We start from the raw sequence: 144,179 nt of genomic DNA, 5'->3' as shown, positions 1-144,179 counted from the left end.
TGCCTTCATGACGTTTGAGGTGCTGGATGAGAAAGGAAGGCCACGTCCACTGCCCCCCATTAAACCTGAACCTCAGGTGAAAAGTCCAGATTCGGTGTTCATTGTGTTAGCATTCATGCCAACAGTCGCTTGATTGTTAAAGTAAACAGAATATTGTAAAATCAGAATTTTGAAGAGTATTCTGAATTTTATGACAGGAGGGACAGAGGAGATATCAGGAGGCCCTTGCCAGGAAGAAGATTCGTCTTGATAGGTAGCAAAACTGGTGCTGGTCCATTCATAAAAAAAAGCTCCAGCTTATATCTAGTTGGCTAGACTGCAAAGCCTTCAGCTCACCCACAGATGGCGCTGTCGATGTGCGTCACTGCTAAAACAAGTAGATCAACATTATACATAAATACATATATTGTTTCCTTATTAGGCTTAGTTTAAGTATTTCTTTTGATGTGCTTGAAATACTATTTCTAAAAATAACAATAAACTTCCAAAAATCTGTTTAAAAATCTAAAATCTAATAAAAAACAAATACATTTAATGGCATAATTAAATTAATTTTGAAATGATATAAAGTAATATACTATTTTTCCTCAGAATCTGTCACATGTTGTTGTACAAAACAAGTGCATGATGAAGGAGTTCTTTAATAATCCACAGGAGAAAATAGGCACAACCTAACACAAATCCAAACGATAGCAGACAAAGGAATTTAAGGGAACACAGACTTAAGTAATATAAAATTAACTGGGAGAACTGAAACGTGTGGAGCCAATTAAATAAAAAACCATGGAAAGAAACAAGGCAGGAGAATGGAAACACAGAAAACTTAAATGATAAATGTGACAGTATCATTTACAGGCTCTATTGCCTGTTGTTCAGTTTCTCTCAAAAACATGATTTGCTCATCTGGCCTTTGTTTCTACTCAGGAAGTACATTATCTCATGCAAGCAGACCGAGGTGCCACTGTCTGTCCCATGGGACACCAGTAACCAGGTAACTTTCCCTTCTTTAAAAAATACATGTTATCCAAAGGTCTGTTTAGTGTTTACCATTATAAGGTCCAAACTTGTGACATGAATAGGGCTTATGTGTAAAAAAAATATATCAGGATACACCTCCAAAATAAAGATAAAAAGCAGACAAGATAAGATATGCAGAATTATGTGGCACTGAGAAATGATTGCACACTGCCACTATTAGTACTATTTCAGCAGTAATCAGATATTTACTATTTATATAATTTACTCCTAGAGTTTACAGTGTGTTTCACTCACATCTCATTTTGAGCAAAATCACTGATAATGTGCAAAAGAGATGAAAAGCACAGTTTTTTTGTAAGGCTATTCTCACTTTCAGGTTTATCTGAGCTACAATAATGTGTCTGCCTTGAAGATGCTTGCAGCCAAAAACAGCTGGGACCTCAGCTCAAAGAAGAACAATGTAAGCACTATTTGCCAAATGTCAGTTGCACATTATAGAGTTCACACTTTAACATTAAACACCTTGTCTTGAACTGGGCAGGTGAGCCTGTATACATTGGAGGAGAGTCAGAGTCTGTGTTTCAGGGTGGAGTTTGAAATGGAAATCCCAGCACAAAGAGCCTTCATCCTCCTCTCAGATCTCAGTCGCAGACATGAATGGGACCAACACTATACGTGAGACACTTTACATAATACAATATTATTAGATACTGTACAGACTCTTTTGATTACAAATGGAATAGGGAAGGCCAGAGATAAATGTCATCGATAGAGAATAAATTGTGTTTGTAATGAGTTTTGGGCCCTTGTGACCATAGATTTGACTAACTCTCAAGAAATATTGCATCGTTTGGCACTCTGCCAGTCAGACATTTTTTAAAAAAAGAAAGGACATCAGACTGTTAATATTCTCAGTTGTCAAGTAGGGTTGCACAAAACCAAATTATTTTTTAATTATTTAGCCTATCAGGTCACTAAGACTCAAACCTTTTAAAAAGTAAAAAAAAAAAAAAGACACCAAAACCAAATACTGGAAAAGACACCAAAACCAAATACTGGAAATTTATCAAACTCCATCAGTTCCACTTTTTTTTTGGAAAGGAATTATGCATGCACATACCTGATATGACCACTTTATGAGCACTTTTATTACCAATGTTACATTAGTAAGTTTTTCATATCTGTACATGTAAACCCTTTTGTCTGTTACATGACCATACTGTATATAATTTTGAAATATCCATTATTCAAAAATGCTAATCCAAATGCAAATTCAAATTGACTTTTAAAATTTTTTTATTGCTTTGTGCAGTTTGTGTAATCTGCTCCTTAGTGTTGATGAGGATGATTTCATCTATCAAGTTGTTACTCCTTCGGTCAGTAAAGGAGGAAAATATCAGGACTTCATTTTACTGGCCTCTAGAAGACCACCTTGTGATACCGGGTGAGGATGACTATAGCAATTCTAGGTGTGGTATAAAAAGCTAAAATTTGCTGACCACTGCAATGGGCATGTGGAAAACACATTTAAAATGGCAGTGGACTTAGCTGTAAAATGTAGTTAAAGGGATAGTTCACCCAAAAATAAAAATGATGTCATTAATAACTCACCCTCATGTCATTCCAATCCTGTGAGACCTCCGTTTATCTTCGGAACATAGTTTAAGATATTTTAGATTAAGTCCAAGAGCTGTAAGTCCCTCCATTGAAACTGTGTGCACGGTATACTGTCCATGTCTAGAAAGGTAAGAAAAACATCATCAAAGTAGTCCATGTGACATCAAAGGGTCATTTAGAATTTTTTGAAGCGAAAACTTTGCAATAGATGAAAAACCAACTGCTCCCTCGTGACCTTTTGTAAACTGTATTTATGACCAAGAACTGCACAGATACAGATATTCTAACAATCTATCGATAAACACATACCCTGTGTCCTCTGTGTTTATGTGTACTTGCGCTGCTCCGCCGCAGTCTGCGGATTGAAGAGCACGCTAAAGACGGAGAGGAGACTGGTCTGACACCGGTTTCATATTAAATTTAAAACTCTCTGGAGTCTAAGGGTATTTTTGGGGCCTGGAGAAGTTTTGTCATGCCCTGACATTTGTGCTTTTTCAGTTTCTTATAAATATCTAAATGGGTAAAGTCTAATCTCACTGTAATCAGCACAAACTGGGCTATAATAATATGTGAAATGCATGTATGTATATGATTGTGTTTTTTGAGAAAAAAAATTTATGCGTGGTTAGTGAAAAACTCAAAATGTTAAAACACTTGAAAAAGGCCATAAAACACATAAAGAACAATGGTTCCCAGGATTTTTGAGAACTGGAGCTTGTAGCCTAGAATTTTTCTTTCTAAATTATGTGAAAATCATCTTGTTTACTCACTCATAGAAAACAATATATTGATTTAAATTTTCTAAGACACTTTTTGTTGGTAAAAGTCAAATGCGAGTAGGCATCAACTATCTAGAATATCATTGTGATTTACACCTGAGAAGACAAAGGGCCACAAAATGAGCTGCATAATGAGCCTCTCAGTCAGCTGTGCCACTGTGAGTGAGGAGTAAAGAATGTGAGAACAAAATAAATGTATATAATTTTATGTTTGTAGTTTATTTAGAATATGTTTAATTATCCCACAACATAATTTAATATCCACTAGGGGGAGCAGTTAAACAGTTTATTAGAAACAGGGACTGACTCTTTATTACAGCATTTGCATAACAGCTGTTACTTGATGCGTTTTATTCTTCTACCGATTACTGAAATTACACAGATTCATTTTGGCATTAATAGTTTTGGCACAGTAACACATAATTCAGAGTCTGAAGAAGTGAACAGCTTCGAGTAGAATGTCATGGGTTGTCATCTAGTAATTACAACATGGCATGAATGCAGCACAATTATATTTAATATTTACATATAATGTATATATTTTTAGGGATCCATATGTAATTGCCCTAAGATCAGTTGCTCTACCCTCTCACCCGCCCACAGAGGAATTCCACAGGGGTGAGGTGGTCTGCGCTGGCTTCACAATTTATGAAGTTTCACAAAGTGTCTCGAAGGTAAGAAAATACAAAATTATGATTACAATGTACTTCACACTGAATTGTCTTATATGTTTTCTGTTTTGTCCTCAGATTTCCTACTATAACCAGACCAGTCCAGAAGTCCTGCCATACATCTCCACTGACATTGCAGGCCTCTCGTCCAGTTTCTACTCAATATTCTGTGCATGCAGGCAGTACCTACTGGACAACATAATCAGCACATCTGCGTTCACCTCTTCTGCATTATAACTAGCAGCTGCTGGGCTTAACTGAATCATGATGTGCTACGACTGATATTTCAGTTTATGCTTTTACAGGGGCCATATCTAATTTTTTTGTAGTATTCTTAATTTTTTCCTACTAGTCTATTAGGGTAAAGCTAGGAATAAACTGAGTTCAGATACTCATGAGTTTGTGACACATTGCACACGTTACGTTATCAGTTAACCTGCACGACTGTACTGTATGGTAAACACAGGTTGAACTTTCAGTGTTGCTGCTATTGCTTTGGAAAGAAAAAGAAAAAAAACATTGACTGTGCAACCCAGACAGCAATCAGTTTTGGCCCGATTTTGGCCCGCATGGTTTTCAAACTGGCCAGATGTGGGCCGGATCTGGCCCAACACTATGTTGCTGTCTGGGAAGTTTTAGAGAACAGCAAAGTAATTTGGTTAAAAATGGAGAGTCTGCAATCTCCAGTTGTGATGTGTCTGTGTATGATTTGGGAACGGGGTGAATTCTGGTCATATTCAGACCGACCTTTGAATTCTTTCTCAGGAATTTTCCTCACTGTTTGCTCATAACAAATATATTGACTCACTGAATCTGTCTCAATTTTTTCTATTTTTCTACATGTAAATTACCTCTTTTTATGAGACATATTTTAAAGGCAAGGAAAGTTTATGTATATAGCACATTTCATACACAATGCTAATTTAACTTGCTTTCCATAGAAATAATAAAAAACAGTACTCATTAAAAGTACATAAAAGTATTACAAGGATGAAACATTTATAAATTAATAAATAAATTAAGATAATTAAAATAAAATGTGCAGTGTAGAAAGAGAGTAACCTTGGTTGAGTAATCTCTGCATGTGAATGTTTTATTTTAATGGTTCAATATAGGGCACCCCTCATGCTCTAACAAGCCACTGTTACAGTGCAGTGCAACATAACATCATGCTAAAATATCTTTAAAAATAAACCTAATTTCTAACACTTGGATCCATTATAATATTTACATATTACACAAAAACTTATAATTATATAATTTAAATACTTAAATATCTATCTTTGCTTTGTCCTGTCTTGTAGCAGTATTTTAATATTTTTTTTTGGTGCAGGGATGTATATAAAATTACAGTTTTATTGTGTGTTTACTAAATCTTGGTCATCATGATTAAACATATAATGATTCAATTTAAAAATGTGTATATTATTATAACAAATTAATCTATGAAAGAATTCAATCATCAACATTTTCATGTTTATAATATACATTTGACATAAATATCTTGTCTGTGAATTACTGAAACCACATTTTAAAATTTTGCAATGTCTTTATCAGTGCTGTATGATCTTCATTTTCAGGCTGACAGATTTGCTATATGTTTTCTGTACATATTTGGCATGTTGTAGAAGCTCCGCTGTCTGTTCAGTGCTCTGATAGCCATTAAGCTTGCAGTCCAAGTATTGAGGCCTCTGTCCTCTGCCTGATGCTCCAGAGTCATTGAGAAGCGTGATTGTGCATGGAGAAGGCTTCTACATCCAGTCACAGTCCTGTACAGTGTTTCAGCATGCAGCTGCAGTGAAACATCTTGCCAAGCCCCCTGGAAGAGCTGCACCATGTCCTCCACCAACTCTGGTTTGTATCCTTCATCAAGAACTTCTTGAGGCCAACCTGGAGCCAAGGTCACATATGGAAAGATTTGATCAACGGTTCTCAAGAATTCCTCTCCTGTCACGTATTCTTGGATATAGAAAACTCCATGTGCTATGTCCATGTTTACCCAGGTGGGGTGGTGCAGCAGGTCTCTGTCATATGCCTGACGGAGGAGCTCCAGTGTGAAGCTCAGCTGAGTCTTGGACTTTATCCTTAAGTAGATTCCCCACGACTTTTTGGAGGCAAGAATCAGCTCCAGGCAGTCCTGTAGCGGCAGTTCAGGCTGGGATCCCTGAATGACAGGAATGTTTGTTTGTCCTTCACTAGATATTACTGGGATCACCAACATTCCCCCTTGGCTGTCTGCAAAAAAATACTTGCAATATTATTTATCAAGGAGTATGCATTTTCACATTATAACAGCTGTTAAAAACACACCTTTGAGAAGATATAGCAAATAATCTTTGTCGGTCACTGTATCCCACTGGATGTTGAGTCCATCACTGTTCACCGGCCTGAAATAGTCAATTATGTCCCCACCTGGATAGAATCTTCTGGGTCTGTTTCTCAGCTCTGAGAAAAGAAGATACCTGTGTTACTGATTAGGGATCATTTAAAATTATGACCGAAACTGAAAATGTATAAATAGAAGGAACAAAATGAGAAATTCTGACAATTATTTTCAAGCTTTTGCTTTAACCGACATAAAAAAACTATACTATTCTGTTTAACTAAATAAAAAAGTAAAGCACTAAAAACTACGTTTTTCGAGTTAATTTAGGCATAACAACATTACAATGTACCTTGTTTAAAATTGATATATATTTTTACAATTTGCTAAAGATTACATGACACTCAAAAACCAAGTAGCTTTCTGTTGATCAGTACGGCGAATTTACATTAAAAACAATGCATGAAAAAGAATACAAAATCTACATGGGAATTGATCTTCCTTTATGCAAAGAAGAACAACCATTTTGGGTTCATAAAATAATTTTTTGTTTAGCAGTTGTACAATTACATGTACAATGTCAAACAAAACAAAACAATACAAACAAAAAAAACAAAACATTTTTGACTATAATAAGACAGATAACCAATATTTTACCAGTATATTATACATCCCTATACTGTACACTATGAGGTTTAATATGCAAGACCATGATGTCACTTACTTGCAGCTTCTTTGAACTGTGAGAGTACAGGCTCATAGATGTCATAATAGATGCGCAGAGGGTTGCTGTTGTCTCTGATGAAAAGAAGGTCGTTCACAGTGGGGTTCTCCTTTCCTTGCCAAAGGGTTAAACTGAACCTGTATCATAGCCAGTCCAGAACATAGTATAAACATAATCAGGTTTTTATTTTTATTTATTTATTTATTTTTATTTTTACTGAAATGAACTGAATTAAAAAAGTTACCTTGAAGACTGGCTGAGCAGCCAGCTCAGGTGTGGCCACCCATTCTTGGCCATCAAAGCATGGACAGGAAAAGAGATTTTTTGAGGGAGGTGTCTTACAATAGAGTACATATCTTCCACCATACTGCGTGTGTATGTCACATTAGGGAAGATGGAAAGATAAAGAACCTTCCATCCTGGAGAGATGGTGACGTCAGGAAATTTCAGCTGAATGAGCTCAAAAAACCTTACAATAAAAAATTGAAAAAAAGAAAAGAAAAATAACATTAAGCAATCAACAGATCAAAAATTATTTACGTTGTTCAGAATATCATTACATTGCATTACATATTAATTGCATTCCAGACCGTGTTTTGACAAGATTTTTTTTCTTCACATTAAAAAATTACGTCAGCAGGTGGGGATAAGTGATTGTCCATATGAGTGAGTTAAATTATTTATTAAACCATTAATTCCCTCAATTTGTTTAATCACAGTAATTCATTCAGGAATGAAACAGCTGCCAGTTTTAATTAATTTTTGTTTTTTATTTAAATATTTTTTCTATTTTATTCGGGAATGAATAATGGATCTACAACAGGAACCAATTTTTGGTTCCCAATACGTCCGGGGAATAATAATTTTTGATTATTAAAATAAAAGCTATGTTACTGTATGTGCACTGAAGGTTCTCTTTCAGTTTTCGGTCAAAATAAAAAGATTCCTAGAATGTAATTGTTTCCCAAGAATAATCAAATGTGAACCATATGAACATTAGGTGAGCATTCTGAGTTTGCTGAGACTAACTAACATTTTTGAAAAAGCTCTCCTAAGCCATCATCCGTCTTTTTTGAATGATAACTATATACATTAGAAATTCCAGTCTGGCTTTCAGCCCTCTTAAGAATCATGATAATGTTTTATAATATTTTACTAATATGAGTTATTTGGTCTGCCTCAAGCACCATTTGTCCTCTGATATACATTTAAGTTCTATTGTTCCTCAAAGCACTATTCTTGGCCCGGTACAGTTCAATCTCTACATGCTCCCTTTGGGTTCTATATATCTAGATATGGTGTATCTTTTCATCTGTATGCTGATGACACACAAATGTATCTGTCCATAAACTGTGATGACAAGCTTGCCTTAAAGCCTATATTAGACTGCTTGGACAAACTAAAACATTGGCTCACTAGTTTTTTTGTTAAGTCTTAATGAGAGTAAGCATTCATGACTTTGATCTTGATACTCTGTTACTACACAGTACCACCTGTGTTCAGAATCTGGGGGGTTTGCTTGATAAGAGTCTTAAATTTGAGAACCAGATATGTGCTGTGGTTAGGTCTTGTTTCTATCATCTTGATCTTTTAGGAAAGGTTAAGCCCTTTATGTCTGCTAAGAACTTTAAAACTGTCCTGCTTGCATTTGTACGATCCCGATTAGACTACTGTAACTCTGTGCATATTGGTGCCCCTCAGACTTGTCACATGCTTGCAGTTGGTTCGAAATGTTGCAGCTTGGCTCCTTAAAGGGAAGCATAAAAGTGAACACATCACACGGGTTCTGATTTCACTTCATTAGCTAGTGCTCAAATAGAGAATTGACAAAGTTTTGTTATTTGTTTTTAAAAAGTCTTTGTGGAACCAGGCACCATAGTATGAACTACTACTTCCACTCTCTCGAGCAAGATCGCTCAGATTGATCTGTAATATGTTCCTAAAACTAGACTTAAAAACAAGGGTGATGGCACTTTGGCCCCAAGTTATGGAATAGCCTTCCAGCTTACAGTATATCAGATCCGTCCAAACCCTGTCAATGGCCTTTACTATCCCTTGAATCTCATCAGTATTTGACATCCTTTGTTTCAAGCTTTTCCCTTTATATTACCCTATTTTATAGGCTTTTTTTTTATCATACTTTTATCGCTCCTATATAGTTGACACATTTTATGTGTTTTTACTGTCTGTTTCCTTTTAGCTTTTGTAAAGCACTTTGGCCAATAACAGATGTTTTTAAATGTGCTATAAAAATTAACTTCTATTGTATTGTATTAAGAGCCACTTATTGCCTAAATTGAAGAGTATCCATGTTTTACTATTAATGAGATATTTACTATGATCTTACTCTGAAGCACTGATTACTGGCCAGAAAACAGGCACATTAGGGCCAGGAAGAATATCTGCATTTATCCACACCGGGCGGCTGATCCCCATTTGTTTTTTTACCCTCAGCAGATCCAGTGAGGGTTCCACAGCATTGATACTTTTAAAATCAAGCTTTATCCCTAAAGAAGAATAGACACAAAGTAATGTTTATTATGTCTTCTGTAGATGCAGATGTTCCAGGTACAGTTCCAGGTTGTTCACCTTTTTTTGATTTGAGTACAGCATCCAGCCATTCCTCCAGAGTGTTGTCACTGTATATGTCTGGTGGATGGGCCATGATGGGAATATTGGTTTCATTAGCTGTGCTATAACCTTTCAAATTTATATCAGCCTCTAGGATCATGACATCACCTGTAATGTATTTAGTTAAATTAGGATTTTAGGTTATTTCCTTACATAACAAATATTATATCATGTGTTATCAGAGCTCTTAACATAAACTGTATCTAACATAATGCATATTACAGGAAAACGTTTATTATGCAACTGGTAATTGAACTGATTAAAGTGCAATCTTGAACTAAGATTGCACTTTAACTCTAACTTAACTCTAACTTAAACTAACTCTAACTTAGTTTTAAACCTTAAAACTAAGGTTTTAAGATCCCTCTTACTGTTTAAGGCCTTGATCATCTCAGATTTATTGTTGGCTGCGTGATACCATGTTGCATAAAGACCATCTTTCTCCTGAATTTCTCCGATTTGGAATAGAAAGTCAAGCATGTCTCCATCAGATGGGAAAGGCTCCATTTCCATGTTGACTGAAGCATCTGAGATCATGCAAAGGCAGTATACAAATTGAACAAAATCAGAATTGATTTTTTAAATTTACTCTGACATTCATAATGCATGTAATTTCATAAGTATGTACATGATCAATGATGTTGCATATAGAAAAATGTGAATTCTATATCAAGCAATATCAAGGCATACAGTTTATTGTATCATATTCAAAAACACTGAAGAGTCTCCATACCTGATATTGTGATCACAAATACTGAAGTTAAGGTAATGATGAGAAGTGCCATCAGTCCAATAAAAACACATAACATGATGAACTTCTCTCTTGTAAAGATCCCCAGAAATATTTTTGGTCCTTTTCTTTCTCCTTCCTCCTCAATGCGGCAGTTCTTTTCATCTTTTTGTTCCATTGTTTTGCAATATCAGATATCTAAATGTTCACTCAACAAGTCGTTGCATAAATGTGCAGCTGCACAATGACTGTTATTTCTCTGAGGTCCAAACTGCCTTTTATTTGCAGACCATAAAATTGTATGATAGGCTGCACTTTGTATTCTTGTCGTCTTGTTTGCACCTCTATGCAAATATTAAACAACGAACTCCTCACACTTATTTGTAACAGAAGACAATGATATTTTCCATATCTGTGGCCTTGCAGACAAAAAAATACTTGCTTGTATAATACATATAATACTGTACATTAAAAAACTATTTAAAAAGGTGCAAGAGTATGTAAGAGTATATAAAAGTTATTTGAGTATGTCTAAAAAGAAAATGCTTACTTTCTACTTCAAAATTGTATGTTTACCTCAATGTTAGTTACTATTTGTTTTTTTTATTTTTTTGTGAAATGTACTAGCAATTTCTGAGTGAAAATTGTTTAAAAATTATACACTTTTTGTGTATAATAAAATGCAAATAACTTAAAACAAAACTACACAATATTAAAAGTCCATATCTATCAGACATTTATCAAATGAACTAAGCTGTGCATGTTATATTTTACATTATCTGTAAGGAATAACATTATCTGATTTTCTTATCGAGTGCTGTTTGTGGCCTGTTGGTAGTTTTTTCGGGTAAAATGAGTCTTAACTTCCTCTTTGGTGAACCCTCAGCTGAAGATACATATTCTTGGATGACAGGTGCACCAGAGCTAATCAGGTCTGAACTGCTGGACTGATCCACTAAATCCTGTGGATCAGTGGATTCACTCACAGGAAGTGCAATATTTAAATTGGATAGCTGCTGAGTGTCACTGGAATCCAGAACGTCGGGGGGAGATGGAGCTGTAAGAACGTTGTGATCATCTGGAAGAGCTAAATTGAGTGTTAGTGGGAGTGTTGATGCAATTTCAGTTTCTCCCTGAACAGAAATAGAAGTTTGACCCTTTTCTGTATTGAAATAATCTGTATCCTTAGACAGGGACTTTGATTCCTGGTTTCCCTTTTTAGTATGCTTCTTTTTAGAGATATCTTGTATAGCATCATTTTCCTCTTCCTCACTTCCTGAGAATTCTGTGTTATCTTTAGATTCTTTGCTAGTTTTATTTAATTTTAAATGATCTCTTTTGTTCTTTTTTCTTTTCAGTTTTTCCTTCTTACCCTTTTTGTACATCTTGTCTTCTTCAATTTCTTCTTTATCAGTGGACTTTGGATGAACACTGATTTTTCGAAGGGGGTTTAAATTTAATTTAACTTTCAGTGTCCTCTTCGCCTGTACTCTGGTTTTCTGGGTTTTTAAGTGTCCTTGTGTGCTGCTCTTAGTCTTACCCAGCTTGCAGGGGGGTTTCTGTGTAGATGTTTTAAAGTCCTTCATCTTACTTTTCTTTTTGTGTCTGTCAACCATTGTGGTGAGAACATGTTTCTCAGTCTCACCTAGATCAAAGGTAACACTTCTTTGAGAATCTAACTTAAAGCCTAGCTCAGCAGCTTGACTTTCACCATGTCTCCCATCCTTTGACTTGTCATAACCCAAGTTGTCTTTGTATAGCATGGCATTGTACATTTGTGCTCCGTTTTGAACTGTGTTCTTTGAGTGAGTTGTAAATGTAAAGTTCTGGTTATTAATCCCAGCTTGTCTGTATTCATAAGTCTGATGACAGTGCAGACAGCTGATGGTTTGGTAAATCGGTTGAACACCAACTTCCTCAGCCTGGGGCTTTAACAGTGAATGATTTCCTTGAGTTATTTCATTGTAGAGTTGTTCTGGGGGTCTTAAAGCTCCTCTCTGGAGGGCAGAGAAATGATTACGGAGGGCCAGCTGCCGCATTCTGACAGCTGAGATGTCGTTTGAACCCCCACGATGTTGGGAAGAAGTACCCTGACTGCCCAGATAGCTGTTTGGAATGCCTGCTCCGCTCTCATTATGTCTTTGTCCACTTATCTCTGCGTATAAAACAGACTTTTGTAATTTAAATGAATTAAATTAGTCATTTAAAACAGACATTTGAGAATGTGCTTAAAGATAGAAAACAACTAAATAAACTAGATATTACCACTGGAATTGAAGAATTGGAAGGTGTTGCTATGCAGTTAATGGTTGTTTACAAAACATTAGTTTTAAATACTGATATAGATGTATGAAATATAGATTTTTAAATATAATAAGTTACTGTCGACTATAAATATACTATTACAAAAACAAAAACTATTAGACTATAAATAAATTAAAACTAAACAGATATATATATATATATATATATATATATATATATATATATATATATATATATATATATAAAAGATGATAAAAATGACAAACATTTTTATTTATAAATATAATAGTTTATAAATAACAAATATTAAATACTGGTTGGAAATCATGAGACTAATCATGAATTTGTTCTATTATGTATTCTTCCTAAAATAATATTCTTAATGGTAGATCATAAAAGATATAATTTTAAATAATTTAAATTATTAATATTAATGATACAAATACAATTAATAATTAATAATACATTTATTAATATTATAATATTAATTGTTTTCCAGATAATAATTTAATGTGTATTTGTAACATTTAAAATGTTCACTTTAAATATGATCTTTAAATATGAAAATATAGCTGCATTTATATTTATATTCTAAACCTCTTCCTTTGCAGACACTTTTAAAATATTTCTAAGCAAATGGTGTGCTTGCTAGTTTACCTTTGATCCTCTGTTGCAACACAGAATGTTTATCATTCCCCTCATGTTGATGATTAGCCAGCTGTTCACCTACATGTGTGGGTTTATGCAGGACAGTCTCTCTTTTGTGCTTTCCTACCACATGTGCTGTAGAGCTGCACTTGTGACAGGTGAAATGACTCCCCAGCATGTCTGATCCCTGACAAGGAGAGTCTTCTCTGTCCCAGGGCTGATGGGATTTGTAGTTGCTGTTGTACAGTGCATGGCACTTAGTTAGAGTTTCCTTGTCTTCACAGAAATTCCACTGGATTGATTCCAGGCCGGACTCCCCAACTCTATTTTCCTCCTGCACCAGATCAAATTTTTTACTGAGTTTGTGGTATGCAATGGCAACCATCCCCAGGGTGATCCCAACACCACCTACAATTAAAAGCAGAATGTATATAAATATATAAATTTTTTTGGTGAACTACTTCTTAAACACTATATAGTCATGTCCTCAGCCTTATAATTAAAATAAGCAGAAAGTTTTGGTATTAGGGATTTTGCATTAGATACTCACCCAAAAATGAAAATACAATGGCAATAGCAACATTTCTAATATATTGCTCAGAAGTGTTTTTAGCCACAACCTCCACTGTTATATTCCTGTTTGCTAGGACACAGTTAGCGTCAGTCAATTCCAGCAGAGCTTGCACAGCTAAATTATCTGTATTCACACACACCATCCTCTGCCCATTGTACAAGTCTTTTTCAGGAGCCTGAATGTAACTGTTGAGAAATGAGGCCAGCTCTCTCAACTCACATGTACAGCTCCAGAGGTTCAAATCAAGGTTCAGCACTGAGAGCCATGACAGATAGGAGAATGCATCTGGAGCACTACGTAGATGATTGCGGGACAGATCAAGCCTGCGGAGACGAGGCAGCCCTCTGAAGCTATCACGTCCTAAGTACACGATGAGGTTGTTGGACAAGTCCAATGTTTCTAGGTTCATCAGATCAGCATGGGCAAAGGTTGAGGAGTTCAAGCAGTTGAGGAGGTTCCCCTCTAGTTGAAGTGTTTTTAAAGCTCTAGAGCTTTGGAACCAGGAGCCGTCAATGTCATTCAAATTGTTGTTACCAAGCTGGAGAGTCTCCAGTCTGTGGAGACAGGAAAATGTAGAGCTGTTCAGGGATTGGCTGGAGATGTGGTTATGGTCCAGCAACAGCGTAGTTAGAAAAGAGAGGTTCTGAAAGGCATTCTCCATGATGCTAGAAATGGCATTGTTGCTGAGTGCCAGAACACTCATGTTGGACAGTTTAGAGAGGATCATGTTGTCCACGGAATCAATGAGTCCATCAGTGAGCATCAAAGCTTTAGTAGAGCCTGGTGCATCTAAACATGATGAATAAAAACAGCTATATTACCAAAACTCCATACTTCAGGAAATTCTAATCAAAAACCTTTATAACAGTTTATAAAAAGTACAGAAATACCTGTTGTCACTCTATATCCCCCAATTATATAGTAAGATTAACGTTTTAATTATGATCATGTAACCCAGGTATATTCCCCTCAAAGTTAAATAAAAAGTATTTAAGACTCTTAATAATAATGTTTATTGGGTACTGAATTCATAGTTCTTTAAAATGTGTATATGGGCATCTACCCCTTTAAGAGCATCATTTGTGTTATAGTTTGGTTGTAATGTACATGTCCAAAACGTGGGTTTTACTAACAAGTTAGTTTTGTTCATTATTCATTGGTGAATAATTGGACAAGCCCGACTGATATCTACGTAATGTGAAGTTTGATTGGTTCTTGAGAGTGGAATGGAAAAGGAGAGAAGAAGAGAGAAAGCACGCCGTTGTATGTGTGAGAGAATCGCGATTAATCCGTATAGGATTGGTTGATTTTATTTATTTTTGAGCAACGAAAAGTGTTGAAATAGTTTATTTAGCAGTATTTGTTTTGTTTTCACAAAGTTCGCTGGCTGTAAGCTGAAAGCTAAGTTAACTTTCTGTTTGTCAGTACACTTGTGTGAGTTCCAGACGAGTTAGTGCTTAGCCTACTACAAACGAAATAGTGACTGAGTAGCTGAATACTAAAGTGAACTTTTAATATCAACATGAATAACGGTGATAAGGAGAAGCTTAGCGAATGGACATCCAGGTAGCGCCCTGAATTACCGAGAGATTCAGGGTTCCCCAGGCAACGAGGGATCGCGAGGTTCGTCAGGACGTGCATATCAGTGAGAACCGAGGGATTAAAGTTTCCTAACAAAGGAGGACTCTTCACTACGGTTAAGGTATCCAGGTTTAATATTTATTTGGCTCTTTGGAGTGAAGCGGCCAATTATCTTTTTGTTTTGCGGCCACAACGCACGCGAGCAGCGGTTACAGGCCTGCAACGAGAGGTGAGCGTGATTGTGTGTATGTGTGGTGGGCCCACGTGAGTTAATGTGTTTATCTGTCAAATTATAACGGTTGTTGTTTTCCTACGAGGGGTTTGATTTATAATTATTCCTTTTCTGTTGAAGGGAAGTTTCATATATTCTACATGTAAATAGATGGGCATTTAAAACCGTGTAAGAACCATATTAAGAGACATTTGATCTATTATTTGGTAAAAAGAGTCATACTCAACAGCTAACTTTATATTCCTCTGTAAATTGACATACAATTGTGAAAGCACATTTATCTGAGATTGTGTATCATTTAATATTCTAACTGCCCAATTGTGCTCATTTGAAAACAGGCAGTTAATTGTAGTTTACAGTTTACTATTCTGTTTTTTTGTTTGTTTTATATTTATAATTTTTCATTTAAATTCATATTTGTTTTAATAAACATTGTAATAGTTTTACTTGAAGTGATTTTGAGTTTCACTAATTGGTTGGCTTGAAGGTTAATCTGAATATTCCTATTGTGTTAATTTATATTCACATAAAAAGTTAGGGTTATAGCTAAACATAGGGAATAGTGTTTGTGCTGAAGGGTGTTAAGAGAGTTCCCTTATAATTAGTCGAGAGACTGCAAAGTTTGAACCCGAGTACCCGCCCTAAGAGCTCAAGTACGTCATTACTGAGAGGGAAGAGGGTGCTACATAAAGTGGTGGCCCGTACGGGGAATTTCTTTTTTTTTCTAACACCCTAGTTTAATAGTTAAACCATAAACACCATTAACTTAGTTCTGTTCTAATCCTGCATGCAGTGATGGATTCGAGTGGAAACGCTGAGCTCTGAGCCGAACTTATTTCATGGTGCAAAGAGGCTGTTGTGGATGAAACGCATGCCATTTTGCTGGTAGGGGTTTCTGCTGAAGCTGATGTGGCCTATATTGAGGATGTAGCTCAGACTGTGAATGCTTGGGGAAGGGTACGTGTAAGAGCTAAAACAGGTGTTAGCTCTAATAGTTTAAAAGTATTATGTGAGTGTAGGGAAGTTGTGAACCCATTGACTGCTCCACCAGTATTGCTGCCTGATGAGGGGGAAGATCCCTGGAGGGAGGTAATAGTTCAGGAGTGTGATCCCTCTCCTGCAAAGTTTACTGAAAAACTGACAATGTTTCTAGCTAAAAAAGGGAAGTCCATGTAGAGTCAATCATCCGGGCTGTGGGGGATCTGTTGGACAAAACGGTCAGACAAACCACTGACAGTAGTGCATATAGACGGTTACGTACTTTTTCTGGTTCTGTTCCAACACCGACAGGAGAAAAAAAAAAGGAGAACTGGATGGACCAAGCTCGCATGATGATCAGAGTGTGAGTGCTCTGAGAAAGAGAAAAGAAGAAGAATTGTGGAGAGCTTAAAGGGGCCTGCTCTTGATATGGTCAAAGCTGTGAGATTTTCTAGTCCTGATGCTCTACAGTATCTAGAAGCTTTAGAAAGTACTTTTGGTAGAGTCAGTAGAGTCAGTTGAGTCAGATCTGATGCTTCTACAGTTAAGGCTGCGAGAGAGAAAAATGCAACCACCTACCTTCTTAGCTCTGTTAAATGAGATCCGAGAAGCAGAAGCGAGTGAAGCCGCCAGACAGAAAATCAGAACTACTGTAAAGACAGTACAGAGTCAGGAACAAAAACTCAGCTTTGCAGTTGTAAGTTAGTTAAGAGCAGAGATCCAGGCCTTGAAAACCCGATTAAGTGATGAATCTCCAAAAATTTCAAATGCTCACAGGATACTGGAGTCAAAATCTAAGCCCACTAAGAAAAGTGTAGACACACCACCAGATGAAGTCGAAGCCCTGAAACAACAAATACAACAGCTGCAGCAGAAGTTAGGAGTAATGGAAGTAGCTTATGGTTTGCCAGTAACCCATGCTCAGCAACAGCAATCAAAACCTGTTTCTGCTCAGTCAAGGACCAGGTCTTCCACTGATAGAGAGGATTTTTTCTGTTACCGGTGTGGGGAAGATGGGCACATTGCCACAAAATGTAAAGCTCCTGAGAATATTTCATTGGTTATTCAGAAACTGGTCCGTTCGCTAAAAAAGGCGAAGAGTGGAAGGAATGATGCCTCAGGAGACAGTTCTAAGGCTGGTAATCGTGATGTCACGTACCGTGATGCAAGGAACGACGAGAGAGAACCAAGTGCAGGTATGTAAGTTTAATAGGGGTAATCCAATCGGGGTAAACAGTCCAGGCAGGGGTCGAAACCAAAACATCAATCCACACGAACACAAGGCAAGACAAGGGCAAGAGTTGACGGACCTGTAAGACGCAAAGACATTAGACAAGGACTCCGTAACACAGACTAAGACAGACTGGGTATTTATACACAGACGGATAATGAGGAAACAGGAGACAGGTGGGGAAACAATCAATTACACAACAAGGAGGAAGGTGACCAAATAAGGGAACAGGAAGTGATCTGGTGACAGACACCGTGAGAAAGGAGGACATCTAGTGGAACCCCAGGGAACACAACCCAGACACTGTGACAGTACCCCCCCTCTACGGAGCGGCTCCCAGATGCTCCAAGACAAGTCACAACACAGAGACCAGGAGGGAGGCGGACAGGTGGAGGCTCAGGGGGAGGGACGGAGGGTCGGAAAAGAAAAACATGGGGAATAAACACCAGAAATTTAACATAAAACAGGGAGAACCAGGAGGGAGGAGGAACGGAGGAGGTTCAGGGGGAGGGATGGAGGGCCAGACAAACTAAGGGGAACAGACAGGAACATCACAGAACTCAAAAACACAAAACAGAAGTCCATAAAGGGCATGTTGAGGCGCCCCCCAGGGCGGAGCAGAGGACCACCACAGCCATGTGGTCAAGGCCAAAGCCCTCCAGGGCGGAGCGGAAGACCACCACAGCCTAGTGGTCAAAGTCAGAGCCCTCCAGGGCGGAGCGGAAGACCACCACGGCCTTGTGGTCAAAGCCAGAGCCCTCCAGGGCGGAGCGGATGACCAACACGCCCCTGTGGTTGAGACATGAGTCCCCCAGAACGGAGCAGCAGACCACCCAGTGACTTGACTTGGCTCTAGAGGGTCATCGGTGACTGGTCCTGGCTCTGGAAGGTCCACGGTGACTGGTCCTGGCTCTGGAAGGTCCACAAACACCTGACTCGACTCTGGAGGGTCCACTGGCACCCGACTCGACTCTTGAGAGTCTACGGGAACATGACTCGACTCCGGAGAGTCCACTGGTACCTGACTCGACTCCGGAGAGTCCACCAGTACCTGACCCGACTCCAGATAGTCCACCGGTACCTGACCCGACTCCGGAGAGTCTACGGGAACATGACTCGACTCCGGAGAGTCCACCGGTACCTGACTCGACTCCGGAGAGTCCACCGGAACCTGACCCGACTCCGGAGAGTCCACCGGTACCTGACTCGACTCCGGAGAGTCTACGGGAACATGACTCGACTCCGGAGAGTCCACCGGAACCTGACCCGACTCCGGAGAGTCCACCGGAACCTGACCCGACTCTGGAGAGTCCACCGGTACCTGACCCGACTCCGGAGAGTCCACTGGTACCTGACCCGACTCCGGAGAGTCCACCGGAACCTGACCCGACTCTGGACTGTCTGTGAAGACCTGAGACACCTTGGGTTCGGGCACTGTCTCTGGAACGGTCTCGGGCACCGCCTCCGTCAAGGCATCGGGAACGGCCTCGGACACTGCATCGGGAATGGCCTCGGACACCGCCTCGGTAACGGCCTCCGGAACCGCCTCGGGCACCGCCTCGACATCGGGCACCACCTCGGCCTCCGGAACAGCCTCGGTCACCGCCTCGGCGTCGGGCACCACCTCGGCCTCCGGAACAGCATCGGGCACGGCCTCGGCCTCCGGTACAGCATTGGGCACCGCCTCGGTCTCCGGTACAGCATCGGGACCGCCTCGGTCTCCGGAAAAGCATCGGGCACTGCCTCGGGCACCACCTCGGGCATCGCCTCGGGGACGGCAGCGATCCGCTCGGGAATGTCCTCCTGGACGACAGCGTCCCACTCGGGAACGTCCTCCTGGACGGCAGCGGCCCGCTCGGGAATGTCCTCCTGGACGACAGCGGACCACTCGGGAACGTTCTCCAGGTCTTGAGGAATGGTAGACGCCCGTCTCCTCGTCCTCCGTCCTCTATGACGGCGAGTCGGTGGCACCTGGACTGGCAACTCAGGCGTTGAGTCGGCCATCTTGTGCTGTGGCACTGGGCTGGCGACCATCTTGTGCTGTGGCTCTAAGCTGGCGGCCATCTTGTGCTGTGGTGCTAGGCTGGCGGCCATCTTGTGTTGTGGCGCTAGGCTGGCGGCCATCTTGTGCTGTGGCGCTAGGCTGGTGGCCATCTTGTGCTGTGGTGCTAGGCTGGCGGCCTTCTTGTGTTGTGGCGCTAGGCTGGCGGCCATCTTGGGCTGTGGCGCTGTGCTTGCGACCATCTTGGGCTGTGGCGCTGGGCTTGCGGCCATCTTGGGCTGTGGCGCTGGGCTGATAGCCATCCTGGGCAGTGGTGCTGGGCTGACGACCACCCCACCGGAAGAGACAGGAGTGGCTGGGGCATCCCACCGACACCGATACTGCAGGTAGCGCACGAATTCCCAGAATTCCAGTGTCTCTAATTGCGCCATCTCATCCAGAGACACTGGATCATCCAGCCCATCATTAAAATAGTCCTTAAGGGCCGCATCGTTATAGCCCATGCCCTCGGCCAGGGACCAGAACACCTGAGCCAGGGCACCCACTTCATTGCCCTCTTGGCGGAGGGCGGTCAACCTCAGATACTTGACTCGCCTCTCCGCCATCTTGGCTGGGGAACGGAAAAACGACATACCGCTGGTTCTCGTGTTGACGGAGTCCTTCTGTCACGTACCGTGATGCAAGGAACGACGAGAGAGAACCAAGTGCAGGTATGTAAGTTTAATAGGGGTAATCCAATCGGGGTAAACAGTCCAGGCAGGGGTCGAAACCAAAACATCAATCCACATAAACAAGACACGAACACAAGGCAAGGCAAGGCAAGGGCAAGAGTTGACGGACCTGTAAGACGCAAAGACATTAGACAAGGACTCCGTAACACAGACTAAGACAGACTGGGTATTTATACACAGAAGGATAATGAGGAAACAGGAGACAGGTGGGGAAACAATCAATTACACAACAAGGAGGAAGGTGACCAAATAAGGGAACAGGAAGTGATCTGGTGACAGACACCGTGAGAAAGGAGGACATCTAGTGGAACCACAGGGAACACAACCCAGACACTGTGACACGTGATTGCTATTCTGCAAGAAGTCAGGTTGATGTCTCAGAAGCAAACTGCCTTCCAAAAGGGTTGGTGGGTCCTTAATCCACTGTTTCAGTGAAGATAAATGGACATCCGTGCAAAGCGCTGCTAGACAGTGGGTCTCAGGTAAAAATTGTTTTTGACTCCTGGTATTCCAAATACCTATCTGAGGTGCTTTTACAGCCTCTACATGGACTTTCAATTTGGGGATTGAGCTCCTCAAGCTATCCGTACAAGGGGTACATAGTGATTGATGTCTCATTTCCTGTTCCTTTTACTGGAGTGGAAGAACCAATCTCCATTCTAGCATTGGTTTGTCCTGAGCCCCAAGGTTTTCAGCAAGTCCCTGTGATAATTGGGATGAATTCCAGTTTTTTTGGAAGACTAGTGGCATTGAGTGGAGACACTAATACTCCTAATGTGTCGCATGCACTATGAATCCAGTCCAACTACCCTGATGTTTGCTTAACCGAAGAGCCAGAAGCGAAGGTCAAATGGGTGGGGCCCTGCTCTCTTATTGTTCCTCCAAGAGGTGAGGTATATGCAGATTGTAAGATGGAGTATGAAAAACCATTGAAGAAGGACATTTTTGTAGTTGAAGCCACTGCTGATGATCAATTATCTGCGGGACTATTCATTCCCCCCCCCCCGTGGTGCTGCCTCAGCTATTAACAGGGACACATTTCAGCTGCCTGCGCATAACGAAACATCCAAAGAGGTAACTGTGGCTCCTGGCACTGTTCTTGCTCACATGTTTCCAACTGATACTGTCACAGAGACTTGTAGAGAGAGAAGCAAATCAAAGAAGATCGACCCAGATTTGTTTAATTTTGGCACGTATGTCATTCCTGTTGAATGGAAAAAAAGGTTACGGGAAAAGCTGTCTGGAAGGATCAATGTGTTCTCCCTTGAGGAGTGGGATGTTGGATTGGCAAAGGGTGTGAAACATCACATTCAATTAAATGACCCCAGACCATTCAGAGAGAGATCCCGTCGTATAACTCCTGCCGACATTGATGATGTGCGCCGTCACATAAAAGACCTACTTGCATGGGACATAATAAAAGAGTCTCGAAGTCCTTACGCATCACCGATTTTGATTGCTAGAAAGAAAAATGGAAGTGTAAGGATGTGTATTGACTATCGCACACTCAACCGTCGAACTATTCCTGACCAGTACACAACCCCGAGAATAGATGATGTGTTGGATTGCTTGTCTGGTAGCAAATGGTTTACAGTATTAGACTTGCGAAGTGGTTACTATCAGGTTGAGATGGCAGAGGAGAGCAAGGAAAAAACTGCATTCACATGCCCATTGGGATTTTATCAGTTTGAGCGCAGGGAGTTACTGGAGCTCCTGCTACGTTCCAGCGGCTCATGGAAAAGGTAGTAGGAGACATGCATTTACTGCAAGTTATTGTCTGTCTGGATGATTTGATTGTGTTTGGTCATTGTAACGATAAAAACGGCATATTCATCGGGAAGAAGGAGGCGGGAACCGGCGCACAATCAAAAACTCATTTTAATAATCAAAAGTAAATACAAAACGGCGCACCAGCCCCTCACGGACGACTGGTGCGCATAAATAAAAAGCAAACATAAAATAATGTCCCAGGCCTGGTCCTCTCTCGTCCTTCACGGTCGTCACTCCAGTTTTATATCCTTCCATCTCCTACGTGGGACTCGATACTAGCGGTGGGGCTCAGGTGTAGCTCATCTCCAATCACTACACCTGGCCTCACTCCTCGTTCCCACACCTCTCGGCCCCGCCCCACTCGCCACAGTCATACTCTGGAAGAACATGAAGAGAGACTCTTCAAAGTGCTTGACCGTCTTGAGGAGTTTGGGCTAAAAGTGTCCATTGATAAATGCCAATTCTGCCAAGAGAAAGTCAAGTATGTGGGACATATTGTTTCTGCTTCTGGAATTGCCCCGGAACCAGAGAAGGTGGAAGCAGTCACTCGCCGGAAAATGCCGACTGATCTCAAGTCCTTGCGGTCATTTCTAGGATCCTGTGGATTTTACCGGCGCTTTATTAAGGATTATTCCGCAATTGTGAGACCACTGACAGACCTCACCAAAGGTTATCCACCAGTGAAAGGGAAAAGAGACAATGCTTCAACAGGGAAGTATTTCATGGAAACGGAACCCTTTGGTGAACGCTGGAACCAAGCATGTACAGAGGCCTTCAGGAAGATTGTTCACTGCCTTACTAATGCCCCAGTCTTGGCTTTTGCGGATTCCACTAAGCCATATGTGCTTCATGTTGACGCCAGTTCGAATGGTTTAGGTGCAGTCCTGAATCAAGAATACCCAGAGGGGTTGCGTCCAGTGGCTTATGCAAGCCGAAAGTTAAGTTCTACTGAGCAGCGTTATCCCACACACCAACTTGAGTTCCTGGCTCTCAAGTGGGCCGTAGTTGATAAGTTCCATGACTACTTGTATGGCGTCAAGTTTGTTGTGAGAACTGATAATAATCCACTCACTTACATCTTGACCACTGCCAAGTTGAATGCCACTGGACATCGATGGCTTGCCACATTAGCCACTTATGATTTTAGCTTACAGTACAAGCCAGGAAAACAAAATGTGGATGCGGACGTACTGTCTCGATATCCTTCCAGCATGGAGTCTGAAGAGTGGGCAGAAATACCATGAAGGCTGTATGTCAACTAACCAGCTCGTCTTTAGGTGGTGAGTCTCCTTCAAGGTTGATAGACCAACTCTGTGTTTCTCCACAAAGTATTCCAACAATGTATGCTTGACCTGCCCAGCTTGAAATTGGTCAAATGGAGTTGTGGACACACGAAGATCTAAGGTCAGCTCAGGACCAAGACCCCATCATTGCTCCAGTAAAAAATGAAGTGGCTTCAAACAAGGTGCTTACCATGCCCAAAAGCTCAAATCCAGCTGTGGCACTATTACCGATTATTTTACACGTTATGCTCAAGCCTTCCCTACAAAGGAACAAAGAGCTGTGACCGTGGCCAAGGTTCTGTGTGAGAAATTTTTTGTCCACTATGGATTGCCCGAAAGAATACATTCTGATCAAGGCCGAGACTTTGAGAGCCTTCTCATTAAAGAGCTTCTGGGAATGTTGGGGATCCGAAAATCTCGTACCTCACCTTACCATCCGCAGGGTGGCCCTCAACCTGAGCGATCCTGATCTTGCAAAGAAAGCAAAATGGAGCTAACATATTAGCCAGCTGGTACATGCTTATAATTGTACCAAGAACGAAGCGACTGGTTACTCGCCGTACTATCTAATGTTTGGACGGGAGGCTCGCCTACCTGTGGATCTTTGTTTTGCAATTTCTCCTAATGGAGATAATGAAGTTACATATCAACAGTATGTGGAAATAATGAGACATGAACTTCAAGAAGCTTACCAATTAGCAGAGGAGGCTTCTTTGAAAAATCATCAAAGGAATAAACAACATTATGACAGAAGAGTGAAACATCAAATGTTGGAAAAAGGAGATCGTGTTTTCATTCGAAACCTGGCTCAAACAGGAAAGCATAAATTGGAGGACAGGTGGAATTCTGTGCCTTACATAGTAGTGGAGAGGTTAAGACACTTACCTGTATATAAGCTAAGACCTGAGACAGGATATGGACAATTGTGGACTCTCCACAGAGAGCATCTGTTGCCAATTGGAGACAGTGTCAGAATTCCTGCTCTGAGTGGTGGAGAAGACATAAGACCTCCAGTAACTAGGGCACAAAGTGTGAAGAAAAAACAATTAAGAGGAAAAGTAGCTACTACGAATGAACCCAACAGAGTAGAAACGTCTTCTGAGAGCGAGGATGATATTGGCTACCATATACCAGACCGAAGTGGACTGTAGACCAAGACACTGCACACATTATTGCCTGAAGTTGTTGGTGAGGAAGTTGTGCACAGTGCTGATGGAAGTAGAACTTTAAAAGACAATGTGTCTGAGGAAAGTCTGGAAGAGAATATGAGAGAGAATTCCTATTCAAACCCTGAAATGGAAGTGGAGGAGTTACCAAAAGAGAAAGTTCAAGTCAGCAACCTTCCAAAAGTGGAGATAGCATCTACGAATAGACGTTCAAAGAGAACTGTGAAACCGGTCATCAAGCTAAGCTATGATAATCTCGGCAAGCCTTCAGACAGACCTTTAGCTATTGTATACAAGGGTATGGTCATACATCTTGGGAACTCTGGGGAGAAGAAAAACGGTTGTGGTACCTTCTGGTGTCATCCACTGGCCCACTCTGCTAATTGTAACAAAGTAAACTCTAATTCAGCTTTAATGGCCACAATACAGACTTGAGTTTGACTGTCCCTGTAATCTCATGGGGACATGAGAATTTTAAGAGGGGGGAGAGTGTAACCCAGGTATATTCCCCTCAAAGATAAATAAAAAGTAATTAGGACTCTTAATAATAATGTTTATTGGGTACTGAATTCATAGTTCTTTAAAATGTGTATATGGGCATCTACCCCTGTAAGAGCATCGTTTGTGTTTGGTTGTAATGTACATGTGTAAAACGTGGGTTTTACTAACAAGTTAGTTTTGTCCGTTATTCATTGGTGAATAATTGGATAAGCCCGACTGATATCTACGTAATGTGAAGTTTGATTGGTTCTTGAGAGTGTATGGGAAAAGGAGAGAAGAAGAGATAAAGCGAATGGAACAGGTGTGTGTCAAAGCGCGCCATTGTATGTGTGAGAGAATCGCGATTAATCCGGATAGGATTGGTTGATTTTATTTATTTTTGAGCAACGAAATGTATTGAAATAGTTTATTTAGCAGTTTTTGTTTTGTTTTCACAAAGTTCGCTGGCTGTAAGCTGAAAGCTAAGTTAACTTTCTGTTTGTCAGTACACTTGTGTGAGTTCCAGACGAGTTAGTGAATACTAAAGTGAACTTTTAATATCAACGTGAATAACGGTGATAAGGAGAAGCTTAGCGACTGGACATCCAGGTAGCGCCCTGAATTACTGAGAGATTCAGGGTTCCCCTGGCAACGAGGGATCGCGAGGTTCGTCAGGACGTGCATATCAGTGTGAACCGAGGGATTAAAGTTTCCTAACAAAGGAGGACTCTTCACTACGGTTAAGGTATCCAAGTTTAATATTTATTTGGCTCTTCGGAGTGAAGCGGCCAATTATCTTTTTGTTTTGTGGCCACAACGCATGCGAGCAACGGTTACAGGCCTGAAACGAGGGGTGAGCGTGATTGTGTGTGAGTGTGGGCCCACGTGAGTTAATGTGTTTATCTGTCAAATTTGGGTGGGTTGAAGGTTAATCTGAATATTCCTATTGTGTTAATTTATATTCACATAAAAAGTTAGGGTTATAGCTAAACATAGGGAATAGTGTTTGTGCTGAAGGGTGTTAAGAGAGTTCCCTTATAATTAGTCGAGAGACTGCAAAGTTTGAACCCGAGTACCCGCCCTAAGAGCTCAAGTACGTCATTACTGAGAGGGAAGAGGGTGCTACATTCATAATTTAGTGGCCTTAGAAATTTGCATATCAAATATGATTTAGGGTTAAAAATGTTTTCAGTGTACTGAAAGGGATAGTTTACACAAAATGAATATTCTGTCATAATTTTCTCCCCATCATGAGTAAATCAAAAGATATTTTGAAGAATATTTCAACTGTTTTCGTGAACTATCCATTTAAAATTATCAAAAAACAAAGTTCTTTAACCACATAATTTACTTACCAATAATGTTGAAGAGTTTGTGACAAATGATGACATCTTCAGAACACACCACACAAGAAGAAGGGCAGAGTAATGACAGCTGAACTTGAGAGATCACCATCAGTAGAAGGCAGACACCTGAGAGGAACCATTAGTAAACTGTTCACCTATGTTCGTCAGACAGAATTTTTCAGCACTGTGAGACAACATGCACATACTTCTCATGATTTACCGCTGATGTCAGATAGTGTTGGACTTCCAAAATGGCTTATGTGGTTCATGGTGTTTGATCAGCTTTGTTCAAACAACAGCAACTATAGAAAATAATCTAAAACAAAGCAAAAAACAAGGAGTTGTCAACAACAGTACAGTAGAGTTCTTTAATCCAGATCTACATTCAATGACTAGTAATTGGAAATAACTAATTCTTTTTTTTTTTGTTTTTTTGTTTTGGCAACTGCACCTGATGCTGTGCTCCCCTGACCTCTGTTGCCAGGACATGCTGACTGCCAGACAGATGAGGAAGGTGAAGTTATAAAACATGCATGATCTTTCACCTGATTCCTTCTGTGGAGGTGATTCTGCTTTCTATATAGTGTGTCACGGCACTAGCAACACCTGCCACATATTCTTTGACTAACTGTAAAAAAAAAAAGCTAATGATAATAATTCCACATCTCAGACAGCTACTATTTAACTCCTCAAGGAAATGTCTTGCTTCAAATCTTACTTAACACAATACAGCCAAATTGAACACAAACACTGTTTTTGTAAAAATATAAGTTATTATTGTCACTAACACTGTCTATTTAATGCTTCCTTTATAAATTATTAATATCTTTTAAAAAATATCTTACTGACCTGAAATACATACACATAATATATATATATATATATATATATATATATATATATATATATATATATATAGAGAGAGAGAGAGAGAGAGAGAGAGAGAGAAGTAAATGGATATACGCATAAATAAATAACATCTATCTATCTATCTAGCCTAGGTTAAATTCAAGCCAAGTTTTAAACATTTTACAGTTAAGTAAATATATATATATATATATATATATATATATATATTTTTTTTTTATCACATAATCAATACATACAAACACTGTGCTTACCACACATGGAGCAGCAAAATGTTGAACACTTGTATCCATGTGCCGAGGAACCTTTCTTCAATATAAGATTCTCAATGATTCCACTGTAATACAGTCGTGCTGTTTCTCAGTGAGTGATCTCAGTGCAAATGGGGCAGGTATTGAAGCAGCAAGTTACCTGATCTCAGAAATGTGGTACAGTGTCCAGCACTGATGCTTGACGTAAAGATACATCAAATATACTTTTTTAAAGTTCTTAGTTCTTATTTTCATTGTTCCATTTTAGTTTTACACAGAGGCAGTCCTAAACCAATTGGCAATCAGCAGTCAAATAATTACAATACATTTACATTTAATCATTTAGCAAATGCTTTTATCCAAAGCGACTTACAGATGAGAACAATAGAAGCAATCAGATCAACAAGAGAACAAGAATATTTATTTTTATAATTATATGAAAGACAAGAAAAGTCCTTGTATTAGTTGGTTAAGTGTTGGTGAAAAAGATGATCATTAAGATGTTTCTTGAAAATGAGACTCATTGCAAAAAATGAGACTCATTGGACGAATTAGACTGTACAAATTGAGATTGTAAGGTCATTCCATAAGCTGAGCACACTCCAGGAAAAGGTTCGTGAGAGTGATTTTGAACTTCTTTGGGATGGCACCACAAGGCGTCGTTCACTTGCAGAGCGCAAACTTCTGGAGGGCACATGAGATTGAACTAGTGAGTTTAGGTATGTTGGTGCCATGCGAGTGGTCGTCTTATAGGCAAGCATCAGTACCTTGAATTTGATGCGAGCGGCTACTTGTAGCCAGTGTAACCTGATGAAGAGAGGAGTAACATGAGCTTTTTTTGGCTCATTGAAGACAACCGTAGCTGCTGCATTCTGGATATGTTGCAGAGGCTTGATAGTACATGCAGGAAGGCCCACCAGGAGAGCATTACATTAGTCCAGTCTTGAGAGAACAAGAGCTTAGACAAGAAGTTGGGTGGCTTGCTCTGACAGGAAGGGTCTAATCTTCCTATTGTTGTATAAGGCAAATCTGCAGGACCGGGTCATTGTAGCAATATGGTCTGTGAAGCTTAAATGATGATCCATCACAACTCCTGGCTGTCCTGGAAGGAGTTATGGTTGACTAGCAAGTTTTACACAATTGACCACAACATTCTTTTGCATAGACTTGAACACTTTATTGGCATCAGTTGAAGTGCATTAGCATGGTTTAAATCATACTTATATTACATTATTTTAAATGAGTCCACCCCCCAAGATTACTGTTATAAACACGAGCCATGTCTAAAAGGCAAAGGTGAAGGTGTTGCTTCAATTTATAACAACGTTTTCAGGATTTCTCAGAGGGCAGGCTTCAAGTATAACTCGTTTGACGTAATGGTGCTTCATTTAACATTATCCAGAGAAACAAATGCTAATGAAAAATCATCTGTTATGTTTGTACTGGCTACTGTATACAGTCCACCAGGGCACCATACAGACTTTATTAAAGAGTTTGGTGATTTTACATCCGAGTTAGTTCTGGCTGCAGATAAAGTTTTAATAGTCGTGATCTTAATATCCATGTTGATAATAAAAAAGATGCATTGGGATCAGCATTTATAGACATTCTGAACTCTATTGGTGTTAGACAACACGTTTCATGACCTACTTGTGGCGAGTGGGGCGGGGCCGAGAGGCGTGGGAACGAGGAGTGAGGCCAGGTGTAGTGATTGGAGATGAGCTACACCTGCGCCCCACCGCCGGTCTTGAGTCCCACGTAGGAGATGGAAGGATATAAAACTAAAGCGACGACCGTGAAGGACGAGAGAGGACCAGGCCTGGGACATTATTTTATGTTTGGCTTTTATTTGCGCGCACCAGTCGTCCGCGAGGGGCTGGTGCGCAGTTTTGTATTTATTTATGAATTATTAAAATGTATTTTGATTGTGCACCGGTTCCCGCCTCCTTCTTCCCGATGATTAGGAAGTTTATATTGTTACACTACTCATTGTCGAAATCATACTCTAGATTTAATACTGTCACATGGAATTGATGTTGATAGTGTTGAAATTATTCAGCCAAGTGATGATATCTCAGATCATTATTTAGTTCTGTGCAAACTTCATATTGCCAAAATTGTAAATTCTCTCATTCATTCTCTACAATAGGAGAGGAAGAATTGTATACACTTGTTAAATCATTTAAACCAACAACATGTATGTTAGACCCTATACCATCTAAGCTCCTAAAAGAGGTGCTTCCAGAAGTCATAGATCCTCTTCTGACCATTATTAATTCCTCATTGTCATTAGGATATGTACCCAAAACCTTCAAACTGGCTGTTATTAAGCCTCTCATCAAAAAACCACAACTTGACCCCAAAGAACTAGTTAATTATAGACCAATCTCGAATCTCCCTTTTCTGTCCAAGATACTAGAAAAGATGGTATCCTCACAATTATATTCCTTAGAGAAAAATGGTATATGTGAGGATTTCCAGTCAGGATTTAGACCGTATCATAGTACTGAGACTGCTCTCCTTAGAGTTACAAATGATCTGCTCTTATCATCTGATCGTGGGTGTATCTCTCTATTAGTTTTATTGGATCTTAGTGCTGCGTTTGACACAATTGACCACAACATTATTTTGCATGGACTTGAACTCTTTGTTGGCATCAGTGGAAGTGCATTAGCATGGTTTAAATCTTACTTATATGACCGCCATCAGTTCGTAGCAGTGAATGAAGATGTATCACATCGATCACAAGTGCAGTATGGAGTACCTCAAGGCTCAGTACTAGGGCCGCTACTCTTCACGCTTTATATGTTACCCTTGAGAGATATCATCAGGAAACATGGTGTTAGCTTTCACTGTTATGCTGATGATGCTCTATATTTCTTCGCGGCCAGGTGAAACACACCAATTTGAAAAACGAATGGAATGCATAGTCGATATAAAAAACTGGATGACGATTAATTTCTTACTGCTAAATTCTGAAAAAACAGGTGTTAATTATAGGACCTAAAAACCACTTGTAATAACCTTAAACACCATCTAAGACTTGATGGTTGCTCTGTAAATTCTTCGTCATCAGTTAGGAACCTAGGTGTGCTATTTAAATCGCAATCTTTCCTTAGAAAGCCATGTTTCTAGCATTTTTAAAACTGGAAGTGAGATAAATCCCCTGTAAAGCCCATAGAGATAAATCCCCTGTAAAGCCCATAGAGATAAATCCCCTGTAAAGTCCTAACTGCCACAATAGCTATAAGCACAGATCCTCAGTGAAGACCATGAGAACCTGACAAGAAACAGATGAATATTCTGAAGGATGTCAATCCACAATCTGACTTGTGATGCAGCCTGTTATTAAACCACACCAGGTTGGTTCACCTGGCCAAAAGAGAACTGGCCTGCTAATTAAGCCTGATCTTTTATTATTTTTTTTAAATCCATTGCTGTTGCTGATTGAGTTTGGGTTCCTTGCCGCTGTTGCCTCTGGCTTGCTTAGTTGGGGACACATAATATTGAGTAATATTATTTAATTAACTTTACAGACATTATTGGAAGAGAACTGAAATGAGATGGATGACAACATAAGTGTCTTCTCCATAGCTGCTTTACAGCTGAATTGAACTTCTTTCATAATCTATGATCTTTTCACAGTAGTTGAATTGAACAATCACATTTCAGGGCTGGTTTACAGCAGAATGGATCTCTGAACAATCATTTAACCAATATTTTCCTGTTTATCCCTTTAAAGCTGTATCGATATTGCATATAATGGTGACTGGACTTGAAGATTTAATTATCTCTTTATTTTATTTCATTTCCACAAAACAGGTCTTTATGATCAGCTTCATATATGTGATTCATACATGAAAATATAATGTAGCTGAACAGTTGATGTTAGCCATTGACTTCCATAGTATTTTTTTTCCCATTCTTTGCTACCATCAACTGTTTGGTTACCCACATTCTTTAAACTATCCTCATTTGTGTTCAGCAAAGAAAGAAATTCATAAAGGGGTTGGAACAATATGAGGATGACTAGATGGCAGAGTTTTCATTTTTGTTCCAAACCTGTTTGAGTTTCTTCTGTGAACACAAATTATGACACTCCCTCAACGACGGTTATGTTATGTTGCACTGTATTGGATTTTTTACTTCCTGCATAATTTCAGATGATAAAAATCATCTTTCCACTGGCTCCAGGGCTGCTGATGATGTCTTCATGAGCTTTTGCTGCTTTATCAAGTGTATATTCAGGACCAATGACAGGTTTCAACCAGCCTGTCTCCATTCCTGCAAAAAGAGCTGTGGCACACTCAGATGTTTCCTTCTGTGGAAGACACAGATAAAGAAAACCTGTCTGCATCTTACCATGAATCATTTGCAAAATACGATTTGTCATAGGTGATAATGAATAAATGCATGATATTCCAAGCATAAATTCCAGAAAAGCAAGAAAATGTTGACTATGTAATGTCAGGAAGCCCACCGTACATTAGTTGCATTGTATAAAGCCACACCAATGATGCTGGTCTCTTTCACCATGATGTCTCTGGGGTAGATTTCAATAGGGCCTCTAGAACCAACAATCTGAAAGGAAGAACGATATGATGAAAACAAAAACAAAAATTTTCAAAACACTTGCTAAACAAACACAGGGTACTTACAATAACTCTGCCACCAAAGTCAAGCAACTGAAGATCATTACTGAGGTTGACGTTGGATAACATCTCAATGATCACATTCACGCCTTGTCCATTGGTAGCATTCTAAACACAGGAGACCAGCTGAAAAATTGCTATCTTTATTTTTGTAAACACAAACTATTGGTGTATAAAGTATATCAATAATATAGTCAGATTAGACTGTGCACTGTGTAACTTAAACTACCATTCATTGTTTTTTTTAAATATACATTTACTCAGCAAGGATGCATTAAATAGATAAAAAAGTTACAGTAAAGATATTTATAATGTTTAACAGATTTCTATGTTAAATAAATGCTTTTAAACATCCTCCTATTCATCAAAAAAAAAAAAAAAAAAAAAAAAATCATGAAAAATGTATCACAAACCCCAAAATTATTAAACAACTGTTTTAAGCATTGATCATTAGAAGAAAGTTTTTTTTTTCCCCAACTAAATTTCTTAACGTATAATATTTGTATGGACATAAAAAGTTCAACAACTGAGACATAAACAACAATTTTCACAGATATCTGTTTAACAGAAAGGGAATGATGAGTACTGTACTTGGTATGTCCACCAGCTGCTTTAAAGGGGTGGTTTACTTGTTTTTTTTCTAGGCTTGATTGTGTTTATGGGGTGCAGTCTAATGTGTTCATGCTTCGTAAAAAAGAAAAAAAAAACATACATAATTTACCTTTATCCCACTATGATCTGTCCTTTCTCTGACAAATGCCTCAATTTATTTACTGTTATTATGAAGCTCCTCACTCAGAAATTTGTGATGGGCTAAGATTGGTCAGCTGGCTCAGTGTGCTGTGATTTGCTAAACCGCCTCAAGCCCATCTGAACATCATGCCCCTCAAGCTCAGTGTGCACTCCAGTTGTATTGTAAACAATGACGACTTCTATATTTCTTATCAATTTGAGCCCGATTGAGACGCAGAAAATATTAAAGAAGAGGATCATGCAGGAGCTGTGCAAGCATGGCTCTTAATGGTATGTTGTTGGCTAAAACTCTATAGGTCATAAAAGAAACCATATCTAAACATGATCCAGAAGCGCAGGCATTTTCTCTGGACCAAGGCTCATTTAAAATGGACTGTGGCAAAGTGTAAAACTGTTCTGTGGTCAGACGAATCAAAATTTGAAGTTCTTTTTGGAAAACTGGGACGGCATGTCATCTGGACTAAAGAGGACAAGCACAACCCAAGTTGTTATCAACACTCAGTTCAGAAGCCTGTATCTCTGATGGTATGGGGTTGCATGAGTGCAAGTGGAATGGGCAGCTTACACATCTGGAAAGGCACTATCAATGCTGAAAGGTATATCCAATTCTAGAACAACATATGCTCCCATCCAGCAACATCTCTTTCAGGGAAGACATTGCATTTTCCAACATGACAATGCCAGACCAACACTGCATCAATTACAACATCAATGCTCCGTAGAAGAAAGATCCGGTTACTGAAATGGCCAGCCTGCAGTCCAGATCTTTCACCCATAGAAAACATTTGGTGCATCATAAAGAGGAAGATTTGACAAAGAAGACTTCAGACAGTTGGGCGGCTTGAAGCCTGTTTTAGACAAGAATGGGACAACATTCCTATCCCAACACTTGAGCAACTTGTCTCTTCAGTCCCCAGACATTGGCATTAATAATTAATATTTGTTATAAAAAGAAGAGGGGATGCCACACAGTGGTAAACATGGCCTTGTCCCAACTTTTTTGAGATGTGTTGATGCCATGAAATTTAAAATCAACTTATTTTTCCCTTAAAAGTATACATTTTCTCAGTTTAAACATTTAATAAGTCGTCTATGTTGTATTCTGAATAAAATATTTACATTTGAAACATCCACATCATTGCATTCTGTTTTTATTCACAATTTGCACAGTTTCCCAACTTTTTTGGAATAAGGTTTTTTTTTATAACGCTTCTCATTGCTTTGTGAAAATAAGTATCTAAATGGAACAGTTTGCTGGAGCTGATCTGAAGATCTGAATGAGGGAGAGAGAGAGAGATGCAGTGCAGTGCAGGGTGACACGAGGAACAGTATTAAGAACCGCTGCTTTAAAACATAGGTTTTAAAACTTGTGAATCCATTAGAAAACAGAATCGTGATTCATGCACAATTTTTTATGTGCACCCCTCTTCCTCTTCTCTAAAGCAGCAGAACAGAACAGCGGAACATGGCCTCACCCCCTTTGTTGTCCCCGGGACGCAATGGGCCCAGGAAGAAACTCGTTGTAGTCCCTTACAAGCCGTTTTTGTAGACATTAAACTGCCAGAATTTTAAAAGAAGATATCTTCGTTTGCACTGAGCTGTCAGCGCTGCAACTTTGCAGATAATGTTTCTGTTCAAACAGCAACATTACAAACTAACTAATGTTAAAGTGAGATCGCAATCAACCACTCCTTTAAGTACTATTTGGATGGTAATTGTTTCTCATGGGGATGTAAGTTAGCATTTATAAGGGATAATCAGTAATTTAGTATGTACCACACCCCTTTTTCAGGGGACCATAATTATTTAGACAATTAACTCCAAAGCTGTTTCATGGACAGGTGTGGGCTATCCTTTTGTTATTTCTACATCAGTTAAGCAGGTAAAATGTTCGCCGTTGATTCTAAGTGTGCCATTTGCATTTAGAAGCTGTTGCTGTGAACCCAGACCATACGGTCAAAGGATCTCTTCATACAAGTGAAACAGATAATTGTTAAAAACAAATAATTGCTTCAAAAACAAAACAAATGTATCAGAGGGATAGCAGGAATATTAGGACTGGCCAAATCAACAGTTTGGTACATTCTGAGAAAAAACAACACACTAGTGAGCTCAGAAACATAAGAAAGCCTGGACATCCACAGAGCACATCATTGGTGGATGATCTGAGAATCCTCCCTATGGTAAAAACAAAACAAAAAAACATCCAGCCAAGTGAAGAAACCTTCCAGAAAGTAGGCATGTCACTGTCAAAGTCTACAATCAAGAGAAGACTTCACAAGAGCAAATAAAGAGGGTTCACCACAAGGTGCAATTGAAGACAGATTAGACTTTGCCAAAAAACATTTTAAAAATCCAGACCATTTCTGAAAATTCATTCTTTGGACAGCCAAAATTAAGATCAACCTGTACCAGATTGATGGGAAGATAAAAAGTATGGAGAAGGCTCACGAACAGCTCGTGATACAAAGCATACAACATCATCTGTGAAACATGGTGGAGCAGTGTGATGGCATGAGCATGCATGGCTTCCATTGGCACTGGGTTACTGGTGTTAATTGATGATGCGACAGACATACTCTCTGCCCAGATTTAGTCAAATGGAGCAAAGTTGATTGGGTGGAGCTAATGAGCCAATTTTTAGTTGATGATTTAGTTGATGAAGGAAGATAAATTGCAAGCTAGATTCAAATGATTATTACGTTTCGAATATGGATATTTTTAATTACAAAAATGCATTGATTTGCCTTTGTTCACCCCCCAGAGCCTGTGTGACACTTTATTTTTATTTTTTAAATAGAAGGGCGCTTTTTTTCAACACCCGCTGATTGCAATGATAGAGCTAAAAGGATCAAAAACAATTTTTAATATAACGCAGACTGGATTTGTCTGAAAGAAGAAAGTCATATACACCTAGGATGTATCAAGGGTGAGTAAAATGGGTGAACTAACCCTTTAATTACTCACCCTCATGTTTCAAACCCGCAAAACCTTTGTTCATCCTGAAGTTTAGTGGATACTCTCCTAAATTGTGGAAAACGGTAACTTGGGGTGAAAATTTTTTGAATAAATTGTTATTTTTGTTTTCTTTGCACACAAAACGTATTCTCATTGCTTCATAAAATTACAGTTGAACCACTGATGCCACATGGACTATTTTATGTCCTGGCTACGTGTCTGGACCTGGGAACATTGTAGTTGCATTGCTGTCTATGGAGGATCGAAGATCTCAGATTTTTTGTGTCCCAAATGTGAACAAAGGTCTTATGGGTTGGGAACAACATGAGGGTGAGTAATTAATGACAGAATTTTCTTTTTTGGGTGAACTAACACCCAACAAAGGTAATAAACAATATAAAACTGATATTGAACATTGTTAGTTAATTTTAGTTAATGCATTAACCAAAAAAGTTACCAAAAAAACGTTTGACTCTTGAATGGAATATATATATATATATATATATATATATATATATATATATATATATATATATATATATATATATATTTATTTTTTTAAGTCATGTAAATCCTATAAAAATATAAGAAAGAGTTAAACCTTAATTTTATCCAAATAGTATTTTTCTCTGTGGTTGAACGCAAGATGAGCTCCACTGCTGAGCACCAGCTGCATACCCTCAGATGTCCCTGCTGTACCCAGAACTTTAAGGCCAAACGCTCGTGCAATCTGACACGCTGCAATGCCTACCTACAAACACAAGATTAAAATTAATTTTAACTTCAAGGAAAAACGTCTTGGGTTATGCATTCAACCAAGGTTCCCCGAGAGGTCACAAGATATTGGGTACTCTAGTGGACACTTTGGGGAATGCTGCCAGCATGAGTGGGTGTCTGAAGCATGTGCAACCCTCTACATTGCAAGTAAATCTCTTGCATATGCGATACAATTTTAATCTGGGCAACTAAATTATGTCGTTAGTAATTAATCGCTAGCCATTGGGTAATAAATTATTAGATTTTACTCGCCAGTGTGTGTGTTCAAGGCTATTTATAAGACTAGCACATTTTCAGTCACTGAACACTGACAGGGATCTTCAGAGTTTCGCTCTCCATCAAGCAATCTGTATTTTGTCAATTCATCTCATTGGATGCACAGCACACCTGTATTTGACAAACTGTAAACTCTGTGTGAAGACGCACGACGCACCGTCGTTTTGCTGCTAGCGCATTGTATATTGTTAGTATGGTAGTATATTATAGTAGAATTAAGTCAAGTGACCTTTATTTATATAGTGCTTTAAACAAAATACATTACGTCAAAGCAACTGAACAACATTCATTAGCAAAAAAGTGTGTAAATAATGCAAAATGACAGTTAAAGGCAGTTCATCATTGAATTCAGTGATGTCATGTCTGTTCAGTTTAAATAGTGTCTGTGCATTTATTTGCAATCAAGTCAACGATATCGCTGTAGATGAAGTGACCCCAACTAAGCAAGCCAGAGGCGACAGAATGGAGAAAAAAAAACCTTGGGAGAAACCAGGCTCAGTTGGGGGGGACAGTTCTCCTCTAACCAGACAAAACCAGTAGTTCAATTCCAGGCTGAAGCAAAGTCAGATTGTGCAGAAGAATCATCTGTTTCCTGTGTTCTTGTCCTGGTGGTCATCTGAGACAAGGTCTTTACAGGGGATCTGTATCTGGGGCTCTAGTTGTCCTGGTCTCCGCTGTCTTTCGGGGATGTAGAGGTCCTTTCTAGGTGCTGATTCACCATCTGGTCTGGATACGTACTGGATCCGGGTGACTGCAGTGACCCTCTGATCTGGATACAGACTGGATCTGGTGGCTACCGTTGACCTCGGAATAAGAGAGAAACAGACTAATATTAGCGTAGATGCCATTCTTCTAATGATGTAGCAAGTACATCGGGCGTTATGGGAAGTGTTCCCAGTTCCGGTTTACTTAAGTAATGCAGCCTAAAAAAAATCCTTTAACGGATTTGGATATTAAAAGCATATTAGTATGTTATGTGTAAGCCAAGTTAAAGAGATGGGTCTTTAAACTAGATTTAAACTGCAAGAGTGTGTCTGCCTCCCGAACAATGTTAGGCAGGTTATTCCAGAGTTTAGGCACCAAATAGGAAAAGGATCTGCCGCCCGCAGTTGATTTTTGATATTCTAGGTATTATCAAATTGCCTGAGTTTTGAGAACGTAGCGGACGTAGAGGATTATAATGTAAAAGGAGCTCATTCAAATACTGAGGTGCTAAACCATTCAGGGCTTTATAAGTAATAAGCAATATTTTAAAATCTATACGATGTTTGATAGGGAGCCAGTGCAGTGTTGACAGGACCGGGCTAATATGGTCATACTTCCTGGTTCTAGTAATAACTCTTGCTGCTGCATTTTGGACTAGCTGTAGTTTGTTTACTAAGCGTGCAGAACAACCACCCAATAAAGCATTACAATAATCTAACCTTGAGGTCATAAATGCATGGATTAACATTTCTGCATTTGACATTGAGAGCAAAGGCTGTTTTTTAGATATATTTTTTGATCCTGTCTGATGCAATGCTGTAGATGACGGCTGAATGGTTGCAATTTTATCTCTAATAGTAAATTGAATTAAATTTAAATTTAATAGTATCGATTTTAGAAGTAAAGTAGTTCATAAATTCATTACTGCTGTGATGTTGGGAAACGTCAACACTTGTTGAGGCTTTATTTTTCGTTAATTTAGCTACTGTATTGAATAAATACCTGGGGTTATGTTTGTTTTCTTCTAAAAGAAAAGAAAAGTAATCGGATCTAGCAGTTTGTAATGCTTTTCTGTAGGATAGGTTACTTTCCTGCCAAGCAATACAAAATATCTCTAGTTTTGTTTTCCTCCAGCTGCGTTCCATTTTTCAGGCTGCTCTCTTTAGGGTGCGAGTGTGCTCATTATACCATGGTGTCATACTGGTTTCCTTAACCTTCCTTAAGCGTAAAGGAGCAACTGTATTTAAAATGCTAGAAAAGAGAGAGTCCGTAGTTTCTGTTACATCATCAAGTTTTTCTGAGGTTTTGGATATGCTTAGTAATTTGGGTTACATCAGGACGGTAACTTAAAAAGCAGTCTTTTGTGGTAGAAGTGATGGTTCTTCCATACTTGTAACAAGAAGTAGAATTTACAATTTTGGCTATATGAAGTTTGCACTAAACTTAATAATGATCTGAGATATCATCACCTTGCTGCATAATTTCAACACTGTCAACATCAATTCCATGTGACCATATTAAATCTAGAGTATGATTTCGACAATGAATAGGTCCTGAAACGTGTTGTCTAACCCCAACAGAGTTCAAAATATAAATGCTGATCCCAATGCATCTTTTCATTATCAACATGGACATTAAAATCACCAACTATTAAAACTTTATCTGCAGCCAGAACTAACTCGGATGTAAAATCACCAAACTCTTTAATAAAGTCTGTATGGTGCCCTGGTGGCCTGTATACAGTAGCCAGTATAAACATAACGGGATTTATCATTAACATTTGTTTCTCTGGATAATGTTATATGAAGCACCATTACTTCAAACGAGTTATACTTGAAGCCTGCCCTCTGAGAAATCCTGAAAACGTTGTTATAAATTGAAGCAACACCTCCCCCTTTGCCTTTTAGACGTGGCAAATGTTTATAACAGTAATCTTGGGGGGTGGACTCATTTAAAATAATGTAATAAGGTTTTAGCCAGGTTTCTGTCAAACAGAGCACATCTAGTTTATGATCAGTGATCATATTATTTATAAAAAGTGTTTTCGTAGAAAGGGATCTGATATTCAATAAGCCAAACTTTATCATTTGTTTATTCATATTGCATCTGTTTTGTATTTGTTGAACCTCAATTAAGTTGTTAATCTTAACTAGGTTTGGACGTTTTTTGTATTTCTAGTTAGGGGAACAGACACAAGTCTCTATAGTGTGATATCTAGGTGAAAGAGTCTCTATGTGCTAAGAAATAGCTGACCTCTGTGACGTGAGGCAGCTAGCAGTTGGTCAGTTTAGCCAGTCTGTCTGCTTCCTGACTTGGGCCCCAGTTAGTCAAGTATAAACACTAAGACTATTTGCCATATTTCTCGAGAGAAGAGTGGCGCCACCCCAAGAGGGATGAAGACCATCTCTTTTCAACAGGTCAGGTCTGCCCCAAAAGCTTGTCCAATTGTCTATGAAACCTATGTTATTCTGTGGGCACCACTTAGACATCCAGCCATTGAGTGATGACAATCTGCTATGCATCTCGTCACCACGGTAAGCAGGGAGGGGACCAGAGCATATTACAGCGTCTGACATCGGGTGTCGCTGTTGGACAGTGTTTTCTCTACTTCCTGTTGGCCTTCTGTAGCTAATCGTAGCTCCGTGTAGCTGTTTTCATTTTATTTTTTCTCTAGAATCTTTATCTTACGATCAGTGTTTTGTTTTTTGTTTTTTTTTAAAGTGGTAAAATATAACTTAATTCACGCCATATTTCTGATATTATCAATCTTATCAGATTAACTTTGATCGTTCACTTTTCTGTGAGTGCAGTACACCTGCAAAGTGTTAGCACTCGTTAGCTTGTCATTAGCCTTTTCTTTTCTCCTCTCTATCGCTCCAGTTTTTCACAAGTTCATCAAACAACTGCAGTAAGAATATTTCCTCAAGCACTGTGAGAAATGGCTTCTCCTGCTATTGTTATTTGCACCTCTTGCCACATTTACAGTTTATCTATCTCTGTCGCTGATGAGGGATTCACATATGATAAATGCAGGGAAATAGTTAGGCTGACAGAGAAGCTTTCAGAATTAGAGACACGAATCCAAACTTTAATTGAGGACAGTAAGAATGTTATGGCTCTAGATACGGCTTTGGATGCGTCTAGCTCAGGGATTCCTGTACATTGTCCGGTTCCAGCAGAGCCCCTGCAGCAGGGCAACTGGGTGACAGTGAGGCAGCGTATTCGTGGGTCAAAACACCACTCTTCTGTTCCGATCAAAACATTAAACAGGTTCTCCCCACTCAGTGATGCACCCACTGAGAAACCTGATGAAAGTGCTCTAGTTATTGGTGATTCTATTGTACGGAACGTGAATATAGAGACACCAGCCACCATAGTCAAATGTTTACCGGGAGCCAGAGCGCCTGACATCTTGGCAAATTTAAAAGTGCTGGTCATCAGTTAGGAACCTAGGTGTGCTATTTGATCGCAATCTTTCCTTAGAAAGCCATGTTTCTAGCATTTGTAAAACTGCATTTTTCCATCTCAAAAATATATCTAAATTACGGCCTATGCTCTCAATGTCAAATGCAGAAATGTTAATCCATGCATTTATGACCTCAAGGTTAGATTATTGTAATGCTTTATTGGGTGGTTGTTCTGCACGCTTAGTAAACAAACTACAGCTAGTCCAAAATGCAGCAGCAAGAGTTCTTACTAGAACCAGGAAGTATGACCATATTAGCCTGGTCCTGTCATTGCTGCACTGGCTCCCTATCAAACATCATATAGATTTTAAAATATTGCTTATTACTTATGAAGCCCTGAATGGTTTAGCACCTCAGAATTTGAATGAGCTCCTTTATTACATTATACTGCTCTACGTCCGCTACGTTCTCAAAACTCAGGCAATTTGCCATTCCAGAATATCAAAATCAACTGCGGGCGGCAGATCCTTTTCCTATTTGGCGCCTAAACTCTGGAATAACCTACCTAACATTGGAGGCAGACACATTCTTGCAGTTTAAATCTAGATTAAAGACCCATCTCTTTAACCTGGCATACACATAACATACTAAAATGCTTTTAATATCCAAATCAGTTAAAGGATTTTTAGGCTGCATTAATTAGGTGAACCGGAAACACTTCCCACAACACCCTATGTACTTGCTACATCATTAGAAGAATGGCATCTACACTAATATTTGTCTGTTTCTCTCTTGTTCCGAGGTCACTGTGGCCACCAGATCCAGTCTGTGTCCAGATCAGAGGATCACTGCAGTCACCCGAATCCAGTACGTATCCAGACCAGATGGTGGATCAGCACCTAGAAAGGACCTCTACTGCCCTGAAAGACAGCGGAGACCAGGACAACTTGAGCCCCAGATACAGATTCTTCTGCATAATCTTACTTTGCTGCAGCCTGGAATTGAACTACTGGTTTCTTCTGGTCAGAGGAGAACTGGCCCCCCAACTGAGCCTGGTTTCTCCCATTGTTTTCTCCATTCTGTCACCGATGGAGTTTCGGTTCCTTGCTGCTGTCGCCTCTGGCTTGCTTAGTTGGGGTCACTTCATCTACAGCGATATCATTGACTTGATTGCAAATGCACAGACACTATTTAAACTGAACAGAGATGAAATAACTGAATTCAATTATGAACTGCCTTTAACTATCATTTTGCATTATTGAGACACTGTTTTCCAAATGAATGTTGTTCAGCTGCTTTGACGCAATGTATTTTGTTTAAAGCGCTATATAAATAAAGGTGACTTTGACATCGTGCTTGAAAGTTCACACACCTCTTTAATGTAATTTTTAGTGATCTCCGACTGGCGAAGTCGAACATCATTAGCGCCAGCATGAATAACAATCTTACTGTATTTACGTTTAGCATTAGCCAGCACTTTTAAATTTGCCAAGATTTCAGGCACTCTGGCTCCCAGTAAACATTTGACTATGGTGGTTGGTGTCTCTATATTCACGTTCCGTACAATAGAATCACCAATAACTAGAGCACTTTCATCAGGTTTCTCAGTGGTTGCATCACTGAGTGGGGAGAACATGTTTAATGTTTTGATCGGAACAGAAGAGCAGTGTTTTGACCCACGACTACGCTGCCTCACTGTCACCCAGTTGCCCTGCTCCAGGGTCTCTGTTGCCGGAACCGGACAATGTACAGGAATCCCTGAGCTAGACGCATCCAAAGCCGTATCTAGAGACCTAACATTCATACTGTCCTGGATGCATGTCTCTAATTCTGAAATCTTCTCTGTCAGCCTAAATATTTCCCTGCATTTATCACATGTGAATCCCTCATCTGTGACAGAGATAAATAAACTGTACATGTGGCAAGAGATCCAAATAACAATAGCAGGAGAAGCCATTACTCATCGTGCTTGATGAAATATTCTTACCACAGTTGTTTAATGAACTTGCGAGAAAAGAAAACAGGGTAACACTTTAGAATAAGGTTCCATTAGTTAATGTTAGTTAACTACTTTCGTTAACATGAACTAAGCAAGAACAATCCTTCTACAGCATTTATAAGTCTTAGTTCATGTTAATTTCAACATTTACTAATGCATTATTTAAATCAAAAGTTGTGCTTGTTAACATTAGTTAATGCACTGTGAATTACCATGAATAACAATGAATAACTGTAATTTCATTAACTAACATTAACAAAGATGAATAAATACAGTAATAAATGTATTATTCATTGTTTATTCATGTTAATTAATACATTAACTAACATTAACTAATGGAACCTTATTCTAAAGTGTTACCGAAAACAGCGATAGGTTCGAATGAAAACACTAATGACGAGCTAATGATGAGCTAACGAGTGCTAACGCTTTGCAGGTGTACTGCACTCACATATATAAAATAAAAGTGAACGATCAAAATTAATCTGATAAGATAGATCGATAATATCAGAAATATGGTGTGAATTAAGTTATATTTTATCACTTTAAAAAACAGAGAGTGATAGCAAGATAAAGATTCTAGAGAAAAAAATAAAAACAGCTACATGGAGCTACGATTAGCTACAGAAGGCCAACAGGAAGTAGAGAAAACACTGTCCAACAGTCTGTGACATCATGAGTGGTCATCTGGAAGTATAAAAGTGGTCCCACTGAAGACGTTACCAACTTAGTTATCTGAAGGAGACATGTAACAGGCAGGCCCACAGGCATGGCAAGAGGACACAGTGTCTCGTTCCCTTTTGGCCAACCATGGAAATCGGGAGATCAATCTCCAGTTAAGAGCATAGCTATCATCAGATAGATATGCCACGTGAGCTATATTAGCCTGGATACACAAGACCACTGAAGAGGCTAAACTAGAAATCCTCTAGGTAGGAGCTCAAGGAGATCGTTAATTAAAGGCCCCAAAAAAGGAAGAACTGCGTAGCTAAATCGCCAAGACCACCAGCACTGGGCTGTCTGCTTAAAGCCCTAAAAGGGAGACAGCACTCTCCAGACAAGGGCTCAAGACTGCTACTAAAACCCCAAAGAAGGTCAGCAATCACCAATCCTCAGATAGCTATGTTTCTTAGAAGGGACTTTAAAACACAGCTAACTCCAGATAGCCTATATTATTTATAAGTAAGCTGCCCTGCCATAATCATTGCTGTAATATTAAGTATTATCAATTTTACTAAGCAGTAGTTTTGTCAAAAGTACCAACCATGATACCAGTCGCTACTGAAATTTTAAATGAGCACACAGGAGCATTTGAAAGCTGCACTAAGTGGACTCCTAATATAAAGTATCTGCACATAGACAGATCCAATGATAGACGCGCCTTTCAAATGCTTCTGTGTGCTTTTGTGTGAGCCAATCACAGTCATAGCTGTTGAGTGCTAGGCCTGTCACGATAGTCGATAAATCAATTAATCGCACAATAAAAAAAAATTAGCTCGATAATTTTTCCAGCTGCGATAATTTCTTTTTTCTAGTCTTACTTGATCTTAGTGCTGCGTTCGACAACATAGATCATGACATACTCATAGATAGACTACAAAACTATACAGGTATTCAAGGGCAGGCTCTAAGATGGTTTAGATCCTACTAGGGATGGGCATGATTAATCGACGATCGATAATTGATCGTTAAGAATTTCTTCGATCACGTTAATTTGTTATCGATTAATCTAATGCATTTTTTTTTTAATCTAACGCAGGCTGCGTTGCGTAGTGTGAGTCTTGAATTAATTAAATGAATTTCACTGTGTGGCAGCAATTAAATATTTTACCACCAGGGTGCAATATTTGACACCCTACGCGGTTATCTGTGATCTTCCGTTTTGATTTCAAAAGAATAATCATGAAGAGGTCACGGCGAAGTGTGGCGTGGGACCATTTTGATTTAAAAAACGAAACAGTTCACTGCAAACATTGCGATGCCGTGTATAAGTACAACACGGCCACGACTCAAATGATGTACCACTTAAACAAAGTGCATCCGTCACTTGTTAATGTCGGTGGCGGTGCATCCTGCTCTCAGTCTCAACCTAGCATCAAGTCGGCGTTAGCACGGACTCGGAGCTGTGATGCACAACGAGCAGAGAAAATTACCCAAGGGATCTGCAAGTTCATTGAGATGGATATTCTGCCCTTAAGTATTGTTGAGGGCAATGGTTTTCAAGAACTGATACATTTATTGGAACCAGCATATCAAATTCCATCACGACGTACCATCACCAGATTGGTAGAAACTCACTATGAAGAACGAAAGCAGCAGCTGTTAAAAGAACTGAGCAAAGCTGAGAGAGTTGCTCTAACTACAGACTGCTGGACCGCTTTAACAGCTGAGAGCTACATCACCATAACCTGCCACTATATCAGTGATGACTGGCAAATGAACTCAGCGGTCCTGCTCACAGAAAGCCTGCCAGGCCGGCATACAGCTGACCACCTCGCTGAGAAAATTAATGGAGCTGTAGAGCAGTGGGGACTTCAAGGCCGAGTTATTGCGTGCGTTCATGACAACGCGGCCAATATTGTAGCTGCCAACAGTCCCACCAGAGTGCCCTGGATTTCCGTTGCCTGCTTTGCACACACCCTCCAGTTGGCCATAAATGACGGATTTGCACTGTATCTTTATCGGGTAATATCAGCGGCTAGTAAACTCGTTAGCCACTTTAATCACAGCACTACAGCAACCAAAGCACTGCAAAAGAAACAGGAGCAAATGGGCCTCGCAACTCACCGGCTTACCCAGTCGTGTAAAACACGGTGGAACTCCGTGTGTGAGATGTTTGATCGGCTGGTGGAGCAGCGGTGGGCTGTTGTTGCTGTGCTGTCGGACCGAACCGTGACCAAGCTTCAAGATGCCAGGATCCTGGAGTTGAAGGATGAGTACTGGCAGCTGATGGAGGACACACAGCCCGTGCTGTCAGCACTTAAATGTGCCACCACGGTTATGTCTGCAGAGAAAAACGTCTCCCATCTCGAACACTTATCCCATCACCTTCGGCCTCATCAATATCCACCTCATGCGCAGTGAAGGAGACGGGCCCAGACTCATCGAATTCAAGACAAAAGTGCGTTCATCTCTCATCCAACGAATGAATGTAAGCTAAACTGTTTGTCTTAGTTTACATATACATAAGTACATGGATACCTTCCTGTTATCTGCATGTTACCTTTTTATATTTAAGCAGTAAGCCACTCAAATAATAAAACTGTTACTCCATAAAAATATTCATTTTAATATTTATTTTAATTCATAAAATAAACAATAAAAAAATACAACGTTGATTCCCCATCATATATTTATACAGATTGAGTCTGGTGAGCTTGTGTCATTCGCCCCCATGATCTCATCAATGCTGGACCCTCGTCACAAACAGATGGGCTTTCTTACACCAACACAGAGACTGGCTGCTAATGTGAAACTGGTTGAACTGGGAGAGGCGGTGGGAACCGATAGGGCGGCTATCCAACAGGCTGGGGGAGACGAGGCTGCGTTCTCTGACATGGACGAGGGGAGCGCAAACACTGAAGTCGCGACCTCCCAGTCATCTGCTATGGCACAACTCCTTGGGGATCACTATACCACTCAATGCGAGGCTGGCATCGAAGCAGAACTTCAGAATTTTCTGAGGGAGACTCCCCCACCCCTGAATTGCACACCTACAGACTGGTGGAAAGTGAACGGAATAAGGTTCCCCGGGCTGGCCAAGTTAGCGCTGAGGTACCTGTGCATCCCGGCAACATCAGTTCCCTCAGAGCGGGTGTTTTCGGCGGCTGGACTGACGGTCACCAGGTTGCGGTCGCGTCTGACCCCAGATCATGTCAACATGCTTCTATTTCTAAACAAAAATCAGTAGACTCGTGCAGAAGTTGTATGCTAGTTACTAAAGTTAGTTATTTTTCACGAGGTTTAAATAGCATAATTTGTTAAGTTAGCCTTATTGTTAGGAAGGCTAAAATCTTTTTTTCTGGCTTGGAAAGTTTTGTTACATTTTGACAAAACCTGTCAGATCTAAGTATTATGTTTTTTTTTAAGTTATTGTTTAACATGATACTTTGATTATTATTATTTTGGAACGAATGAGGTCTCTGTTTAAGAATGCCGGCTCGCAGCTGCAGGTTCCGCTGCTTTATAGCACCGCATATGCACGCGCATATATGTTCGGTTTGCCGGAACGTAACTGTCTGCCACAAGTTGATCTTGTAATAAAGGTCTCACCGTGGAAAAACACGCTGTGTTTTTGTATTCATTGCATTTTTGAATTATAAAAATTTAATAATTAATTATATTAGCTATAAAAATATTAATGATTAATCGATAGTCGATCGTTAATTCTCCTGACGATCGACTACGAAAATTTAATCGAATGCCCATCCCTAGATCCTACCTGTCCGATCGCTACCATTTTGTTTACTTAAATGGGGTGTCATCTCATTTATCATCAGTAAAATATGGAGTGCCACAAGGATCCATCCTAGGTCCCCTTCTATTTTCAATATACATGTTGCCCCTTGGTAATATTATTAGAAAATACGGAATTGGCTTCCACTGATATGCTGATGATACTATATATCTAAAATATATAAAATATATAGATACGCTATATATCTCAACGAGACCAGATGAAACTTCTCAATTATCTAAGCTAACAGAGTGTGTTAAAAATGTAAAAGATTGGATGACAAATAATTTTCTCCAATTAAATTCAGATAAGACAGAGATATTAATTATTGGACCAAAAAACACTACACAGGATCTTGTAGATTACAATCTGCAACTACACGGATGTACTGTTACTTCCTCTATAGACAGAAATCTGGGTGTTATATTAGACAGCAATTTGTCTTTTGAAAATTATATTTCCAATGTTACAAAAACTGCATTCTTCCATCTTAGAAACATTGCCAAGCTACGAAACATGTTATCTGTTTCTGATGCAGAATGACCTCTAGACTGGACTATTGTAATGCACTTCTAGGTGGTTGTCCTGCTTCATCAATAAACAAGCTACAGGTAGTCCAAAATGCAGCAGCTAGAGTCCTTACCAGGTCAAGAAAATATGATCATATTACCCCAATTTTACAGTCTCTGCACTGGCTACCTATTAAGTTCTGTATCAGTTACAAATTATCATTACTTACCTATAAGGCCCTAAATGGTGTAGCTCCTGCATACCTAACTAGCCTTCTACCACGCTACAACCCATCAAGCACCCTAAGGTCACAAAACGCTGGACTTTTGGTAGTTCCTAGGATAGCAAAGTCCACTAAAGGAGGTAGAGCTTTTACACATTTGGCTCCTAAACTCTGGAATAGCCTTCCTGATAATGTTCGGGGTTTAGACAGACTCTCTCTGTTTAAATCTAGATTAAAAACCCATCTCTTCCAAGCATTCGAATAATGTTATCTCTTACATTGTGAGTGAAGTTGCATCTGATCAAATGTGCATTTTTATTCATTAGCTTGGGTTAAACTAATTTTAGTTTAATGGATCAGCAGCTATGCTAATGATGTCTCTATTTTGTTTCTATGTTTTGCTAGGATTTACACAAGCTCCATTCTGGATCCAGACCACCTGAGAAGAGATGATGCTGACCATCAGAGGACCTCAGATGATGCTAACCCTGAATCAACAAACAGAACTAACAATCATTGCTACATGTGTGACTGCATCATATAATAATTATTAATTAATAATATTAATAATGTTCATCGTCTAGCTGACTACGTCTTGTATTAATTTTTTCTAAAAATCCTGTCAAACGTGCACAAACTGACAGTCACCACCATAAGCTACTACTAAATATTGTAGAAAAAAAATTCTTTGTATACTTTGTAACGATTTGTATTGTAAAAAGAGCTATACAAATAATAAACTTGAATTGAATTTTTTCAATTTTTATTTAAATACTGTAACGTCATGATGTGGGGTTAGTCTGGAGTGCAGCCTGTGGCAGAAAAAAACCCTCTCCGATGGCACAGATGTCCCGGGAAGAAAGAGATAAGGTCTCGCTACAGTGGGCAGCTTTGGGAAGCGCCTTTCATTTGACTGTGGATGTTTGCGTCTCAAGTGATATTGCATTCTACTTGCACTACTGTTTTATTTTAATATCACGTACATTGATCCGGGTCCCCGACATGCAACAGGCTGCCCTCGATCAAGCTGGCCTTTACCAAATACCAGTGAGTATCAAGGGGGGTACATATCAGGCTTTGGTGGATTCAGGATGTAACCAATCCTCCATCCATCAAAGTCTGATCCATCCGAGGGCATTGGATAATAGCCGCATGGTTAAGGTCCGGTGTGTACACGGGGAAGTGGTGAATTATCCTATTTTGCCTGTGGATATTCAATTCAGGGGAGAAAAGCATAGAATAGAGGTGGCAGTTAATCCGCACCTCCGGCATCCAATAATTTTGGGTACTAATTGGCCCTTGTTTAATAAATTATTGGGGTATTTATGTTCGGATGCCTTTTGGGGGAAAAGAGAGAAGGCTAGAATAGCGGTTGCACAGTTGGGAGAGAAAGAAACATCCTTCTTGAGCGCTATGATTTTCCCCTGGAACAGTCCCGGTATGAAACGCTGAAAAATGCCTTTGATCAGGTTTGTTCTATCGACGGGCAGCTTCTTCACCCTGATCAACCGCTCTCCTATCCTTATTTTTCAATTTTAAAAGATAAGTTGTATCGGGTGACCCAAGACGCACAGACAAAGCAGGATACAACCCAGTTACTGATACCTAGAAATCGTCTGGAAATGCTTTTCCCGGCGGCTCATTGTAATCCAATGGCCAGGCATTTAGGGCAAATGGCTACACTAAACCATCTCATGGCCCGTTTCTTTTGGCCGATGTGACGATCGTGCACTAGGGAAACATGAGGAGAGGGAGCGATCCAATTGCAGGTATGTTTATTAGACAAAAAGGGTAATCCAACACAAACAATCCAAGGAGACAAACAAAACAAAAGAGGGAACTGGATGGAATGGACAGGGAACTCGGAGGATGAGAAGGCAAGGGTAGGTCTCGGGAGAGACGAAACATTAGTACACGAAGGGTAAGGACTCCATACAAACAACAGGGAAAGACAGGTATTTATAAGGAGACTAATGACAATAGATTGCCTGCACCTTTGCGATTAACTGGAGTGCAATTACTGTGAAGACAGGACCAGACTAGAGGAATTATGGTGCCTATGGTGAAGTGCCTAAGGAGAAGTGAGCTCACTAGTGGACACCCAGGAAAACAGAGACTTGACAGCGTGACATTACCCCCTCCTCCACGGAGCAGCTGCCAGATGCTCCACCTGAAACCCAGGGAAACCCAACCGATAAAGAAGCTAGGAGGGAGGTGGAGCGGCGGAGGACTAGGGGGAGGGATGGAGGGCCAGAAAACATAGTACACAGAGTCAGGAGAACCAAGTAGAAAGGGAAAACAGAGACAGGAGAACCAGGTAGAATGGGGAAACAGAGACAACACACCCAGGTAGAATGGGGAAACAGAGACAAAACAACCAGATAGAATGGGGAGACAGAGACAAGACAACCAGGTAAAATGGAAAGACAGAGACAAGAGAAGTGTAACACAAAACAAGCAGTCCAAGAGGGTGGTGGACCGGCGAAGGATCAGGGAGATGGACGGAGGACCAGGCCAAAGAAGAAAACAGACAGAAAGAAAAGAAAAGAAAACAAAAACACAAAAACATAGGTCCGTGAAGGACATCACGTGATGCCCACCAGGGCGGAGCAGAGGACCACCACAACCATGTGGTCAAGGCAGATGCCCCCCAGGGCAGAACAGAAGACCACCACATCCTTGTGGTCGAAGCCAGAGTCCCCCAGGGCGGAGCAGAAGACCACCACGTCCTTGTGGTCGATGCCGGAATCCCCCAGGGCAGAGCAGAAGACCACCACAACCGTGTGGTCAGGACGGAAGCCCCCCAGGCCGGAGCAGAAGACCACCACATCCTTGTGGTCGAGGCCGAAGTCCCCCAGGGCGGAGCAGAAGACCACCACAACCGTATGGTCAGGGCGGAAACCCCCCAGAGCGGAGCAGAAGACCACCACATCCTTGTGGTCGAGGCTGGAGTCCCCCAGGGCGGAGCAGAAGACCACCACGTCCTTGTGGTCGATGCCGGAATCCCCCAGGGCAGAGCAGAAGACCACCACAACTGTGTGGTCAGGACGGAAGCCCCCCAGGCCGGAGCAGAAGACCACCACATCCTTGTGGTCGAGGCCGAAGTCCCCCAGGGCGGAGCAGAAGACCACCACATCCGTGTGGCCAGACTAACGGGAGAACGAACCTTTGGTAATCCTATGGTGTTTCTACTGGATTCCAGAAGATCAGTGCTGACTTGACTCTGCTCATGAAGATTATTGGTGACTTGCATTTGTTCATGAAGATCCCTGGTGATTTGACTCAGTCCTTGAAGATCACCAGTGACTTGACTCTGTCCTTGAAGATCACCAGTGACTTGACTCTGTCCTTGAAGATCACCAGTGACTTGACTCGACTCTAAAAGGCCAACGGTGACTAGCCTTGTCTCTGGAAAGTCCTTGGTAGCTAATTCTGACTCTGGAAGGTCAAAGGTGACTAACCCTGACTCTGGAAGGTCAATGGTGACTAACCCTGACTCCGGAAGGTCAATGGTGATTAACCCTGACTCTGGAGGGTCCACGAGCACCTGACTAGACTCTGGAGGGTCAACCGGAAACTGACTCAACTCTGGAAAGTCAATGGACACTTGACTCGACTCTGGAAGGTCAACAGAAGCCTGACTTGCCTCTGGACAGTCAACTGGAATTTGACTCGACTCTGGAAGGTCAACAGGAACTAGCCCTGACTCTAGAGAGTCAACGGTAACTATCCATGACTCTGGAAGGTCGACGGTGACTAACCCTGACTCTGGAGGGTCCATGAACATCTGACTCGACTCTGGAGGGTCAACCGGAAACTGACTCAACTCTGGAAAGTCAACGGGCACCTGAATCGTCCTCTGGAAGATCAACAGGAATCTGACTCTACTCAGGAAAGCCCACTGTAACTGTCTTCCTCTGCAGTGGCTCCGGGCTGGCGGCCATCTTGTGCAGTGGTGCTGGCTCCGCAGACATGACGTGAACAGTCTTGGGAATCTCTAGGATTTTTGACAGCCTGGAGAAATAATTCAAAAATGTTACTGCTGCCGTCTTGAGCGTAGGCGCTGAGCTGGCGGCCATCTTGCACTGTGGCGCTGGACTGGTGGCCACCTTGTGCTGTGGCGCTATGCCGGCATCCATCTTGTCTCCTGGTGCTGGGTTGGCAGCCATCTTGTGCTGTGGCGCTAGACTGGCGGCCATCTTGTGCTTTGGCACTGAGCTGGCGGCCATCCTGCACGGTGGCGCTGGACTGGTGGCCAATTTGTGCTTTGGCGCTGTGCTGGCGTCCGTTTTGCCCCTTTGCGCTGGGTTGGCAGCCATCTTGTGCTATGGCGCTGGACTGGCGGCCATCTTGTGTGTTGGCGCTGAGCTGTCGGCCATCCTGCACTGTGGCGCTGGACTGGTGGCCACTTTGTGCTTTGGCTCTGTGCTGGCGGCCATCTTGCCTCATGGTGCTGGGTTGGCGGCCATTTTGTGCGGCAGCACAGGATTGGCGGCCATCTTGCACAGCGGCGCTGGCTCAGCTGATTTGCGTCTCCTCTTCCCTCTCTGGTCATAATGGGGAAATGGCGGCTCCAAACCGAACCCCGTGTCAATGGGAGCCCACAGTGGAGATCGCTGCTGCCGGACCTCCTCTCGACTGCTTGCTCTGGAGCGACCTCCCCTGGTTCAACGGAACACAACTTGGCGAGTGTCCTCAAAACCATTTCTCTCCCGCTTGATGGCTGAGGAGGAAACTGGATCAAACATACCGCTGGATCTAAGGGATGGAGTCCTTCTGTGACGATCGTGCACTAGGAAAACAGGAGGAGAGGGAGAGATCCAATTGCAGGTATGTTTATTAGACAAAAAGGGTAATCCAACACAAACAGTCCAAGGAGACAAACAAAACAAAAGAGGGAACTGGATGGAACGGACAGGGAACTCGGAGGACGAGAAGGCAAGGGTAGGTCTCGGGAGACGAGAACATTAGTACATGAAGGGTAAGGGCTCCATACAAACAACAGGGAAAGACAGGTATTTATAAGGAGACTAATGACAATAGATTGCCTGCCCCTGCAATTAACTGGAGTGCAATTACTGTGAAGACAGGACCAGACTAGAGGAATTATAGTGCCTATGGTGAAGTGCCTAAGGAGAAGTCAGCTCACTAGTGGACACCCAGGAAAACAGAGACTGACAGCGTGACAGACGGGCATTCACGAGAAGGTGTGCACAGGTGGTCGTGAATGTCAGTTGGTGAATCCACCGGCCACCCCAAAAGCACCACTGTGCCCCTTACCTTTAATGCAGGTCCCCTTCAAACAAATTGGTATGGACCTCATCGGGCCATTAGAGCGGTCAGCGCGAGGACATCGCTTTGCATTATTTCTGGTGGAATATGCAACGCGATATCCTGAAGCAGTGCCTCTCCGCACTATTTCCGCTAAAAGTGTTGTGAGTGCACTGTTTCAATCAATCTCCCGGTGGGGATTCCGAAAGAGATCCTCACCGATCAGGGCACGGCATTTATGTCACGTACTGTTCCCGAGCTCTACGAGTTATTGGCCATTAAATCAATTCGAACAAGCTTCTATCACACACAAACAGATGGACTGGTCGAATGATTTAACCGCACGTTTACATGAGGACGCCAAAAATTGGGCAAGCCTCCACGGGGTTTTCCCCCTTCGAGCTTCTCTATGGATGTCAGCCCGAATGGATAGGGGCGGGGCACATCAAATATATCACCTCAACCTGCTTAAAAAATGGTCTGAGGCTGAATCAGTGATGCTTGAGGAGACCACCTCTAGCCCTCGCAGCTCACTTATATAAAGGCAATACAAGCAGATTTTGCTGATGTGTTCTCGCCCATGCCTGGCCGAACGAATCTTATTCAGCACCATGTTGAGACTGAGCCGGGCGTGGTGGTTCGCAGCCGGCAGTAAAGGTTACCAGAACACAAGAAAAAAATAGTTAGAAGGAGAGTTAGAAGCGATGCTAGAAATGGGAGTAATAGAAGAGTCCAACAGTGACTGGGCGAGCCGGTAGTGTAAGTTCCTAAAACGGACGGCTCAGTACGGTTCTGTGTGGATTACAGAAAGGTGAATGCTGTGTCGAAATTCGACTCATATCCAATGCCCAGGGTGGACGAACTGCTTGATCGACTAGGCACTGCTGGCTTTTATTCGACACTGGATTTAGCTAAGGGTTATTGGCAGATCCCCTTGTCTCCCATGACTAAAGAAAAAAACACAACGCTTTCACAACGCCGTTCGGATTACACCAGTTTGTTACTCTTCCGTTCGGATTGTTCGGGGCTTCAGCAACTTTTCAGCGTCTGATGGACAAAATTCTCCGGCCGCATGCTGCATATGCCGCCACCTACCTGGATGATATCATCATCTACAGTGGGGATTGGCAGCGACATATGCAACATCTGCGAGCGGTCCTGAAGATACTGAGGAGGGCGGGGCTCACGGCTAATCCGAAGAACTGTGCAATTAGGCGGGTGGAAGTAAGATATCTTTGTTTCCACTTGGGTCATGGACAGGTGTGTCCCCAAATTGACAAGACGGCAGCGGTTGCAACTTTATTCCAAGATTAGACAGGTTAGACAGTTCCTGGGGCTGGCAGGTTATTATAGAAGGTTTGTACCTAATTTGTCGGACACTGCTAGCTCGCTGACTGATTTAACTAAAAAGGAGGCACCAGATAGGGTCCAGTGGACGGAGCAGTGTCAGCAGGCTTTCACCCAGATAAAGGCTGCTCAGTGTGGTGGACTGCTCATAAATGCTCCTGATTTTTCTCTCCCCTTTATTTTACAGACAGACGTGTCGGACAGGGGGTTGGGCACGGTCCTGTCCCAGGAGGTGGAGGGAGAAGAACGGCCGGTGCTGTACATCAGTCGTAAGCTCTCTAAGAGAGAGACGATGTACAGCACCATAGAGAAAGAGTGTCTGGCCATCAGATGGGTTGTTCTTACCCTCCAGTATTACCTCCTGGGATTTCACCCTCTGTTCGGACCAATCTGTTCGGGGCTGCAGGCTGGATGAGATGAGAGAGAGACGATGGAGCAGAGAGAGGTGTAAGTAGGTCAAGTGTAAATAACGAACACGTGTGTTTGATTTCAGTAATTGGCGTGGAGAGACCGGATATAAGCCAGAGCACGACAGAGAGAGAGAGAGAGAGAGAGAGACAAGCTGGGACCTCGTGGCGATGCTGGGGAGTGACAACGACCAGAAGTCTGAGTTATTTGAGTAATATTGTGCAAAGGGCACACTGACCGCGCTTGAGGCGCGTTATTATTTATTTGAAATAAAACGAGCGTCCCAGCAACAAGCCGACCCGTCTTCTTCCTTCCTGTTCATAACTGTCTCGAACCTCATCACAGGCATATAAACATAATATAACATACAAAATTAACTAATTTTAAGCCACACAAAGTCAACATGTTGGTATTTCTTGCTCTGAATCTGCCATAAAATAAAAGTTTATTCATCTTTGAAAAGGTATACCCGCGTTATTATGCCATTATCATTATATTAGTTGAAACTGGTCTTAGAACGACAATATTTATCATTTATCGCAATAATTTCTTGGACAATTTATCGTCCAGCAATTTATTTTATTGTGACAACCCCTATTGAGCACATGAACACTATGGCCAATCAGCACTGTTTAAAGAATCCACTCATCAGCACTCAAATATTAGAAGGAAATTAATTTTTTTTTTTTTTTTTCAGTAGCAACTGGTATTGTGGTTTGTACTTTTGACAACATTACTAAGCAGGGCCCTAATCAGTGTCAGTCCTATAGGGGCTAGCAAACCACCATGTTATTGACAAGAAGCTCACACGACGGAGATCCAGACCAACCATCAATAAATGAAACCCAAACAGGGGAGATAGCACAGTGTAGGCAAGGGGCTCAAATAGGCAATATACATAAAAACCTCAAGGAGGCAGGGGCGGCAGCCCACTCCTGAACCCATCTGGCATAACATAGGAAGGAACATTCCCCATAACTACTCTAGGTCAATGAAACACCCTGGGAGAGAAAGCTTGCAAGCATTTTTTAACAGAGCATTTAAATATATCCACGTCCAGCAAGACTCCATATAATAATATGCATATTAAAGAGGCACAGCTGAGCTGAATATAGCTCCACCCACAAACTAGCAAGATCAGGGCTGAAATGATTCTGTTCTCTCACTTCATCATCATAACAACCCAAGAAAGGGTGTGCTCTTGTGAAAAGGTTTCAAGTGTCAGAAACCTCGGGCATTGTGGCACACACTTAAATGCATTTCTGCAGAAATGCTAATCCATGCATTTATGACCTCAAGGTTAGATTATTGTAATGCTTTATTGGGTGGTTGTTCTGCACGGTTAGTAAACAAACTACAGTTAGTCCAAAATGCAGCAGCAAGAGTTCTTACTGGAACCAGGAAGTATGACCATATTAGCCCGGTCCTGTCAACACTACACTGGCTCCCTATCAAACATTGTATAGATTTTAAAATATTGCTTATTACTTATAAAGCCCTGAATGGTTTAGCACCTCAGTATTTGAATGAGCTCCTTTTACATTACAGTCCTCTACGTCCGCTACGTTCTCAAAACTCAGGCAATTTGATAATACCTAGAATATCAAAATCAACTGCGGGCGGCCGATTCTTTTCCTATTTGGCGCCTAAACTCTGGAATAACCTACCTAACATTGTTCGGGAGGCAGACACACTCTTGCAGTTTAAATCTAGATTAAAGACCCATCTCTTTAACCTGGTTTACACATAACATACTAATATGCTTTTAATATCCAAATCCAGCCTGGAATTAAACTACTGGTTTCGTCTGGTCAGAGGAGAACTGGCCCCCCAACTGAGCCTGGTTTCTCCCAAGGTTTTTTTCTCCATTCTGTCACCGATGGGGTTTCGTTTCCTTGCCGCTGTCGCCTCTGGCTTGCTTAGTTGGGGTCACTTCATCTACAGCGATATCGATGACTTGATTGCAAATAAATGCACAGACACTATTTAACTGAACAGAGATGGCATCACTGAATTCAATGATGAACTGCATTTAACTATCATTTTGCATTATTGACACACTGTTTTCCTAATGAATGTTGTTCAGTTGCTTTGACGCAATGTATTTTGTTTAAAGTGCTATATAAATAAAGGTGACTTGAATTGACACTTCCTTATGCTCACCTGCCCTGGTTTTTCATATTCACTGCTTCAAACAATCAGCTCCTGAAGACAACAAAAGTTGGTGGTGTGTTCGCTCATGACATCACAGGTTATGTGGACCAATAGGATTGGAGATTTTTCACATGTGCTTCAGATATTGGTCATGCTGGCAGCATTCCCCAAAGTGTCCACTAGAGGACGCAGTGCAAGTCCTCTAGAAGGGGAACTGCACTTAAAAACTTGAAGGGATAAAAATGATATAAGCCTGATTGATCCAAATCATTTTTGAAGTACAATAATGCTATTAATCTAAGGGTAAATTTTGCACATCCTACCCCACCACTGGCTCCATGGATAAGAACTGTCTCTCCTGCTTTGGCATGAGCCCTGTTTAGAAAAAAGTATTATAATGCATTTCTATAGCTCCAGACACTTCATGCAGTGCCATACCCATGACCTCATTCAAGGCCCTACAACAAAGATTACAAAATCTTACTTTTGAACTAAAGCCCGGTATGCAGTGAAATATGGGACTCCAATAGCTGCACCCTGTTTGTAGTCTAGGGTATCAGGAAGCTTGTGAACAGTGTCCTCTGAAGCCAAAGTAAACTCAGCGTATCCTCCTGTCACTGTGCCTGTGGTGAAAACTCTGTCACCTGTCTGTGAAAACAGAAAAGATTGCAACCCATGCAAAGCAAACATGTAAACTTGTAGTCAGTGTGCAAGATCTTGTGAAGGGTCACAAGTTGACACATAAAATCAAGGCACCCTTAAGAGGCAAACGCCATCCCCAACAGCTTCAACCACACCAGAAATATCTGATCCAGGAGTGTAGGGCAAGCTGGGTTTTCGAGCATAGGATCCAGAGCGGATGTATGTCTCCACTGGGTTTATGCCACATGCATGGACTCGAATCAGAACCTACAAATGCAGAAAGGGTTTACAACTTCCTTTCAAAAAAATAAAAAATAAAACTTAAATATATATATATATAAACTTTTTTTTTAACAGTAAGATTTTTAAAACGGGGGGGGGGGGGGGGGGGGGGGCAATGCTGTTTCATGCATTCAGGGTTTTTTACACTGTTAAAAAGTTTGATTCTCATGCTAAGCATAGACAAAGTTTCACTAAAAAAAGTTTTGGATAGTTTTTTTTTCAATCATGGCTCTTTATGACGTACTGTAGACGAGGGTGGAACTCCTTACATGGGCATTTCTCCCAGGAAAAATGTGCCCGCGCACAAATCGACCAGAGCGAGATCATGCCCATCAACGAGCTTCATCCAGTGGCAGTGCTGCACTAGACTTGCTCGGGAAGAATGCCTCCAAAGAAGTGTTTTTGGTTGCAAGGGAAAAATAACTTTGTTCAGCTTTTTAAAGAAACCAGCATTATGTAAAATGTGGACACAATTGGTTTTTCCGGCGCAGCAACAGAGTTTGCTGGATTTGAACATTGTTTCATACTGAAAGAGGGAGTGGTCCCAGCTTTTGAGAGTGAGGAGTCACGTGCTGAAATGGGTTGATTTGGGTGGGGTCTGAGCCGGAGGCACGACTAAACATTCCAGAGCTCTTTAATTTTTGGGCATTTATTTTATATTATATATTGACATTATGAATTATCTTTATGAATTATCTTGTTTTTGGTGTAAGTTACTACACAATGCAGCAGTTTAAAAGTCACAAGTCTCTGGAAAGTTACGAGGCATTCTACAGTGGCTGGGTTCAGGACTTGGCCATCTTCAAGCCTCCAGGTGGTGAAAACAGCGTGGTCCTGGCCAAGGTAAGTTTCTTCACATGCGTTTTAGTGTGTGTTTCACATGCGGCTAAAGGAGAAGGCCATGGTCACAGATGAGCTGGCGTACTGGACGCTCCCAAGCAGCATCAACAAGGTGCAACCAGAGGTTAGTCACCAGATCAATTTTATATCTGCAACAGCCACACACAGATCTCTGGACAGACAAACTGATGGTGAGACCAACAACAGTCCACCGCAGAGAACATGTATGGCCAAAACAACAACCACCAACACCAGAAAAGCTGGCATTATTCTACCGGCAAATCAGCATGACGGGCACAGGATTTGCCATTTTGAGTGTGCTCCTTGACTACTGTGAGCTGTTTAGAGATTCTGTTATGCCCATTCGGAGCCTACAGTCTCTGGTTAATGGAACTGGCCTTAATAGGAGTGACCTACCTGCACTGCAACAGCACTGTCAGACCATAAAGATCATTGCAGATGTGTCTGAGGAACAGGCAGTGCAGATGGATAGATGGACAAGGACAGCACACGTCATCCCTTTGGTTTGCTGCATGGGCAGGGAGAGTCACGGCCATTCTCGATGCATAGCGTCTATGGAACAGACCTCAGTTCTCCATCTCTCTCCATCGTAAAGAGGGTGTGTTACTCAACTCGTGGGCCAGAAACAGCTGCCACCAGTTGGGGAATCAGACACGAGGAGACAGCGAGGCAGGTAAACACTGCCCAAACAGCACACCAGAACACAGATCAACAAGTGCAAACCTGTGTTTTTTTTTTTTGTCAACACCAATCACCCTCTCAACTTGAATTCTGAGATGTGCTATGGACCTAGTCTCCTCAACATCTTTCGCCTCCAGCTGTGCACGACCCCTTGTGAATGTAGGTATTTTCACTTCAGCACACATCATGCCCACACTTTCTCTTATATTAAAGCCCCTATCTGCCAGCGCAATGTCACCTGGTAACAGTTTGTTCAGTTTGTTTAGTTATATGAATGTCACTTGTGCGCCCACCCCACCCATTCGATATGAAGAAAACGACACCCTGGGGCATTATCACAATTAGGTATTTCATGGTGTATGCATGTTTGTATTGAGAGAAAGTCTGTGCCCTTGCCAGTACATTTGAGGGTTTTTCGATGAACACCTCGAAGCAGTCCACAATGGCAGCCACATTTTTCCCAAATGACTCCACAAACTGGTGTGGCATACTGGTAAATAAGCATTCCCTGCTTGGCCAGTGCACCAATGGACACAGCTGTGCATACATCACTCCAAGGTTATGGTGAAAGGCATCGGCGACTGTTGTCCTATGAACTCTAAACAGATGGCTGAGGTGCTGTATTGGAAGGTCTAGTCTGAGGCGCATTAAAATCAATAGGAAAAGCTGGAAGGGTGAGAGGTTCTTCATCCTACCTTGAGGCAGATATGGAGTGAGGGTGAGTATAAGTATCTGGAAAAATGCAAAGTTTCGAAGCCCCATGTAATACTTCACTGTGTCATCATCTCCACTCAGAAAGTTCTCATTCATCCTGTACTCATCAAGCTCCCACTTCAGCTCTCTGTTTTCTTCCAAAATATTGTTGATAACATCTCGTCTTGATGTGCAGAGTCCATATTCTATGTCCTGGTGGTCTTGGGCTGGTTATGGCGACTGCTGCTGGCCCTGGGCTGGTGTTGATGTCCAGTCAGGGTGGTTCTCCAACATCTCATATAATGGTTTACCTACAACAGAATAATTTGATTATGAAAAAAACAATGTAATCAATGCTTTACAGTGACAAATCCATCGCAAAACACATGCAAAAAAAAAAAAAGCCTGAGAGAGTAACGCTACTCATGGTATGACAAAAGAGCTCAGGGGGTACACGAGACAAAAAGGTTGGGAACAACTGGTGTAGAGAACAAAGAGACAGAGACAAATGCACTACATTTAACAGGTAGCATAATGTCATAAAGAATCTCAACTACTTTTTAGTTAACATTAATGGTTGGCCATTGAACATTTTCGAAGAGGCAACAGTTTGTTAGATAGTTAGCTAGGCAGCAACTTCAGATGCACTTCAGGGTTTGCAACAATATTAGGTAACCTACACTTCGTAGCTTTAAGAGACAGCAACATAAAATTTTTTTTAGAGAACGTACCCAAGTGAAAATGCAGAGAACACACTCTCATCAAAAGTAAGGTCCTTTCTTCTTATTGCAGCCAAACAAGCAATCTGGCATCTCCTCGCCAGGTCAGAAGCTTGTGCCTTGATGGTGTGTCCATTTCAGTAACCTAAAAAACTGCATTCCATTGTTCCTGTGTTTTCCATATGTATCGTGTGAGGTACTGGAGCAGTTTTTGACGAAACAGTTACTTTCAGGCATGGTAAAACAGTGCGGAATTGTGAGAACCTCCTCTACTACTGAGTTAACAACACATGTAAACGTAATCATGTTTTGCTGCCGGAATCCTGCCAACATGACGGAGAGTGTGGGGATCCCACAAGATACCATGATATCAAGGGGAGGGGCTCTGAAACATGACGACAACTCCTCACTCTCAATTAAAGATATTGTTCATGATTCAGAACTGCAGATAAGTGAAACTTGTCTTGTAAAATGTCTTGTTTTGTTGGCAAGAGCTCGTCATTCTTTAGCTCCGCCCACAGCACTCCTCCAGGAGCTCAGCTTTTTCTGGAGAGAACCGTAGAGCTGTATCTTTCTTTTATAAAAATGACAAAACTAAAGTATTCTTGGAGATAGGAAGGATGCAGTACTACTCTATAGGTACTCAAGATTAACATGAGATTGGGTGAAACTGTGTGTATTATGCTCCCTTTAATGATTTCTCTTCTTCTCACCAAGCCTGTTTTTTTAATCCAAAAGACAACAAATACAGCAGTAATTTTGTGAAATATTTTCACTGTTTAAAATAACTGCTTTCTATTTGAATATATTTTAAAATATAATTTATTTCTGGGATTTCAAAATTTAAAATGTATTATTATTATATTAAAAACAGCTGAGTAGAACTTATTAAGGTTTCTTGAATATAAATTTATTGAATAGAAAGTTCAGAAGAACAGCATTTATCTGAAATATACATTTTTGTAACATTATAAATGTCTTTATCATTCCTTTAGTTCAATTTAAATATTCTAAAAATATTCTATAATTCTATAATGTCTTCCCCCTAACAAAAATAAATACATAAGTAAATAATCTATATATATGTATATGTACAGATAAAGAAGATGATAACCTAACAGGTAACAATTTCCACAGATTTCAAATGAGACAATGGGTCAGTTTATCGATTATCAGAGGATGATCTAAGAGATCTCTGTGGTGAGCATGAACAGATAAGGTCTGAGATGTAGACTGGAGCCAAACTATGGAAGGTTTTAAACACAAACGATAAAATCTTGTATTCAATTCTACATTTAACTGGTAGCCAATGTAAATGTGCAAAAAAGACTGGGGTTATGTGCTCTCTCTTTTGCTTCCCCATTAAGAAGCGGGCAGCAGCATTTTGAAAAAGCTGCAAACAAGAAAGGGAAAACTGGTTGACACCAGCATATAAAGCATTACTATAATCAAGCCTTGTTGAAATGAAGGCATGAATAATTGTCTCTAGATCACTAAAAGATAAAAGAGATTTCAGCTTACATAAACCCCTAACCTGAAAAAAAAAAAACTAGTTCTAACAACAGAATTTATTTTCTTGTCGAATTTTAACTCTGAATCAAAAACAACACCCAGATTCTTTACATGAGTACAGATATTTGCTTGTAAGGGTCCTAAACTAGAGGACATGCTGTTAACCAATTGAGGGAACCAAATAGACTTGATGAAAATGATCACCCATCCAGCTTTTGATGTCGTTTACACAAGCAAGCAAGTCAGATAAGGAGTTTGACCCAGTTTTAATTGACATTTACAATTATATAGTATCATCCACATAAATGTGATATGGGACCTTGTGAGACTCAAAAATGTAACGAAGAGGGAGCATACATAAAGCAAACAAAATCAGGCCTAAGATGGAGCCCTGTGACACCCCACCAGTAACAGAAGCAGTTGATGAATGAGACTGACCTATGTCCAGAGAAACTCCTCGCAGTAAAATATGATTCAAACCAATCTAACCTGTTTTTAACCTGTTTAAAGAATACAGTGATATACTGTATCGAACACCACATTTAAATCCAACAGTACTAAAACTGCATCCACAAATATAAAACTGTATCCACAAATATAATAAGTATAAAAATAAAAGTTGTTTAACTCTCTTAACAAAGCTGATTCAGTGATATGCTTAGATCTGAAACCAGACTGAAAAGGATCCAATATATTATTTTCAATTAAGTAAGGTGATAACTGATTTAAAACAGCTTTCACCAATACTTTTGACAAGAATGGCAATTTCAAAATAGGTCTATAGTTGTTAAAATCAGAAGGATAGAGAATTGCTTTCTTTAGCAGTGGATGAACCACTACATGTTTCAGACAGGATATAACTGAACCTGTCTGTAAGGAAATGTTGATAACATAAATAATATTTGGTGCAACTGCGTCCAACACTTTCATTAGTAGCATAGTTGGTATAACTTCAAGAGAGCAAGTGGTCAATCTTAAACTGGACACTATGCTCAACAACTCAGATAGACAACAGTCTGAGATAGGATGGAAATGTGAAAATTTACCAGGACCCAAAGGTAAATACCAGACCTTCTGTGATGTGTTCATTACAATCTGAGATTTAATGCAAGCAATTTTATGAAGAAACAGCAAAACTTCTCACACAACTCTTGTGGTATGACCAACACCAATCCCAGAAGGACGATTTAATACATAATTAACGGTAGAAAACAAAAGCTTTGGACAATGGTAATTTTGAGAAATCACATTGGAAAAATATTTAGACATTTGCATGGGAACTGCATCTTTTCTTTCTGCACTTCTACACTCCTTCCATAGAATACAAACCTCTCTATTAATCCAAGGCTGTTTTTCAGATTTTAGCTTCCTTTAGCAATTTAATTTTATATCCCAGTAAATTATGTATTAAAACTAATCGACCAAACCATCCAAATCAGAATACTGTGTCGTGCCACCTGCTGAGAGTTCAGCAAAAACCTTTGTAAACTGTACAGCAGTAGAAGAGTTTATAATTACACACACACACACACACACATATATATATATATATATCAGTGGCGATTTCTTTAAGACTGCAAGGGAATTTTTATTGACTAAAAATGCGTTAGAAAACGTTCATCTCAAAGACGAGTTCGCTCAGGATCAGTTACATATAGCAGGTCGGCTGACTCAATTTCCTTCTCATACATTCCCGCAGCGTCACAGTGCATTTCCCTATTGAAGCCAAGCGTCCATTGCCTTCAATGGGGCTGCTTTGAACGTTTTTTTTTCAGCACTTCGAAACTAGACGATCATTGGATAAACGCTACGATTATGTCCCGCCCACGGACGCTCAGCATCTCTAAGGGTGAATGGGAAGTGGGCTGGCCCGGACTCTGAGCTTCTGCGTGATGATTGGAGGGTCTGTCGAAAGACTGCATCTCCTTTTGACTGACAGCGATTCTGTACTATAAGGAATCACTGAAGCTATTCGCGCTCAGTCCCATCGCGGATTTCTCAAGTTTAGTCAAAATAAAAACTGCTGCAACCTATTTCTTTGAAATTTGCTGGGAGAAATTGCTTGAATTTTATCATACATTTCACACAATTATACACCACATTCCTTGTTTCAGTTTTACAGAGTTTAATATATTTTTTTTTAGATCGTTCATTCATTCATTCATATAACGTTAGTAGGCTAGGCTAGCGTCGTGGGTGAAACGATGGCAGACGGTGCTAATATTGTCGACCTGATTTTGGCAAAGCCATTTGAAAGTGTTCCTTACGAGGAAAAACTTAGAATTAAACAGCAGGGCAGATCAACACCTAAGATTGATTTAGTGCAAAAGATAGGGAAAAATAACAGGTCTTTTCAGCTCTCCTGGTATGACAAAGTTAGCTGGCTGACTGGAAGTGCTGTGACAAATAAAATGTACTGCTGGCCATGCCTCTTGATGAAACCATCTCACGGATGTGTTGTTTGGTCAAAGGTGGGGTTTGGAGATCTGTCTAACTTTGACAGGGCATATAAAAGACATGAAAAGAGCAATGAACATGTGAGTGCATGTGCAAGATTAAGTTGCATGGGCAGGATCAGGGTTGAGCATGCAATAAATGAAGGTGCTCGCATTCAAGTGGCTAAACATAATGAAATAGTCAAACAAAACAAGGCCTTCCTAAACCACCTTATTGATGTGACATCCTTGCTTGGCCGGCAGGAGCTGTCATTTAGGGGACATGATGAGAGTAGTGAATCATCCAACAAGGGGAATTACAGGGAGTTCACAGAAACATTAGCTAAATATGACTCTGTCCTGTCCACACAATTCGAGTCCTCAACTGTGTTTTCTGGTATGTCCCATACTATTCAAAATGATTTGATCTCTGCTCTTGCAGCCACCGTTTCTGATCAGATCAGAGATGAAATTCAGGATGCTCCCTTTTTTGGATGGCAGGTGGATGAAACAACTGATATATCCTGCCGTGCCCAACTCTCTGTCATTGTTTGCTATGTGGATAGTGCAGGTAAAATTCAGGAGCGCTTTATTGGATTTTTTGATGTTTCGGGGGGGGCGAGATGCCCAGTCCGTTTTTGAAATATTAAATGAGAACATGCATGGCTACAATTTTAAGGACAAGCTTGTGGCACAGACCTATGATGGGGCTGCTGTCATGGCTTCAGATCTCAATGATCTGCAGGCCAAAGTGAAAGCAATAGCCTCCAGTGCAATGTTTGTGCATTGCTATGCACACCGACTGAATCTGGTGCTGTCACAGGGGGCTAAATGCTTGCCTGAGTGCAGAATTCTTTTTGCATCACTCTCTGGATTTGCCACATTTTTTTCAAAATCCACAAAGAGGACATCTTTTCTGGAGTCTGCAGGCTGTTCAAGGTTGCCCAGAAACGCTCCTACTTGATGGAATTTCACATCACGGATAGTGAGCACTGTGGCAAACAATTATGATGGCCTCCTGCAGACATTTGAGAACATCATTGCAGATACAACAATGGATGATGATACACTGGATTGTGCCAAAGGCTTTGTGAGGAAACTGGAGGATTTTGAGTTTGTGTTCATGTTGTACACATATGAACAAATCTTCTCTGAGACTGATGTGGTGTTTGATATTGTTCAGCAGTGGGCGATGGATGTTCTTTACTGCAAGAACAGAATTGAATCTCTTCTTGCATTTGTCAAAGAGAAGAGGTCAGAGGGGGCTTTCCAAGCCATTTATGCCAAATCAGCAGATCTCACATCAGACCCACGAGATGAGCCCATGAGAAAGCGCCGTCTGACCCAATTGCAGGATCCCCAAGTGCGATACAGAAATCTGTACATGACCATCCTTGATAACATCTTGGAGCAGATTCCTTGACGTTTTTCAAAATTGGAAAGCATTCTCTTCTTAGAATTAGTCAATTCAGGGAAATTTGATGACATGAGACAGGTATTTCCAGAGGAGGCCTTCCAAAGTATCCTGAAAAGTTATGGCCATCACTTTGATTCAGGAAGACTGAGGTCAGAACTTCAAGTCCTGTATTCAGATCAGGACTTGCAGGGTAACAGGGGAAAGCTGTGTGATTACTTGGTGTTCCTTAAAGACATGGAGTTGGACAGTGCAATGCCTCAGCTTTACAAACTGTTCTCATTAGTGGCAACAATTGGCGCTACATCTGCAGGTGTAGAAAGGTGCTTCTCCTGTTTAAAGCGACTCAAGTCCTACACCCGAAACACAATGGGCCAAGGCCGTTTAAGCAGCCTGGCTCTGCTGGCCGTTGAGAGGACACTGGTCAAGTCACTTGAAAAGACTCCTAGTTGGTACGACAGGGTCACAGACCATTTTCTTGAAAAGGAACGTAGGGCAGAAATTACTTTTAAATAAATAGACAATTTTATGATGTAGGCCGAAAATGAGCTTCCCCTCTCTGACAGACCAGTAGCCGCCACTGATATATATATATATATATATATATATATATATATATATATATATATATATATGAATCTCAATTAGTCCGTCTCTCCATCAATTAGAATGTTGTAGAAAAGTTAATTTGAGTAATTCAACTGAAATTGTGAAACTCGTGTATTAAATAAATTAAATGTACAAAGACTGAAGTAGTTTGGTTCTTTTAAATGTGATGATTTTGGCTCACATTTAACAAAAACCCACCAATTCACTCTCTCAACAAATTAGAAAACTTAATATGACCAATAAAAATAACTTTTTTAGTGAATTGTTGGCCTTCTGGAACTTATGTTCATTTACTGTACATGTACTCAATACTTGGTAGAGACTCCTTTTGCTTTAATTACTGCCTCAATTCGGCGTGGCATGGAGGTGATCAGTTTGTGGCACTGCTGAAAGTGGTATGGAAGCCCAGGCTTCTTTGACAGTGGCCTTCAGCTCATCTGCATTTTTTGGTCTCTTGTTTCTGATTTTCCTCTTGACAATACCCCATAGATTCTCATAGATTTGCTGGCCAGTCAAGCACACCAACACCATGGTCATTTAACCAACTTTTGGTTCTTTTGGCAGTGTGCCAAAAAATAGACAGCGCCTATTTAAAAATAGGCTAGTACTTCTGATATTTGCCGCTGGCTCTGATGTTTCTTTAGTGGTTAAACATAAAACATCATTAGTTTTGGGTAAATCTAACAGGTAATCTTTGGTCTGTATTAAATTTATCTATATGTTAAAATGAAAATAATAAGAGGCAATTGATATAATATTTTGTTTCATTGTAATGGCTGTATATATACACATTTTTCTGAACTAAGTACATTTCTGCAGCTATTATTATTTTTAAATGAAAAACGGAAGGAGGCACTGGTATTTAACATCCTTTTTCGTTTTATTGTAAATATACAGTGAGTAAAATTGCAGTAGCCAAGGCGGGCTGACTGATTTTATCAAGTACGCTGCTGTTTGCAGGATTACCCGAGTCGAATGTGAAAAAGGCTACCGTGGATGCAAGTCCAAAATCAGCATACTTTGTATTGAGAAATGTGTGAGTCACATACATGAGTTCCATACCAACCCACAATCTGAGTACTCACCTGCCCTGGCTGTGCAGTCAGCAAAAGAGCCTGGCATGGCTATGGCAATTAGAACTGTTAAAGGGTGGGAATTTAAAGAATGCCAGAAGGTCAATAATGACGTTCCAGACACCCAAAAGCTCATAGAGGAGCTGAGAACAGAAATGAGACAGATGATTACAGCTGCAATGAAAGCAAACAATAAGACATCCTTACGGTACAGAGAAGAACGACAGCGATGTTGTAAAAAATGTAGGGAAGAGAAAGTAGGAGAAGATTGCCAACACTGCTTCAAATGTGGACAAACAGGCCATTTGTCACGTGGATGAAGAGTACAGAGCTCACAGTCGGGAAACGACCAAGGACTGCTGAGAAAGGGCCATCAGTAGTCCTGCCTGAAGTGTCCCATTCTTCGTCACCAATCCTTTCTGGGGGCTGCATACAAACTAATCAGCTGTCTCGGTTTGCCACATCGAATGCCCATTCATCTAATTCAACCACAGTAAAAGCCAATCTCTGTAGTGTGAAGTATCTCCCACCCCAACATGAATCACAGCTCATTAAATTGATTGGAAAGTGCAGCTTGGTCAACTGCCACATGAATGGTCAGCCAATGGAGGCACTGTGGGACACCGGTGCACAAGCGAGCTTTGTTAATGACGCATGGCGACAACAACACCTCCCAGATACTGTTGTCCGGCCCCTGGAAGAGTTGTTAGGAGAGGCTTTTCTTACCCAGTGAGGCAAGCCCAGTTCAATATCTAGAATTGAGTGAAGCAATAGTGAAGATTCCTGTGAGACACATCAAGTATATACCCACATCAACTGTCAATGCAGCAAAGCATAATATCACCCTACAGAGAAACCACACTTTGGGTCACTTACAGCCTGTGAAAACAGTGTATCCTGTGGCAGTCCACCCCACAGGACTTGAGGATCCCCTGACAGAGAGAGCCCAAACTTGTGAGTCAGTCCATGAAAAGACCACTACTAATTCAAGAGGCAAATCACCGCCACCAGCATGGGATACCCCTGTGAATCTGGACCATCTCACAAAAGCGCAACAGGAAGCTGTGAGAAAAGTACCAAGAGAAGAGTGTCAAGCTTTTGCTTACAATGACGACGACATTGGTTGCATTCCATCTTTAAAGATGCAAATCACGCTTCCTGACACAAGACCTGTGCAGAAAACTTATGTCTGTTCCAAAACCCTTGCATGATGAGGTCAAGGAGTACTTGCAAGACTTGTTAAATAAAGGTTGAGTGGCTCCCTCCAGGTCGGCAAATTCGTCTCCAGTAGTCTGTGTGAGAAAAAAAGATGTCAGTCTTCGGTTATGCTGCGACTACCGGAAGTAAAACAGAAGTCAGTTCCTGATCGCCACACAATCCCTAAGATACAAAGATATGCTGGAAGCACTTGGTTTATTGTCTTGGACCAGGGAAAAGCATACCACCAGGGCTTCCTGGATGAGGAGAGCCAGCCACTATCAGCATTTATAACCCCATGGGGGCTGTACCAATGCATATGCATGCCATTTGGCACCAGCAAAGTTCCAAAGTATGGAAAGCTGCTTGTTAGGCCTTCGGGACACGATATGTCAGCCCTTCCTAGATGACAACTTGGTCCATAGAAGCAGTTTTGAAGATCATTTGGCTCATGTGCGGCTGGTGCTCCAGCGCTACAAAGAGCATGGTGTAAAGCTCAAAAAAATGTGAACTCTTCAAATGCAAAGTGAGGTTCCTGGGGAAGATGGTGTCTGATGAAGGTTATACGATGGACCCAGCGGAGATTGCTCCAGTGCAGACCTTGAAGGAAAGGACACCATCCACAGTGGGTGACCTAAGGAAGATGTTAGGCTTCCTGTCCTATTACCGTTCCTATATCCCAAACTTTTCACGCATTGCCCAGCCGCTGTACCAGCTACTGACAGTAAGAGAAAAGGGTTCCGGTGGATCAGGAATGGTCTCTAGGAAAGGAAAACCCATCCAGCAGAGGAAAGAAAGTAGTTTAACATCACAAACACCCATTGAGTGGACACAAACTCATCAAGTGATACTGAGCAACCTCTTGGATCACCTTGCAAAACCTCCAGTCCTGGTTTTCCCAGATTTCACTCAGCCCTTTGTGCTACACTGTGATGCATCCCAGGAAGGGTTGGGTGCGATATTGTATCAACGTCAGAATGGTAAGATGGTAGTAATGTAATGGCTTACGGCTCCACAACACTAAGTGCCCCAGAGAAAAGGTATCACATGCTTTCTGGCAAGCTTAAATTTCTGGCATTAAAGTGGGCTGTTTGTGAGTTTCCGCCATTACTTGAACCATCTTTTGTTGTCTACAATCCTGGATAACAATCCTTTGACCTATGTGCTCACCCCTGCCAAACTGAATGCCACCGGGCACAGATGGGTTACCGGCCGGGTAGAAATAATGCTGATGCGGATGATCTGTCATGCATGCCACAGGACATCGACAAATTTATGGAGCAGTGCACAGAACAAATACAACCAGAAGTCCTTCAAGCTTCAATGGAGGGAGTGGTAGTGGAGTGTGAAAATCCCTCACAAGGAGCAGGGTTGATTCATTTTAATGCCTTGAGTCTAGTGAGAGAGAGAGACCAAAGTGAACTGGGTCCAGCACTGTCCCCAGCTCAGGTTCGAGAAGCTCAGGAGAATGACAGCATTATTGGGAAAGTCCTAAAGTTGAAGGAGAAAGACCAACGACCAAGTAGAGAGGTAGTAAAAGCAGAACATCCGGATGTGACAATGCTGTTAAAACAATGGTTCAAACTCTGGCTGGGTGAAGATGGAGCACTGTATAGGAAAACTAAGAAAAGAGAACAGTTGCTCTTGCCTGAGTCTTACCATTCCCTGATTCTAACTGAACTCCACCAAAAGATGGGTCATCTGGGTGTGGAGAGAACCCTCTGCCTCATCAGAGACTGCTTTTACTGGCCAAGAATGCAGAGAGATGTTGAACACTTTGTAACCAAAGTATGTGAGTGTCTGAAAAAGAAAAAGCCAGTCAAACGAAGTCAAGCACCTTTAACTCCGATTCACACGACATATCCATTCAAAATGGTCTCAATCGACTTTCTTTATCTGGAGGCCTGCAAGCAAGGTATCGAATAAATTATTGTTGTGATGGATCACTTTACTAGGTTTGCACAGGCATATGCAAAGATAAATCTGCTAAGACTGTTGCAGAGAAACTTTTCAATGACTTTGCTTTGAAGTTTGGGTTTCCCTGTAAAATCCATCATGACATGGGCAAAGAATTTAACCCTTATGCGTTGTTGGGGACGTTTTCGTCCACTAGGGGGTAAAGTTGAGTCTTATTTTGGCCACAACTTTCTCTGTGTTTGAGCTAATGGAATGATTTTTGGTGACAAATCTTATTTTGACCCATATTTTTCAAAAACTCTACCAAATTCACTACCCTTTCGAGTTGTTAGTGGATGAAAACATCCACTAAATTAAACTGCTGTAAAAATGTACCAGATAAATATTTGTTTTCCATTTTTTTTGCATAACTCAATTAATCAACTTCAGTCCTGATCAAAACTACCAAATGTTTAAAAAAAATTCCAAGATTTTAACTTTTTAATTACCAAATTCATAAATGATGTCACTGATTTGGAACCCCCCCCCCCCCCACAAAATTACATATTTACAATATAAAAAGTGATTGTGGACTGGATATTTTTTTACCTTTTATCAAAGTCTTGGGCATGTCAAAGATTAGTAACAAAATTGGCTTTGATGCATTGTTAGTTTTTGTGCAGCATTAGATTTACATTTTTTCTCCCTAATTAGTTGTTGGTGGCTGTTTTTGCCCCATTGACTTCCATTATAACAACATTTTTTGATTGCAAAGCCATGACACCATACAATCATGCATTCCTGATTGTTTGTAGTTTTCCCTTTTGGGAAGATGTAAAAAAAAATATTTTTAAAGTTGATCACTAGGTGGGACCATTAAATAAGCCCCTTGCAAAAAAACGGCTTAGTTTCGGGCTTGTATATGGAGTATAATAGCAAATTATAGTGTTTGTGTGTGTGAGAGATTCTTGATTGTTGGTGGTTTTCCCTGTTGGGAAGAGGTAACATTTGTTATTTTTTACAGTTGATCACTAGGTGGGACCATTTACCCTTTAGATAGGCCCGTGCTAAAAAAGGCTTAGTTTCTGGCTTGTATATAGAGTTATATGGAGTATAATAGCAAATTATAGTGTGTGTGTGTTTGTGCGTGTGTGTGTGTGTGAGAGAGAGAGAGAGAGAGAGAGAGAAAGAGAGGGTGTGAGAGATACCTTTGTGCACTTACCTTGATGTACAGGATCGGAAAAAATCCAAATATGCACTTCATGCTCTCAGAACTACATGGAGTAAACAATAAAACAAGAAGTGTGTTTATGCACATGCTGCCTTATGATGGTGAAAAGTACAGATGGCCTATATTTGAAATGCTCGTCTTTTCTTGATGGTAAAGCCAGTTTAAAACCTTGAAATCCTGTAAAAAAATCTACTTCGCATCAAATTTATGAACAATGTATTATGAACCAAAATGCAATACCAACTTCAAATAAGCTGCAGCTCGCTGGAGGGGTCAAGCTGCATAATCATTTCTAAAACTTTGGTACAAGTTGTTGCTGCTCTTCTCACCATTAAATGACCAGCACGATGCCATGCAAGTGTTTAAATCCATGTACTTTGTTTTTGTTTAGTCTATTCCCTTGTTAAGTCTGACGTCACGTAGCAGCGCTTCCGTGTCCAAATGCTCTATCAGTTACCACGAGAAAACAACAAAAGGTGCTAATATAAACTCACAATGTGATAGAATACTAGCGAAAAAGTTATAATCTTAACCTTTAACTCCATACTGAAGTCCCTGATAGCCAGACAATGAAAATATAAATATAAAAAAATATATATAAAAATTATTTGTGTTTGGGACACTGTGAGCATGGAGACTGTAGTGTATATCGTAAGTTTGAAAGCGTTTAGCTTAAATTATCAATATGAATAAACAATGCTCACAAACTGCTGCTGAGGTCATATTCTCAAGTGAAGCGAGTTGAGGTCTGGACCCGAAAACAGCGCTTCTTACGTCATCACTTAACAACCAAATACTTTCACCACCATTAAAAGGCAGCAGGTGCATAAATACACTTTTGTTTACTCCATGTAGTTCTGAGAGCTGAGGTGTACATTTTGATTTTCTGAAATACATCAAGGTAAGTGCGCAAAGGTCTCTCTCACACACTCTGTCTCTCTCTTTCTCAAACACACACACATACACACACAATATAATATGCTGTTATACTCAATATAGTTTCATATACAAGTCAGAAACTAAGCTTTTTTTGCACAGGCCTATCCAAAGGGTTAATGGTCCCACCTAGTGATCAACTGTAAAAATAACAAATGTTACCTCTTCCCAACAGGGAAAACCACCAACAATCAAGAATCTCACACACACAGAAACACTATAATTTGCTATTATACTCCATATACAAGCCCGAAACTAAGCCTTTTTTTGCACAGGCCTATCTAAAGGGTTAATGGTCCCACCTAGTGATCAACTGTAAAAATCATTTTTTTTTCCTCTTCCCAAAAGGGAAAACCACAAACAATCAAGAATGCATGATTATATGGTGTCATGGCTTTGCAATCAAAAAATGTCGTTATAATGGAAGTCAATGGGGCAAAAACAGCCACCAACAACTAATTAGGGAGAAAAACAATTAATCTAATGCTGCACAAAAACTAAAAATGCATCAAAGCCAATGTTGCTACTAATCTTTGACATGCCCAAGACTGTTATAAAACGTAAAAAAAAAAATCCAGCCACAATTACTTTTATATTGAAAAAAAGTCATTTTGTGTGTTTTTTCCCCCCAAATCAGTGACATCATTTATAAACTTGGCAATTAAAGAGTTAAATTCTTGGATTCTTTTAAACATTTGGTAGTTTTGATCAGGACTGAAGTTGATTAACAGATTTATGCAAAAAAAAAATTTTTAAAAAATATGAATGATACATTTTTACAGCAGTTTGAGTGGATGTTTTCATCCCGAACATAACGAAAGGATAGTGAATTTGAACAATGCACAAGGGTTAACAATAAACTGATGAAGAAACTGAAAGAACTCTGTAGAATTTGCGGATAACACACCACACCCTACCATCCACAAGGCAATGGACAAATGGAGCGATTCAATCCCACCCTATTGTCCATGCCCAGTACCCTTACGGATGAGGAAAAAGTAGACTGGAAGAATTCCTTGGCCAAAGTGGTTCATGCATAAAATTGCACACGAAGTGAAGCAACAGGGTTTTCTCCGAACTACTTGTTGTATGTAAGATCCTCTTGCTTACCACTTGACATTCTTTTCAACCTGAAGACAAATGAGAAGTATGGCACTTACCAGGACTATGTGTCTCATTGGAAGGAAAAGATGAGTGAGGCATACCAAATTGCATCAAAGACAGCTTCAAAAACAGCAGCCCTTGGGAAAGCCTACTATGACCAGAAGGCTCAAGGGAGAGATCTTCAGCCTGGTGACCGGGTCCTGATCCACAATCTAACTCTGAGGGGGGGTCCCGGGAATATACGGTCATACTGGGAAGATTAGGTACATGTGGTAAAGGAAAGGAAACACGCCGAAAGTCCAGTATGAAGTGAGACCTGAAAGGGAAAATGGGAAAAGCTGTGTCATCCACAGAAATCTTCTCCTACCGTGTGACTTCCTGCCGCTGGAAAAGGAAAAATCGTATCGACTCAGAAAATGCAGAGACAAGCAATTCTGTGTTAACCATCAGCAACACTTCACTTGTGATTGACTTTCAAATGTTATATCTGTCTTGCAGGTTTGCATACAACATTGCTATATTCAATGTGTTGAACCAGAATCGGCATCTGCTTCTTTCTACATGTGTAAAATATAGTGTGTAATGTTACAAAAAAGCTTTTTATTTTTGATAAATGCTGATCTTTGGATATTTTTTATTAATCAAAGAATCCTGAAAAAAAAATACTAAACTGTTTTAAATATTGATCATATAAATAATTAAAAAACAGCAAATCAGCATATTAGAATAATTACTTATGGATCATGTGACACTAAAGACTGGAACAATGGAGTAATGGTGCTGAAAATTTAGCATTTACATTTTAAAATATATTCAAATAGAAATCAGTTATTTTAAATAGTAAAAAATATTTTAATATATTATTGCTTCTGTTGTATTTTGAATCAAATATAAATGTAGGTTTGGTGAGCATAAGATAATTATTTCACAAACAGGCAGGGGCGTAGCCATCTTTTCAGAAGTGAGGGGGACAGAAATTAAATATATATAACATTTCTGTAATCTATATAGCCTACCAATCAACAGTTTTTGAACTGTAATATATTTAGTTTTTAAAGAAGTCTATTCTACTCACCAAGCCTGCATTTATTTGATCCAAAGTACAGCAAAAACAGTAATATTTCGAAATATTTTTATATTTAAAATAACTTTTTCCCCTACTTGAATATATTTTAAAATGTAATTTATTTGTGTGATAAAAAGCTGTATTTTCAGCATCATTACTCCTGTCTTCAGTGTCACATTCTTCAGAAATCATTCTAATATGCTGATTTGCTGATTGTCAATATTTAAAATATTTTTCAATTTTTTTTAAATATTTTTCAGTATTCTTTGATGAATATAAGGATCCAAAGATCAGCATTTATGTGAAGTAAAAAGCTTTTGCAATATAATACACTATATCATTCAAAAGCTTAGAGAAAATAAATTATAGAAATGAACACTTATATTTAGCAAGGACTCTTTTGTGGGTTCCCAGCAACACCACTGCTCCCTGGGCACCACTGCTCCGGGTGTGTGTTCACAGTGTGTGTGTGCACTTTGGATGGGTTAAATGGAGAGCACAAATTATGAGTATGGGTCACCATACTTGGCTGAATGTCACTTCATTTCACTTTGAATTTATCAAAAGTGATGATGAAGTAATAATTTTTTAAAAGATTTCTATTTCAGATTAAATGCTGTTCTTCTGAACTTTCTATTGATCAAAGAAACCTGAAAAAAATCTACTCCGCTGGTTTCAACATTATCATAATGTGTTTCTTGCTTCTTTTTCTTTTTTTCTTTTTTTTTTTGAGAAGCAAATCAGAATATCAATTATTTCTGAAGGATCGTGTGACTGGAGTAAATGATTCTAAAAGGTCAGCTTTGAAATCTCAATAAATTACATTTTGAAATATATCCAAATAGAAAAAAGTTAATTTTAATAGGTTAGTAAAAATATTTCACAATTTTTCTGTTTTGCTTTACTTTGGATCAAATAAATGCAGGCTTGGTGAACAGAAGAGACTTGTTACTGTTCAAAAACTGTTGACTGGTAGTGGATACTATAGGCAACTTAAATTTTTCTCAAATTTCTAGCTTTGAAATGGCTTAGAAATCTGTAACTGCTGGACAATAATAAATAATAATGATTTGTTTATATACTACAAACAAATGTTTTTATCACATAATAAGGCAGAATCGTTTCTATTCTGTAATAAATGCTATGTCAATTGGTACTTATCACCTGCTGGAGATTACTTGAAAAAAACATACATTGTTGCAATCGTATGTTTAATGTCTTCGTGTTTGCAAAAGTTTCTGGGGGTTTTTTTCTATGTAAAAACTGTTTTCATACAGGGATAGCTGGACGCTTTTGCCCATATTAGGAATTTCCTGAAATGACTTTCTGTGCGAGAGTGCCCTCCGGCTTTGAGGATGAATGAAACGCATACTGCAGGAGTGTTTGCGCTCTGTGATGTCCATCTCACTGTATTCTGGGTCCGAATTAAATATCAAATCATATGCAGACTATTCCGTGTCTTTGGGTTTAAATCTATATTTATTCACACCAGCTCTTGAAAACTTCTATGAGAACAAAATCGACCGAAAAAGTGCGGGGGACGAATTTCCATGATATTAAAAGTGGGGGGGGGGCACGACCCCCGCGTAATCTACGCCCCTGCAAACAAGGCTTAGCTTAAGCCAGGACTAGGCCTTAGTTAAATTAAGATATTTAAGAAACTTTTACAAAAATGCCTTAGCAGAAAACATTAAGGTGTGCATATTGTAAGATATGTCAGAGCAAGATATTTTCAGTTGAGATAGCTCAAACATGCATTTTAGTCTGGGACTTGCCTGTGAAACTGGGGTAAAAATCTTACTGTTCAAAAATGTTTGACTTGTAGTATATATATATATATATATATATATATATATATATATATATATATATATATAAATAATAAATAAAACAACATATATCAATATTAAACTATGACTGTGACTAATTAAGTCCGTAGATGAACATAAGTATTGTTTCTAAAAAGACAAGGTAAAAATATGTCCCTTGACTGTGGTCTTTAAATACACTTCAAATAAGGGCTGCAACATACTATTATTTTGATAATCAACTAAAATCACCATCTGGTCATCTGTGCAAAAAGCAAAATAAGACATTTATTAAATAATTAAAAGAAAATGTAATTTTATGTCATATAATTTGATAGCACCGATTCTTCAAAATGATTAATAAATTAATCATATTAATTATAAAACTAATAAATAATTTGCATCAGCTTTCATGTGAAAAACCTAAACAGAATTTATAACTTAACAGTAAATGAGGAAGTCCAGATTTATTTTATTTTTTTGACCCACCTGTTTCTGACCAGGATTTGGCACAGGCAGGTCTGTGCAAAGTTTTAAAACAGAAGGGGCTCCAAACTCAGACACCCTAATGGCTCTCATTAATTTAGATGTGGCCATAGTAGCCCCTGCAAAACAAATGGATTGAAAAGGTAGGTTGAAGTTTAACTGGTTTCTGCACTGTTGAAAAAAACAAAAAACAATCAGTAAATTAGGACATCTGAATCGAAACGATCTAACTAGAGCTTTCTCCAATAGCCTATTAGCATATAGCACATGTAGTGCACAATCGTTATACAGGTTTGCGTTATAAAGAAAGAAAATAAAAAACGTTATAGATACATTAATTTGCTGCCAGGCAGGTCGTCGTCGTCGTCTGCTTCTTTGGTGTTTTTTTGGTTAACTTGTTAGTGCATTACCGCCGCTAACTGGACTGGAGTGTGGAGCATATTCTTTTATTATTATTATTATTATTATTTATTTATTTATTTTGGCAACCGCTCTTAACATTGCAGTACTGCTATCATCAGGTAGCTTGGATCAGAAACATTTCCTATATTTCTTAACATTTTATACCGTATAGCAACAACAACAACAACAATAATAATAATAAAACTGGGCTGCATGTTCAACTTCTCCAGTTTCCAGCTTACCAGATACCTCCAGCTGCAGAACACTTATGTCACATCAGTCTCTCTCTCTCTCTCTCTCTCTTTACATTTTTTATTCAGTTCCATCACACAAAGGCACAATGCAAACAGGTAAATGCTGCACATCTCAAAGCATGCAAAACAGAACAACAAAAATGATAAATGAATACAAACATATAAATAAAACCATAAATAAATAAATACAATAATAAAAATAAATAAATTTAAATTAAATGTATGTATTTAGCAGACGCTTTTATCTAAAGCAACTTACAGTGAACTCAGGCTATCAAATTTTACCTATTATGTGTCCCCGGGGAATCAAACCCCCAACCTTGTGCTATCAATGCCCGACCAATTGAGCTACAGGAACACTATAAAAATAAATACAGTATAAAAAAGTAATACATACATTAGGGCAGTTACATACATTTTAAAAGGTTTAGAACTTGTATGGTTTTTATAAGCTTCTTATTTTGTGATCGCATATAAGAAAGGGTTTCAAAGTATATTTTAAGATCAGTGTTAAAAAATGTAATATATGATGGTTTCTTCTGAATTATCTTTGACTTATGAATATAAAACTTTGCTAAGATAATTAACAGATTAATAATATAAATATCTTTGTCAGAAAAAATATGGGTTTTTGATAAGTAAAATATCATGAGTTTCTAAATTAAGGGCTTTGTTTATTATGTGGGTTTGTTTTCTGGTCCATATCCTTTCCTTAAGAAGGTGTGCTAAATACTGATTTATGGCATATAAAAATACCATATATATTTATATATTTTACTTTTGTATTATGGAGTGACACTTTCACATACTTTTCTATACCCCTCTGATTATATAATGGAAAATATTACAATATTACAACAACAGGTATCAGCAATAATGATAATTCTCACTATAAAAATAATATTTTCTCTCGAGGTAAGAAGTGGATTATCCTTCACCTGAAATGTTTGTCTTCATCCTGATATACGCGAGGCAAATGTTGAATCACAGTAATTAGGAACCACAGTTTCCACAAATCCCTTCACTTGATTGGGATGTTCTTTTTTATTCTGGATGGCAAGGGCACTGACTGTAACATCAAGCATATTTTGCAGTATTAAAGCTGCAGTAGGTAACTTTTGTAAATATATATATATTTCATGTTTGTTAAACCTGTCATTTATGTCCTGACAGTAGAATATGAGACAGATAATCTGTGAAAAAAATCAAGCTCCTCTGGCTCCTCCCAGTGGTCCTATAGACGGTTTCATCGGGCGCACGCGCCTGGACCTAAGTTAACTTAGGTCTATTGGCTGCAGTGCCTTGCCTTCTACAAACGCAGTTAAAGTTAAGGTGATGAGTAGACTGAAGTTGGGCTCAGTTGGTTGTACTGTGGGATGTGTTTCCCATACATTTATTTTATTTTTGGAGACTCGCCACAATTTTAAAACTGATCGATTTTCAAAAAGGCTTCTTTGAATAAACATGAGTAACGTTACCTACTGCACTTTTATTAATAATAATTCCTTACATTTATATGTTTAAATATCAAAGCGAGGCACAGGTGTTTTTATATCACTGTATTTCTGGAGGTGGACTTGCATGTTATATGCCTGATAAAGCAGCGTGTGAAAGTAGCTCTGCTTCCTTTACAGCTGTTACTGGGGAAACCTCTATTTCTCGCGCTTTATGTCTATGCTTTAAAACATCTCCTGCTGGCAAATAATGAATTTGCATATTCATTAAGTCCGCCTGATCCACGCAGCAAAAATATTTTGTTTGTTATCAAAAATATTTACTCTAGAGGCACTTAGCTGTTGTTATTTATTCTATTTGGAAGTCTACCGGAAGTTAAGTTAGGTCCATAATATGGGCACGCGCAGTAACGTTTGTTTATATTGTTGCTGTTGAAACTGTCTATTGCCATTTGCAGTTACGGACCGCTCCCGGTAAGAAATCAACCAATCAGAGCTGCGGTCCGTAACTTTGTTTGTGTTCAAAATGTAGAAAGATGTATATAGTAAGCGAGTACACCATGAATCCATTTTCCAAACCGTGTTTTTAGCTTGTCCTGAATCACTGGGGTGCACCTATAATAAGTGTTTATATTCGGACTATTTTAGATTGCTTCGGGGGTACCGCGGCGGAGTAACCCAGTACCTTTGTGATTCTTCATAGACATAAACAGAGAGAAGTAATTCCGGCTACGATGTTCTTCCGCAAAACACAAGCAGTTCTGTTTATTAACAGCTAGAGTGTCAAAAGTTCCCTACCGCAGCTTTAAGCACGTATTTATTCCGAATTCATCAGGCTCCGAAAATTCTTCAAAAGAACAAAAAGAATGGCCTTCTCAGCTGCCATAGTTGCAACTCATTAGGACAGGGTGTTCAACAAACCACTTTTTCCGTTTAAAAAATGTTTTGCATCGTTTTTGTCGGGGCTGAATGCAGCCCTGCAGTCACTCTGGAGAAACTCTGGTGGCAGTTCCTGCATTCCATTCGGAAGGGATGATCCCTACGCCCTAATCCCTTCAAAGGGAGCTTCAAGGGTTGAAGGGTGTAGGGGACCAAACAACTGTTTCTTGAAGTGCCCTTCTTCGTCATCATCACGTACCCACACGGAGGCGCTGTCATCATCAGAATCAGAATGAGCTTTATTGTCAGGTATTTTTACACATACAAGGAATTTGTTTTAGTAAAAGAAGCTCCATAGTGCAAACAGAAGGAGAGTGACAAGACAGGACACAGATAATAATAATAATATATATTTTTTAAATAACACACACACACACACACACACACACACACACACACACATATATATATATATATATATATATATATATATATATATATATATATATATATGATATGTGCAAATCTGAAATGTAAATAAGTTTTTGTGTTAAATAAATAATGTATAATAGTGTTGTGTTTTCCACATGCATCATGCAAAGAATCATGGGAGCCCGAAGTGTCCAACAGTTATACCCTTTGAAATTCTTCATTCCAAAGGGCCCTTTGTAGTGGCCAGTTTTGAGCACTTCGGTTTTGAACTACCCTTCGATATAGCAGCCATGGTTGTTTCCAAAGTGCCCTTCAGAAGGCGATAAATTCTGTTTGGAAAGCACCGTAAGTCAGCCGATGGGGGAGGTGTCAAGATGGCACCACGTTGACAGCAACTTTATTTGGGTCTTATTCTATTTTATGTGCCATTCTTTTCTATAACTTGTTGCAGAAGTTCAGCATAATCTTTTAAGACTGTCTTTAATGATTTTGGGATCCTTTTTTTTTTTTTTTTTTACTCTCTACGCCTGAGTAAAGTTGCTCGGTTGCTACAAACATGGACGAAGATATGGATACAGCCTCTGTTGAGGCTTCTGGAAACAGTGATAATCTAAAGGTGCGTAATTATGCAAGATGCCTAGAGAATGCATTTGGGAACTCTCCCAAAAGATTTCTCAGAAGAAATCTCAAACAAACACCCCCGACACACCATCTAATTTTGTGGTGCCTAACGGCAATTTAAAAGGTCAGCAAATTACAAGAAGAGTCGTTGGTAAAACTGCAGTACGCCAAGGACCGCCTCGGTGAATGAAAACACCTCTTCAGTCTGCAAGCTTACCTGCTCGCTTGAAGCCATAAATCAAAGTTTGAGAACCTCGCAAAAGAAAACAAGTCTCTCAAGGAGAAATGCAGGGGGTTGGATAGCTACAAACTCAGATGGAATCTCTGTGTAGCTGGGATACCTGAGCGTGAAAACGGCAAAATGGTTATTATTGTGTTGTTCCAGAACCTCTCTCCACACTCCATGGAGAAACTAGAGGACATGGTCGACATCACGCATAGACTTGGCCCCAAGTCTAGAAAGTCCAACTTGTGGAGGATCATCGTCCAGTTCTTATCCCGCACATGTTGTGAAGCAATATGGGCAGAAGCCAAATAATCTGAGCAGCTGAAACAGAAGAAAATACTGGAAGATCTCACTCAGGAAGACAAGGAGGCGAGAAACAAACTCTGGCCACTCGTTGAAAAGGCAATAAGGGAAGGAAGAAAAGTTGAGATTAATGGGCCAGTTACTTTAATTAACAGGAAGATAGTATGCATCTTACACTGTGATTTTTCAAAACCCGATTTATTTCCTTTTTTTCTTCTTTATTTTTCTTCTTATTATAATTATATAATTCTTATTCTTATATAAGTATTAACAATCTTTTTATTATAATTAATATAATTATTTTTTCTGGGTCCATGACAGGGTGTGTTGACCTTCCCAAACTTTATAGGGAATCAGGGCCGGGGTAAAAGATGGTGATGATTACAGGGCCCCTGGCGATCTCAAAAACTGGCTGAGGCCAGCCTAAAAAGACGCTAAGGACAGTGGATGGGCCACTGCTGTGTGTTGTCACGAAAGCTTATCATTTTCACGTGTTTTTAAACCTTGCCAATTTAAACATTCAGAAGTGTTTAAGGCATTCAAACACAAGACGTGGGAAATCTCAAGTGAGTAGGCTACTCGCGCACTGTGTTCGGTGCGCATGCAAGAGAGCCGCATCTCACGAACAGATACATCGAACCTGTGCTCTCCTTCGCACCCTCCTGCACCTGAACAGAATTTCCTAGTCCTAGAACAGAATTTGCATCTTCTTGCTCTTGTACCGACAAAATACATACAAAATGATTTCAAAATACCTGTCTTGGAAAAGATGTTCAAAAAAACTGTTGGTTATGTCTCAAAGGGTTAGTTCACCGATAAAAGAAAATTATGTCAATAATGACTCACCCTCATGTCGTTCCAAATCCGTATGACCTCCATTCAACTTGGGAACACAGTTTAAGATATTTTAGATTTAGTCCGAGAGCTTTCTGTCCCTCCATTGAAAACGTATGTACAGTATACTGTCCATGTCCAAAAAAGGTAATAAAAACATCTTCAATGTAGTCCATGTGACATCAGAGGGTCAGTTTGGATTTTTTGAAGCATCAAAAATACATTTTGGTTCAAAAATAGCAAAAACTATGACTTTATTCAGCTTTGTCTTCTCTTCCGGATCTGTTGTGAGCGCATTAAAAACACTCCAGTTTAGTAATATCTGGTTCACGAACGAATCACTCGATGTAACCAGATCTTCTTGAATCAGTTCACAAAATCGAACTGAATTGTTTGAAACGGTTCGCGTCTCCAATAAGCATAATTCCACAAATGACTTAAGCTGTTAACTTTTTTAATGTGGCTGACACTCCCTCTGAGTTCAAACAAACCAATATCCTGGAGTAATTAATGTACTCAAACAGTACACTGACTGCACTGCTGTGAAGAGAGAACTTAAGATGAACACCGAGCCGATCCAGATTAAATAATCAAAAAAATAATTCAAAAATAAATTTATCCTGTCAAGCAATTTCTGCAGAAATGTAAAAGTGACATTGATACATCTTGTTCTTTCTGTAAATGTTCTTCTGAAACTATACCTCATTTGTTTTGGGAATGTCCCTTTATTGTTATTTTTGGAATAATGTGATTGTCCAAATTTCTTTTTTTTAAATTTATGATTTCTCTTTGTGTTATAAACACATTATTTGTGGGTTTTATGCCAAAGATAATAAATATCTATCTATTGGATAAATCTATTTGATGCAAGTTTTTGTATAACCTATTTATTGGAAAGTTTCAGGTCCATAAATGTAAATATAAATGTAACCCCCACTTTAACAAGAACTGAAGTTGCATTTAAATACAATTTCAATGTCTGTTGACAAGAAAGATATACAAACATCTAGAACTTGTGTCATGTTTAAGATTTTTCCCTGATTTGCTCGTAACTTTTTTTTGTGGCATGTTTTTTTTATTTCTTAAGAATTTTTATATTAAAATGCTTTTTCTGTAATCTATTAATCCATAAGTAGTTTATTATTGAAAGGTAATTTGTATGTTTTGTACGTGGGTCAATGACAAATAAGATTTTCAAGAAGAAAAAATTAATATTTTAAGCAAAACAGTTTTAAAATGCATTTTTATGCCCCCAAAAATGTTTTGTGTTGATTTATATTGGTTTTACAGCATTCTAGGCAGCATTAATTCATTATTAAACAAGATTTCTGATTTTACCACCCATAAAATGTCAGGTTGGGCGACCATATGTTAATTAAAAATAATATACATTTAATTTACTTAGCACTACTGAGACTTGTAAATATGAATCATTGTAGTGTCTAAAATGCATATCACATGGTAATTTCCCTTTCTATTTCTTTATTAAGTGCCCTTTTATTCCAAATCATGTAAACGGTTGCTTTTCTGTGTGTTCAAACACCCATTTTTCCATGAGGACTTTTTATGTTTTGTTTTTAACTGTAAAAATGATTTGTATACGTTATATGAAAGTTTACATTTATATTTCTTACTTCATTTTGCAATTGCAGTGGGAATTGAGATATTTAAATGTAAATTTGCTGGTTGCACCACCTGACCATGACCGGTCGCACCACCTGACGTTGTGATCAACAATGATTGATATTCACAAAATAAAAAGAAATATATGTCATTTAATTTTATTCAGGTTTAAATTGGCTTTTTTTTATTTTAATCCTCTGACCAATTTATATTCTATCTCAATCATATAATTAAATTTCATTAATTATACAGTGCAAAACAATACTGCATGTTATGATAACATTTGATCATTGCTTCTTTAAAAATATAACTTTGAAACCTCAAGAAACACATTTAATAAATGAAAACATCTTTTATATGAAACCGTGAATTAGTGCAAATATTGGGCCAAGAAACATTAAGGAAATAATTCAATCTACTGCTCAATAGATTCAGTAACAGTAAGTCAAGACAAAAAAAAGAAAAAAAATTGATCATCACATCTATAAATCTAGATATTTAAAACGTCTCCTGGAACACTTTTCAAAAATGAGAACATCTTTTATAAAATGTCATATCATGACACAGTGAATTAGTGCAAATATTGGGCCCAAAAACATTAAGGGCAGAATTCAATCTACTGTTCAATGGGCTAGTTGCATATCTCCGCCATCTTGGATTTCCGGTCTTGCGAGTGTGTGCGTAGATATTTCCGGTTGTGCTTAAAGTCAGTGCAGAGAACCGGAGAAGTCCAAATATTACCTTCTATATGTTTACAGGATTTATATTATCACTTCATATGCAAATAAGATATACACTGCTATTATCACTATAGGCCTACTACAAATGTTAACTGAGCCAGTGGATTTGAAACTTGTGTATGTTTGGGTCTGGTGAATGAATTAAATACACTAATGTTCACTACTGTTCACGAAATGAAAGTTGAACTCATGGTGTGTAGTATACACAGCTATATAATGTATTTTATCTTACCAAATATGTAAATGTACAAATTACTTATTTCTCGAAAATGTTTGCATTATTATTATCATTTTTTATATTTAATATTTACCTTGTGAGACGTGGGCTGCGATTTATCTTCAGAAGTATCCATTTCTCAATTGTACACATACATCAGTCTGTTTCATCGTTATTTTCACAACATATTTTATTATTTTACACAGTAAAAAATACGTGATTAATTTTAATATCTGTTTAATCTGATAATTAATTCAAAACAATAACAATATACATGGCTGCTCATAGACAGATAATGATTTATGCTACAGATCTTTCACAAAACAAATAAACAGATAAAAACACACATGAATGCAAACAGCGATCTTTTATTTAAGGCAAACCTACCATAATTATATTACGTTTAATTGTACAGTTAGTTATAAATTATGTCATCAAATAAAGTTAATAAAACATGTTTTATAAGAAATCTCTGTGCGTCTTGTTTGACAGTCAGAAACATTTATCTTACATAACAGAACAAACCAGCTCTTCGAAAATGAAAAGTATTGCATATTTGAGAGGTTTCTGTTTGAAAAAAGAAATCCATGTGGACCTGACCTGACGCTGATCTGCATAATCTACAGAAGAATAAAGCAATCTCCGCGTTGTATCTTGATGAATTTCCACACAGAGGTACGCAAAATATAGGGAGGATGTTTCCCCATGTTTTTGATATACCACTATCGGCTGTTGAATTTGGAAATCATTAATTATATACATCTAGCCAAGTTTCGTAGGCCTATGTAAGTTTCCCTTAAGGCGGGCGCACACGGTGCGATTTTTGCTGTCGTACGAGTTTGCATGCGATTTTTTTCAATCGTGTGGAAATCGCGTATGCTCGTATGTCGCGGCTCATATCATTTGCGATGAATTACGAGCCAAGCAGAGTGGCTTACGAGCACTTCCCGACCTCCCGATCATTTTTAAACATGTCTAAAAAGTTTGTGAGCTATCGGTTTGAATTCGTGCCATTTGTGCGGTTGAACGAGCCGATTTTTTGATTTATCTGAAATTGACCAATCACGAACTAGGAAAACCACAGAAGAAGAAAGACGAAGACGGCAGCTGAAGTCTGACAGGAACAGCGAGCGCTGTATGATGTTTCTAGCAACGTATTCCAATGCCTTTTTAGTTCTCTCTCTCTCTCTCTCTCTCTCTCTCTCTCGCTCTCTCACACACGCATCGTTTACAGGGACTCTCCATAGACGTAACGGTATTCTATACTGTATATCCCCGTACACTACTTCTATCCATCACGAAAAATGCATGTTTAAAATTTCTATTAAACACCGTATAGTATTTTTTAAAGCCATTTGGTTTACGAGAGCACAGTAATTGTCCTCATAAACCATGTTTACATTTTAATACCCATTTCAGATATTTATAAACCATATAGGCCTACAAGAACACACACACAGGGTAACCAAACGTCCCGGTTTCCTATTGCTGAAAAATAACCTGTATGTGTAGGAAACAGTCAAGGCTCGTATCAATATTTTATTTGCAGTTATGAGAGAGGGAGAGCAGTTATATTAGGCACGTTCCCCTTGAGGCACCGCTGCACGCACAGAATGATCACCTGTATGACATCAAAGTACCGCAAGAGCGGTTCGAATGCATTGGATATGTGTGCTCTCATATCGCTCTCGCGGTAATGTCATACAGTGATCCTTCTGTGCATGCAGCGCTGCTTCAAGTCGAGCGCGTCTATCAACTTTGTGCGATTGCTTCTGGAATTCGCAGGTTGTAAAATCGTGTCGTATATCATGTCGTCCGTACGATTTTCAGATAAATTCACTCGTGCCGTGTGCGTTGACATACGATCTTCCAACCATCCGAATTCGCACCGTGTACGCCCGCCTTTACAGTCAATGCGAGCGTCGCAAGACCGGAAATAAGTATGCACACACTGGCGTCGCTGAAGCTCACCGGCGCCATCTTGTGCACCTAGCCCATAGATTCAGTATTTACAGTAAGTCAAGAAAGGGTTAGGTACTCTGCCCTTGCAACTGGATTACACTTTTAACAAGCTCTATGCCGTGCTGTTTTCTCCTTGCTTGATAATGGTATCTACATTTTTTTTTTTAATAGATTAATTTAAAGTTGCAATTGTTTTACTATCAATGTTGATTATACAGTCCAATATTTTTGAAGAATAGGACTCATACCATAATAAAATAAACAAATATATATTCATATGCAGATTGTCTCTTTAAACAACTTAAAAGCTTTATATATTTATTAAAATGTATAATTTTTTTTCAAAACATAAATTAACATGACTTTTTTTAGTTGGTTTAACTGTAACTCTGGTTGCGACACCTGACATATTGGTCACACCACCTGACATTTCTAAAATCTAACAGGCATTAACTTGGATGCCTATACAAATATTTGACCCTGTGCTCGTGGTTATAGATAATTTTTTTTAATCAAATACACATTTTTATAATAACAACACATTTTCAAAGATTTCCAGGGGTCATACCACCTGACATGATTATTTGAATCAACCTCATCATTACTCAAAAAGGTCAAAATATCTAATATTTATGGGAGGGTGACTAACTTTATTACTGCATTAAAGGGGTCCTCAGGAGTCTTCTGTGTGATGTCATATGCTGTCACATGGTTTTCTTAAAGGAACATTGCATAAAATTGCATTTTTATGTCGGTCACTCTCCCTGACATTAGTAGAAGTTAATTTTCCGGACAAAAGAGTTTTAAGCAATAGAATAGCTTTGAAATAGCACCGATACACTATTTCCCCTCGTTTATAAGGAATTTAACATGAATCATGCCAAAATATTTGATTAAGAATTTAATTGAGAAAATTAACATTTATTTCTCAGTTTTGTTCTCTGCTTGTATGTTCGGACGGTCGCACCACCTGACATTTTTGGTCACACCACCTGACATTTAAAACTTAATTAAAATCTAACAGGCATTAACTTGGATGCCTATACAAATGTTTGACCCTGTGCTCGTGGTTATAGATACATTTTTTTTATCTAATACACATTTTTATAATAACAACACATTTTCAAAGATTTCCAGGGGTCATACCACCTGACATGATTATTTGAATCAACCTCATCATTACTCAAAAGAGAGAACTGTACATGCACTCCCCCCACCTACAATTCCTGCCGGCCCGAGACTCGAACTCACAACCCTTCGATTGGGAGTCTGACTCTCTAACCATTAGGCCACAACTTCCCAAAATGGACTGCATTTATATAGCGCTTTCAACAGAAAACATGGCCATCCAAAGCGCTTTACAATTTGCCTCACATTCACCCATTCACACACACATTCACACACCGACTGCGGTGTCTGCCATTCAAGGCGCCATCCAGCTCGTCGGGAGCAGCTGGGGTTAGGTGTCTTGCTCAAGGACACCTCGACACTTGGTCAGGTGGACCCAGGGATTGAACCAGCAACCTTCTGGTTTGTAGGCAACCTACATGAACCACTGAGCCACTGCCACCCACTAAAGAAGAAAAAGACTAGATGGGAATGGGCCAGCAAGCTTTTGAAACCTTGAAAGAAGCTCCTCAGAAAGCTCCTGTGTTGTGCCCCCCTGATTTCAGTCATGACTTTTGAGTGCAGACTGATGTTAGTAACATTGGGCTTGGAGCTGTCCTTCCTCAAGAGTCAGAGCAGGGAGAAAGAGTTGTAGTGTATGCTTCAAGACTCCTGGATGGAGCTGAAAAAACCTATTCTACAGCAGAGAAAGAATGCTTGGCAGTTGTGTGGGCTGGAGAAATGGTGTGAATACCTAGAAGGCCATCGTTTTGGCATACTGACAGATCATTCCGCCCTTACCTGGGTTTTCAACCAACACAACCTTCATCCCGTCTCACGAGATGGGCAATTAACCTTACCAGTCACCCCCCTTTTTTGGCATCGAGACAGAAATGACATACCCAAAATAAAAAAGTTTCTGCTCACGATTCTTTCTGACTAGATACATAATCAACATTTTTTCACAAAGCTGACACTTCAAAGTTTTCATGTACAGGAATCAGAATCACTCAGACTATTATGATAATAGAGATATATAAGCTCAAACATAAAAACAAAAATGAAAATAATAAAAACATATTTTTTAAATGTATTAAAAACATTGTTGATGTAAGATATGAGTTTAGAAATACTGTGTAGCTAAAGCCACAAGTCTTCCAAACCTTCATTAGAAATTTCATAATCGAATCTGTAAAACTGTGAATTTTATAAAATATTTTCTAAGGCCATGACATGTGTGTTTTTAGAGAAGGCTAATCAGATTGATTTATGGCACTTGTCATCTTTGTAAGATCAAACATGTAAATACTCCTGTGCTCTCTGTATGTGTATTGGCTTTGAAAACTCCCCGTTTCATGGTTCTATTGTTCTGTAACGACTGGGGTGAAAGGAGTGGCAGGAAGCAAGTGCAAGTTAATACAGTTTAATGACAACAATGGTATAAGACAACAATAAGAGACACATATGATACTGGAGGGAATACACAGTCCAGGATGGTGCAGGTGAGTGAAGGATCCGGATGGCGGAGATGAGTTGGCAGCAGAAGAGGGTGACACAGGAACTACAGGGAAGCGAGCCGAAGGTAAGTGATGTTGCTGGTTGGTGATGTGCGAAGAGTGGACGGGGTTCCGGGGAGACATGGACATCCAAACGCAGAAACACAAAAGAAAGCAAACATAAGACGAGGTACATGAAACAATGCTCTCACAAACACAAGACGCTAGACAAGCCAATATACAGGGATGAGTAATGAGTGACAGCTGTTGCTGATGACAATTAGCGGAGACGCCCACAAACTAATCAGTGCTGACGCGTAACACACAGACTTCACCCACATAGTGCAAAACCCTGAGATCACGGTTGGTAAACCGTGAGTCTTTCACACTTCCGCCAGGTATGACACATACACATATGACACATATGACACATTATTCTTTTATCATTATTCTTTTGTTTTTATTCCACTTTTATCAGCCTTTTTTTGTGGAATTTCAATGTTTACAAAGCAACAAAGCAGCGATGTCACTTCAGTCTCTGTATGCATTTAATCCTTATTTATCAAAAGTCTTACTATAAAAATACAACAAAACATTTTCTTACGACCTTAAGTGAATTATTGTGACAGAAATGCATTATGAAGAAGAAATGCACCTGCTATTAGTAGCATTAGAGCTAAAGTTAGCATCAAGCTACATCAGACAATTTATTAAATTATTAGTAAACTTTAACTCAAAACTCACTTTGAACCCCGATCGATTTTTACTTTTGTAAAAATATGCTATTTTTCGCCTTTTTCATTGTTGCACAAGTTAGCATTTCCGATGTACATTTTTTATAATTTGTATAAAATGCCCCAGATCTGAAGAAAATTTTATAGCAAGCTTTTCTATCGTAATCGCAGATTTATTATTCGGTTATTTCGTGTGTACAGAGGTGTTTCAGTTTTGTTGTGAGCATATATGAACCAAGAAGCGTTCACGAACCATGTGACACGATCTAACGCTGTCCGGTTTTGGGACTGTCAGATTGTCAAGCCGAACGTCCAATCAGAGTCTGACTGGGTCACAGCTCGAGTACACGGAAGCAAACAGACAGAGACAGTGCTGGGAGAGGCTATTTATCATCAGATCGCATAAATCAGTGGAAAATGAATAGAAATTATGATTCTGTCTGAAGAAATATGAAGTAAACATCAGTAAATATATCCGTATATCTCGGCGGATATGCATCTTTGGTCTATAAATCCTTATTGACGCTGTTCAGTGAGTCTATGTGAACACAAATAAACCGCTGCCGACGTGACTGAATATGAATGTGTGGTGAATTTCTATAGGGCTTTGGCGTTGTGATGTAATTACTTGGTGTGGCCGCCACGTTGATGGCCTCCTTTACTGCTACTCGGACTACTGTGCAGTGTTTAGACATACTCCCTCTCATCCGTGTGTCTTAATTTGATTAATTAAAAATCTATTTCAACCATGGTAAACCGTAGCTGTATTTTGGGGTGTAATAGCGCAACACATAATCGCCATGGGGAAAATAAAATGAGAATGGATTAACTTTACACCGCTTTCCTGCTTGGAGGTGCGACCACGGATACCATAAACATCTGAATATTAATTTATATAGCTTAAGTCAACATTGAAAATAAGGGACATTTCTCGGTTACTCATCCAAAATACGGGAAATTTCAACATTCATCTTTTTTTTGCTATCCCTCTGCTGACAGCAAAAATTTGTTAACTTAACTAACGTTAAGCGATTTGTGAAGCTAGGTCTAACCTGACTTTAGTTACAGATTGGCGTGAAATCGTGCTCTCACAACAACCACGCTATCTTAAAAAGCCCAAAATCACGCTAAGGTTGCTTTCAAGTAAGCAAAACGAGAAACACAGAGCACAGAGACTTGACAGGTCCGATTGAAGGGCTAACGGGATATTTTACAGGAAAATACTAAAACGGGAAGACAGTGGGAAGAGAGCTCAAATACGGGAGAACCCCAGAATAAATAGGAGGGTTGACAGCTACTAACTACACTTTTGAAACACATTGTTAAAAGTCCATGTGTGAATGGTTATTAGCACTAACGGTTACTAAACTAGCAGCTAGGTAAAGCGCAGCTTACTGGATTACTGTATACTGTTTTGCCGCTGTTCCGGTTCTATGATTTCCAGCTCCTGAACCCATCCATTTGTGAACTGTACATAAGACTTCAATGACTTGTAGCTTTGGAACTATTCTGAAGTGTAGGTGTTCACAAAACAAACAAGGTAGCCGAAGATATCTGTAATGCAAAAGTGCGGGAGCAAGTCGTCGGTACTCCACTCTTTGTTGGGAATTTCATATGGATCCAAATCGTTAATAGTGCAGATTTTGTTCACATACCGGTCCCTGGCATCCCTATTTAGCGTATTCCTATAAATCCCACAAACTTTTCGCGATTTTTTTTCTTTTTTTCTTGCTCGTCTCGTTCAACTTGCTGTATGTTTACATTCTCGAGGCCAGCAATATGGCCGCCACATCCCAGAATGCAACTCGGCGCCCAAGCCCTATTCAAAATGTGGCATTATACGGATTTATTATTTTGCACTCCTGACATACATTACTAAATAATTGTAACTGCAACAATGTTTTATCAAAATATTGGTTCATAGTGAAGTATCGGAAAGGGCAGTGCAATCTAGTTCCAGATACACTGTCACGGGGGTTGGAGAAGGAGGTCCAAGGGACCATAGCCCTTTTGCCAGCAAACAGTGTACCTTATGACTTGCTGGTGAACTAGGAGGAGAACAGAAGGAAGATGTTACTCTCCAACCTTCGTGGGCTGAGGTAAAGGATGGTAACACAAGTTTCCTCCATGTGCATTATGTAAACCAGAATGGTTATCTCTTCAGATGTGCCACTGACAAGAATGGGGGTCAGAGTTTACAAGTTGTAATTTCATCTAAACTCCGTGAACACTGTCTGCAGTATGTACATACCAGTCCATTAAGTGGGCATCTCAGACGTATGAAGATATTACGGAATTATTAGAAGTAACATATTGGCCTAAAATTCAAAACGTTGTCTGGAAGATGTGTAAAGAATGCCAAATATGCCAACAATATAAACCCTGCATCTCTAAACTGGCAGGGCATCTCCAGTCCACACCAGTGGTCAAACCAGGATACATGCTGGGGGTTGACTTGATGGGGCCATTCCCCATTATCTAAAATGCTAGATAATCAGGATGGCATTAATACATATCATGTTAAAAAATGTAAACCCTTCTTTGGGGCTGTTCAGCCTAACCTTCAACAAAAAGCATGTGGGAAATGCCTTTGGATTATATACCGGTGGTCTGTGGATTATTCATTGACTGATTCATCTTGCCATCACCGCTACATCGTTGGAAACACAGGTTTTTGTAGAACATATTGCATGGAGAAGGGGTGAAATGGTTGTTTATGTGGGATGGTTGCTTGTTGGTACACACTATGGCACTTTAATATATCAGTATCAAAAACTCAATGGATTGTATCCCATATTTTTATTGTGGCTTTTACTAAACTGATGTTTGAAGGAGTTTATCACAGTATTAATCTAGATTTAAACAGAGAGACTGTGTCTGAACTGTGAACATTATCAGGAAGGCTATTCCAGAGTTTAGGACCTAATGGGTAAGTAATACTATTTTGTATCTGATACGAAACTTAATAGGTAGCCAGTGCAGAGACTGTAAAATTGGGGTAATATGATCATATTTTATAGCGCCTATTTAAAAACATATTTCACCAATTTTGGAGACATTCAGCTCCACGCGATCAGCGGGAGCTCAGTGCTCATGTATCCCCCTAGAGCAGTCTCAACTCAGCTAGTTCTTCTGATATTTGCCGCTGGCGCTTATGTCTCTTTAGTGGTAAACATAAAATATAATTCAGTAAATGTAACAGGTAATCTGTATCTCTGTATTCAACTTATCTATGTTAAAATGAAAATAAAAAGAGGCAATTGATATATTTTGTTTCATTGTAATGGCTGTATATATACACATTTCCCTGAACTAAGCACATTTCTGCGGCTATTATTATGTTTAAATAAAAATGAAAGGAGGCAGTGGTATTTGAGATCCTGTTTCATTTTATTGTAAATATACAGTGAGGAAAACTGCAGTAGCTAAGGCGAGCTGATTGATTTGATCAAGTATGCTGCTGTTTGCAGAATGACTGGATTTGCGTCATTGCGGACATCACACTCGAGTCGAATGCGCTATGTCCAAACTACCAAGGATGCAAGTCTGAAATTTGTGTACTTTGTACTGAAAAATGTACGCGGATGTACATCACCAGACTATTTGCCTAATCTTCACGGTACTTTAGACCGCGGTGGAAACACAGAAAGCAACAGGTCTCGGGGGGAAATAGTTCCTATAGGGAAAAAAGTTCCTGGTACAATTGTTCCAGGTAATTTCATGGGAAACATGACATAATGTAACACCCTGATTTTTGACTGTAGAGGAAGTAACAGTACATCCATCTAGTTGCAAACTGTAATCTACGAGATTCTATGTACTGTTTTTGGCGCAATAAGTAATATCTCTGTCTTATCTGAATTTAATTGGAGAAAATTATTGGTCATCAAATCTTTTACATTTTTAACACAATCTGTTAGCTTAGATAATTTTGAAGTTTCATCTGGTCTCGTTGAGATATGTAGTTGAGTATCATCAGCATAACAGTGGAAACTAATCCCGTATTTTCTAATAATATTACCAACATGTATATTGAAAATAGCAGAGGACCTAGGAACGATCCTTGTGGCACTCCATATTTTACTGGTACTAAATGAGATCACTCCTTATTTAAATGCAAACCGATTCCAAAAAAGTTGGGACACTGTACAAATTGTGAATAAAAACAGAATGCAATGATGTGGAAGTTTCACATGTCAATATTCTATTCAGAATATAACATAGATGTCATCACAAATGTTTAAACTGAGACAATGTATAATTTTAAGGGGAAAAAAAGGTAATTTAATGGCATCAAAACATCAAAAAAAAAAAAAAAAAAAAGTTGGGACAGGTCAATGTTTAGCACTGTGTGGCATCCCCTCTTCTTTTTATAACAGTGTAGCATCTGCTTAGGATCATGTACAATCATTTGGGCTTTATGTTGTAGGGATTCCTTAAGCCTTTTGACATTTGCGTTATAATACCCCTATTATCTGGAAGATACTGAGCAGACCTTCATTAAGGTCTCCCCATCCAACTTCACACACATTCCAAGATAACTAGATAGCCCTCGTTGCCAGACACCAAATGGGCAGCCATGATGTTGTAATTGATGCAGGTTGTGGTCTGGCATTGTCATGTTGGAAAATGCAAGGTCTTCCCTGAAAGAGACGACATCTGGATTGGAGCATATGTTGTTCTAGAACTTGGATATACCTTTCATTATTGATGGTGCCTTTACAGATGGGTAAGCTGCCCATGCCACATGCACTCATACCATCAGAGATGCAGGCTTCTGAACAGAGCGCTGATAACAACTTGGGTTCTCCTTGTTCTCTTTAGTCTGGATGACATTGCGTCCCAGTTTTTCCAAAAAGAACTTCAAATTTTGATTCGTCTGACCACAGAACAGTTTCCCACTTTGCCACAGTCCATTTTAAATGAGCTTACCAATGAGATGTAGCCTTGATCTGACACAAGAAGCAAGTCATTTGTGCAGTTTCTGTGCTCTATGGTGGGACCTGAAACCTGCATGAAGCATGAAGGAGCACAATTGAGTAGACACAAATTTTTATAAATGGAAGATTTGAAATGGGCCTATAATTTGCCAGTTCATTAGGATCCAGATGTGGTTTCTTAATAAGAGGCTTAATAACCGCCAGCTTGAATGGTTTTGGGATGTGACCTAAAGATAACGACGAGTCAATAATATTGAGAATCGGTTCTTCTGCTATAGGTAGCTACTCTTTCAGTAATTTAGTGGGTACAGGATCTAATAAACATGTTGTTGGTTCAGATGCAGTGATACGTTTATTTAGCTCTTCCTGTCCTATAGTTGTAAAGCACTGCAGTTTATCTTTGGGTGCGATGGATGAAACCGTATTAGACACTGAAGAATCTACATTTGTTATTGTATTTCTGATGTTATCTATTTTATCAGTGAAGAAATTCATAAAGTCAATACTATTAAACGTTGATGGAATATTTAAATCCAAAATGTTTATCTAGCCATTGTCCTAAATAAAATACTTGGATTGTTTTGGTTATTTTCAATGAGATTGTGGATATGTTCTGCCCTGGCAGTTTTTAGAGCCTGTCTATAGCTGAACATACTGTTTTTCCATGCAAATCTAAAATCTCCATTTGAGCTCGAGACTACGAGTTTCTTTCTTGAGCAAGTGGTATTACAGTTATACCATGGCACAGTATGTTTTTCTCTAACTTTTTTCAATTTGATGGGGACAACAGCTTATTATGTATTAGAGAAAATAGTGCCCATGTTGCCAATCATTTCGTCTAGTTCATGTGTATTTTTGGGTAATCATAGCAGTTGAGATAAATCAGGCAGGTTATTTGTGAATCTGTCTTTGGTGACTGGAAAAATAGTTTTGCCCAGACGGTAACTCTGAGCCATATTGTTAATATCAGTGATACGCAGCATGCACAATACAAGGAAATGGTCAGTAACATCATCACTTTCAGGTACGATATCTATATCCATAAGATTGATTCCATAAGATAGAATTGAATATAGTGCATGATTAAAAAGATGAGTGGGGGACATTTTGCCTGACCTCAAAAGAGTTTATTAGGTCAGTAAACGCAAGTCCTAATGCATCATTTGTATTATCAACGTGAATATTAAAATCTCAGACGATTAGCACTTTATCAACTGTATCCAAAATGCCTGAGAGGAAATCTGCAAATCCTTTTAGGAATTCTATATATGGCCCTGGTGATCTATACACAGTAGCCAGAACAAGATATATACAATGAAAAAAAAAAAAATATATATATATATATATATATAGCGTATCTGAGAGTGTAATATTAAGCAGAAGTATTTCAAATTATTTAAACTTGTATTCTGTTTTCTGGGTAACACTGAGAATATCACTATATATTGTTGCAACACCTCCCCCACGACCAGTCTCACAGGGCTCATAACAGTAGTTTGGTGGTAGACTCATTTAGACCAGGTTTCAGTCAAGCAGAGTAGACTCATTTAGCCAGGTTTCAGTCAAGCAGAGTACATCAAAATTATTATCTGTGATCATTTAATTTACAATAACTGCTTTGGATGTTAGTGATCTAATGTTTATAAACCCAAACTTTAAAAATAGTTTTTGCTCATTTATTTTAATTTTTTTCTGGTTTAATCACAATAAGATTTTTTTCTAGATCTTACGTTTAATTAATATTTTGACTCCACTATTCGGGGAACAGACACAGTCTTAATAGATTTTACAGCGCAAATACTTCTATCATTTAATCGGGTAGAACCAAAGCCATCATGGTAGTTATTTGAGAATTGGCTTACTAGTCATATTGAGTGAAGTGTCCTGGAGATGTTGTCCAAGAGGAGTTCCGCTCTGACTCTGCTAGGGTGCAGGCCATCGGCGCGGAAAAGCCTAAAAGTACTGGGAATACAGGAAATAAGTGCGAGTCCACTTGATGCAAAGTTCACATTATTTGAACTTAAAAGAGTATTAATAGGTTTCAAATTCATCCCCTGGGAAAGATGGAAACTGTTATAAGATGATTGAACAACTGTCAGATGTAGCAACAAATGTGATTTTAATACTATATAACAAAATATGAGAGCAAGGGAGAAAACCTGCTGGTTGGAAGCATTCAGTAATAATCCTAGTAGGAAAACCTGGTAAGGATAAAACAGAAGCTAAACATTGGTATACCAATAGCTTTGACATCTAACCTTTGCAAACTCATGGAAAAAATTGTAACTAAAAGATTAGTATATGAAATAGAAAAAAGAGGACTTTTCTTCCCTTATCAGAGTGGCTTTCGTATGGACGAACAACTATGGATCCTATTATTTGCTTGGAGAATGAAATACAGAAAGCGCAATTAAATAATGAGTTTGTTTTGGCAACATTTTTTGACATAGAACAATATGTTATGGAAGGAGGAGCTTTTAATTAAACTGAATACGATGGGAATAGGTGGTAAGGTGTTCAATTGGATTAGATACTTTTTAAAACAAAGAACTATTGAGGTTAGAATAGGAGTGGAATTCTTGAACACTAACTCATCACACTTACACTTTGGGGGAGTGTATTTTTTTTTAAGGGGGGGGGGGGGTGAAATGCTATTTCATGCATACTGAGTTTTTTACACTGTTAAAGAGTTGGATTCCCATGCTAAACATGGACAAAGTTTCAAAAATTAAGTTTGAAGGAGTATTTCTGTTCCAAAAACAAGGGCAAGACAACCCTGCACAGATTACCAAAGAAAAAACAGCATTAAGGGACCAGTGGATGGAGTTTATTTTTACAGAGCATCAACGGAGTTGTGCAAGTGTTTGTGTTTGTTCCCTGCATTTTGAAGATGCTTGTTTTACAAACAAGGCCCAGTTTGACGACGGATTTGCGTATCGTTTATTTCTTAAGGATGATGCAATCCCAATGAAAAAGGGTCACGATCGGGATCTGATTCTGGATCATAAATAAATGGCTGAATCTGACTGTTAGCCATGGTTTGTTTTGGATGATGTTTTTTTCCTCAAGGTAATGTCACAGCTTCCAAACGCTCTCAACGCAAAAGCCTACTGGCGCTCGTGATTCTTTAGCTTCGCCCACACGTCACGCCTCCAGTCGGTCGTGTTTTTCCGGGAAAAATCGGTACAGACTATCTTTCTCTTATGAATATAATAAAACTAAAGACTTTTTGGAGTTATGAAGGATGCAGTATTACTCTATAGGTACTCAAGATTAACAGGATATTGAGTGAAAACGAGCATTTCACCCCCACTTTAAATGTTTTATTTAAAATTGTATTTAACCAGGTGAGCACGTTGAGAACAGTTTCTCATTTGCAATGGCGACCTGGCCAAGATAAAATCGTTAAGGTACAGAGAACATAAAATTACACATGTAATTAGAAGACAAAGAAGTACACAATAAAAAATAAGACAAGAATGCAATGTGCAGGTCATCAGATCAAACAGTTAGGAATTTGTACAAATACTGCAACAGATGTCAATATAAGAAGGTAGAAGTTTGGTGTAAAAAAAAAAACATATATATATATATATATATATATATATATATATATATATATATATATATATATATATATATATATATATATATATATATATATATATATATATATATAGGTTCTATGGTAGAGAAGGCGTAGTTATTGAAATACAAAGTGGCTGTGCATAAGTAAACACTATAGTGGGTGGCATAATGACCAGGGCTATGGGAGAGGGATTATGCAAAATATAGAACTCTACTGATTAGAGTGTGCAAAAATTTGTTAATGGCATAAAATAGTTGATCAGATTAGCATGTACAATGGTCAGACAATAGATTCAAGCTTCAGGGATTTTTGTAGTGTGTTCCAATCAATAGCAGTGGAGAACTGGAGGGAAAAGTGACCAAAGAAGGTGCGGGCTTAAATGGCAGTGATATACCTGCTTGAGTGCAGATTTAGAGAAGCTGTTGCTCTGGAGATGATCTTAGGTAAGGAGGGGTTTTTCATAGTAGACATTTATAAATGAGATGATACCAGACGCCGGGTGTGTAGTGAAGGCCATCCAGTCATTTGAGTGGGGCTTTCATTTATCTGTGGAAAAAACGCAATGTATATGTTTCCCTAAAAAGTAGGTAAAAGTAGGTCTATACTATATGTCAAACTGTATGGACAGTCAATCAAGCAAGAAAGGAACATAAGGTATTTAGGTCTATGGTTTGATAAGCTTACTTTTAAAGTCCATATTCAAAAAATGATAGATAAGTGCAAAAGAGGTATAAATATACTAAAATGTTTATTAGGATATAGAAGGAGTGCATCAGGTACATCTATGAAATGAATATATATATAGCCCTAATTCGCTCCATTCTTGATTATGGGTGCATAGTGTATAATTCTGCAGCAAAAACTTGTAGCGTATCAGACCCCAACCAGACAAATTAAAGAGTCGATCAGGACTGTGGTTGAAACACGAGCCGAATTCCTCAGAAAGGCAACAGGAGGTCGTAAATCATTCCTAGCGCCAGAGTCAGAAGCAAGATAACCAACCAACCAACCAACTCTTTCACATAACAGCTTTCAACATTAACATCACTAGAACAATTATTGACAATTTAAATTCGCAGAAGAGATTGTCAAATTTGGGGCAAGTAATACAGATGCAACGCTGGCCAACACATGTAAACCCATGAGAGTAATAAACAAGATCCTTGGATTGACTTCCCCCCACCTAGCAGAATCAGACTGAAATTCCTAAAGGGACCTTTTAACCTCTGGTCCCCACAGAACATCTTTTGTCAGAGAATGGCACTGAAACTGTCTTTTCTAGATATAGATGGACCAAAATGGACTCAAAATGACTCATAAATGAATATCAGTCAGTCGCTTAACTCAATATTCATTTATATGTAACCCACACATTTGACTATCAGGTTTATAATCACTTATTGTGTATTTCTTTTAATAACTATGGGATAGCTTAAGGATTCATATTCATGTTTAGTATGCTTGTGCTTCAATCTGCTTGCTTGAAATGTTTCTGACCATCAGTTATTTTTCAAATGCATCATATTCTTTTTATTGGAATCATGTCCAAAATTATATCCTGCAAGAGCGGGAAAATTCGGACCACGTGCTTGAAAAGATAACATATTGTCTTGGCTCAGGGTATCAAATCATATCTAATTGGTCAAGACAACATTTGAGGTGTGGCCAACAGTCCAGTTTAAATACTCAGGACACCATCAAATTTTGCTTTTAGTTTGCTTTTAGCTTGTAGCTTTGCTTTTAGTCATGCTTTTAGTCATCACTGTTAGCGTTCTTTGAGCGCGGTTCCAGCATGCTTCGGCCTGCACGCCTGGTGCTACTTAGGCACGATGAGAAGAAACACCACCTAGTCTCGTTAAACTTTACTTCTGTTCTTTTACTTTAGTTTCTTTTCTTTTCCGTTTGAGAGTTTCGTGTTCTGAGTTAAGTTTTGTAAAGCTGTGTCTCCGAGTCTGACCTCGAGTGCCCGTTCAACTTCAACCAGCCCACACAACTCCGCATTGTCAGACGATGCCCAACCAGAGGCTTCCCAAGACGTCACTTCAGTGACTACTGAACTTCCAGCCAATCAGCGACATCGGGAAACCACCTTTTCAATGACAACAAAGGGAACCCCCTTTACACAGGCAATGCAATACCTCCAGACTGATCTATACTGGTGTATCTAATATAATTTTAACCTCATTGAGAAACTCAATGTGAGGGTTAATTAAGTGATTGAAAGCCGTTCATGTCTATGCAATTTCACGTATTGCTGTAAACTTGGGATTCCACATTAATTTACTTTTTATCTCCTGCAACTTGTATGAATGTGTGAGTGCATGTGCTTATGTGTTAGATTAGTTTATATGTCTTAGATTTATCTAATAAAGCATTATTCATATTGAAAAGAGAAGTATCTTGTGTTTTGTGCTTACAAGTTAATGTCTTTAACTGCCGATCTTGTTACTGTGCTAATTGATAGTGTTTTCACTATAGTTTGGATATCCAGTGCAATTTGATGTTCAACGGCTTGTTCAGTGAATCACAGGGCGTCTCAATGATCAGCCGTGAAACAGTAATTCTGTTCAAATTCCCTTTTAAATCTTAAATGATTCCTTTTGAGCTAAATTGACCTGTTTCCCTTACAAACTGTAAGTGCAAACAGGGTGCAGGCTAAGGCCCTGCGGTTGTGTTGTGGAGCACTCAGAACCCTCATCTGTAGCTTCAATGCAAGTAGAAGTAGGAGAGATACCATTAAAGATTAGACGGCTCAAACTAACAATGTCATACTGGACAAATCTGCATGAGCATGATACAAAACACCCTACAAAAAAGCTTCTTGAAGAATGTTGGGAGTATGGCCATATCAATATTAGTAGTGTTGGATGGAGGGGAGCAATAGAGACAAAGGAAATGGGAATAGACACTATTGCATGCTGTAAGACAATAAGTAAGACTGCCATCCCACCATGGTTATTCTGGTTTCCTATAGTAAATATGCAAATAAAACACATTTTAAAATCTGGCATATATCAAAATATTCAACAGTATATAGAAACCAGGTATGAAGATACAATACAGATATACACAGATGCATCCAAAGATCAAATGACTGGCAAAAAAGGTGCAGCTGTATTCATCCCAAAATACATTATTAATATCCAAAAAAGAATTTCAGATCATCTATCATTCTTTACAGCTGAAATAATGGCCATTTTTCTAGCACTACGATGGGTAGAGGAAGTTAAGCCTCAGATTCTATGTCCTCCTTGACAAGTATCCAGAGTGGAAAATCTGTGTGTAGGCAAGATCTTTAGGTGAAATAAATCAATAGATTTTTAGACTAACACAGTTTATGTGGGTTCCGGTGCATGTGGGTATTGAGGGAAATGAAAATGTGGATAAATTGGCAAAAGAAGCCCTGAAGACAGAAAATATAGAAATAAAAATAAGTAAATCAGAAATTAAAGCTATCATAAAAGACAATATTAATAAAATGTGGCAGGATACATTTTTAGATTTACATTTTTAGACATTTATATAGCATTCAGAAAGAAGATTGTTAAAAAGTCCAGTAAAACGGGAGAGCAGTTTTCAATTAAATATTTTTTTTAAAATTCAGATAGATATATTAAGACATTACTGTTACAGTTCTTGACAAGCACCGATTTAAATAAGCGAGTATAAGGTTTTTTTTTCTTTTCTTTTCTTTCTCTCGTTAAAAGGACTGAGGGTGGACGGAAGAGCTGGAGACGGCAGGAGGAAACATGTACTCTATACATGTAGGAATTAACATTAATATGTAGGAAATACTCTGAAAAAAGGAAAGAACTACAGATGGCATTGAATAATGGATTGAGTTTAAAAAAACTTATTGAGTCTGCCTGGCACACAATATATAATTAAGGCTGTCATAACTTTTCTAAAAGAAACTCATTTTGTAAACATGATTTAATAAGGATTTTTTTTTGTTTGTTTGGGTTTTGGTTTGGTTGGTCCTTTTATTTTAAAAAGGTTATTTTTTTGTTTATTGTTTTTTTAAATAGAGATGGCAGTAATGTTCTTCGTTTGCAAACCGCAAAATAAAAACCACAGAAGAAGAAGAAGCTATGTGACAACCATAGACAGTAAAAGAAATGGACACAGCGACCCCATTGGAACTCAATTGAGACAAGTGAAGGCCATTTTTAGCACTTGTTCCGTTTCTGACGCGCAGACTCAAACTAGGCTTGATTACGTCAGCAACCTGTCTGACAGATGTAAATCTTCTAAGTGGCTGTGCGTGCAAACTGCCATCGTTAATCTTGCAGAGACGGCAAGCTTGAGCGGGCAGTGCTTTGGCGTGAGTGATCAGGAGTAAGTATTCGGATTAATTATTTTGTATAGTAATTTAAAATGTAACGCCAGTACGCCATATTAAGTTAATTGTCTGCGAGCTTCTCCTCCTGTCTGTACGGTAATTTCTGTACTGTGCGACAGAGAGTCGAGTGGTTAGCCTTTTTTTTTTACAAAAACTGTTTCTACGGGGCCATAATGTAACATAGAAGGTAATGGAGCCCTTTATACATTGTCGTGAATCTTTAGAAATAAATAATGGACAAATGGAGTCTTTAAACGCCTCAGATGTAAAGTTATCTCTGTCAAAGTGACGCCAAAATGAATGCAAAGTCAATGGGATGCTAACGCAAGTGAAATTCTGCTACAAGATGTTAGCTCGCGGCCGACTTCAACTTCCGGTCGACTTTTTGCCGCCTGGTGACAACGTGGGAAGAGAGGCGATCATCAGTGACGGTGGTGTGAGTAATGGTGGCAAAGTCAATAATGACAAAATATAAGGAAAATGTTAGCGGTAATGGACCAGAGACACTAGATAGTATTAATGAAACAGATAAGGAGGAAGATCTAATGGATATAGGAATGATTGGAGAGGAGGGTAATGGATATAAGAGGGTGAATGCGGGTACAAAGAAAAGAAAGAAAAAACACCAGGGAAAAGAGATAAGGAATTGAGGAGATAGTGGTAATGAACAGGAAGTGAGCAATTAAAAAATTTGGATGAGTTAAAGGTAATATTTACATTTAAAGAGGATGGTGGCATACAAAAGGTAAGCCCAATAGAACTAACTAAGGAATTGAGGAAAGTAGCTGGAGAAATCAAGCTATCTAAAGTGTTAAGGGATGGAAATTTGATGATTGTATGTAACAATGAAGAGCAGAAAGAAAGAGTGATGGGTATCAAAGTAATATGTAAGCAAGTTGGAATTAGTAGAATTGGATGAAAGAGGCAATGGATAAGTGGAGTAATAACTGGAGTGCCATTAGATGTGTCTATGGAAAAGCTTAAGAGTAATATAAGTGGAGAAAATTTACTTGGTGCAAGGAGAATATTTATGAACAGAGAAGGGAACAGAATGGAGAGCCTGTCAGTTGAACTTAGATTTGAAGGGGATGAATTGCCAGATAAGGTAAAACTTGGCTTTATCAGCTATTCAGTTAGACCATTCGTGGCCCCACCTTTAAGGTGTTATAATTGTCAAAAGTATGGGCATGTGGCCACCGTGTGTAAATCAAGGAAAAGATATGCAAGATGCGGAGGGGAACATGACTATGGGAAGTGTGAGGGGGCAGGAATCAAGTGCTGCAACTGTGGAGGAGATCATAATGTAGCGTTTGGAGGATGTGAAGTGAGGAAAAGAGCAATAGAAATGCAGAATGAGAAAAATAAGAAGAACATGACTTCTGCAGAAGCTGCCAAAGTGGTTGATGTAAGAAATAAGGGAAAAGGAGAAGTTAAAGATATGAGAACAGAGGTAAGGAATGAGGCTACCTCAGAGCTGGTAGGTAGGAGTACAGAGGATATAATGTAGAGTAGAGTGAATTTTTTGTTATTCATAGCTGAGGTAGTAATTTGTTCAGCTCAAACTGAAAAAAAAATGATAAAGCAGAGAGGTTCTTAGGAGTAAAGCATATATATTGGGTTAATATAAGGCATAAACTGGTGAATGAATCCCAGTCAAGTCAGGAAGTATGGTATTGATAGTAAAGATGATTTTAATTTTACAATGGAATGCAAGAAGTCTTGTGGCCAATGGATTAAAATTTAAGTGTTATTTATGAGTTGAAAATTAAACCTGATTTGATATGTATACCAGAGTTGTGGCTTAAACCCAAATATGATTTTGTTACTAAAGGATATGTCAGTGAAGAGATCGTGGGGAGGGTAATAGAGGAGGGTGTATTACTCTTATTAAGTGAGGTATACAATATAGAGTGTAAGGTAAATGAGAGACAAAGGAATATGTGGTGGTGAAGATATGGGTTAATGGATTGAATTATGTAAAAATAAACTTTTATAATCCATGTAAGAAGTCATTGCTGAATGAGTTGGAACAAATAGAAGGTAAAAATGAAGAGAGAGTTATTTGGTGTGGGGATTTCAATGGACAGAGTACGTTATGGGGAGGTTTAGTAACAGATGGTAATGTATTGGTGGTGGAGGAGTTGAAAGATAAGAGGAATTTGGTGTGTTTAAATGATGGGAATTATACTAGGGTAAATGTGGCAACAGGTAAAGAGTCTGTGCTAGATCTAAAAATGGTTAACTTAAAGGTGCTGTAGGGAACTTTTGTAAAAATATATTTTTTACATATTTGTTAAACCTGTGATTATGCCCTGACAGTAGAATATGAGACAGATAATCTGTGAAAAAAATCAAGCTCCTCTGGCTCCCAGTGGTCCTATTGCCATTTGCAGAAAGTCATGCGCTCCCGGTAAAAAACAACCAATCAGAGCTGCGGTCCGTAACTTGCTGATGACGGGGCTCTTTGGTATAAAGGAAAGAATATAGAGTATAGTATAAGGAGAATGCAGAGTGCATTAAATGAAGTGGAAAAGTGGTCAAAGGAAAATGGGGTTTAAGTTGTCAGTGGAAAAGACAAAAGTAATACTGTTCACAAATAAAAAAAAAAAGGAAAGTAGATATTAATATAAAGTTATATAAAGAAGAACTAGAAAGTGTAAATATAGTAAGATTTCTTGGAGTATGGTTTGACAATAGATTAACATGGAAAAAATGGCAGGAAGATGTAAACGAGTAGTGAATGTGATGAGGTGTATATTGGGCCAAGAATGGGTAGCAGATAGAGTGGCTCTAAAATCTATATACATAGCCATGATGAAATCTTTTTTGGATTATGGTTGTCTAGTATATTGTTCTGCAAATAAAAAATAAATAAATTAAATTAGATATAATTCAGTATCAAGCCTTAAATATGTTGTGGGGCATGTCTAACTTCTCCAGTCTCAGCGGTACAAGTAGAGATGAGAGAAATGCCGCTACAGATAAGAAGACAACAGTTAATGGTGTCCTATTGGATAAACTTAAGAGGTCAGAGTGAAAATCATCCTATAAAAAAGTATTGAGACTAAGCTGGGAATATGAGAAGGAGTGTAATAGCTTTGGATAGAGAGTGGGGAAAATAATAAAAGCAATGAGTCTGGAAGAGGTTGGGTATGCTATAAGAATTCCCTTATCACCAGTACCAAAGTGGGTTATGCCCCAACCAGAAGTCGATCTTAACCTATTAGAAAGAAGACAAAAGAAAGGGCCCGGTGAGACAGAGATATGTAGTGTAAGTGAATATATGGGGTCAGGTATGGAGAGTTTATGCATATATTCACTGATGCTTCAAAAGACAAAAAAACGGGTTATGTGGGATCAGCATTTCTAGTACCCAAGATAAAAGTGGGAAAGAAAAATAGAATATCAGATTGTCTGTCAGTATATACAGGAGAAATGTTTGCTATAACTATGGCAATGAGGTGGATTAGTGAAGTTAAAATATCAAAGGCAATAGTATGTTCAGATTCAAGTGCAGTTCTAATCAGTTTAAATGAGCAGAAGTCAGAAACAAGACAAGAGATGATATTAGAAATTTTGCAAGAACTATATTCATTAGAGCAAAGTGGTATAATTGTAAATTTTTGGTGGGTTCCAGCTCTCATCGGGTTGAGTGGAAACGAAGAAGCAGATAACCTAGCAAAAAACTAAAACAAAAACAACAACAACTGTATAACATGAGAATGTTGACATTCAGTGGGTCTGAAATTCAATCTATTATTAAAAAGAACATTTGGAAAGAATGGCAGGAGCATTGGGACACAGATTCCAAGGGCAGACATTTGTATCAAATACAGCCAATAGTGGGGAAAGGAAGAGAATCAGGTTGGAGCAGAGCAGAAGAGAACATAATCACAAGGTTATGACTGAGGCACAAGATTAAATAGTACAATGCATCTAATAAAGAAACATCCAACAGGACTATGCGAGGTATGTGGCGTTAGGGAAAGAGTTGAACATGCTATAATGTACTGTAGGGAATATAAAGTTGAAAGAAATTAATTAAAGAATGACATAGAGAAAACGGGAGAGCAGTTTTCAATTAAATATATATTGTTTTTAATTCAGATAGATTAATTAAGATATATTCACTGTTACAGTTCTTGATAAGCACCGATTTAAATAAGCGACTATGAGGTTTTTGTTTGTTTTTCTTTTCTTTCTCTCGTTAAAAGGACTGAGGGTGGACAGAGGAGCTGGAGACGCAGTGTCGGATGAAGCTCGATTAAGAGGGGTTTTAGTGATTTATAGAGATGATAGGTTAATCGAGTTAGAGTGTCAATGGTCCATTTGAGGGATAGGGGGTGGTAATGCACTAAAAGTTTGCGATCCGCCGTAAAACATGAAGAAGAAGAAGAAGAAGAATAAGAAGACATTTGCAATACTGGCTGTGTCCAAATTCAGGGTCTACATCCTTCGGAGGACTCATTTGAAGGATGCTACGTCACAGCGCCGCGACGAAGGCTGTCCAAATTCGTAGGATCCTTCAAATGCAGCCCACAAATGCGTCCTCCTTTTCCCCGAATTGGAAGGATGGGTGTGGTGGATCCTTTTGCGTCCTACCTATCCCATAATTCTTTTCAGCAGGACGAAGCGAGCGGTAGATGAGTGGGGGAGGAGTATTATTTTCGATGTTTTTTAAAAACTGGCTTTTCAAAAATATATATTTTCAGTGGTTTTCTAGTTAGGCATTTTGTTTTAGCGTAAAGCATTTTTTTTTTTTTTTTGTACGTGTATATGTAAAAAAAAAAAAAAAAAAAAAAAAGTTTACTTTCGTAAACTAGCTTCTTCCTTACTGCCTGTGTGAATATCCCCTTACACACAGCTTATTTGTTAGTGATTGAAGCTGTTTTTAACGCTTCTAAGGACGAAAGAGCAGACAGAAGTGATTATAAAGCTCCGGGGACAGAACGATGAGCTCTTCACCCGTGTCTTGCTTAGCGCTGTCACGGTTGCTAGGCGACAGGATATGAGCAACGGGTAAGGGAGGGAACTGAAAGAAGGGTAGGCTGTCCAAATTCACAAACACCGACTTCCGGTTTTTGCGGTCGTCGGAGGACCCATCCTCCTTCAACCGGGTAGGAAGGATCCTAAGGAGGATGCAGACCCTGAATTTGGACATAGCTACTGTTGTGTTGCCAGTAACACCTCCATGGTTATTCCCAATGCCTGTAGTTGACTTTCAGGTATTAGTGAGTATAAATGATAAAAATAGACAAGCATCTAAAAGTTCAATAGTACAGAAATATTTAGATCAGAAATATATGTCAGAAACTCATATATATACAGAAAGATCCTGAAACAAGACACACAGCAGCAGCAATATATGTTCCAAAGTTCAGTATAGAATATCAAAAAGAACATCTAGTCATCTGTCAGTTTATACCACAGAAATGATTGCCATATTTTTGGCTCTTCAATGGGTTGAAGACATTAATATACCGGAAGTAGTAATATGTTCAGACTTGTTTTCAGCACTGTCAAGTTTAAAGAGCGGAAAAAACTTAACTAGACAAGACATTTTGTCAGACATTTTTTTCAGAGATTTTATTCAGAATACAATTAAAAACAATTATTTATTTTGTATGGATACATGCACATATAAGTATATGAGGTAATGAAGTGGTGGATCAGATAGCGAAAAAAACATTAAAAAGTCCAGACATAGAATTTAATAGTCCAATGAGTAAATTAGAAATAAAAGGGCTAATTAAAAAAGCATTAAAAGATATATGGCAAATTAAATGGGATGGTGAGAATAAAGGACGGCATTTATACAATATTCAAAGAACAGTTGGAAATGAGAGGAGAATTTGTGGGAATAGAAAAGAACGCATAATATCTCGCTTAGAATTGGACACGCTGCACTTAACCAATCTTTATTTATAATAGGTAAACATGAGTCTGGACTTTGTGTAAAGTGTGATCTTTCTGAAACAGTTGAAAATATTTCAATAAAATGTAAAGAATATGATAATGAAAGATTACAACTTACAGAATCAATTAATATAGAAACAAATCAGATCTCACTTCAGAAAATTTTAAATAAAGATGTGGATATAGAAATGTTTCACAGATTAATTATCTCCAAGATACAGAGGTAATAAATAGCATTTAAAGAATTACAACTTAGGTTAGTTACCTATTTCTTTACCTATATTGTGTTTTTTTTCCAGTTTTCATTTACCGTCAATTCTCCACACTCCATCCTAGTAGGTGGCGGTAAATGCACCTAAAGCTGGTTTGCCAACCACCATAAAACATCAAAGAAGAAGAAGAAGGAAGACGGCACCATTTTGAAGTGGATCTGGGCGTGGTGGTGGTACGAGTGATCGGCGAGGTTTTGATGGATGGCAGCAAATGCAGCGAAATCGATAATTTCAAAATATAAGAAAAATTATAATGGAAATGGACCAGAGACACTAGTTAGTGTTGATGATACAGTTATGGAAGATGATCAAATGGAATTAGGAAAAACAGGGAAGAGAGGAATATAGACATAAGGGAAGATGTACATAGGTAAAAAGAAAAGAAAAAAAAACAAATAGAGGTAAGAAGTTCAGGTGAGAGTGGAAATGAACAGGAGGTGAGGAGTGTAAATTTGGATGAGTTGAAGGTAACATTGAAATTTACAGAGGATGGTGGAATACAAAAGGTAAGTCCAATTGTATTGACGAAAGAGTTGAGGAGAGTAGTTGGAGAAATTAAGATTGCAAAAGTGTTAAACAATGGAGATTTGATGATCATTTTTAATAGTGAAGAGCAACGAAAGAAAATGTTGAAAATTAAAGTAATGTGTAAGCAAGAAGTGGTGAGTAGTAAGATTGTAGGACAGAGGCAGTGGGTAAGTGGAGTAATATCTGGAGTGCCATTAGGAGTATCTATGGAAGAACTTAAAAGTAACATCAACGGAGGAAAAATAGTTGGTGCTAGGCGACTGTTTATGAACAGAGAAGGGAATAGAATGGGGAGTCTTTCGGTTGAGCTTAGGTTTGATGGTGCAATTTTGCCAGATAAGGTCAAGCTTGGATTTATCAGTTACTCAGTAAGGCCTTTTGTGCCTCCTCCTTTAAGATGTTATAATTGTCAAAAATATGGGCAAGTGGCTATGGTGTGTAAGGCTAAGAAACGATGTGCAAGATGGGGAGGGGGTGGGGCATGATTATGGCAAATGTGAAGGAGCAGGACCAAAATGCAGTAACTGTGGAGGGGATCATAGTGTTGCGTTTGGAGGATGTGAGGTGAGGAAGAGAGTAATTGAAGTACAGAATGAGAGAGCTAAGAGGGATATAACATATGGAGAAGCTGTTAAAGTGGTTGATACAAGGAATAAAGAGAAAGAAAGAGAGAGGGATGTGCAAAAAGAGAGAAGTGAGGAAACATCAGAGATGGAAGGTAGGATTACAGAAGAGACAATGATTGTAAGTAAAGTAAATTTCTTGTTGTTCATAGCTGAAGTAATTAATTGTACTGCACAAACTGAAAAGAAGACAGCTAAGATTCAAATTATAGTCAAGGCAGCAGAGAGATTCTTAGGAGTAACGGACATAACATGGGTAATGGTAAGGGATGGGCTGATTAATGAGACACAGTCATGCCAGGAAGCATGGTTTGGATAGGAGCATGATTTAACTTTTACAATGGAATGCGAGAAGTCTTGTGGCTAATGGATTGGAGTTTAAAAGTGTTATTAATGAGATGGAAGTTAAACGGATCTGATATGTATACAACACTCTAAAAAACGCTGGGTTGTTTTTTCAACCCAACTGCTGGGTTGAGGCCGTTGGATAGGACTTTGGGATGTTTTAACCCAAGTTTGGGTTGAAAATAAGTTTTAAAAATGTTTTTTTTAACCCAGCGGGTCTGGGTTGAGGACGCGGACGTGAAGGAGAGCACGCACGTCACGTCAAGATCGTACGTCTCCAGTGCGAGCAGCCACCATTTTCTCAGCGTGATAGAAGCGAGAAGCGAGTGAAAGACTATGGTAAGTAAATATTCAAAATGTAAAGTTATCTTTTATTGTTTACCCGGTTGTATGAAAGGCGGAAGGTTTTATGAAAGGCGGAAACAAAGGAGCTTAACGTTATATATAAATATATATATAAAAAAAAACGGACGCGGTTTTCGCCTCAGACACGGAGGTCTTAAAGGCCATCTTTCAATTTAATTTTATAACTTAATTTATACAGAATATTGCATGAAAATGTAAATTTAAAAAGACATACATAAGAATACATATGTTTTACAACACCCACGGGCAGAAATTAAGAAAAAAAAGTGCCTATTCTAAGCTACGCTCCAAAAACCCGCCTTTTCCCAGAGAACGCGTCATATGACGTAACGACAGGCAAACATAGGCGCTGCAGCCCTGGTTCTCAGTGTGGGTTTACGTAGTCTGAGAGGTGGAAACAGAAAATAGAGATTGTCGTTCTCGTTATTATAGTTATAGTAGGTTTGAGTTGTCACAATGGTGAATTCTTGTGTTTGTTTTGGATGCAACAACTCCAACTTGTCTGGCCATCGGGTCCACCGATTTCCAAACAAGAAACACAAAGATTTCCGTGCTTGGATACGTTTCGTCCAGGCAAAGAGAAGCAATTTCGCTGCCTCCTCGTTGACAAGACACACGGTGGTATGTGAAAAACACTTCACACCGGACAGCTACAACCAAGGAGATCTTATGGAATTTCGCATGGGATTTCGACGAAAAGAGTGGGTTAGGCTGGCAAATGGAGCTGTGCCATCGGTGCATGCAGGTCCACCTGCAAAATCTGGCGGGAGTGAAGAGTCTAACGTTAATGTTAGCACTAGGAGAGAATCTGCGCGTCGAAAAAGGGAGCTTTGCACAGTAAGTCTTATAATACCATATATAAATTGTTGTATCGAAATGTAGCTCTGCATGTAATTTCTGCAAATGTATTTTTTTTGACGTTATAATGGTCTTGGCATGGCACGAAAGCCCGCCTAGCTGCCGTCAGCTTACTCTTGTTACACCCCGTGAGGCGGCACATGAGCCTCCTGACACTTATTTTATTGAGCTATTAAGACCAGGTTCCAGAAAATTGTATTTTTTTAATAAAAAATTTATGTGGTTGCATTCGCATATTACTACTCGGTTAAATTCACGCATGAATTTTCCTGCATTTAACTTGTTTTAGCGCCCGCCAAATAGATTTTTTTCCCTGCCAAAGTCTTATTTGTTCAGTGAGTAATGTAGATGAACTGCTGCCCTTGTGACAGGGCGCATGTTTAACTGAAAGAATGAGCAGAGCGCGCGCACACTTTTCACCGTCTCCAAAATGCATCCAAGTAATTCTTGGTTTTCTTTGATTAATCGAAGCTGGTATCAACAAGGCACATGCGAGAGAATGCAGCTTGGGACTACTTTGAAAAGATTTTAAAAAGATTAGCAGTCTTTTAAATAATACATGAATGGGGGATTTTCATGAAAGGACTACATTTTTTTTTAAGTTCAAAGTTGTGATTTCGGTCTGTTTTCAGATTTTGGGAGAGAGTGCTGCCAGCAAAGACGGGGGCGGTGCAACTGCCACTTCAGATCCTGAAGATGATGGAGATGGAGACATCTCTACAATGGACCCTGAGCCAGAAGTGGTCCATCGTGGATCACAGTGCAACATAAGATGTTTACATCGTTCATTAGGTAGTTAGCTTATATCTAGCATTCACCATACATGCCATATACAATCACAAATAAGGATTATGTCAAAAATTTTCATGATCTCCATGGTTACTATTTTGTCATTTCCACTTTTCAGACAGTAAACATTAAAAAATTAAGAACTCCATAATGTTAGAAAAATACATTTTTTACTGGGTTGCATTAGATAGTGCATGTGTTGTTACCAATGAATGTACAATGGTGAACAATTAGTAAGATGAATCTCTTTCATCTAAGGTGTTCAGGAAAAGCCTCAGATGGTGGATGTGGGGACTCCACTGGCCAGTCCTGAACAAAGTGATGATGAATGGTCATTTTCTGATATCATCAACCATTCTGGTGATATGTCATGGAGTCCAGGGGAGGAGATGTTGAGCGAGTCCTCTGAGGAGGAACCAGAAGAGCTGGAATCTCTCACTGACCCAAAGTAAAAACCTTTTTATTAATGGAAACTGTTTCTGATTGTGTATCAAAAAATGTCATAGTCAGAATTAATGTGTGTTTTCCTTTTCTTGTTTTCAGTGCTGTTGACAAGTTCATTGTTTGCCAGAGGCAGTTGCTGTCCTTGTTCACGGTTTGCTCTGCATGCTGCGGGGAAACCCAGGGACACATAATGCACCCGGAAGGAACTTTCATAAAAGTCAAGCAGGTAATGTCTTATTTGTCAACTGTCTATGAGGAGCTGAATTATAGTCTGTGAATGTACAGTATGTATATTAATAATTTGTGTCTTAACTATACAGGTTTTTTACTGGTTCATCTTAAAGCTGCTTGAGTATTGAATCTTGTATCTTTCAGGCCTGCGGAACTTGTGGTTATGAGCGTTACTGGCAAAACCAAGAGAAGGTGCATCGAAACATGCCTGCCTGCAACCTTTTACTCAGCGGTGCCATCCACTTCTCAGGTTGCATGGCTTCTCAGACAATCAGGATGCTGAAGCTGTTTGGACTGCAGTGCATAAGTCCTGGCACTTTTTTCTGCCATCAGCGCTATTACTCTATCCCTACCATCATGCAGGCCTGGAGGAATGAGTTATCACTTAAAAGTATCGATACTAATAAAATTAGTTTTTTTTTCTTTTTTTCTCAATTTCAGGAAATGATGACAGAATGAATATGGCTAAAAACTAATGCAGTCTTGTATAGCAGACCAAAATGTTATAGATTGATAACAGCATTACATATTGTTTGCAAAAAAATAATTGCAAAGATGAGTCATTGTCTTAGACCCATTTGAACTGAAAACATTAATGTCATATATTTATGTTGCATTTCACTGCATTGGGTTAGCTTTGGAGACCTAATGTTCTAACTATATCTCGTACAGACTTCTCTTGGCAGCCCTACATTTCAATAGTAATGGCAACAGAGATGTAGCGCGAACTAGTGAGGGTGAGGGACGCTACGCTGTTCGCTACCCACGGTTTCGGAAAGGTGGCTGGGTAGTCCACCCCATCAAGGAGAAACCATCTTACGGTTAGTAGTTTCACTTAGTTTTTCAATATCTTTTTTTGTGTGAATCTATCTATTTTTATGTGAGTCAACCATGTAACTAAATGTTTTCTAAACATTTCTCTCCTCAAGTATACGCAACAAATCTTATGGTCTCTCTGGTAGAGGAATACTGCAAGACACCGCAGGCCCTCTGCTGCACCGCCCCCCTCACCTCTTCCGTCCAGAAGGTTGCCAAGGATGAGGCAGTCAGCCTCAATCTCGCACGACACTCACGTTTTAACATGTAATAAAAGATCAATTTTACCAGTAGTTTGTTTCACTATGGATTTATTAATCGTCTTCCAAGCGGGGCCACTGAAAACCTTTGTATGTCTGTCCCTCCTCTGCAAACTGCCTCCTTATTGCTGACACAACACATGAAGGTATGGCTTTTCTAATGTTCCTGCCTAGTATTCCATACGCCCAGTGGACAACCTGCCTGTATGCTGTGTATCGGAACTGCCTGTGGTGTAGATTGGGACATATATACATTTTGATCATACCATGTTTTCATAGTAAACAATTCCAATGGTAAATATTGCATGTCCTGTTGGCTGATATTCTACTGTACTACACAACTCCAAAGTTGTTTTTATAGTAAGTATATGGAAACCACTCAGTTTAACAACCTGCTTAACAGGATTTACTATTTTGGTGTAGAAAAGCTATTTTGAATTGCAGTAAAATAATTTTTGCTCAAAACCTACTCTGGTCTGCTGGCTTGAAGAGGGCCATGCTCCTGTCTGAAGTTCATGTATGCTATCTGCAGCACAAAAGGATTCAGACAGGATGCTTCAAACCCTGGATGGAGTGTGAGGCAGGTAATGTCTTCTGGGGGGGATCAAGGTTTTGGACAAAGGACCAATAGGCGTCGACCTCCCTACAGCACACACTCTCCACTGCTGATGGCATAGCCTCACATCTACCACACAAGCACCTGTTAAACAAATGTGCTAAGATAAACTCACTCTCCTTCCCTCCTTGTAGCTTTAGTGGTTGGTGTAAGACCTTGTAAGAAATGACATGTAGACTACTTACTTCCTAAAACTTGGGTAAATATGAACTGTAAAAAGACACACCCCCTGTACAGTATAGGCTGTCAATTAGATGCATGATCAAGATGCAAGATCCTTGTTACAATGACTGTATTTATATGAACAGCATATTCCCGTCCTAGCCGGAAGACTAACTGCTTTCATACAGGTACTCCACAGTACATGTGAGCTCATTTACATTATGTCCGTCGGAAATACTAAGAGGTGAGTAGTATAACAGCCGACTAAGTTCGGAATTCCAGCTGTCCGGTTATGTTGTTTCAAATATACGGCCCAAACGCTTGACATCTGCAGAAACAGAACATGCGGACATCTAGATCTAAAAGCAGTTACTGATTAAACATCGGCTAGCAATTTCTACAAAATGTCACGATAAACTATGTTGTGTGGAAATGCACAGAATTTCTATCCCTATCCAGACTAGCTGACCGCCTACATCCTACAACATTCATTTAAAATCTGGGATCTAAATTAATTATTTTAAGACACATGTTGCTGGCATAGATGGTGACAATCTACATGGGTGCTTGAAAAACAACAAAGTCGACAGCAATATTGCTAAATATGATTTATTAAAGATACTGCAATGTGATAAACATGGAGACAACGTTTGCCACAATTAGCTATCGCCTGTGGTCACTCACCAAGACACCTGCCCAATTCTCAACTGATTCTCCTCACACCACAACTCTATCTCTCTCCTCTGTCCATTTACCCTTCCCCTTAACTCTCCCTGACCACTCTCTCGCCTAGGCGGCTCGAAATTATACGGCAATGGCCCATCGTAAGAGTTGAAATTTATGCCAACTGCAACCTCTTCACTGTCTGACTCCATTACGAAGAGACGATGTTTACCGGCCGTTGCGTCACTTCCGATAAGAGCGTTTTTCACAACGGAAGTAATTTTAATCCCAATTTCTTTTTAAAAACTGTTTTAATGCCAATTTATGATTAATTTCTTCATGCAAGTCCAGTTCCTACACTATTTATCTACACGTTCATTCACAATGATCTTCAGCTTGAAAGATGGGCTTTAACTGCCTCATGTAACGGTACTGAACGGAGGATGTACTTTTAATATAACGTCTGTGAATGTATTTTGTCATATTTACATACGATTTTACATTATCTGTACTTTTTGAGGCGTTAACAGACGGTTATGGTCACGGTTACGCTCATGTGAATTTGTCTTTTTTTTCGCGGTTAAACTGAATGTATGTTTGTCTCCTAAAGGAAACGGCATTGTGTAGTAAAGACTAGCATAATTATTTTGAGGCTGTTGAAGTGGTAACTGTTAAAGTATGTTTTACATGTAATATTTCAGACTTGTCAAGCTTGTGTCTTCATTGTCCTCGCGCTGAGAGTTAAAGACACAGAAGCTGTTTGTGTGAGGAGTCTCAGACCTGTGTGAGAATGAGGTGGAGGTGTTCTTCTGAAGAGAGGGACAGACGGTTTAAGGAGAGTAAACTTCAGAATAACATCAAGTTATCTTTATTTTTACTAAGACTAAAATAATGTTGTTGTTTTTTTAGATGTTGCAATCCAGAGACAAGATAACTTCATTCTTTTGAGACTGATGTAAGTTAAGTTATTATTACTTTTTTTTTTAGAAAATTAATGTTTATGTTGTGTCCTGCCTGTTAACTTCACATTTTGATGCAAAAACAGTGTGATTTTTTATTTATATATATATATATATATATATATATATATATATATATATATATATATATATATATATATATGTCTGTATGTGTGTATATATATGTATGTATATATATGTATGTATATGTTAATATTTTATTGAAACCATTGATGTCCCTCTTTGCAGAACTCAAACTAACTGGAGTTAAGGACACACAAGTCTGCTTGTGTGAGGAGGTGGTTTTCTCAGCTTCTTCTGAAGAGAGGGAAAGATCGTTTAAGGCAAGTAAACTTCATAATTTCATGTTATCAGTTGTTGTTGTGTTTTACTAAGAGTAAAATAATGTTTGTTTTTTGTTTTTGTAGATGTTAAAAGCAAGAGACATGGGAGAGCATCATTCCTTTGAGATTTTATGTAAGTTATTTTTAGAAAATACATTTTTCTGTTGTCTCCTGCTGGTTTACTTCACATTTTGATGCAACAACAGTGTGATTACGTGCTCATTTCATTAAGACCATTGATGTCTGTGTTTTTTATTGCAGAAATCAAACCAAGTTTGGAGTTGTCTTGTATGATTTGGAGAGTCATTATTCTTGGTCTTCGCTCTTAGAGGTAAAGTTCACACAAAAAATAATTTACTTGCCCTCAAGTCTTTCCAAACCTATAAGACTTTTGTCTGTCTTTACAACATAAATTAATATATTTTTAGTTTTCTCATAATATTTGTTAATCCATTTATAGTTTAGATAATCAGTATTTTCAAGCTTCATAAATATAGAGTTATTGTAGAAGTAAATTCTGATATTTATATATGAATACATCTTCAATTATATGATAGCAAACATGTATGTTCAAAATAAAATACTGGTCTCCCAGACCAGCAATGGAGGACACAAAAAGAGAATATTAAATATATTCATATGCTTTCCAAAAAATGAGCAGAGTTTGTATGAGTCTGGAAAAACATGGGGAGAGTAAATTATGAACATTTTAATTATTTGTTGAACTAACGGTTTGAAGAGCAGCCCTCCATGTACATGAATATTGTGAGGTATGTGAATGTCATGTCTGTTTTAATGTTTCAGTAAAGAACTTTTCTGAAAGCAATATTTATTCAAACAATATCACCTGTCCTCACACTAGTGCTGCCATTATAGACTTCATGAGAGCTGTGATAGACAGACATTAAACAACCACACAAAGTGTTGAAACTTTAACACCGATTATTTACCTATCCTTACGGATGTGAATACACCTCTACCTGAAAATGGATAGTTTAATTAAATGTTTAATTTTTTCGAATGTGTTTCTCTTAGGCCACTGATGAAGAACAGGTGGTAACTGGGATGAATACTGGTCAGAGAGGAGAATCTTCTTTCCCCTAAACTGATGCAGCGGTGGTTTTAAAGGAGGACGCTGCCCTGGATGATGTAGAAGATGTCACATGCTGTGCAGATGGAGTTTCTTCATGACTACATCAGTTATGCTAAAGAGATCATGAAAATTGACCGTGATGCATGATCTGTATTCATGGACTATGAAACAAACTGTAAGTGTATAATTTGTTAAAAAAAAAGCTTTTTCTGTGTTGTTTAGTAGAAGAGTTTACACTCTGTCATTCATACACCTGCTCACATTCTTTCACACACACACACACACACACACGTCTGTTAAATGTTATAATATCAAAGTTAATGTTGTGATTTATTTGTGTACTGTCATGCCAGAATAGTTGGAAAAAAACCTAACTAATTGTAAATTTATTGTATGTGTTTTCGTATATTTTTATACAATATATACAATTGAACAAATTCCAATTTGATCTTAAGTTATATTCATCAAATGTTCAATGCTTTGTTTATGAACTCTGTAGCTGTTAATGCCATCCTTTTCTGCATTTCTTCTAACATGTTACTTTTTCACTTTTCTCTTGTTTTTAATAAATATTTTCCTTTTGATAATTATTATTTGTGTGTAAAAGTGATATTTAAAATGAACAACACATGTAGGTTTAATGCCTAGCTCAATTTGGGTTAATTTTAACGCAATATAGTCATTTTAAACCATAAAAAAAGGCAACCCAGCAGGCTGGGTTAAATATGATAACCCAACTGGTTGGGTTAAAATAACCCAGCGCTGGGTTCGTCCCTTTTTGACCCAGCGCTGGGTTGTCAAAATAACCCAAATTGGGTTGTTTTCAACCCAGCAGTTTTTAGAGTGAAGAGTCATGGCTTAAAGCTAGATTTGATTTTGTTATTAAAGGATATGTGAGTGAGAGAAGAGATCAAGAGGAGGGTAATGGTGGAGGTGTGTATTAGCTCTGTTTAAGGAAGGCATGCATTATAGATCATTAGGCAAAGGTGTAGCACAAGAGTATGTTGTAGTGGAGGTATGGGTGAATGGGAAAAAGTATGTTATAATAAACTTTTATAATCCTTGTAAGAAATTAGTGTTGAGTGAATTAGAACAAATAGAGGTTCTTAATGAAGATAGGCTGATTTGGTGTTGGGAGTTTAATGCCAGAGTATGTTATGGGGAGGTTTAGAGACAGATTCTAATGGAATGGTGATGGAAAATTTGATAGATCGGAGGAATTTGGTATGTCTGAATGATGGGGGTAATACAAGAATAGATGTGGCTACAGGTAAAGAGTCTGTGCTAGATCTAACAATGGTGTCTGATTCAATTGCAGGAAGTGCTGAGTGGGAAATATTGCGACAAGATACTATTGGGAGTGATCACTATCCAATAATGATATATGTTAATGTAAATGTCAGAGGAAGGATGGTGAATCAAGGAAATATTGGTAGATGGGGTTTTGATAAAGCGAATTGGGAAGAATTCATGAGTCTGAGTGAAGAGGGATTAAATAATATTATAATAGAATCAGATAGATTTGTAGAAATGATAAGTGGTATTGTTTATGCCATTAAAGCAGCAGCAAATAAATGTATACCAAAAAGGAAAAGAGGTAGGAAGAATAAGATAGTTCCGTGGTGGAATGAAGAATGATCAAGTGCAATAAGAAGGAAAAGGAAAGCATTTAGCATAGTTAAGAAAACACATCATTTCCAAGATTTAATAGAGTATAAAAAAGCACAAGCTGAGGTAAGGAAGATTGCAAGGAAAGCTAAGAAAGAGTATTGGATGGGTTATTGTGATGAAATAGGGAAGAATACACCAGTAGAGGAGGTATGGGGAATGATTAAGAAAATGAAAGGGATTCAAAAGATTAATGGATATCCAGTTTTAAGTATGGAGGGAGAAATAGCTGTGGAGGATGGAGATAAAGAAAAATTTCAGAAAATTTGACTGAACAGAGTAAGAAAATTAGAGAGGTTGTGATGAAGGAATATCCTGAAATAAAGAAGAAAAAAAAGGCTGAAGATAATTTGTTAGATGTATTATTTTCTATGAGTGAGTTAAAGAATGCATTAAGAAGAATGAAACTATCTACTACAGGAATGGATGGAATTAGTTACTTTATGATGAAGCATTTTAGTGAAATTTCTATGGAAGTGATTTTAACATTTTATAATAGAATATGGATGGAAGGTATAATTCCCCAAAGTTGGAAGGAAGCACTAATTATATCTATTAAAAAGCCTGGGAAAGATCCAAGTAATCCTATAAATTATCGTCCAATAGCTTTAACTTCTCATTTATGTAAGGTAATGGAGAGAATGTTAACTGATAGATTGACTTATCATCTTGAAAAAATGAACTGGTTTTCTTCTTATCAAAGTGGGTTCAGATGTGGTAGAGGGACTATGTATCCAATAGTATTATTAGAAGATGAAATAAGAAAGGCATTTATAAATAAGGAAAGTGTCATTGCTGTTTTCTTTGATATAGAAAAGGCCTATGATATGTTGTGGAAAGAGGGGTTACTAATAAAGTTACAGAAGATGAGTATAAAAGGAAGAATGTATACTTGGATTAAAGAGTTTTTAATTGGAAGAAGTACACCTCAGGGCATTGATAGAAGTATGGGGAAATCATTGTTTGCTGATGATGGGGCTATCTGGTTTAGAGGATATAATATAGAGTATAACCTAAAGAAAATGCAATATGTGCTAAATAAAGTAGAAAAGTGGTCAGGGGAAAATGGTTTTAAGTTTTCAGTGGAAAAGACAAAAGTAATAGTTTTTTACTAAAATGAGGAGGATTATGGATGTTAAGTTAAAATTATATAAAAAAAGAATTACAGCGTGTAAGCACAGTAAGATTTCTAGGAGTTTGGTTTGATAATAGATTAAATTGGAGAGAGCATATTGAAAAAATGTTGGGAAGATGTAAGCGAGTTGTGAATGTAATGAGATGTATTTCAGGTCAGGAATGGGGAGCAGATAGATTGGCTTTAAAAACTATATATATATATATATATATATATATATATATATATATATATATATATATATATGATAAGATCTATAATGGATTATGATTGTATGGTATATGGTTCTGCAATTAAATCTCATTTGATTAAAATAGAAATAATTAAATCTCAAGCACTAAGAATTTGCTGCGGAGCATATTCAGCTTCTCCAGTTTCGGCTCTTCAGGTAGAGATGGGTGAAATGCCTTTGCAGATAAGAAGACAGCAATTAATGTCATCTTATTGGGCAAATTTGAGAGGACAGATAGAGGACCATCCAACAAGAAAAGTAATGAGTCCTAGTTGGGAACAAGATAAGAGAACGAGAAAGAGTAATAGTTTTGGATGGAGTGTGGGGAAATTAGTTAGAGATATTATATTGGAGGAGGTTGGATGTGCTCCAATAATTTCTTAATCTCCAGTACCATTATGGGTTATGCCCCAACCAGAAGTAGATTTAAGTTTATTAGAAAAAAGACAAAAGGAAGGTTCATATGAAACAGAAGTATATAATCTAAGGTAATATTGGGTCAAGATATGGGGAATGTATGAACATTTTTACAGATGCATCAAAATATTCAAAAACTGATCATGTGGGTTCTGCATTCATTATTCCAAAGGTTAAAGTGTATAAGAATAAAAGGATAACAGATTGTTTATCGGTGTATACTGGAGAGATGTTTGCAATAATTATGGCAATAAGGTGGATTAGGGAAGTAAAAATAGCAAAGGCAGTAATATGTTCAGATTGTAGTTCAGCTCTAATAAGTTTGAAGGAGATGAAATCAGAAACAAGACAGGATATGGTAATAGAGATAATTCAAGAATTATATTCAATCAAAGAAGCTAGTTTAGAGGTACGAAAAATAACCATGGTTTTATTATAGTAAAACTGTAGTAACCCATGGTTTTTTGGCGTGTTGACCACCATTTGTACAACCACAGATTTACTACAAATACCATGGTTAAACTATGGTTAATATAGCAAAACCGTGGTTATTTTGTGGTTACCATGGTTTAACTATAGTAACCATGGTTTTTTGGTTTTATTTGTAGTAAAACCATGGTTAATTTTCGTAAGGGTTTGTTGTGGGTTCCAGCTCATATTTGTCAGGATCCTGTTCTGTCAGCCTTGTTTGTACTGTCTTTGTTCAATGTGTCTTTGTTTATTTTGTGCCTGAGCACATGGTTGTGTCTCCTGTGTCTGCCACGTGCTCCTCTTGTCCCACCTCCTTGTTTTCCCGGGTCACGCCCCCTTGTTTAGTCCTCATTAGTCAGAGTGTTGTCACCTGTTCCTCATGTCGCTGTATGCTTCTTATTGTGCTCTGTAATGTTCTGCCTGAGTTTCCCTGGTTTCACCACTGGATGGCGTACTTTCAACCCCAGATCACCTCTTTATTATAGACTTGTAGCACACCTGTATTGATTCTTTGCTAATTGCACACCCTATTTAAATGCCTCACTGACTATTGTTCTTGTTCAGTCCTAAAGTCTTTTTGAGTATGATGCTGCCAAGGATTTTTGGTTAGAGAATTAGCTGTCTTCTGTTGAGTGTTGCTTTGGATTTCTCTCTTGTCTGACATTTAAGGACAGAGTTTTTTTTTGTTTTGAGTAAAGAACTTTAGGAGTCAGACTCTGAGCCTCTTGGTTATTTCCTCTGCATTTGGGTTAGACCTGCTTCAGTGGAGTAGTGGTTAGTGCCAAGATTATACACAATACATACCTGAGTTCGATCCCCATCTGGATCATAACAGTAGGACTGAACCATGGATACAAGCCCAGCAGAGGAGAACCAACCTTTATCAAATGCAGAGCGCATCCTTGCTGCTGTTTCAAGCCAGGCAGCCACCATGGAACGACATGAACAAGTACTTGCACAACAAGAGGTGGCAGTTTCAAAGCTGGGTCAGGCAATCACGGAAATCCTACATCATCTTCAGTCTCTTTCAAACCCACAGCAGGAGGCTGAGTCTCAACCCCAGGTCCCACCAGCACCTCCTATCACTGCAGTGCAAGGTTCAGATGTCCACCTTCCTCATCCTGAAAGGTATGATGGAAGCCCCGGCAGATGTAAGGGCTTCCTCACCCAGTGCTCCTTGAACTTTGAATTGCAGCCAAATAGATTCCCAACAGCACGTAGTAAAGTGGCTTATATTATTACTCTTTTATCTGGGAAAGCCCTTGCCTGGGCAACTGCCTTGTGGGAGCAGTCTCCACAACCAGTAGTTTGTTCAGATTACAGGCGCTTATGGAGGAGATGAGGCGAGTGTTTGATCATCCTGTGTGTGGACGTGAGGCTGCTAGCCGCCTACTTCAGTTGACCCAGGGTTCTCAAAGTGTTGCTGAACTAGCTGTGGAATTTCGAACTCTAGCTATGGAGAGTGGCTGGAACCAAGAGGCACTTACTGTGGCATTCACTCGGGCGCTGGCTGATGATATTAAGGACGAATTGGCAGCCCGGGACCCTGTGACAGACCTAGAATCCCTGATTGATATGGCCATTAGACTAGACAATCGCCTTAGAGAGAGGCGTAGAGAGCGCACTGAAACTTCTAGAAATGTCCCCAGTCAAAGATCCTTGGCACCCCTCATGTCTCCTGACCTCCCTGCCACGTATGTAACATGCACTGAGGAACCAATGCAGCTGGGCCGGTCACGGCTCATCCGTTCCGAGCGGGACCGCAGGATGAAAGAGAGGTGCTGCCTGTATTGTGGTGAGTCTGGCCACTTTCGAGCTTCCTGCCCAATTCTCTCGGGAAAAGCCAACTCCCGTCCAGGGAAGGGAGGACTGTGACGAGAGAAGCAACCTCTCCCCACTCAATTTCTTATGGGGCTCTCTTGAATACTCATCTTTTATGGAAAGATCAGTCACATCCTCTAAAGGCATTCATAGACTCTGGGGCAGCTGGTAACTTTATGGATTTGGAAGTCACCAAACGTCTTAAAGTACCTCTCACCAACCTTGATGACCCCCTGACTATCACTGCACTGGATGGGAGGCCTCTGGGGTCTGGACAGGTGAGTCTGCGCTCTATTCCTTTATATCTCCGGATTGGGGGTCACCTAGAAACTATATAGTTTTATGTAATCAAGTCACCCGAATTCCCTTTAATCCTGGGGTTCCCTTGGCTAGTCCTTCATAATCCCCAGATAGAATGGCCCTCCAGTAACATTCTCAAATGGGGGTCTGACTGTGATAAGTGTCTCTCTGCCTCATCTCTTGGAATTTCTGTTTCTCCCGAGTTACTTCAGGCTACCCCCAGCCGGTTAATGTCTGCTCTACAGTTATCAAGGACTTCTCCAGAGTTTTCATGTGTTCCCCTAGACTATGCAGACCTGTTAGAGGTATTCAGTAAAGAGAAGGCTTTGTCTTTGCCACCTCACAGACCGTACGATTGTTCCATAGACTTGTTGCCTGGTACGTGCCCCCCTAGAGGGAGATTGTTTTCCCTTTCGGCACCAGAGAGAAAGGCCATGGAGGATTACGTACAGGAGTCTCTGGCATCTGGCTTTATTCGCTCCTCAACATCACCAGATGGAGCTGGTTTCTTTTTTGTTGCTAAGAAGGATGGTGGTCTCCGACCTTGTATAGATTACAGGGGCCTTAATAAGATTACCATAAAGAACCGTTATCCTCTTCCATTGATGTCTACTGCCTTTGAGTTACTCCAGGGGGCTACTATATTTACTAAACTGGACCTTCGCAACGCATATCATCTGGTCCGCATCCGTACTGGTGATGAATGGAAGACTGCTTTTAATACACCCACTGGCCATTATGAGTATCAAGTTATGCCTTTTGGTTTGGTAAATGCTCCTGCAGTATTTCAGACTTTGATTAATGATGTGCTAAGAGACATGCTAAACAGATTTGTATTTGTATACTTGGATGACATTCTTATCTTTTCCAAGAACCCCCAGGAACACGTGCAGCATGTTCGCCTGGTCCTTCAGCAACTCCTGAGAAACCATCTCTTTGTCAAACTGGAGAAGAGTGAGTTTCATGTTCAAAAGGTTTCCTTTTTGGGTTTCATTGTGTCTAAAGGTCATATCCAGATGGACCCTGCAAAGACCCAAGCAGTTAAGAGATTGGCCTCAGCCCACCTCCGCCAAGCAGGTACAACGTTTTCTTGGCTTTTCCAATTTCTATCGTAAGTTCATTCGAAATTTCAGTGCAATTGCTGCTCCACTTACGGCTCTAACTAGGAAGAGTGTTAAGGGTTTTCAGTGGACAGATGAGGCTGAAAAGGCTTTCTGCAAACTTAAAGACAGATTCACTTCAGCACCCATACTTACCATTCCAGACCCTGAGTTACCCTTCATAGTGGAGCTGGATGCTTCAGAGGTAGGAGTAGGAGCTGTACTTTCCCAGCGAGCCATAAAAGACAACAGGTTACATCCATGTGCTTTCTTTTCACACAAGCTCTCATCTGCGGAAAGAAATTATGATATTGGTAACAGGGAGTTGTTAGCTGTCAAACTAGCACTGGAGGAATGGAGGCACTGGTTGGAGGGAGCCAAACACTCCTTTGTAGTATGGACCGATCACAAGAATCTAGCCTATATCCAAGAAGCCAAGAGACTTAACTCTCGCCAGGCCCGATGGGCTTTATTCTTTAACCGCTTTGATTTTGTTCTCTCCTATCGACCAGGATCAAAGAATCAAAAGCCTGATGCTCTTTCCAGGCAGTTTGACCCACCCAACATGACCTCAAGCCCAGTAAAGATCATTCCCCCCTCCAAGATTGTGGCACCAGTCAGATGGGGAATAGAGTCCATCGTCAGAGAGGCACAGCAGCAGGAGGCTGACCCAGGTAATGGACCTCCAGGCCATCTATTTGTACCTAAAGCAGTGCGGCCTGATGTTTTGCAGTGGGGACACTCCTCATCAATTACATGCCACCCAGGATCTAGTAGGACCCTAGAGTTCATTGGCAGACGTTTCTGATGGCCTAGGATGGCTGAAGACATCAGAGCCTATGTGGCTGCCTGCTCAGTTTGTGCTCAGCATAAGGATTCCAGCTCCCGCCCACAAGGTCTCCTGCTACCCCTCCCTGTTCCTGCTCGGCCATGGTCACATATTTCTATGGACTTTGTAACTGGCCTACCACCTTCACAAGGTAACAAAGTGATCCTGGTAGTGGTGGATAGATTTTCAAAGGCTTGCCACCTTGTACCACTCCCAAAACTTCCTTCAGCTCCACAAACTGCTGAGATTGTTTTGCAGCATGTGTTTAGGTTGCATGGTTTTCCCCAAGATGTTGTATCAGACCGTGGTCCCCAGTTTGCTTCCAGGTTCTGGAAGGCCTTCTGCCAGCTGATTGGAGCTACAGCCAGTCTGTCATCAGGGTTTCATCCCCAGTCTAATGGACAGACTGAACGAACTAATCAACAGATTGAGACAACTTTGAGATGCCTGGTCTCATCCAACCCAACGTCCTGGAGTAAACACCTAATTTGGGCGGAATTCGCACACAATACTCTTCGCCATTCCTCAACGGGTATGTCACCTTTTGAGTGTCAATATGGGTTTCAACCTCCTCTGTTTTCTGAGCAGGAGTCTGAGGTGGGAGTCCCAGCTGCCCAACATCTGGTTCAACGCTGTCGCAGGGTATGGAGGAGGGCCCGGGCTACGCTTCTTAAGACTTTACAGCTACAACAGCAACGGGCCAACCGTCGGCGCAGACCAGCACCAATTCTGCGTCCAGGGCAGAAAGTCTGGCTTTCAAGCAAGGACCTTCCCCTCAAAGTGGAGTCAAAAAAATTGGCTCCAAGGTTCATAGGACCATTCAAGGTTATAAGGAAAGTAAATCCTGTTTCCTACCGTCTTCTGCTACCCAAGTCCTTACGTGTTCATCCCACCTTTCATGTTTCACGTTTAAAGCCTGTTAAATACAGCCCTCTGTTTCCTGCCACCAGGCCACCCCCAGCACCATGCATCATCGATGGCCAGCCGGCATACACTGTCCGGCGGCTACTGGACTCTCGGCTGGTTCGTGGAAGACGTCAATACCTTGTGGACTGGGAGGGATTTGGGCCAGAGGAGCAGTCTTGGCTCCCTGCTCGCCACATACTGGACAAGAGTCTTATTAAGGACTTCATTCGGCTCCACCCGACCCCAGCTGTTGGGAACGTCAGGAGCCGTTCCTAAAAGAGGGGGTTCTGTACTGTTCTGCCTGAGTTTCCCTGGTTTCACCACTGGATGGCGTACTTTCAACCCCAGATCACCTCTTTATTAGAGACTTGTAGCACACCTGTATTGATTCTTTGCTAATTGCACACCCTATTTAAATGCCTCACTGACTATTGTTCTTGTTCAGTCCTAAAGTCTTTTTGAGTATGATGCTGCCAAGGATTTTTGGTTAGAGAATTAGCTGTCTTCTGTTGAGTGTTGCTTTGGATTTCTCTCTTGTCTGACATTTAAGGACAGAGTTTTTTTTTTGTTTTGAGTAAAGAACTTTAGGAGTCAGACTCTGAGCCTCTTGGTTATTTCCTCTGCATTTGGGTTAGACCTGCTTCAGTGGAGTAGTGGTTAGTGCCAAGGTTATACACAATACATACCTGAGTTCGATCCCCATCTGGATCATAACAGTGCTCTCTTTCCTCTTGTAGCTGCCGGTTCGTTTTTGGCTGAATGTTTGCCTACGTGTGTTTTGCAGTTTCAAGTTTTTCTTGTCAAATCTAGTTTTTGCCTTTTGGACTTTCCTGTAGAGCCCAGCTACTTGTTTCTCCAAGAGCTATTTTTTTCCCCTAGGTCTTCTCTTTTAGTTCCTTTTTAGTTTAAGCTTATTTTCACCTATTACCCATGAGTTATCTTTCTAGTCTTTTGCTAGATTCAAATCTCTAGTTTAGTTTTTTCCCTCAGCTTTTTCCTGTAAGGGCCTAACCTTTTATTTATTGTGTTTTCCCTTAGTTTCTTGGTATTTATTTATTTATTTACTACTTTTTCTTGTTTTTTTGGGAAGGAATTTCTTGTTCCCTGTATTGTTTGTGTTGTCTAGTGTGCTAGTTGTTTTGTCCGGTCTTGTGTTGTCTCTGTCTGTTGTGTTCTCCCCCTCCAGCCCTGCCTGGCCATCTGTGGTTCCCTGACCACTGGTTCCCTCACCCTTGCAGCTGTATCGGTTCTGGCAAGTGATCTTCAAGCTGCAATTCTCTGCTCCTTTGTCTCTCGCCTGGTCATCTACATTCTGTCTGGTCTTGCCAACTCCCAGCAGTGGTCCTAGCTGCTGCCTCCCTATGCTGGTTCCAGTGGTCGCCCTCAGCTATCCAGTCATTGCCCCAGTATCCCCTCCTGTTGGACTCTCACTGTTGTATGCCCTATCCTACTGTCTGGACTGTTCAAGCCACTCCCTCCTATTGTACTTTGTCTAATTTGTCAATAAACACCCCTTGTTCATTCTGCATCTGGGTCCTCTACCTCAGTAACCCTGATAGAACGAACCGGCCATTATAGGACCCAGCAGAATGAGTATTAAGATTGTTCCACCTGTCACTGCGGAAGGGAGATTGGCGCTCCAACAGGCACTGGCCTCACTTCGTCAGCAGGACCAGGAACCACGGTCCTATGCCCAATTCTTTTGGACCATGGCTAGGGGCCTTGAATATGATGATGCAACCCTAAAGGAGGCCTTCAACCTCACTCTGGATGACCCCTTACCTCGATGGGAGATGGAGCAGCTGCGTATCTTGAATTTCTGGGACTTCTCCAATTATGTGCATCACCGCAAGGACTGGCAAATCCTTAACCTTCCAGAGGATATCCGCAGTGACCATCAACCTGCCCTCCTATCCTCTTCGAGTCAAGTCCACAATCATCTTCTGACTCCCACTGAGGAAGGGAGATTGGGGCTCCAACAGGCACTGGTCTCACTTCTTCAGCAGGACCAGGAACCACGGTCCTATGCCCAATTCTTTTGGACCATGGCTAGGGGCCTTGAATATGATGATGCAACCCTAAAGGAGGCCTTCAACCTCACTCTGGATGACCCCTTACCTCGATGGGAGATGGAGCAGCTGCGTATCTTGAATTTCTGGGACTTCTCCAATTATGTGCATCACCGCAAGGACTGGCAAATCCTTAGCCCTCCAGAGGATATCCGCAGTGACCATCAACCTGCCCTCCTATCCTCTTCGAGTCAAGTCCACAATCATCTTCTGACTCCCACTGAGAAACGAACGGACCGAAGAAAGAGGGCAGCCCAAGTTGCTGCAGCTGCCATGGAGTCCTCTGTGCCGGCTCCAGCCTCTGAGAGTAGCTCAGTGCCAGCTCCTGCTTCTGAGTCAATGAAGCCTTCTGAAGCCGTCAAGGTAGCTTTAAGAGAAGTTTCCCAGTCAACCTCTGTTCCGGTGTCTGTCAAGTCTGTCCCAGTTAAGTCAAAGCCAGTCATGTCGAGTCTTGATAATTGTGTGTTTATGTCAGTCCAAGTCGCTCAAGAAGTGGGCAAGATGACGAGTTCCGGTCCTGGGGGCGTAAGGGTAGGAGGTCCCGTGCAAGGATGACTAGAACCCTTTGCTCAGATACACCTCGTATATTTACCCTGGACGATCCCAAGTTGCCTGATGCTTCAGTTATCGCCATGGAGGCAGGTTCTAAGCAGCATGTTTTTCCTGTTAGGGTAACGGACGTCATTCCTGAGCAGCCCCCTCTCTCTGTCGCCGACACTCATGTCAGACCTGAGCTGGCCACTCCTGACACTACCATGGAGACCACTCCTAAACAGCCCACTATGTCGGTCATATCTGTGGAGGGCATTCTCAAGCCGTCAGACCCAGTTCCTGCAGCCCCAGACGCCAGTCAAGCGTTCGCATCAGTAATCCAAGAATCTGTTCATGAGTCTGTTCCTGATGCCCCCAAGGGCACTCAAGAATCCATCCCAGAGTCTGTTGCTGTGGCACAAGAGGACCGTTTAGAAGCCATAGGAGGTGTTCCTGAGACTGTCTTTGAGCCAGTTCCAGCTCTGGAGAGTAGTTTGGCAGCCCCCGATGGCCATCAAGAGCCAGCTTCCTGGTCAATCTTCATAGCCCCAGAGGGCAGTTCGTCGTCCCCCAGCAGGAGTCAAGAGTCGGTTCCTAAACCTATTCCTGCATCCCAGGAGGGCATTTCAACAAGTCACAAGGGCTGTCCAGTATCTGTATTTGAACTTGGTCCAGAGGCCCCTAAGAGCATCCCTGTAGTATCCTCAGAACCCACTCCCGAGTCAGTTCCAGGAGCCCAGGAGGGCAGCTCAGCAGCCCCTGAGGGCGGTCAAGAATCCACTCCCGAGTCAGTTCCAGTAGCCCCGGAGGGCAGCTCAGCAACCCCTGAGGGCGGTCAAGAACCCATACATACAACATACAAGATTGAATAGTACATTGCATTTAATAGGTAAGAATCCAACAGGTTTATTTGAGGCATGTGAAGTTAGTGAAACAGTTAAGCATGTAATGCGCTGCAGGAGATATAATGTAGAAAGGAAAGAGCTGAAGGAATTACATAATATAGGAGTTAAGGGTAACACTTTAAAATAATGGTCCGTTGTTAATAAGTAACTACGCAGGAAGTAATAGGTAGTACTACATTAACACTTAACTTAATACTATTATAGAAGCAAGATTAACTAAGCAGTAAGTAATAGCTCATTTAGGACATAGGTAGTTCCTTATTAGTTATTTGATAATTAATAAAGAAAAATATCGTCATTGAGAACTACTTTGGAACTATGGCCAACTAATGAAGAATAACGAATTAATTACTAATCACAACAGCTACATCTATAAAGTGAACAATTAGCTTCTTTATGGAAACATGTATATATATATATATATATATATATATATAGCATATCCACATGATATATTTTATGAGCTCCATTAACTCTAATAACTTTAACGTTAGTGATATTATGCTGGGGAGGGCTTCTCTTTAGGAAGTGACAATAAATAATGATGTTCTCTTGTCAAAACATATTTGCATCCTTCATGAAAACATTGACTGCATTTATAGTGTTAAGCACAAAACAACATCTTCCAGATTACAATGTCTGGTAGAATATCACTAGTTCCTCACAGAAATATATGGCTGTACAGTATGTGTCAGATAATTTTATTGTAAATTACTTGTGAAATCCATGACTCATTACTTGAGTGTTCAACGTGATCTCATGAGAATACGTGTGTATTTTTACGTTAAATGTGGTTCTATCAAACGTATATTTACTTACGTTTTCATGCACATAGAAACATACAATTTAGACGTATTTATAGCAGTAAAACGTACAAATACTTACGTGTTAGCAGCTAAAAAACGTAAATATTCTAACGTAAAGTGTGAATGTATATGAATTCCCATGTATTAATATTAAAATCGTGGTTTTAATGATTTAAATCTGTTGTATTTAATTGTCATATCAATACATGTTTTTATTCAATTTATTGAAAGTAGTTTACTCGTCTATTTAATAGGAAATAACATTTCTGTGCATGCTGCAAACCATAGATACACACAAAAGCACAGCATACAATTACAAATCACATCCATTTTATTTGTTTGCTGTACTGCGTATCTTTAGAATCCAGATGTTTGCAATGAACATATCCAAATTCAGCCCTTTATCATTGGATCTTCATATTCATTCTCAGCAACAGCGTTATGGAGCCATTATTATGACAAAATGATTTGAATTTGAATTGTGTAAACTTGAATTATTTGAAGTGTAATCTAACAAAATTGAATTTTAGGTGGTAGTTTAAATAGTTCTGAATTAGATTTTTTTAAACGAATATTGAACATTTGAAATTTAACAAACTGAAATGTTTTTATGGCTGAATTTTAAAGACATGTATTTTCAAACAGCTATTTTTTTTTGTTCTGAATTCTTAGACTGCAAATATTCATTTAAAAAAATTCAGATTCAAGTTTTCAAGATGAAGAAATTCGGAACTTCAAATTCAGTTTTCTAAAATTCAATGTCAAAAATTCAAACTCAAAAATTCTAATCTTACAGAAAGTAGGTCACAGGTCATCCTCAGGGAAGAGTAGATGATCTCAGAAAAGTCGAACAGAGCATTTTAGCCAATTGGGGACTGCGGAAGTTTTCCAGCGCGAACATGGTGGTGGTTCAAGAGGTTGCCACTCTCTGACTCTGATCATGAATAGCCTGGTGTTGTGTTATATTCGGTTCCATGAAAAACTGTTCCCGTGGGTGGAGTTAACATGAATATTCATTTTGTGTAATCTGATAAATTGTCTTCCATGTTTTGCTTGATTGATAACAGGCACACAGAAAAACAATCAATAAGCTAATTTAACCTGTCTTACCTAATACAGTTTTTACTGTTTGGTGTATTTCGCTTTTTATATATTTCATTTGTGTGGCTTTTTTTTTTGTTTGTTTGCTTTGATTAGACTACATAGTTGTCACTGGAGAGAGACCAGTACAATTTGTATACAAAACCTGAAACAAACCACTACAAATGTATCTGTGTCTTAATAAAATCGGCGTGAGCATCCTGTGTCATGCTTTCTTTAATCTTTTTTTTTTATAACCAGTTTTTACCAGCCTTCACAGCCCCATCAGTGTATTTATTATTATAAATGCAAATTTACTTCTGTCACATTTTATCCTATTACTAAGATTTTAAAGTCATGCAACATTGAAACAACATGTGAGTTATTTTTTATATTTAAATGAACAGTCTTTTTAAAATGGACATTTTCTTCATTGCATTAAGTTAACAGTCAAATACAGAGCTTAACGGTTTAGACAATCTGAGAAAGAACTACTACTAATAAATATAATAATAATGAATATCATAAGCATACATTGTATCTGTTCTTTGACCATAGCCCTGAAAAACAACCTCATCATGTCATGTTTAAGAATAGTGAATAGTGATCCATTGTGTAAATAATTTAAATAATTACATACAATGAAACCCAAATGTTTCTTTGTCAGTCAAACTCTGTTCTCCTGTCGCTTACCAAAATTAATATCCTCTGAGATATATTAAAGTTAATATTTCAATAATCTAACAACACTCTTTAATGTTGACAGTTCTCTGATGTGTATTAACAGTATCATCGCATGCAGGTTAACAAATAAAATGTTATCTTTAAGTATGTTTACTGTTTAAAATTATACTCAAAAAATGATATTGTAGATCACATAAATATTACATTCATTAAATGTTACTATGACAAGTACAGAAGTAATTGCTTTATGAATTTAATTTAAAGACAAAGACACTTCATCTACAGCGATATCATTGACTTGATTGCAAATTAAAACAGACACTATTTCAACTGAACAGAGATTACATAACTGAATTCAATGATGAACTGCCTTTAACTATCATTTTGCATTATTGAGACACTGTTTTTCAAATGAATGTTGTTCAGTGCTTTGGCGCAATGTATTTTGTTTAAAGCACTATATAAATAAAGGTGATTGATTGATTGATTGACAAGGAAAATTGTGTGAAAGTAAGCATGGAATGAAGCAATGCAAAATTAGGTGAGTGTTTGAGATATTTATTGTCTCTCGATGAGAACAGCCTCCATGTATGTCCAGTTCATACAATGATCAGCTACTGTACCAGTGACTTAAGCTCTCTCATCCAGTCTGAAACAGACAGTGACTTTACATGAGGATCAATATATGTGGAAACATCACAAAAGCAAATCAAAGCCATATTATAACATTGGTGATGATGAGACACATGATTTATTATCCACATGTAAAAATAATATTCTTGGAGTAGCTGCTGACCTATGTCCAAGAAGACTGCATCAGAACACTACTTTAAGGTTTATGCACCGTTTTATATAACCAATTACAAATTAGATTGATTACAATATTGACAATTTCACTGCAAGAAAATTGTTTTCAGTAGCCTATGTGACTTATTTAGGTAACAGAAACACTGGCTACATACAAACTAAACTTTTTATAAATGACACAGGATAGCTAGCCTATAGCTATATTTATTAGGCGGCATATATATTTGTTTTAAGCATTGTCGTGAATACACTGCAGTAATAGTCACCAGTAGCCTAATTTAGCTTATCATACTATTCAAACAGCAATTAATCCCCCACAAATGAAATGTATAAAAAGCTAAACACATAAAAAAAAAATAAGATTAAGAAACTATATATCCCAAGGTTAGCACAGGTTATTTGCTTTTTGTTTTTCTGTGTGCCTGCAATCAATCAATCAATCAAATCAGCTTACGATTAATATTACACAAACTGCATTGTTTTGACACTGTTTTAGTCACTGTTCAGTGCTTAAGATAGACACTTCGTTACCTTTTCAAAATAATCCAAGTAGCGATTTGAGGAGGGTGCACTGATTAGGGAACTAATGAATATTCATGTAAACTCCGGGAACAGTTTTTCACCGGAACCGGATATTACACAACACCAGACGCGAACGGTCAGACGTGACCCGTGAAATCCATCAACAGCACACGGATTCCCCTCCTATTTCGGACCTAGTCCCAGATCTTTGCAACAGTCGCTTCAAGCACTGAGTTGCGTCGCGCCGCTCGCGTCCTGTCTGTGTAACTTGGGTAGACACGGTGGCGTTCTAATCAATTTTACATACAATATACTTTAAAACAAACACCAGAGACCGCTTAGACAAATGTCTCACGTGCTGAGAACGCTAACCTAACATATAAACAAAAAATCATTCATGTTTAAGAATCACTTACCTCCGGGCGATTCATGATCAGAGTCAGAGAGTGGCAACCTCTTGAACCACCACCATGTTCGGGCTGGAAAACTTCCGCAGTCCCCAATTGGCTAAAATGCTCTGTTTGACTTTTCTGAGATCATCTACTCTTCCCTGTGGATGACCTGTGACCTACTTTCTGTAAGATCTGAATTTTTGAGTTTGAATTTTTGACATTGAATTTTAGAAAACTGAATTTGAAGTTCCGAATTTCTTCATCTTGAAAACTTGAATCTGAATTTTTTTAAATGAATATTTGTTGAATATTCAATTTTGTTAGATTACACTTCAAATAATTCAAGTTTACACAATTCAAATTCAAATCATTTTGTCATAATAATGGCTCCATACGTATCTGTCTTCTCTCCGTGAAGGCGCACTGGCGCAGTACTCAAATGTCATAAACTGAAACACAACATGTCGCAATCTATGACGAATTGGATGAGGACCAATGAGCGTTCGATATCAGTGCCTTAAACCATGTCGTAACGTGGCGCACTGGCGCTATTTTCAAATTCGAATCATAACGACCGCGAGCTTTGACTGTGACGGACGCTGTATGGAGCCATTATTATGACAAAATGATTTGAATTTGAATTGTGTAAACTTGAATTATTTGCAAGTGTAATCTAACAAAATTGAATTTTAGGTGGTAGTTTAAATAGTTCTGAATTTAAACGAATATTGAACATTTGAGAACTGAACAAACTGAAATGTTTTTATGGCTGAATTTTATAGACATATATTTTCAAACAGCTATTTTTATTTTTTTTCTTATACTGCAAATATTCATTTAAAAAAAATTCAGATTCAAGTTTTCAAGATGAAGAAATTCGGAACTTCAAATTCAGTTTTCTAAAATTCAATGTCAAAAATTCAAATTCAAACTCAAAAATTCAGATCTTACAGAAAGTAGGTCACAGGTCATCCACAGGGAAGAGTAGATGATCTCAGAAAAGTCAAACAGAGCATTTTAGCCAATTGGGGACTGCGGAAGTTTTCCAGCGCAAACATGGTGGTGGTTCAAGAGGTTGCCACTCTCTGACTCTGATCATGAATCGCCCGGAGGTAAGTGATTCTTAAACATGAATGATTTTTTGTTTATATGTTAGGTTAGCGTTCTCAGCACGTGAGACATTTGTCTAAGCGGTCTCTGGTGTTTGTTTTAAAGTATATTGTATGTAAAATTGATTAGAACGCCACCGTGTCTACCCAAGTTACACAGACAGGACGCGAGCGGCGCGACGCAACTCAGTGCTTGAAGCGATTGTTGCAAAGATCTGGGACTAGGTCCGAAATAGGAGGGGAATCCGTGTGCTGTTGATGGATTTCACGGGTCACGTCTGACCGTTCGCGTCTGGTGTTGTGTAATATCCGGTTCCGGTGAAAAACTGTTCCCGGAGTTTACATGAATATTCATTAGTTCCCTAATCAGTGCACCCTCCTCAAATCGCTACTTGGATTATTTTGAAAAGGTAACGAAGTGTCTATCTTAAGCACTGAACAGTGACTAAAACAGTGTCAAAACAATGCAGTTTGTGTAATATTAATCGTAAGCTGATTTGATTGATTGATTGATTGCAGGCACACAGAAAAACAAAAAGCAAATAACCTGTGCTAACCTTGGGATATATAGTTTCTTAATCTTATTTTTTTTTTTATGTGTTTAGCTTTTTATACATTTCATTTGTGGGGGATTAATTGCTGTTTGAATAGTATGATAAGCTAAGTTAGGCTACTGGTGACTATTACTGCAGTGTATTCACGACAATGCTTAAAACAAATATATATGCCGCCTAATAAATATAGCTATAGGCTAGCTATCCTGTGTCATTTATAAAAAGTTTAGTTTGTATGTAGCCAGTGTTTCTGTTACCTAAATAAGTCACATACATAGGCTACTGAAAACAATTTTCTTGCAGTGAAAATGTCAATATTGTAATCAATCTAATTTGTAATTGGTTATATAAAACGGTGCATAAACCTTAAAGTAGTGTTCTGATGCAGTCTTCTTGGACATAGGTCAGCAGCTACTCCAAGAATATTATTTTTACATGTGGATAATAAATCATGTGTCTCATCATCACCAATGTTATAATATGGCTTTGATTTGCTTTTTTTTTTTTTTTTTTTTTTTTTTTTCCCACTTTATTTTGATTTTTTTTTTTTTTTTTTCACATAAACAGAGTACATCACACAATTACAGATACCATTGTAATATCACATAAATGTAATCAATTCCGTCTCTTTTGTTCATAGAAAGAACCAAATAGCAAATAGAGACAGAATAAAGTTAATTCTAAGTTATAAAAAAAGGAATAATAAAAAGGAAATATACAATTATGGATCCGTCATATGATGCAACTTACGTCCAAACAGCATTCAGCATGAGAGAATAAAACAATGACATAAGTATAAACAATAAGCAAGAGCAGCAACATAAACCAAAAAGTAAAAAGTAAAAAAAAAAAAAAAAAAAAAAAAAAAAAAAAAGGGAGAGATGATGAAATAAAAAAAAAAAATGAGAAGCCATATAAAACTTGGTCATCCAAAGACATATTCAGGTTAATCTTGCGTGTAAGAAGATTCTTTACTGCCAGAGGGGATATAGACAGGTGTTTAAAACCATTTCACTTCCCTACACAATCTAGAAAAGGGCCCCAAATTTTATAAAAGTTGTCAGAAGACCCCTTTATTGTATGCCTAATTTTATCTAGTTTGATAAAATGAAAGATATCATTAATCCATGAAGAATGAGTGGGAGGTGTAGGTGATTTCCAATTTATTAAAATTAGGCGTCTCGCCAGAAGAGTAACAAAAGCTACAAAATCAGTCTTATATTTGGGCATGTCAAGTGAAAGAGAAAGAGTACCAAATAGAGCTGTGACAGGCAAAGGTTGGACATAAATTCCAAGAACTTCAGATAATGTTTTAAAGATCAAAGACCAATATTTGTGTAGAGATGGACAAGACCAAAACATATGCGCAGTAGATGCAGGGGCTTGATGACAGCGATCACACATGGGATCTACCTCAGGATATATTTTAGAAAGTCTAACTTTGGTCCAGTGGCTGCGATGAAGGATTTTACACTGCATCAGACCCTGTCTGGCACAGAATGATGAGGAGTGCACACGACTTAGAATCTTTTCCCATTGTTCTTCTGGAATATTTTCTCCTATGTCTTCCTCCCACTGAGATTTAATAGATGCAAGTGAGCTTTCACGTAAGGAGCAGATTTCTTCATAAAAATGTGAGATCATACCCTTCATAACATGAATAGGTTTGAGGAAGGAGTCAATGGGAGTAACACTAGGGAGACTAGGAAACTGAGGGTGCGTGTCTCGAACAAAACTACGAACTTGCAAATATCTAAAAAAATTGTGTTTGGGCATTGCACTGTTTTCCCGTAATTGCTGGAAAGACGCAAATACATTATCTATATAAAAATCCTTAAATGTTATAATACCTAATGCCGACCACTGAGAAAAAGTCCTATCCATTAATGATGGTAAGAAAGCAAAATTTGCTGCTATAGGTGCAGAAATAGAAGAGGTTTGTAAACCAAAGTGGAGTCTGAATTGCCTCCAGATTCTCAATGTAGTTTTAACGATAATATTTTTGGTGTAGGGAGAAGATGAGCATTTAATGGGAGCATGTACTAAGGCTGCTAGCGAAGTAGGCATACATGAGGTAGCTTCCATGGTAAGCCATACAAATGAATCATGTGAAAAATCTTGATTTAACCAATATTGCATGACCCTAAGATTTGTAGCCCAGTAATAAAACTGAAAGTTAGGTAAAGCCATTCCCCCAAGTATTTTGGGTCTCTGAAGAAAAGCCTTACGAATTCTGGGGATCTTTTTATTCCAAATAAAACCCAAAATTAGAGAATCAATTTGACGAAAAAAGTGTTGAGGAAGGAAAATGGGTATGCACTGAAAATAATAAGAGAATTTTGGGAGAATATTCATTTTAACAGAGTTGATTCTTCCAGCCAAGGACAGGGGAAGCAGTGACCAGCGCTCAAAATCTTTCTCCATCTGTAGAAGCAACTTAGAAAAGTTAAATTTAAAAAGGTCTTTAAATGTATCTGTGATGCAAACTCCAAGATAGGTAAATCTATGATGAGAGATCTTAAATGGAAAATTATGTAAAGGGTAATTTCTAGCAGCAGAGTTCAGTGGAAAAATCTCGCTCTTGCTTAGATTTAATTTATAACCAGAAATTGAACCAAAGGACTTTAAAACACCAAGTGCTGTAGGTATTGACCTATCCAAATCTGAAATGTAGAGAAGAAGGTCATCCGCATACAAAGATACCTTTTGTTCTGTACCCATTCTTTTTATGCCCATTATAGAAGAATCAGATCGCAGTGCAATAGAGAGAGGTTCAATAGCAATGGCAAAGAGTAGCGGACTCAGAGGGCATCCCTGGCGAGTGGACCGATGGAGGGGAAAATAACCTGAACGAGTATTATTGGTCCTGACAGAAGCTTGTGGGCCAGAATACAGTAACCTCACCCAAGAGATAAATTTATAACCGAAACCAAATTTTTCTAAAGTGTAAAAAAGATACCTCCACTCCACCCGGTCAAATGCTTTCTCTGCATCTAATGAAATGACAGCCTCTGGGACAACAGAAGAAGAGGGATTGTATACGATATTAAACAGTCTCCTAATATTAAAAAAAGAGTGTCTATTTTTTATAAACCCGGTCTGATCCGGGGAGATAATGGATGGTAAAATGGACTCTAAACGTATTGCCAACAACTTTGATAATATCTTAAAGTCAACATTAAGAAGACTGATCGGGCGGTAAGAAGTGCAGTGTAAGGGGTCTTTATTCTTCTTTAATATCAAAGAGATGGAAGCCTGATTAAGTGTCTGGGGGAGCTTGAGTGAATCAAATGATTCAAAATACATGTCAATCATCATGGGGGCCAATTTGTCTAGAAATTTTTTATAAAACTCTACTGGATACCCATCTGGCCCTGGACATTTACCATTTTGCATAGAGGTAATAGCTTGAGTGAGTTCTTCTATAGTGATTGGTTCTTCCAAATGGGCAGCAGTATCGACAATGGGTATGTTCAGTTTGCTAAAAAAGACATCAAAAGCAAGGGGGTTATCAGTTTGTTCAGATGTATATAGGGAAATAAAATATTCTTTAAAATGATCATTAATTAGCTGAGGGTTTGTTGTTACCCCTGATGAGGTTTGAATCTGAGGAATGAGATGCGAGGATGAATCCTGTCTTAATTGATGGGCCAGCAACTTACTTGCCTTATCACCCTCTTCATAGTATTTGTATCTAGATCTAAGCATTAAATTCTCTGCGTAGCATGATGAAAGAATGTCAAATTCTGCCTGTAGAGCAAGACGCTCCCTATATATATCTGGGGATGCAGAAACTGCATAGATATTATCTATATGGGCGATTTTCTGAATGATCTCTGATAGTTTATGCTTCCTCATTTTTTCCCTATATGCAGTGTATGAGATGATTTCCCCTCTTAAGTACACCTTCATGGTTTCCCAAAGGAGGGATGCTGAAACATCTGAAGACTTGTTTGTCAATATAAACAAATCTATCTGATTAGAAACAAATTCCACAAATTGCTCATCTGACAACAAACGGGTATTTAAACGCCACGGTGGCCGTGTGCCCTCGAGTTCCTTAATACACATCTTCATACTAACCGGGGCATGGTCTGAAATAACAATAGCGTTGTATGAGCATAACTCAACTGAAGAAATTAACCTGTTATCTATCAAAAAAAAGTCAATCCGAGTAAAAGTATGATGAACCTGAGAAAAGAAAGAGTATTCTTTCCCAGACGGGTTAAAAAAGCGCCAAGGATCAGAGACCTTAAATTCCTCCATAAAAGACTGAATCACCTTTGCAGACTTTGATGGTGTATTATGTCTAACAGAGGAACGATCAAGTTTGGGATTAATCCAGCAATTAAAATCACCTCCCAAAATAAGATGTTGAGAAGAAGTATCAGGTAGTACAGAAAATAAATGTCTAAAAAAATTATCGTTATCCCAGTTAGGCGCATAAACATTGGCGAGAATAACTGGAAAATTACTGATTTTACCTGTGACAATGACAAATCTACCATTGAGATCTGCTATGACATCAGAGCACACAAAAGGAACTGACCTGTGTATAAGAATTGCAGCACCCCTGGCTTTACCCTGAAATTTGGAGTGAAATACCTGCCCAACCCATCTTCTCCTCAACAATAGGTGGTCGTGAATTTTAAGATGTGTTTCTTGAAGATAGACAATGTGAGCTCCTAAATGTTGGAGGTGATGTAGTATCTTGCTACGCTTAACGGGATTGTTCACTCCATTACAGTTCCAACTAATAAATGTAAAACCCCTCCCACTTAGATGTTGCGTCATTTTAGGTTGTGGCATACATGATATGGATCAAATTTTGAATGTGAAATAATTATTTACTGTGAAACTGACAAAAATTGAGCGGAGACCAATGAAAGAGGAAGAGAAAACAAAGCGAGAAAAAAGAAAGAAGAAAAAAACAAAAACAAAAAAAAAACACATGAAAACAGCAACAAAACCCCTTTTCTCCCACCCCCCACCCACCTCAGCAGAAGCATCTCCCCAAACGAGACACATGCACTTTACCCTTTTAACACTCGGACAGCTACAATTAACTCTATGCTGCCTGGGAGAAAGTGCAATAATAATAATAAAAATAATAATAATTAAGCACAAATAAATAAAAACAGAGGACTAAACTTTGTCCATAACACCAATAACGTGTGCGAACTTATGTTAAACTAACATAATTATATTAATAGGAACAACACTCGCAGGCAAGTTATCGAGCAGAGTGACAATAGCCATATTTTGGTCAGTGCACACTGTTTAAAGCCAAACTGACTACATGATATTTACCTCAGGTATTAGCAGGTAAGACAGTTTTTTTTATAAAGTCCGATGCGGCGGCTGGGTCCTCAAACTTGTGTACAGCACCATTGGAGAGAGTGATCCGCAGCACAGCTGGAAACAGAAGGCCAAACTTAACCCCGGGGCATGAGTGAAGAAGACGTTTTGAATCCTTGAAAGCAGCTCGTTTCTTCACAACAGCAGTTGTATAGTCCGCAAAAACAGATATCTTATTTCCATCATGCATCAGAGGAGATAGCTGCGCGGCGCGTCGTAGAATCTCATCACGGGCTTGAAAGTAGTGGACTCTAATGACAAGGGGACGGGGGGGCTCCCCCTTCCTTGGCCTCTCACGCAGTGTACGATGTGCCCTGTCAAGTAGAGGTTTCTCCTGAAGATGCAGCAAGCTCTGCAAAAGCTGAGAGACGAAGTCAGCTGGATGCGAACCCTCAACTCCCTCTGGTAATCCGACGAGGCGAATATTGTTCCTTCTGGATCTTCCCTCCAGATCTTCACATTTGGCATCCAGTTGTACCACCTGTTTTTGAAGCGTGGATATGACTGATTGCATTTCAGTTATGCGATCACTGTGATCAGATGCCGAACGTTCCAGTTCTCTAATAGTGTCAGCGTTAGCGTCAACTTTTTGCTGCAAAGGGCCTAGCCAGTCTTTAACTTCTTGTCTAACTGTGACGATCTCT

At 39.2% G+C, this 144,179-nt stretch overlaps 4 protein-coding genes and 3 long non-coding RNA genes across 14 annotated transcripts in view; 4 read left to right on the top strand and 3 right to left on the bottom strand.

Annotated features, from left to right (window-relative positions):
* The window catches only part of acot11a (acyl-CoA thioesterase 11a), a 12,680-nt gene extending 7,823 nt beyond the window's left edge, over positions 1–4,857 (top strand). For 3 of the 4 annotated variants that reach the window (XM_052547846.1, XM_052547845.1, XM_052547844.1), the window contains exons 9-16: positions 1–76; positions 198–253; positions 925–991; positions 1,355–1,438; positions 1,520–1,653; positions 2,291–2,422; positions 3,922–4,048; positions 4,124–4,857. The exon at positions 1–76 is cut by the window's left edge and continues 63 nt beyond it. In XM_052547846.1, the coding sequence (XP_052403806.1) occupies positions 1–76; positions 198–253; positions 925–991; positions 1,355–1,438; positions 1,520–1,653; positions 2,291–2,422; positions 3,922–4,048; positions 4,124–4,282 (835 nt within the window). In that variant the 3' untranslated portion in view covers positions 4,283–4,857. The remainder of the gene's footprint in view (positions 77–197; positions 254–924; positions 992–1,354; positions 1,439–1,519; positions 1,654–2,290; positions 2,423–3,921; positions 4,049–4,123) is intronic. The other variant, XR_008152508.1, reaches the window with a different exon arrangement.
* Positions 4,858–5,141: 284 nt separating this feature from the next.
* LOC127950682 (protein FAM151A) lies at positions 5,142–10,841 on the bottom strand. The gene is made up of 8 exons (XM_052547852.1): positions 10,457–10,841; positions 10,095–10,250; positions 9,682–9,831; positions 9,440–9,599; positions 7,337–7,561; positions 7,093–7,229; positions 6,356–6,490; positions 5,142–6,280 (listed from the first exon to the last, which is right to left on the bottom strand). The coding sequence occupies exons 1-8, from the start codon at positions 10,629–10,631 to the stop codon at positions 5,622–5,624; spliced, it is 1,797 nt and encodes a 598-aa protein (XP_052403812.1). The 5' UTR covers positions 10,632–10,841; the 3' UTR covers positions 5,142–5,621.
* Positions 10,842–31,633: 20,792 nt separating this feature from the next.
* cryz (crystallin, zeta (quinone reductase)) lies at positions 31,634–78,787 on the bottom strand. Of its 4 annotated transcripts, XM_052547770.1 has the most exons (10): positions 78,733–78,765; positions 78,403–78,518; positions 60,623–61,224; positions 58,511–58,663; positions 58,239–58,402; positions 58,078–58,129; positions 36,823–36,972; positions 32,517–32,618; positions 32,344–32,439; positions 31,634–32,179 (listed from the first exon to the last, which is right to left on the bottom strand). In XM_052547770.1, the coding sequence occupies exons 3-10, from the start codon at positions 61,028–61,030 to the stop codon at positions 32,018–32,020; spliced, it is 1,287 nt and encodes a 428-aa protein (XP_052403730.1). In that variant the 5' UTR covers positions 61,031–61,224; positions 78,403–78,518; positions 78,733–78,765; the 3' UTR covers positions 31,634–32,017. The 4 variants fall into 4 exon arrangements, with proteins under 4 accessions (XP_052403730.1, XP_052403731.1, XP_052403732.1 ...); XM_052547771.1 differs by lacking the exon at positions 60,623–61,224 and having other exon boundaries at positions 78,733–78,787; XM_052547772.1 differs by lacking the exon at positions 60,623–61,224 and having other exon boundaries at positions 78,403–78,570; positions 78,733–78,769.
* On the bottom strand, positions 37,490–57,753 carry LOC127950626 (uncharacterized). Its single transcript, XR_008152499.1, has 2 exons — positions 57,268–57,753; positions 37,490–41,951 (listed from the first exon to the last, which is right to left on the bottom strand). It is a non-coding gene; the product is annotated as an uncharacterized LOC127950626 (long non-coding RNA).
* A 33,642-nt stretch (positions 78,788–112,429) lies between the features above and the next one.
* On the top strand, positions 112,430–118,747 carry LOC127950620 (uncharacterized). Its single transcript, XR_008152493.1, has 3 exons — positions 112,430–112,577; positions 118,145–118,398; positions 118,652–118,747. It is a non-coding gene; the product is annotated as an uncharacterized LOC127950620 (long non-coding RNA).
* LOC127950612 (uncharacterized) lies at positions 112,733–116,029 on the top strand. Of its 2 annotated transcripts, XM_052547774.1 has the most exons (7): positions 112,734–113,441; positions 114,095–114,254; positions 114,510–114,699; positions 114,795–114,921; positions 115,071–115,317; positions 115,599–115,747; positions 115,856–116,029. In XM_052547774.1, the coding sequence occupies exons 1-6, from the start codon at positions 113,061–113,063 to the stop codon at positions 115,646–115,648; spliced, it is 1,155 nt and encodes a 384-aa protein (XP_052403734.1). In that variant the 5' UTR covers positions 112,734–113,060; the 3' UTR covers positions 115,649–115,747; positions 115,856–116,029. The 2 variants fall into 2 exon arrangements, with proteins under 2 accessions (XP_052403733.1, XP_052403734.1); XM_052547773.1 differs by lacking the exons at positions 115,599–115,747; positions 115,856–116,029 and having other exon boundaries at positions 112,733–113,441; positions 115,071–115,577.
* An 81-nt stretch (positions 118,748–118,828) lies between the features above and the next one.
* On the top strand, positions 118,829–120,367 carry LOC127950630 (uncharacterized). The gene is made up of 3 exons (XR_008152503.1): positions 118,829–118,879; positions 119,008–119,077; positions 119,782–120,367. It is a non-coding gene; the product is annotated as an uncharacterized LOC127950630 (long non-coding RNA).
* Positions 120,368–144,179: the final 23,812 nt, after the last annotated feature.

This window comes from Carassius gibelio, chromosome B2 (assembly GCF_023724105.1).
Source record: "Carassius gibelio isolate Cgi1373 ecotype wild population from Czech Republic chromosome B2, carGib1.2-hapl.c, whole genome shotgun sequence".
NCBI lineage: Eukaryota > Metazoa > Chordata > Actinopteri > Cypriniformes > Cyprinidae > Carassius > Carassius gibelio.
Note: the sequence above shows the minus strand (reverse complement) of the source record. Positions and strands in the feature narration are given on the sequence as shown.

Coding starts and splice junctions, on each gene's coding strand:
- cryz (XM_052547770.1), bottom strand. CDS start 61,030: ATGAATGAGAACTTTCTGAGTGGAGATGATGACACAGTGAAGTATTAC. Junction 58,664..60,622: donor TCATCGAAAAACCCTCAAAT/GTACTGGCAAGG, acceptor CTGCATTTGTAG/GTTCTGATTCGAGTCCATGC. Junction 32,440..32,516: donor ACTTTGGTGGCAGAGTTATT/GTAAGTACCCTG, acceptor TCTTCCTTTCAG/ATTGTTGGTTCTAGAGGCCC.
- LOC127950682 (XM_052547852.1), bottom strand. CDS start 10,631: ATGGAACAAAAAGATGAAAAGAACTGCCGCATTGAGGAGGAAGGAGAA. Junction 9,832..10,094: donor GATGATCAAGGCCTTAAACA/GTAAGAGGGATC, acceptor AATACATTACAG/GTGATGTCATGATCCTAGAG. Junction 7,562..9,439: donor CCAGTAATCAGTGCTTCAGA/GTAAGATCATAG, acceptor TTTTATTGTAAG/GTTTTTTGAGCTCATTCAGC.
- LOC127950612 (XM_052547773.1), top strand. CDS start 113,061: ATGGTGAATTCTTGTGTTTGTTTTGGATGCAACAACTCCAACTTGTCT. Junction 114,255..114,509: donor ATGTTTACATCGTTCATTAG/GTAGTTAGCTTA, acceptor CTTTCATCTAAG/GTGTTCAGGAAAAGCCTCAG. Junction 114,922..115,070: donor CTTTCATAAAAGTCAAGCAG/GTAATGTCTTAT, acceptor TGTATCTTTCAG/GCCTGCGGAACTTGTGGTTA.